Genomic DNA, 144,179 nt, shown 5'->3' with positions numbered 1-144,179 from the left:
GTGGAGGGGTACCTCTTAACATCTAAAGGAACCAAAGACAGAAAAAGGCCTCATGCTGTGCCCTCACTGAATATATCCCTGGCCCCACAGTATTTTAGAGCAGGAGTAAACTAAAGCCCAGAGAGGTCAAGCCATCTCTCCAGCTATGCCATAGTCTGCACTTGAACCCAGGTGCCCTGACCTCCACATTCAAGTCATCACATGTGACCACACCAGCTGTGCACTGCACATCCAGGTAGCTCCATTTACAGCACTACAATGCAAAGGGCGCCCCTAGGGTTGTGCACTGTGGCAGCCTAAATTCATGGATCTTATTTTTAAATCTCCATGGAATTTTCTCTGTTCACTTATGGCCTCTTTATCATAATATACACTTTTCATTTTATGAGTATGTTATCTTGAATAATTCACATTCTTCATAATCCTTTTAAAGTTCCCTTATTTTCCCTAAATTGTCCCCATTTTCTCTGGGGTCCGTTCTGTTTGTTCATTCTCATTTTATGCTGCTCACTCTCTTCACGAGCCTGGTGAGCACTGGCTCTCCATTCACATTTCAACAGAATGGTCTATAGGTCAAGCTTGTTCAACCCCCGCAGCCCACAGCCCGCAGGATGCATGCAGCCCAGGATGGCTTCGAATGCAGCCCAACACAAATTCATCAACTTTCTTAAAACATTATGAGATTTTGTTTTGCAGTTATCTTTTTTTAGCTCATCAGCTATTGTTAGTGCTAGTGTCTTTCATGTGTGGCCCAAGACAATCCTTCTTCCAATGTGGGCCAGGGAAGCCAAAAGATAGGACATCCTTGGTAGGTTAATCAATGAAGAGAGATGGGTTTATGTTTGCCCCTCTAGTGAGGGGAGTGAATGTGGGCTTTCTGTCTGTAGGGGAAGTGTGCTCACTAGAAGGCATCTCTTGCTGGTGTGAGAAAGCAGAACAGGCAGGTGGCACTGTCTCTGACATCCTCTGACCTCAGAGCCTATATTAAGAAGATGGTCTTATGGACTCCAACCATCCATATTGTGGGGTCTGGCCCCTTGCATACAGATTTCTCAATTACCTTAGAAAATACTGATTTCCCTTTAGCCTTAGATGGAAAGAACACTCATTAGTAGCGAGAGGGGCTTTAAAATCTGATCAAGGCAGCCATCCTAGAGATAGTTTGTTCCTTATCTCCAGGTTGGCCACTCCCCCTACTTTCCTTCTGCGTTTCTCCACAGCATGGACTTCTGGACTTCACTCTTGCTTTCTCTAAGGCAGAAATGAGCTCTGGTCCTCTCTAGTCTGGTTTGCGCATGAGCTTAAATATGATATGCCTTCTGCCTTCTATATTCTAGAAACTCTTCAAAAGAATTGACCTTCTCCTATGTCACCTTCACTCTCACTTTTTAATAAACTCATTTATTTTCATACCTTCTTACATTGAATTCACTTATTCCTGTTGACACTTTTAAAGGTGGAAGAGGTTGAATGTGTGTGCTCAGTCTGCCATCTTGAACCAACAGCTAGGTAAAAAAAATATCCAACAGGCTCAAGTCAGAGGTAAAGAGCAGCTTGGAATGTTAGAAATATTCTTTTTAGGCACTTTCTAAAGTGCCTCAAAAAATGACTCTTTTTTTCATTCTAAAACTTAAAATTTGTACATTTATATAGTATATCTTCTATATAGATTCTGTAAAAATTCTGTATTTTATATATATATTTTATATGCTACAAATTCTATGAATTTTATCTTTTATTTTATTTTATTTTATTTTTGAGATGGAGTCTCACTCCGTCACCCAGGCTGGAATGCAGTGGCGCAGTCTTGGCTCACTGCAACCTCTACCTCCCGGGTTCAAGGGATTCTTCTGCCTCACTCTCCCGAGTAGCTGGGATTACAGGCGCCCGCCACTATGCCCGGCTAATATTTTGTATTTTTTAGTAGAGATAGGGTTTCACCATGTTAGCCACGCTGGTCTCGAACTCCTAACCTCATGTGATCAGCCTACCTCGGCCTCCCAGAGTGCTGGGATTATAGGCATGAGCCATCAAGCCTGGCCCAAATTTTATGATTTTATATTTACACACATTTATGTACATTTATAACTTATATTTTATATAAACTCTATCTAAAATTCTATATATTTTAAAGTAATATGCATTTTTTACAATGACAAAGGAATATTTTTAAAGGGCATTATACAGTTATTAGAACAGTGGTTTAGAACTCTGTCCCATGAAGACCTGAGGTTTGGCAGAGGTGGCTCAAGGATAAAGAAGGAGGATGAATGAATTAACTCCCAGTGTCCCTGCCCTACTTCAGAAAAAGTTCTGCAACTTTTATCTACTTTCTATACTTGAAGTTCTATGTAAGATTTTGGCCGGAAAATGAGCACCAGAACCTAAAAACTCTTTGAAACACCCTCTATTACAGGATTCTTATTTGGCGTATTCCAGGTTTCTGTGATTTATAAATAAGCTTTATTGTTTATTTAATAAACACTAAAGAGTTGGCTGCTACTAACGATCAGAATTTATTTTATTAATTCTCTCTGAGAATGTTTGTCCTCCTTGATTGCATCACAGGTTTCTCCTGCCACCTGGTGGCAATATATGTCTATTGCAGGGGCAATTTCTAAATTTATCTGGTATCTGCTGAAGTTGCAAATACAACTCACAAGGCAATGAAGATTTGGAGAGGGCTTTTTTACATCCATCACAAGCTACAAGGCACTTCTACATCAATTATGAATTATGTCATTTGGTCTTCCCACCCTCCCTTTCGGGTGGGTATTCATACTCTCTCCCATTTTCAGTAGAGGAAAAAGTAGCTCAAAAGCTAAGTAACAAAACAAAAAATGCTGAGTAACTTGCCTCAGATGAAGGCCAGAAAATTATGGGACTCAAACTGAGTCGCAAACTTGTAATGGTTATCAGAGACTGATAGCTTTGTGACAATCTAAAGAGGTTTAAATCTGGAGAGATCGTTGGGCTAGAGGTATGAAATTGACAGTCATCAGAATAGAGGTGATATTTGAAGGCATAGACTGATAAAAACTTGAAGCCATGGGAAATGGCACAAATGGGTGTGAAACCAAGGTGTTGTAAGCTGGTAGCAGCAGGTGAGAGAAAGACAAGTGTTTGGTTTACCAGGAAGCTCACATGTGGCCGTCTAAAATTGCAATCTGAAGAATGGAAATCTTTGTCCATTGCATGAAAATATATAGTTCAAAGAAGAAGGAAGAAAAGTAGACATAGCAACTCCACTCCACACAGTGCAGATCAAACCTGAAATTCAGTGCCCTACTTGTTATGGCAAGCAGATGTGACAGCAAAAAATAACAAAGCGTGAATATTCACAGCTTCTTTCCCTGCTTACCCCTTACTCCCAAAAGGATTCTTTCTTGCCAAATTATCCAACTGTCCCTAAACATTTTTTGTGAGTAGCGGGGTAATTAATAAGGAAGATAATACAAGATGAGGAAGAAGATATCAGGATTTAAAACAGAAAGGGAAAGAAATAAGGATGCGAGGAGAAGAATGTATGCAGAAAAAGGAAAGTGGGACAGACATGAAGAGAGCCCTTCCGGGTGGGTTTAGAAAATAGTATTTTGGAGTTTATAGTAGGAGAGAAATGAGGCTTTGGTATTGCAGCCTTGTACAGAAGATGGGTGGATGGAGAGACAGCAAACAGAATGGGGCCCAGCCTCAGGTAGGTCATCAGGCAGAGAAGAGCAGATCCTAGAAGCAAGAGATTGGAGCCTGCAGCAAGTCTCAAATCAAGGCAGATGACAACAGGTGCAAAAAAGCGCCATAAGGCAAAACTCCTGAGAAAAAGCCCAAAACCAGCTTGATTCTGGGGAAAAATCTGTGCCATCCATGATTTACCTGCCAAAACAGAAACCAGATCCTCAGATGGATGGGTCCCTGCCAAAAGATGCCTGAGAGATAGGTCCCCATCCCACTGGATAAAGGAGAGAAGGGAGAGGCTGAATAAAGCTTCCAACACATTCAGGTGCAATTGACAAAACTCTGTCCAGGGCTAGAGGCCCAGCTCTGCCATTTTCTAACTGGTAACCTTAAAAACTCCCCTGGCCTCCAAGGTTTCCACGCCATCCTCTGCACACATAATGAGTGGAAGTAGCTGGGTGATGTTGAAGGCTCTTCCAGCTCTGACTCTCTGCCTCAGAGTCTCAAAGCATCCCAGTTGGTTGCAGGCAAACTAGCTGTCTCCTTCCCCTAGAACAGGTTGGGACTGAGAAAAGCAGGTCTTCCTTTAAGGCTGTGGCTGTTGCTAAGAAGAGTCCCTGCCCAAACCCCACCCTATCCTGCAACTTTCATCATCACCATGTGCTTCATGATCGCCTCCCACCTAGTTTGGAGACATAACCTCCAGCACACTCTTTCATGCACCAAGCTCCAACCACATCCTATTCGTCTGAGTTCCCCTTGCTCAACTCAGGGTCTTTGCCCCTACCCGGTCCTCTGTCCACATGGAATGTCACCTGCCAAAAACTCATTCTTTATGCTTCTCAGTAGATTCTATGACAGGAAGATGCCAGCTCCTTGCTTTCTCAGGCTACCATCTCTGATTCCTTAGAATCCTAGAATTCTGGATCTGATTGGGTTTGGGGTTTCAGATTATAATCTATATGAAGGCTCAATAAATGTTTATTAAGCTACTTATTAAATGATTTATTAATTTAAATAAGTAATAGGTACATGGATGTATAATTATAATAAATCCAAACACTTCTCACTATATTCATGTCACCATCTTCATCTGTCACTGGATTTTTATAATAATTTGTAACTGTTCTTTTGACATCTGCTTCCCTTTCTATCTTTCCTCCTATAAAACCTAAGCTAGGGCCGGGTACAGTGGCTCACACCTGTAATCTCAGCACTTTGGGAGGCCAAGGTGGGCAGATCATGATGTCAGGAGTTCCAGATCATCCAACGTGGTGAAACCCCTTCTCTACTAAAAATACAAAAATTAGCTAGGCATGGTGGCACATGCCTGTAATCCCAGCTGGGATTGGGAGGCTGAGGAAGGAGAATTGCTTGAACCAGGGAGTCAGAGGTTGCAGTGAGCCGAGATAGGGCCACTCCACTCTGTCATCCAGCCTGGTGACAGAGTGAGACTCTGTCTCAAAAATTGGAACTACCTGGCCAGATGACGAAACCTGTCTCTACTAAAAAACAAAAAAAAAAAAAAAACTAAGCCGGCCAGGCATCTGGTCTGCCTGGCCAAGGCGGGTGGATCCCCGGAGGTCAGGGGTTAGAAAAGAGCCGGGCGAGCAGATGAAACCCCGTTCCCAACAAAAAAAAAAAAAAAAAAAAAAAATCAGCTAGGCATGGTGGATGGGAGAATTGCTTGAACCCAGAAGGCTGAGGTTGCAGTGAGCCGTGATTGCGCCACTGCACTCCAGCCTGGGCAACAAAAGTGAAACTCTGTTTAAAAAACAAAAAAACAAACAAAAAAACACCTAAGCTGTATTTACCACTTCTCTACTCAGAGGTCTCCAGAGGAAAAGCCACAGGTTTTAGAATGGCTTACACAGTCAGCATGGTTAGGTCTCCTTGCTTCTCTGATCTCTCCTACCATACTCACTCCATGTCAGCCATGCTGGCCTCCTTGCTGGTTCACAAATATGCCCCACTTCTAACTCTTCTATGACTTTGCCTGCCTGGCTAACCCTTCACACCCTCCAGTCTCTGCTCCCATGTCGCTTTCTCTGGGAGGAGTTCGCTGACCACCATATTGAAGATTTGCAAAATGTTCCTACCTTGGAATTCCCTATCTGCCTCTCCTGCTCTATTTTTTCCATAGTACTTATCACTTTATGATCTATGACATAATTTACTCATTTTATTTACTTTGTGTCTCTCCTAACAAGCCCTTGAGAAAGGATTTTTGGTCTGCCTTGTTCACTGTTGTATCCCCAGTAGTTGGCACTTAATATTTGATAAATAACATCTCTGGTTCCCAAGTGGTTTGATTCTAGCATAGCGTCTCATTCAAATAAACTAGTCCAGCAGCCAAAAGTAATTTGAACCTTTTATTGTGCTTTTAAGAAACACTTAAGGAGATTACAATCATAACCCAAGTGACACGTCTTAAAATTTCGTTTCCACCCTTCAGTAATTTTTCAATCCAGCAGCTGCTTCTTCTAAAACCTTCTTTTCCACATCTCTCCCACATGGAGACTTTCCCAGGTTCTTTACTTTTCCTTCCCCACAGGCCATTGGCCCCCGTATCCTCACCAGAAGTTACCACCAGGACTTCTGCTTCCACCACCACTGAGCGACACTAGGATGCCTGGAGATACCCCCTCACTTTCTATGGAGGGAAATGAGCAGAGTCCTCTAAGAAGTGAAGTTCTCTCATGTTGAGTGCTTTTCCCAAAGTAATTGCAATAAATCATATTTTTGACAATAGTTTTGTTCCTGTATTACAAATGCAACCTTAGGAAGCAAAAAGCCAGGGACCCCGATATTTTCCCAAGGAGTCACTCTATGTGTTTGTTAGTGGAAATACTTGTACTCTTATTGTTAACTTATCTATGACCAGTTAGGTAGAGGTTAGAGACTTCCCTTTCCTCTAAACTTTGAGAACCTTGACATTTCTGGGGAGTTTAGAGGATGGGGGTCCGGAGGAGCATTACAAGTCACTAGGGGAGAGAAACTCAGTTAAAGCCTCTCTCCCTCTTTAACACACACACACACACATACACACACACACATGCACGCACCCTGCCCCCATACCCAGGTGCTCAGCTCTCTGAGGGAGAGGGCTGGCTAACTAGAGAAGCAGATTCCAAGGGCAGCTAGGCTACAAAGCTTTTGATGCCAGGGACCTGGTCAGCTCAGCTGGTGGCCAAGACCCTGGAGTAGGAGGATCTAGGCAATCATGTGGAGAGAAACCCCAGGTTGCCAAGACCCCAGAGCTCCTGCCCTGAAATAACAGCGAGTCATCACTGGAGGAGAAAGGGAAGAGCTGGAACCAAAGGTGAGCCAAGCACCCAGGAATTCCCCTGGGAGCAAACCTTGTGCAGCAAAGGAAACTTAAGGAGCTTGAGGGGGTCTGTCAGTGGGTCATGAGGGGTCACTTGGTCCCAATGAGGCCTGAGGGTCCTGACTCTAAGCATACGAGGCACATACAGTAATGCTGCTGATAAAATTCCTTCTTTGGTCAAAATGGGCACAAAATCTGTAACAGAATTAAGCCTGCAGCCAGGACCATCAGAGGCACAGCATGGCCAAAAAAATCAATCACTCATTTATTCAACAAAGATTTATTAAGTGCTTACTATTGCCAGGCATCGTCTGCTTGGTGCTGACAACCTGGTCAAATAGACAAACCCCTACGTGGGAGAAGTCACCACCAGGGAATGTCCCCGTGACTACTCCCATCTGGCTCCTCCAGACATACTGGCCCCACACCACTGGTGAACTTTTAAAACAAACTTCAGGGAGTACGGTCTGCTTGCAGTGGATATATACTTTAACCCCAGAAAAAGTTTAACAACAAAACCAAAATCATAGTGCCTTGAAAAATAAAACCATGTCGATGGCTGATTTTATTTTTGTTATTTCCTAGAACTCTTTGGCAGCTTACTCAAGATTCCAGGATTCCACAGAGCACAATTTAAAATCCTTTGTCCTCAGTCACGCCGACCTTCCAAAAAAGTGGTGGGCACACAGTGTATCCCCCAAGCAGCAGTAGCAGTGAGCTACATCAGAGCAGAGTGAGCCAGGCTTCATTACAGGAGCTCTGAGGCCCGAATTGGGCCTCCCAGAGGGTCCATGCGGACTTATAAATAGATGCAGTAAAAGAGTAAATAATGAATTTGTGCAATTGGAGAGAAAAGCTCCAAAGCAGTTCTGGTGAGGGGGAGAGAAGCATTTAAAAAGGAGTGCCTGGGCATGCATCTCACCCAGCAAATGTAATGGCTTCATATACATTCATGAGCTTTGGTCTCCACTCTTCCTCTGTTTTAGTCACAATCATAAAAGACAAAAGAAAAGTGAGAGGGGGGAGAAACATAGATATACTTTAAGGGTACGAATTGCAAACACAACCTACAGTTTGTAAATTGCTTGGAGACCTTTGGAGGGAGAATCAAGAAAATGAAAAGTAGAACATACAGGAATATTGCTGCTTAGGGGAAATTCTCTGCTCTGGGCATAAAATCTTGTCTAGAGAATGGTTGGGAGGCACAATACCGACTAAATGTGAGATTGCTTTGTAGAAAGGACGTGCCTCCTTCTCCTCTCTGCGTTCCTCCACCTGTCTCCTGTGGCCACCTCCAAGGTCATATTTGTGGAAGCTCCAAGGTTCTATGGCTTTAGTTATATTCAAAACCAGGAGACTCAGAAGTCCCTGCTATGTGCATTGGCCTCTGTTGCCTCCAACCCACCCCCACACCAGGTAGACCCACTGAGAGCCCAACCTGCAGCAAAGTCACACTTCCTGGGTTTAAATTCCAGCTCAGCCACTTTTTCTGTAACCTGCACCTTTTCTAGAAAGGATTCACAGTCAGCTGCAAAATGGCTTTTCAATTTTCTGCATTTATGCGTGTGTTGCTTTGTAATTTGGGTAGGGAGATTTATTGGTTTTAGAAATAAACATGAAGACACAGACACACAAACACAGTGAGGAAATTGGCTTCTGGTAACTTGACGTCAAGTTATGGTTACACGCTGGGGTCTTGTGCCCCGAAAGGGAAGTGTGTGTTGCTAACTTCAGCTAGAAGGAATGCAGTGGTGCAGCCGAAAAGAATGAGAGGAAGATCACAGACCATCTGCCTTTTCCACACCAGGCTGTGTGTTTAAACCAACGACAACGGAGCCAGCTCAGCGGGGTCACAGGGCTCTGCTGCTTCTTTCCTGCAAGTGAAACTGACCCCAGGCCCTAGCAAGCTGTTCGGAGCTCCGGGCTGCCCGAGGAGCTGCTCTTCAGAAGGGAGGCGAGACGAAGGTCATACCTATTCGTGTTTAGCCCTGGCCTGGTGGCAGCTCTGCAAACCCTTGGCTTACGGCCAGCGTGGATAATTACATTTCACCTGCCCAAACTCTCCCGTGGTTTCCCTCAGAAACAGATCCTCTTCCAAGGCTGCCACGATCCAGAACATAAATACTCTCTCAAAGGTAGTATTCTACACCTGGGCAACTGAGGTTTTGTTCCTTAGAAGGAAAATCCTCTTGTAACAACACACAGTCATTGCTTTATTCCTTCAGCAAACATTTATTAAGCACCTACTTAGTAAGTGCTAACCACTGTGCTGGAGGTGCAAAGATGACTAAGATTGTTTGTTGGTTTGTCTGTCATTTGTTTTGGCCCTGAGAAGCTCACAGTTTGGTAGGAAAGCTATCAATATCAGCAGTAAACGCCTTTAAAAGTAGAATACGGCCAGAGAACTGCAAAGAGAGATTCTAAATCTCCTTAGGAGAGTCAAGGAAGGCTTTAGGATCAGTGATTTTGAAGCTGAGCTGTTAAATAGAACCTCAGTAAGCAGATAATGAGGATGAACATACAAGGCAAAGGGCAAACACATATGCCAAGTAAGGGGCCGTGAAGGAGCATGGCATTGACAAGAAAGGCGAGAGTGGTGGGAACATAAGGCATGAGACAGAGGGGCAGGAAGAAGGGGAGGCTGGAAACAGAGTCTCTGGTTAGGTTGTGAAGCACTGTGAATCTCATGGTAAGGAATTTGTCTACTGCACTGAAAGGTCTTTAAGCACTGAAACAACTGATCCATCAGCGCTCCGCAGCAGCGTGGAGAGAAGAGTGGGCAAACTCAAGAAGCAAAGGTCAGAAGATGCAACAAAAATATGACACTACCACACTAAACCCAACAAGAGGTAGTGAGAGCCTGAATGAAGGTAGAAAGAGTGGGAAGGGAGGAACAGACGGATAGAAGCATTCAGGAAATTAGAAGCATTCAGGAATTAACAGGTGTTTAGTGGCTGGTTGGGTGAAAAGTGAGAGAGGAGAATTTAGAAGGGTGGGTGGCAGGACTATTAACTAAGATGCCACAGGAGGAAGCAGAGTAGGAGAAATGAGGGGCTCAGGTGGAGATTCCAGAAGGCAGCTGGAAATGCAGGTCTGGGCTCAAAAACTTCCGTAAGTTTTCTGCAATGACTACAGGCTACGTTTTACCAACAGTTTATCTCTGATGGCTCTAAGCCAGTGATTTTCAAATCTGAGCTTAAGATTCAACCAGAAGGCTTGTTAAAGCAGATTGCTGAGCCCGACCCCAAGAGTTTCTGATTCAGTAGGTCTGGGGTGCCCAGCCTGAGAATTTGCATTTCTAACAAGTTCCCTTTGATGCTGATGGCACTGACTTGGAGCCCACACTATGACAGCCTCTGCTCTAGACTTTCTGGGGGAACATTTTCCCTACTTGATCTAATATCTTTTTAAGGAGGGTAACCAAAAAGGCTGATATAGGTAGAGTTGATTCAAAAAAAAAAAAATCCCTTTTACCAACAGAATTCTAAGGACCCAGTTCTAACCACTATGAACAAGTGTTTAAATTTGGTGGCTGATTAATTGCCCACTTTTATTACTCAAATGACAAGTTTTTTTAAAGAAATCTTAGCCTATAATAATAAATAATTTTTTGAGGGCATACTATATGCCAGGTTTTGTGCTAAGCACTTTACATACGTTGGTTAATTTAGTTCTCACTATAACCCTGTGCAAATGAGTACTGTTATAATCCCCATTTCTAAGATAAGGAAACTGAGGCACTGAATGATTACAATTAACCCAAGGTCAAGTTTCCAGCAAATGGCAGATTTACCACAGATTCTGTGTTCAAATGCCACGATATATTGCTGCCTTTATCATCCCATGTTTTGCTCTACAAAATAATCTAGCTTTCTCCAAGGCCAAAATCTTTCACATTCCATTAAACCATTAACCTGCAGTAGCTTCTGTTTTCGAAAATCTGCCAGCACATAGCTGGCAACCACAATGGAGTGTAATAATCATCATTCGGCCTCTTAATGACCCTTGTGCGTTGAACAATCAAGAGCATGGAAGGGTCAAGGGTCAAGTGGAAGGTAACGCCCTATAGTGCTATGAATGTGTTGGGTTCTCTGCGATCACGCCTGGGGCATACACGGACATTCTCAGCATATTAGAGTAGAAGAGCCTCTCGCAACATCTGTTCCAACTACATCTCTAGACAGTACATGCAGTATCATCCTTAAAAGACAATTTTCAGAAAGGCTTAACAATTTTTAAGATTCTTTTGGCCACTCACAAAGAAGAAAGCAAACAAAGCATACAATTTATATTCCAGCTCTCTATATAGAATCTAATGGTAGTTATTTAGCCCCTAAGTTACATGCCTAAACTGTGAGACAGAATGTGTCCTGTGAGATCACAGGACATCAGAAATTTGTAACCTGTATCCTAGCATCATTTTAATGTAAACTGTTATAAGCTAGGAAGTGTGACTAAGGCTGCTTGAGGAAGCCGTAGGTACTAGGATTCAGCCACCCCTCCATCCCTTGCTTCTGAGAAATTAAGCCCTTTGAAGGGCACAAGTGAGTGCCCTTCTGGAAAAGAGAGGCCTAAGGAGAATTTCAGCATAAGGAACATCCCCAAACTAACCCAGAACCAAGCCAAGCAGTTCTAGACACACTGACAATGAAGACCTGGAATTATGTCTCAATGTCAAGGCAAGTCCTCACATGTAACCTTTTGTCTAAATCTCTGTCCACATTACTGGCCTTCAATATCATCACTAGAACCTGGACTCAAATCTTAGTCCTTGTGATTTAGGTTCAGGAACTCCGCCCTACTTCATTCTTACAATCCCTTTCCCCAGGGCCTGGACATTAACATCCGTAACACTCCCACCACCAAAACCATTTCCCACACCTGCAACTGGCTAGGTCCTACTCTAAGCCAGGCAGAACCGTTCAAAAGAAAATGCTGCCTCTTGTCTGAATTTCAGCAAAATCTTGCCTTTAGTTCCTGCTGCCCTAATCCAGACACCACATCGCCATCCCTTAGGCACAGACACTGTGTGAGAGATTGCTGTTCCTCATGAAATTTATTTCCTTTTCTTCTTGGGCCTATATCCCAGTCTCCCTTGCAGTTAGAGGTGGACATATGATTCAGTTCTACCAAAGGAACATGAGAAGTAGTGTTCCAGGTCTGTCCCATAAAAACCTCCTATGTGACCTCTTTTCCCTTCCAGTGGCTTGGTGTTGATGTCCAGGGCAACCCTGAAAGTCATGTATTAAAGATGGCAGATCCTGTCAGCCTGGATCCCTGGATTTCTGGGTGAAGCATAGTTATCCACCAACTGGAACTATTTTGGACTGTTCATGAGTCATTATACACTCAGGAATCTTGGTTACTGCAGTTGGCCTATCCAGTTAATACAAGTGGATTATGCCCCGATTCAATAGTAGTCTTTGGAGTATCTTTTACAAGGAGGCTCCTCATTAATGAGTTAATCTTCCTGGCTTGTACTCAGCTCCAGCTTGCTTACATTTTCTACCACACATGGCTGCGATCCCAGCATCTTTCTGCCAATGCCATCTAACTAAGAACAGCACCTATGGGCTCAGGGATGGGAAAGGCAAGATTTGTGGCAAGGAAATGGGAGAGTGTACACAGCCACAGCCCTGAGTCTATTTATCTCAATCTGTCCATCCAGAGATGGTTTGACAAGTCTTCCTCAATGAGGGAGGATGTAAGTCTGTAACTTCAGTGCCACCCTATGAAGAGATGAAAGAATCCAAAAGCAGGCTGTGATATTACTGATTTTCCTTGCTTTTCTAGAGTAGATTTTTCAAACTGGTTTTTTATAAGACGTGGAAATTGCCTTCTTTAAGGTAATTAGGAACTGCTGAAACTAAAACTTCTGTAACCCAGTTTTAAAATGTTGTAAAGGGTGTTCTGAGTCCCTGTCTGAAATGTGCTCTTCCTACAACACTTGGGCTTAGGACCATAGGTCGCTGAATCAGTAAAGAGCAGAGATGAGACACAAGAGAGAAACATGGGGGACATGGTAACACCAGTGAATTTCATGAGCATGGGCCTACTGCTGCACCTTGTTTGCTCTGAAGTGACTTCCCTGATAAGAAACAATGCCATGTGGAATTACACATACAATGGAATATGCACATAAGGCATTCTGTAAGTCCACATGATATGGTTGGCTTATTTCTAACACCCAAATCTCACGTTGAAATGTAACCATCAAGGTTGGAGGTGGGGCCTGCTGGGAGGTGTTTCAGTCGTGGGGGCAGATCCCTCATGGCTTGATGCTGTCCTTGCGATAATGAGTTCTTGGGAGATCTGGTTGTTTGAAAGTGTGTGGCGCCTTCCCCCTTTCTCTCTTGCTATGTGATGATGTGCCTGCTTCCATTTTGCCTTGTGCCATGAATAAAAGCTCCCTGAGGCCTCCCCAGAAGCCTGCGCCAGAGCCATGCCTCCTGTACACCTGCAGAACCATGAGCCAACTAAACCTTTTTCTTTATAAATTACTCATCCTTGAATATTTATTTATAGCAACAAATGAATGGCCTAACACAGCACAGACAATAGTTTTGGTAGAAGCATTACAAGCAAAGATGTCAAACCTTCACTCAGACTAACATCTATTCTGGTAAGAACAAAATGCTGCTCCTTCCATAATGGAAACAATCCAGTGTAATCAACCTGCCACCAGGTAGCTGGCTGATCACCCTGGGGAATGGTGACATAATGGGAACTCAGTATTGTTCTCTGGCTGTTGGCAAATTGGGCACTTGGCAGTGCCTGTAGCCAAGTCAGCCTTGGTGAGTGGATGCCCATGTTACTGAACTCGTGCATAACCTCCATATGCATTTAGAATAAGATTTTCAAGTTCTGCAAAAGTAATTATTGATATTTTGATAGCGATTGCTTTGAATCTGTAGATTGCTTTGGGAAGTATAATTATTTAAAAAATAGTAAGTCTTGCAATGCATAAACATGGAATATATCTTTTCATTTATTTAGATCTTCTTTAAATTTTTTCAGCAATGTTATAATTTTCAAGCACAAATCTTTTACCTTATTCATTAAATTTATTCCTAGGGATTTTATTCTTTTGGATGCTGTATCAGCTGGGGTTCTCCAGAGAAACAGAACTTACAGGATAAATGGATGGATGGATAGATGAATGGATACACACAAACATACATACATAGATTTATTTTAAGGAATTGGCTCACACAGTTATGGAGCTGGCAAGTCTAAGATCTTTAAAGGCCAGGCTAGAAACTCAGGCAGCAGTCGATTTGCAGTGTTAAGGCAGAATTTCTTCTTCTGTGGAAAAATTCAGTTTTTATTCTTAAGCAGTTAACTTGATTGGATGAGGTTCATCCACACTGTCAAGGGTAACCTCTTTTAATTAAAGTCAACTAATTGTAGATGTAACCCACATCTGCAAATTACCTTCATAGCAACATCTAAATTACTGTTTGATTAAATTAGTGAATATTATAGTCTAGCCAAGCTGACACATAAAACTAGCCATATTAGCCATCATAGCAGCTGAATTGTGTGAATACCCAAGTTTGAGAGCCACTGAGCATACAATTACCATTATTTAATATTGCCCTGGAAGTTCAGGTCAATTTTGTGAATATATTGGTAAAAATGAAAAAAAAAAATCACAAGAGAATCAACTGAAAAACAATCATTGAAAACGTTAAAAACATGGTTGCCAAAAATGTATATTACTGTAAAACTACAATAATAAAGAGAGTGTACTGGCAAAAAGATAGATGCATATATCAATGGAACAGAATAGAAAGCTCAGAAATAGGCCTATACAAATAGAGTCAAATGATCTTTGACAAACAAAGGCAGTTCAATGGAGAAAGAATCATCTTTTCCACAAATGCTGCTGGAAAAAATGGACATACACATGAAAAAATAATAATAATAACAAAGTCACAGATCATACATTTTTCACAAATATTACTTCAAAATGATCCATAAATCTAAATGTAAAACGCAAAATCGTCAAACCTCTAGAAGAAAACATGAGAGAAAAACTATATGCCCTTGGGTTTAATTATGTCTTTTTAGATATAACATCAAAAGTATAATCCATGAAGGAAAATAAAGTTGTTGGAATTTATTAAAATTTAAAATTTCTGGAGGAAGGCAGAACAAGATGGCCAAACAGAACCCTCAAGAGATCATCCCCACTGCAGGAACACCAAATTGAAAAACTATCCACGGGGGGAGGGGAAAAACCCCTTCATAAGAACCACAAAACAGGTGAGCGATCACAGTGCCTGATTTTAACATCATATTTAGGAAAGAGGCACTGAAGAGGGTAGGAAAGGCAGTCTTGAATTGCTTACACCCTCTCCCATCACCTGGCAACAGCCACGTGGTGCAGAGACATGATCTGTGAACTTGGGGGAGAGAGACAGCACTGATTGTAGGACTTTGCATTGGAACTCAGTGCTGCCCTGTCACAGCAGAAAGCAACACCAGGCAGAGCTCAGCCAGTGCCCAAGGAAGAAGCATTTAGACCAGCCCTAGCCAGAGGGGAATTATCCATCCCAGCAGTCAGAACCTGAGTTCTAGCAAGCCTCTCCATCATAGGCTAAAGTGCTCTGGAATCCTAAATGAACTTGAAAGGCAGCCTAGGCCACAAGGAGTACAATTCCTGGACAAGTCCTGGTGCACGGCTGAGCTCAGAGTCAGTAGACTTGGGATGCATGCGACCTGGTGAGACACCAGCTGTAGCAGCCAAGGGAGTGCTTCTGCCACCCCTCCTCAACCCCAGGCAGTGCACCTTGCAGCTTTGGGAGAAACTCCTTTCTGCTTGAAGAGAGGATGGGAAAAGTAAAGAGAACTTTGTCTAAAACTTGGATACCAGCTCATTCACAATAGAATAGGCCATTGGGCACAGTTGTGAGGCCCCCTAGCTCCCAGATGACATTTCTAGACACACACTGGGCCAGAAGGGAAACTGTTGCCTTTAAGGCAGAAAGAGAAAAGGAAGGAACCAGTTCTGGCAGGATTCATCACCTGCTGACTAAAGAGCCCTTGGGCCCTGAATCATGAGCAGGGGTAGCCATGTAGCACTCACTGTGGGCCTTGGGGGAGACTCAGAGTCATGCCAGCTTCAGGTATGACCTAGCACATTCCCAGCTGTGAAGGCTGTGGGAAGACTCTTCTACTTAAGGAAAGGAGAGGGAAGAGTAAAGGGCACTTTGTCTTGTAGTTTGGATACCAGCTCAGCCACAGTGGGTACAGTACCAAGCAGGCTCCTGGGGTCCTTAATTCCAGGGCTTGGCTCCTGGACAGCATTTGTGGACCTGCCCTGGCACAGAGAGGAGCCCACTGCTCTTAAGGGAGAGCCCCAGGCCTGGCAGCATTCACTACAAGCTGAATGAAGACCCCTTGGGCCTTGAGTGAACATTGGCAGTAGCCAGGCAGTACTCGCTGTGGGCCTCGGGCAGTGGTGGCCACAGGAAGAGACTCCTCTGCTTGAGGAAAGGGGAGGGGGAAGACTGGGAAGAACTTTGTCTTGCAGCTTGGGTGGCAAGTCAGTGACAGTAAAGTAGAGTGCCAGGCAGATTATTAAGTTTCCCAATTTCAGGCCGTGGCTGCTGGATGGCATCTCTGAACCCACCTGGGTCTGAGGGGGAACTCTCCACCACGAAGGGAAGGATACAAACCTGGCTGAATTCATGACCTACTGATCATAGAGCTCCTTGGCCTTGCGTGAATATAGGCAATAGTCAGGCAGCAGTCACTGTAGGACTTTAGTGAGACCCAGTGCTGTGCTGGCCTTGGGTCTGACTATACACAGTCCCAGTGGTGGTGGCCACAGGAGGGCTTGTGTCATCCCCCCCTCAGCTCCAGGCAGCTAAGCACAGAGAGAGAGAGAGAGAGAAAGACAGAGAAACTCCATTTGTCTGGGAGAAAGTAAGAGAAAAGAAAAGAGTCTCTGCCTGGTAATCCAAGGAATTCTCCTGGATCTCACCCAAGATCCCTAAAGTAGTACCTCTACAAGTCTTCAAAACCCACAGTGTTACTGGCCTTGGGGTGTCTCCTAATGCAAATAAAGCTGAAGTGGCCAAAGACTTAGATCACAACACTCAGGTCCCTTCAAATACTTGGTAAGCCTTCACAAAAAGGATGAGTACAAACAGGCCCAGACTGTGAACACTACAATAAATACATAACTCTTCAATGCCTAGACACTGACAAACATCTACAAGCAACAAGACCATCCAGGAAAACATGAGCTCACCAAATAAACAAAATAAGGCACCAGTGACAAATCTTGGGAAGGCAGAGATATGTGATCTTTCAGATAGACAATTCAAAATAGCTGTTCTGAGGAAGCTCAACGAAATTCAGGATAACACAAAAGGAATTCAGAATCCTGTCAGATAAATTTAACAAAGAGGTTGAAATATTTAAAAAGAATTAAGCAGAAATTCTGGAGCTGAAAAATTCAAGTGACATACTGAATAATGTATCAGCGTTTTTTTAAACAGCAGAATTGACCAAGCAGAAGAAAGAATTAGTGAGTCTGAAGACATGCTTTTTGAAAATACATAATCAGGCCAGGCATGGTGGCTCATGCCTGTAATATCAGCACTTTGGAAGGCTAAGGTGAGCAGATCACTTGACCCCAGGAATTCGAGACCAGCCTGGGCAACATGGTGAAACTCCATCTCCACAAAAAAATGCAAAAATTAGCCAAGTATGGTGGTATGTGCCTGTAGCTCCAGCTACTCATGAGGCTGAGGTGGGAAGATTACTTGAGCCCAGGAGGTCAAGGCTGCAGTCAGCCATGATCACACCACTGCGTTCCAGCCTGGGCAACAGAGCAAAATCCTGTCTGAAACAAAAACAAAAACTGAAAAAAGAAAATACACGGTCAGAGGACACAAAAGAAAAAAAGATTTAAAAAGAAAGAAGCACACCCACAAGATCTAGAAAATAGCTTCAAAAGGACAAATCAAAGAGTTATTGGCCTTAAGGTAGAGGTAGACAGATCTGGGTACAAAGTTTATTCAAAGGGATGATAACAGAGAACTTCCCAAACCTAGAGAAAGATATCAATATTCAAAGTACAAGAAGGCTGTAGAACACAAAGCAGGTTTAACCCATATAAGACTACCTCAAGACATGTAATAATCAAACTCCCAAAGGTCCAAGATAAAGGACCTTAAAAGTAGCAAAAGAAAAGAAACAAATAACATACAAAGGAGCTCCAATACTGGCAGCAGACTTCTCAGTGGAAACCTTACAGGCCAGGAGAAACTGGCATGACATATTTCAAGTGGTGAAGGAAAAAAACTTTTATCCTAGATTAGTACATCCAGTGAAAATTTCCTTTAAACACGAAGGAGAAATAAAGTCTTTCCCAGACAAACAAAAGCTAAGAGATTTCATCAACACCAGACCTGTTCTACAAGAAATGCTAAAGAAAGTTCTTCAATCTAAAGAAAAGAATGTTAATGAACAATAAAATATCATCTGAAAGTACAAAACTCACTGGTAGTAGTAAGTGCACGGAAAAACACAGAATATTATGACACTGTAATTGTGGTGTGTAAACTACTCATATCTTGAGTAGGAAAGCTAAAAGATGAACCTAACCAAAAATAACAACTATGACAACTTTTCAAGACTTGGACAGTACAATAAGATGTGAATAGAAACAACAGAAAGTTAAAAAGCAGAGGGATGAAGTTAAATTTTAGTTTTTATTAGTTTTCTCTTTGCTTATTATTTTCTTTGCTTGTACAATGAGTATTAAGTTTTCATCAGTCTAAAATAATGGTTATAAGATATTATTTGCAAGCCTCCTGGTAATGTCAAATCAAAGAGCACAAAAAGTAAAAGCAAGAAGTTAAAACATACCACCACAGAAAACCACCTTTACTAAAAGGAAGACAGGAAAAAAGGAAAGAAGGAAGAGAAGACCACAAAACAACCAGAAATGAATAACAAAATGGCAGGAGTAAGTCCTTACTTATCAATAACAACATTGAATGTAAATGGACTAAACTCTCTGATCAAAAGACAAAGAGTGGCTGAAATAGATTTTAAAAAAAAGACCCAATGATCAATTATCTATTGCCTACAAGAAACACATTTCATATACAAAGACACATAGAGACTGAAAACAAAGGGATGAAAAAAGATATTCCATGCCAATGGAAACCAAAAAAGAGCAGTAGTAGCTATACTAACATCAGACAAAATAGATTTCAAGACAAAAACTATAAAAAGAGACCAAAAAAGGTCACTATGTAATGATAAAGGGGTCAAGAGGATATAACAATTGTAAACATATATGCACCCAAAGCTGGAGCACCCAGATTATAAAGCAAATATTAGAGCTAAAGAGAAAGAGAAACTCTAATACAGTAATAGCTGGAGATTTCAACACCCCACATTCAGCACTGGGCAGACCATCCAGACAGAAAATCAACAAAGAAACATCAGACTTAATCTGCACTATAGACCAAATGGATCTAATAGATATTTACAGAACATTTCATCCAACATTTGCAAAATACACATTCTTCTCCTTAACACACAGATCATTCTTATGAATAGACCATATGTTAGGCCACAAAACAAATTTTAAAAATTTCAAACAAAATTGAAATTATATCAAATATCTTCATTGACTACAATGGGATAAAACCAGAAATCAATAGCAAGAGAAATTTTGGAAACTATACAAACACATGGAACTTAAACAATATGTTCCTGAATGAGCAGTGGGTCAATGAAGAAATTAAGAAACAGATTTAAAATTTTTCAGAAACAAATGAAAATGGAAACAAAACATACCGAAACCTATGGATACAGCAAAAGCAGTACTAAGAGGAAAGTTTGTAGCAATAAGTGCCTACATCAAAAAAAGTAGAAAAACTTCAAACAACCCAACAATACATCTTAAAAAAACTTAAAAAGCAAAAGAAAACCAAACCCAAAATTAGCAGAAGAAAAGAAATAGGCTGAGTGCAGTGGCATAGGCCTATGGTCCCAGCACTTTGGGAGGCCGAGGCAGGCAGATCACTTTAGCTCAGGAGTTTGAGACCAGCATGGGGAACATGGTGAAACCCCATCTCTACACACAAACACACACAAATACAAAAATATTAGCAAGACATGGTGGCATGTGCATGTAGTCCCAGCTACTCAAGAGGCTGAGGTGGGCAGATTGCTTGAGCCTGGGATGCAAAGTTTGCAGTGAGCTGAAATTGTGTGACTGCACTCCAGCCTGGGCAACAGAGTGAGACCCTGTCTCTAAATAAATAAATAAGAAATAAACAATAAAGATCAGATTCAATGCTGGAATAAGAATTGCAAAAAAAAGGGGGGGAGAGGGAAGAAAAAGAAAAAAGAAAATTAACAAGATCACAGCAAAAACAAAATTGAAATAAAAAACACAAAATATTAATGAAATGAAAAGTTGTTTTTTGAAAAGATAAGCAAAATCAATAAATCTTTAGCAATACTAAGAAAAAAAGACAGAAGACCCAAGTACATAAAATTATAGGTGAATAAGGAGATATTATAAGTGATGCTGCAGAAATTCAAACAATAATTAGAGGCTACTATGAGCAGCTATATGCCAATAAATTAAATAACCTAGAAGAAATGGGTAAATTCCTAAATGCATACAATCTACCAAGATTGAACCATAAAGAAATCCAAAATCTGAACAGACCAATAACAAGTAATGAGATTGAAGCTGTAATAAAATGTCTCCCGGCAAAGAAAAGCCTGGGACCCAGTGGCTTCACTGCTGAATCTTACCAAACATTTAGAGAATAACTAATATGAATTCTACTCAAACTATTTTAAAAAAAAAAGAGGAATGAATACTTCCAAACTCATTTCTCAAGGCCAGTATTATCCTGATACCAAAACCAGACAAAAATACATTTAAAAAAGAAAACTATAGGCCAATATCCCTGATGAATATCCATGCAAAAATCCTCAACAAAATATTAACAACCAGTAGTCAATAATACATTAAAAAGGTAATTCATCATGATCGACTAGGATTTTCCCAAGAATGCAAGGATTGTTCAATATATGCAAATCAATCAGTCATAAATCATATAGACACAATGAAGAACAAAAACTATATAATCATTTCAATTGATGCTGAAAAGGCATTTGATAAAATTCAACATCCCTGCATGATTAAAACCCTGAAAAAACTGGGTATAGAAGGATATACCTCAACACAATAAAAACCATATATGACAGACCCACAACTGGTATCATACTAAACAGGGAAAAACTGAAAGCCGGTCTGACCATAAGATCTGGAAAAAGACAAGAATGACCATTTTCATCACTGTTATTCAACATAGTACGGGAAGTCCTAGCTAGAGCAAGCAGACAAGAGAAAGAAACAAAGGGCATCCAAATTGGAGAGGAAGAAAGCAAATTATCATTGTTTGCAGATGACATGATCTTATATTAATATTTGGTAAAACCTAAAGACTCCACCAGTGCTATTAGAATTGGTGAACAAATTCAGTACAGTTGCAGGATACAAAATCAATATACACATATCAGTAGCATGTCTAGATGCCAACAATGAACAATCTGAAAAAGAAATCAAGAAACGCATCCCATTTATAATAGCTACAAATAAAATAAGATACCTGGGAATTAGCTAAACGAAAGAAGTAAAAGATTTCTACAATGAAAACTATAAAACATTGATGCAACAAATTGAAAATGACACCAAAAAAATGGAAAGATATTCCATGTTCATGGATTGGCAGAATCAATGTTATTAAAATGTTCATCTTACCCAAAGCAATCGACAGATTCAATGCAATCCCTGTCAAAATACCAATGACATTCTTCAAGAGATAGAAAAAACTATCCTAAAATTTATATGGAACCGCAGAAGACCCAGAATAGCCAAAGCTATCCTGAACAAAAAGAACAAAACTGATGGAATCACATTACCTGACTTCAAATTGTATTACAGAGTTATGCTAACCAAAATAGCATGATACTGACATAAAAACAAACAAATGGACCAATGGAACAGAATAGAGAACCCAAAAATAAATCCATACATCTATGGTGAACTCATTTTCAACAAAGATGCCAAGAACTTACATTAGGGAAAGAACAGTGTCTTCAATAAATGGTGCCGGGAAAACTGGATTCCCATATGCAGAAGAATGAAACTAGACCCCTATCTCTCATCATATACAAAAAGTCAAATCAAAATGGATTAAAGACTTAAATCTAAGACCTCAAACCATGAAACTACTAAAAGAAAGCACTGAGGAAACTCTACAAGACATTAGTCTGGGTAAACATTTTTTCAGTAATACTCCACAAGCACAAGCAACCAAAACAAAAACCTTCTGCACAGCAAAGGAAAAAAATCCATCAACAAATTGAAGTGACATCTCATAGAATGGGAGGAAATATTTGCAAACCGCCCATCTGATGGGGATTAATAGCCAGAGTGGGAGAGGGGGGTGCTAGTACTCCCCATATCGCGGGGAGTGCCTAACTCCCCCGCGATGTGAATGGTAACAGCCAGCGGGGGAGAAGGGGGTGCTATTACTCCCCATATCGTGGAGAGTGCCTCACCACCTTGCGATGTGGATCCTAACAGCCAGGAAGGGAGAGGGAGGGCGCTATTACACCCCATATCGCTGGGGGTGCGCACCCTCACACACCCGCGATGTGGATCTTAAAAGCCAGGGGGAAGAGAGGGGTGCTATTACTCCCCATATCGCCGGGGGTGCCTCACACCCCCGCGATGTGGATCGTAGCAGCCAGGGGGGCAGAGTGGAGTGCTACTACTCCCCATATCGCAGAGGGTGCCTCACCCCTCTGAGATGTGGATCGTTAATAGCCAGGTGGGGAGAGGGGGCTGCTATTACTCCCCATATCGCGGGGGGTGAGGCACCCCCCGCGATGTAGAATGTCAATTAATAGCATTCTCTTTCCTCCTGGATATTAGAAACAATTTCACAGGGTGTGTGTACACAGCGTGCGATATTGAAACTAGTATCATCCTCTCCACCTTCGTATATTAGGAACAATATTACACAATGGGTGTACACTCTTTGCGAGATTTGGGGTTTTATTATCTTGTGTTTCCCGGAATATTCGGAGAAATATCACAGGCCGGGGATACACCCACTACTATATTGGGAGGAACATCACACTCTACCTTCTGGAAATTAGGAGCAATATCACAGAAGGGGTGTTACACCCCCTACTATATTGGGCGGGATATCATCCTCCCCGTCCCTGGATATTAGGAATAGTATCACTAGGGAGTGTACACCTCCTGCGATATTGAGACTAATATCCTCTCGCCCCCTGGATTTTAGGAACAATATCACAGGGGTCGTGTACACCCTGCGAAATTGGAAGAAATATCATCCTCTCCACCTTTGGATATTAGGGACAATATCAGAGGGGAGGTCTACGCCCCCTGCGATATTGGGAGTAATATCATCCTCTCCTACCCAGGATATTAGGAAGAAGATGATGGAAGGGATGTACACCCACAGCGGTATTTTGAGTAATGTCATCCTTTACCCCCTATTAGGAATAACATCATAGAGGGGTGTACACTTTCTGCGATATTGGGAGTAATATCATCCCCTTGCCACTGGGTATCAGGAAGAATATTATTTATTAATATTAATAAATATAATAAAAAATAATAGTAATCTTCGATATTAATAATTATGATAGTAAAAATTAATATTGATTATAAATATTAGTGATTACTATTAATAATAGCAACATCATTAATAATAAAATATCAGTAATTAATGTTACTTAAATCAATAACTAAATATTGATAATACGATAATATTTAATATTAAGATTAATAATTAATGCTTTGATGAATAATATTAATATTAATATTAATATTTAAAGTCACAGAATCATGTAATTAAAATAATTATTAATCATTAATAATATACTAGTAATATTAACATTGATATTAAAATTGATCACTGATGTTTAATGATAATAATATTACTCCTAATACTTCAAGGGGTGTACACCTACCTGTGATATTGTTCCTAATATCCAGGGATGGAGAACATGATATTAGTTTTAATATCGCAGTAGGTGTACACTCACCCTGTGACATTGATCCTAATATCCAGGGGATAGAGTATGATATGACTCCCAACATAGCAGTGAATGTACAGCCACCCGGTGATATTGCTTTTAATATTCACGAAATAAGAGTATGATATTACTCCCAATATTGCAGGGAGTGTTCACTTCTCCTGTGATAGTGTTCCTAGTATCCGGAGAGGGAGAGGATGATAATAATTCCAGTATTGCAGGCTGTGTTCACCCACCCTTTGATATTGTTATTAATATCCTGGAAGGGAGAGGATGATATTACTCCCCATAGAGCAAGAGGTGTACAACCACCCTGGGATATTGTTCCTAATATGCATGGAGGGGAGAGGCTGATATTACTCCCAATATCGCAAGGGGTGTACATCCACCCTGTGATATTGTTCTTGATAGTCAAAGGCCGAGAGGTTGATATTACTCCCAATATCACAGAAAGTGTACACCCCCGTGTGATATTGTTCCTGATATCCAGAAGGTGAGAAGATATTATTCCTCATATCACAGGAGGCGAACACGCACTCTGTGATATCTTTCCTAATATGCAGGTGGAGAGAGGATACTATTATTCCCAATATTGCAGAAGATGTACACTCCCCTGTGATATTGTCCTTAATATTCCAAGGCGGAGAGGATGTTATTACTCCCAATATCGCAGAAAGTGTACACCCCTCAGTGATATTGTTCCCATGATCCAGAGGGCAGAAGATATTACTTTCAATATCGCGAGGGGTGTACACGCCTCCAGGGATACTTTTCCTAGTTTCGGCGTGGGAGAGGATAATATTACTCCCAATATCGCAGGGGTTATAAACACTCCTTTGATATTATTCCTAATATCCAGGAGGGGAGAGGATGATATTCCTCCCTATATTGAAGAGGGTGTACACCCGTCTTTGATATTGTTCGTAATTTCTAGAGGGGGAGATGATATTACTCACAATATCATAAACACGCTGTGTGTTCACCGTGGATCATAATATCCAGGAAGGGATATTACTCCCTACATCGCGGGGCGTGTCCACCCCGCCTGACATATTCTTTCTTATATCCAGGGGAGAGGATGATATTACTACCAATATCAAAAAAGTGTACACGCCCCCTGTGATATTGTTCCTAATATCCACTTTGGGAGAGGATGATATTACTCTCAATATCACAGGGGTTGTACACCCCGCCTGGGATATTATTCCTACTATCAGAATAAGAGAGAATGAAATTACTCCCAATAGACCAGGGGGTGTACACCTCCCATGTGATATTGTTCGTAATAGCTAAAGGAAGAGAAGATAATATTATTCCTTATACTGCAGGGGGTGTACACCCACCTGTGATATTGTTCCTAATATCCAGGGAGGAAGAGGATGATATTACCCCCAATATCGCCGTGGGTGTACACCCACTTTGTGATATTGCTCCTAATATTCAAGAGGTAGAGAATGACATTACTCCCAATATAACAATGGGTGTACAGCCACCCGGGGATATTGCTCCTAATATTCAGGGAAGGCGAAAATGATATTACTCCCAATATCGAAGACAGCGTACAATCCTTCTGTGATATTGTTCCTAATATCCGGAGGGGGCGAGGATATTACTTTCAATATCGGAGGCTGTGTACACCCACCCTGTGATATTGTTCCTAAAATCCACGAAGGGAGAGGATATTACTTTCCATATAGTAGGAGGTGTACACACACGCTGGGATTTTGTTCCCAATACCAAGGAGGGGAGAATGTAATATTACTCCCAATATCGCAGGGGGTGTACATCCCCCCTGTGATATTGTTCTTGCCATTCAAAAAAGGAGAGAATGACATTACTCCAGATATCGAAGAAAGTGTAAACCCTAGTGTGATATTGTTCATATTATCCAGAAGGGGAGAAGAGGATATTAATCCCCATATCGCAAGAGGTGTACACTCACTCTGATATTTTCCCTAATATGCGGGGGGGGTGAGAGGATAATAATATTTCCAATATCACAGGGGTTGTACAACCCCGTGTGAGATTGTTCTTAATACGCAAAGGTGGAGGGGATGATATTACTACATATATCGCAGCAAGTGTACACGCTCCAGTGATTATTGTTCCCATGATCCAGGAGAGAAGAGGATGATACTACTTTAAATATCACAGAAGGTGTACACGCCCCCAGTGATATTGTTTCTCATTTCAACGTGGGAGAGGAAGATATGACACCAAATATCGCAGGGAGTAGAAACACTCCTGTGATACTGTTCTTAATATTCAGGGAGGGAGAGGATGATATTACTGCCAAAACTACAAAGGGCGTACACTCGTCTGTGAAATAGTTCATAATTTCCAGAGGGGGAGATGATATTACTCGAAATATCGTTAACAGGCAATGAGTCCACCTTGGATCGTAATAGCCAGGGGCGGAGAGGGGGGTGCTATTACTCCCCATATTGCGGGATGTCCATCTTCTGCGGTATTGGGAGTAATATCATCATCTCTTCCTTTAGATGACAGGAACAATATCATGGGGGGGGGGTGTACACCCCGTGTATTTTTGGAAGCAATGTCATTCTCTCTTCTTCTAGATTTTATGATTCCTATCACAGGCGGGTATTGGGAGTAATCTCATCCTCTTTCAACCTGTATATTTAGAACAATATCCCACGGGGGGGTGGGGGGGGAGCTGTACATCTCTTCAATATTGGTAGAAATACCATCTTCTCCTTTCCTAGATATAACAAACAATAGCACAGGCGGGGTGTACACCCCTTGCAATATTGGGAGTAATATCACCTCTCCCCATGTGGTTATTAAGGACGAAATCACAGTACAGTTCCTACGTTATTGGGAGTAATATCATCCACTCACCCCCTGGATATCAGGAACCACATCACAGAAGAGGTGTACACCCCCTTCGATATTGTCAGCAATATCATCCTCTTCCCACTTGGATATTAGGAACAATACCACAGCGGGGAGTGTACACCCACTGCGATGTCGAAAGTATTATCAGCCTCTTTCCCGCCAGATATTAGGAACTATATCACAGGTGTGTGTGCACCTTCTGCGATATTGGGAGTAATATCAGCCTCTACCCCGCTGCGTATTAGGAACAATATACAGGAGGCGGGGGAGTTACACCGCCTACGATAATGAGAGTAATATTATTCTCTTTCCCTGTACATTAGGAACTATATCACAGGGGTCTGTACACCTTCTGCGATATTGGGATTAGTGTTATCCTCTCCCCCACTGAATATCAAAAACCATATCACAGAAGGGTGTACACCCCCTGCGATATCGCCAGTCATATCATCGTCTCTACCTTTGGATACTAGGAACAACATCACAGAGGGTGTGTACACCCCCGAGATATTGGACATAATGTTATCCTCTCTTCCCCTGGATATATAGGAACAATATCCCTGATGGAGGGAGGTGGAGTACATTAAGAACAATATAACTGGGTGGCTGTACACCCCCTGCAATATTGGGTGTAGTATCATCCTCTCTTCCCTAGGATATTAAGAACAATATCACAGGAGGGGTGTACAGCTCCTGTGATATTAAGAACAATATCACAGGAGGGGTGTACAGCTCCTGTGATATTGGGAGTAATATCATCCTCCCCCCCTCGATATAAGGAACAATATCTCAGGGTGGGTGTACATCCCCTGCGATATTGAACGTAATGTCATTGTCTCCCAACGTGGATATTGGGAGTAATGTCACAGGAGGTCATACGCCCTCTTCGATATTGGGAGTAAAATCATCCTCTCCCCTTGGGATTGTAGGCAAAACATTGAAGGGGTTTTACAACTCGTGCGACATGGGCAGTAATATCATCCTCTCCTCACTTAGATATTAGGAACTATATCACAGGAGGCTGTACACTTCTTGCGATATTGGGAGTAATATCATCCTCTCCCATCATGGATATTAAGAACAATATTACAAAGGAGGTGTACACCCCCTGCGATATTTAGAGTAATATTATGCTCTTCCCTTTGGGATATTAGGAACAATATCGCAGGAGTTGTGTACAACCCCTGTGATATTGGGAGTAATATCATCCTCTCCCCCTGAATATAAGAAACAACATCACAGGAGGATGTACACCCCCTGCAGTATTGGGAGTAATATCATTTTCTCCCCCTCTGGATATTCGGAACAATATCACAGTAGGTGTGTACAGCCCCTGCGATATTGCCACTAGTATCATCGTCTCCCTCCCAGGATATAAGGAACAATATCACAAGGGGATGTACACCCCCTGCAATATTTGGGGGTTACATCTTCCTCTCCCCCACTGGCTATTAGGAACAGTGTCACAGAAGGGGTGTACACTCCCTGCTATATTGGGAGTGATATCATCCTCTTCATCCCTGGATATTAGGAACAATATCACTAGGGAGTGTACACCTCCTGCAATATTGAGACTATATTGGGAGTAATATCATCCTCTCGCCCCCTGGATATTAGGATCAATATCACAGGGTGGTGTACACCCCCTGCGAAATTGGAAGAAACATCATCCTCTCATCCTTGGATGTTAGTGACAAGATCACGGGGAAGGTCTATGCCCCCTGTGATGTTGGGAGTCATATCATCCTCTCCCACCCAGGAAATTTGGAAGAAGATGACCGAAGGGATGTACACCCACTGTGATATTTTCAATAATGTCATCGTCTACCCCCTGGCTATTAGGAATAACATCATAGAGGGGCCTATACTTTCTGCGATATTGGGAGTAAGATCATCCTCTCCCCCCCGATATCAGGAACAATTATATTATATTATATTATATTAATATATAATATATTAATTTATTATATATTATTTATTAATAATAAATATAATAAAAATCAATAGTAATCATCTACATTAATAATTACAATAAAGAGTAACAATTAATACTGATTAAAAATATTAATGATTGCTATTAATAATTAAGTCATATCACTATTAATAAAATAATGATATCAGCAATTAATGTTACTTAATTAAATCAATGAGTAATGTTGGCAACAAAATAGTATTAAGATTAATATTAAGATTAAGATTAAAAACTAATATTATTGATAAATGACATTAATATTAATAATTTTAATCATGCATATATTTAAAATAATTATTAATAATTAATGTTACACTATTAATATGAACATTGATAATTATTAAAATTGATAGTTGATGTTTAATAATTAATAATATTATTACTCCTAATACCACAGGGGGTGTACACCTACCTGTGATATTGTTCCTAATATCCAGGGACAGAGAGCATGGTATTAGTTTTAATATCGCAGTAGGTGTACCCTCCCCTGTGACACTGATCCTAATTCTTTTTAATATCCAAAAGGGAGAGGGTGATATTACTTTCAATATCGTGGAAGGTGTACATCCCCCGTCTGATGTTCTTCTTAATATTCATGGGGGAAGAGAATGATATTGGTTTCAATGTCGCAATGGGTGTACACATACCTGTGATATTGTTCCTAATATCCAGGGGGAGAGGGGATAATATTACACCCAATATTGAAGGGGTTGTACACCCGCCCTGTGATATTTTTCCTAATATCCAAATGGGGAGAGGATGATATTACTCCCACTATCACAAGGAGTGTACACTCCCCCGTGATACTGTTTTTAATATCCATGATGGGATGCTATTCCTCCCAATATCGCAGAGTTTGTACACCCCTCTTTTGATATAGTTCCTAATATCCAAGGATGGAGAAGATCATATTACTGTCAATATCACAAGAGGGAATACACCATCCCGTGGTATTGTTTCTAATATCCGGGGTGGGAAAAAGAATGATATCACTCCCAGTATTGCAGGATGTGTACACCCCCATGTGATATTGTTCTTAATATCCAAAAGGTGGAGTAATATATTACTCCCAATTTTGCAGGGGGTGTACACACCCACCCTGCGGTATTGTTCCTACAGTCCGGTGCGGGGATAAGATGATATTACTTCCAATAGCACACAGGGTGTACCTCCTTCCTGTGATATTTCTTCTAATATTCAAATTGGGAAAGGGTTATATTACGCTCAGTATCGCAGGGAGTGTTCACTCCCCCTGTGATATTGTTCCAAATTCCAGGGTGAAAGAGGATGACATTACTGTTAATATCGCAGGGGTTGTACACCCCCTCAGGATATTTTTCCTAATATCCAGGGAGTGAGAGGATGATATTACTCCCAACCGAACAGCGAAGAGGGTGTACATCTTCCTGTGATACTGCTCCTAATATCCAGGGGTGGAGAAGATGATATTACTCCCAATATCGCGGGGGGGGGTGTACACCCCCCTGTGATATTGTTTCTAATATCGAGCGGTGGAGAGGATGATATTACTCCCAATTTCCGAGAAGGTATACAGTTCTTCTGTGATATAGCTTCTAATACTTAGGAAAAGAGAGGATGACATTACTTCCAATATCACAGTGGGTGTACACCTTTTCTGCAATATTGTTTCTAATATCCACAGAGGGAAAGGATGATATTACTTCCAATATCACGGGAAGTGTACACCCCCCTTGTGATATTGTTCCTAATATCCAATGGGGGAAACGATGATATTACTGTGAATATCACAAAGGGTGTATACCGCCCCCCATGATATTGTTCCTAATATCCAGGTTGGGAGAGGTTAATATTACACACAATATCGCAAAGTTTGTACATCCCCTTTGTGATATTGTTTTTAATATCCAATGGGTAAGAAGGTGTTATTACTCCCAATATCGCAGGGGTTGTACACACCTCCTGAAATATTGTTTTTAATATCCAGGGGGAAAGAGCATGATATTACTACCAATGGCGCTGCGGCTGCACACTCCTCCTGTGATATTGTTTTTGATATTCACGGGTGGAGAGGTTGATATTATTCCCAAGAGTGAAGGCTGTGCACACCACCATTGTGATATTGTTCCTAATATCCAGGGGTGGAAGAAGATGATATTACTCCCAATATCGCAGTGGTTGTACACCCCCGCATGATATTGTTCCTAATATCCATGGAAAGAGAGGGTGATATTACATCTAATATCGCAGGGGGTGTACACCCCCCATAATATTGTTCTTAACACCCAGGGAAAAAGAATATGATATTACTCTAAATATCACAAGGAGGGTACAACCCCCTGTGAAATTGTTTTTAATATTCAGGGCGGAGAAGATGATATTACACCCAATATCGCAGAGGATGTACACACACCCCTGTAATATTCTTCCTAACATACAGGGGAGGAGAGGATGATATTACTTACAATATCCAAGGGGTTGTACACATCCCTGTGACTTGTAATTAATAATCACAGGAAGGGGGAGTGGATTTTATTACTTTCAATATTGCAAGGGGTGTACACCACCCCAAAGATATTGTTCCTAATATTTAGGTAAGGACAGGATGATATTAATTTCAATTCTGCGGCAGTTGTAAACCACCTCTGTGATATTGTTGCTAATATCCAAGGGGCGAGAAAATGATATTACCCCCAATAACGCCGGGGATGTACACCCCACCTGTAATATTACACTTAATATTCAAAAAGAGAGAGGAGGATAATATTAGTCCCAAAGTTGCAGGGTGTGTACACCCCACCTGCCATATGCTTTGTAATATCCAGCGGTGGAGAGGAGGGTGATATTATTCCCAATATCGCAGGGGAACGTCCACCCCACACCATATGGGGAGTAATATCACCCCCCTCCTACCCCACCAGGTATTGCAAGCCATATGCCAGGGGGTATCCACCCCTCACCATATCAGGAGTAATATCACCCCCCTCTCCCCACCCTGAGTATTACGAGCCATATGCCAGGGGGCTGTCCACTCCCTGCCATATGCGGAGTAATATCACCTCTCTTTCTCTCCATGGGTATTACGAGCCATATGCCAGTGGGGTGTCCACCTCTCGCCATATGGGGAGTAATATCACCCCCCTCTCTCCTTCTGGGTATTACAAGCCATATGCCAGGGGGTGTCCACCCCCTCCGTATGGAAAGTAATATCACCCCTCTCTCCCCACCCTGGTTATTACAAGCCACATGCGATATTGGGGGTAATATTATCCTTTCTATCCCTGGATATTAGGAACAATATCACAGGGGAATTGTACTCTCCCTGCGATGTTGGAAGTAATATTATCCTCTCCCCCACCTGGATATTAGGAACAATATCACAGAAGGGGTGTACACTTTCTGCGATATTAGGAGTAATATTACTTTCTCCCCCCATAGATATTAGGAACAATATCACAGGAAGAGTGTACACTCCCTGCAATATTGGGAGTAATATCATTCTCTTCCCTCCTCCCCCCACTGAATATTAGGAAAAATATCACAGGGGCGTGTACACCCCTTTCCATATTGGGTTTAATATACCCCTGGATATTACAAACAATATCACAGGGAAATGTACACCCCTTGCGACACGGGGAGTAATATCCTCTCCCCCACTGGATATTAGGAACAATATCAAAGGGGGGCTGTACAACCCCTGCGATATTTCGGGCTATGACTCTCAAAATCGCAGAGGGTGTACACCCCCCCGTGATATTGTTTTTAGTATCCAGGGGAGAGAGGATGATATTACTCCCAATATTGATGGGGGTGTACAGACCCCCTGTGATAGTTTCTAATATCCATGTGGGGAGAGGTAGATATTACTTCCAATATTGAAGATGGGGTAAAAACCCCCTGTGGTATTGTTCCTAAAATACAGAGGGAAGAGCATGACATTACTCCCAATATCGCAGGGGGTGTACACTCTCTTTGTGATATTGCTCCTAATATTTGGGGGGGATGATACTACTACCAATATTGCATTGGGTGTACACACTTTTGTGATATTGTTCCTAATATCCCTAGAGGGAGAGGATGATATTCCTCCTTATATTGCAGGGGGAGTACACCCCCTTGTGATATTGTTTCTAATATTTATAGAGGGAGACTATGATATTACTGTCAATATCACAGGAAGTGTACAACCCCCTGTGATACTGCTCCTAATATACCACAGGAGAGAGGATGATATTAACTGCTATATTGAAGAGGGTGTACACTCCCCCGTGATATTGTTCCTAATATCCAGGTGGGGACAGAATGATATTACTCCCAATATCGCAGAAGGTGTAACCACCACCTGAGATATTGTTCCTACTGTCCAGGGGTGGAGAGGATGATATTACCCCCAACATTGGAGCGGGTGTACACCTCCCTTGTGACATTGTTCCTACTATCCAGATTTGGAGAGGGAGATACTATACTCAATATCTCAGGGGGTGGACATCCCTTCTGTGATACTGTTTCTAATATCCTTGGGGGAGAGGATGATATTACTCCCAATATCGCCAAGGGCGTGCACCCCCGAAGATATTATTTCTAATATCCAGGGGGGAAGAAATGATATTACTGCCAATATCTCAGGGGGTGTACGTCCCTCCTGTGATATTGTTTTTAGTATCCAGTAAGACAGAGGATTACATTAATTCCAATAATGCAGGGGGTGTATACAACCCCTGTGATATTGTTCCTAAAATAAAGGGGGAGAAAGAATGATATTACTTCTGATATCACAGGGGATGTACACACCCTCTTGTAATACTGTTCCTAAGATCCACGGGGAAAGAGGATGATATTACTTTCAATATCTCAGGGGGTGCACACCTCCCTGTGATACTGTTTTTAATACACATGGGGGGAGAAAATGATATTACTCCCATTATCGCACGGTGTGTACACCCTCTTTGGGATATTGTTCCTAATATTTTTGGGGGAGAGGAAGATATTACTCCCAATATCGCAAGGGGTGTACACCACCCCTGTAATAATGTTTCTAATATTTAGGAGGAGAGAGGATGATATTACTCCCAATATCGTAGGGGTTGTACACCCCTTTTGTGATATTGTTCCTAATATCGAAGTGGGGAGATGATGATATTACTATCACGTAGAATGTACACTCCCGCTTTAATATGGTTCCTGCTATTTAGGAAGGCAGAGGATGATATTACTCCCAATATTGTAGGGACCCTACATCCTCCCGTGATACTGTTTCTAATATCCAGAGAAAGGGAGGATATTACTCTCAATATCGCAGGGGGTGTACACCCCTCCTGTGATACTGTTTCTAATATTCAGGTGAGGAGAGCATGATATTATTCCAATAACGCAGGAAGTATACATTCCCCCTGTGATACTGTTCCTAATATCCAGAGGGGAGAAGGATGATATTACTCCCAATTTTGCAGGGGGTGTACACACCATGCGATATTGTCCCTAATATGCCTGAGGGGAAAAGATGATATTACTCCCAATATCCCATAGGGTTACACACTTCCTGTGCTATCGTTTTTAATATCCAGGGAGGAGAGGATGATATTACTCCCAGTATCGCAGACAATGTACACACCCCTGTGATATTCTTCCTAATATCCATGGGGGGAAGGAATAATTTTACTTTCAATATCCCAGGGAGTGTACTCATCAATCTGATATTTGTTCCTAATATCCAGGAGGGGAGAGGATGATATTACTTCCAAGTATCACAGGGGGTATACACCCACCCTGTGATATTCTTCCTCATATCCAGGGAGAGAGAGAAGATGATATTACTTCCAATATTGCAGGGGTGTACACCCACCTGTGATATTGTTCCTAATATCCAGGGTGGGAAAGGATGATATTACTCTCAATATCGCAGAAGGTGTACACAATCCCTGCGATACTGTTTTCAATAAGCATGGAGGGCGAGGATAATATTACTCCCGATATCTCAGGGTGTGTACACCCACCCTGTGCTATTTTTCCTAACATTCAAGGGGGGAGAGGATGGTATTACTTTCAATATCGCAGGGAATGTACAAACTTCTGTGATCTTGTTCCTAATATTCAAATGGGGAGGGGGGATATTACTCCCAATATCGCAGAGGATGAACACCCCCTCCCGGTGATACTGTTTTTAAAATTTAAGTGGTAGAAAATGATATTACCCCCAATATTGCAGGGGGCATAGGCACCCCCTGTGATATTGTTTCTAATACTCGGGGGGGAAGAAGATGATATTACTCCCAATATTGCAGGGGATGTATGCCCCCTTGTGGTATTGTTTTTTATATCCAGGGGAAGAGAGGATAACATTACTTTTAATATTGCAGGGGTTGTACATCCCCCCCGTGATATTGTTCCTAATATGCAGGAGGGGGAGATTATATTACTCCCAATATCACAGAGGGTGTGCACCCCCCTGAGATATTGTTTTTAATATCTGGGGAGGAGAAGATATTACTCTCAATATCGCAGGGAGCCTATACCCCCTCTGTGATATTGATCCTAATATCGAGGTTGAAAGTATATGATATTACTCACAATATCACATGGGTGTACACCTCCTCTGTGATATTGTTTCACATCCAGTAAGGGAGAGGATAATATTAATTCCAATATCGCAGGGGGTGTACACACTTCCTGTGATATTGTTCCTCATAAACAAGGAAGGAAAGGATGATATTACACCCAATATCGCAGGGGGTTTACACCCCCCTTTGGGATAATTGTTCCTAATATCCACAGGGGAAGAGGATATTACTTCCAATATCGCACTCCCCGTGTGATATTGTTCCTAATATCCATAGGGGGAGAAAATGATATTATCCCAATCGCGCAGAAGGTGTACACCTCCGTGAATACTGTTCTTAATATCCAGGGGCATAGAGGATGATATTACACCCAATTTCACAGGGTGTGTCCACCCCCGATATTGTTCCTAATATCCAAGGGAGAGAGGATATTACTTCTAATATCGCAGTTGGTGTACACTCCCACTGTGATATTTTTCCTGATATCCAGGTGGGGAGAGAATGATATTACTCTTAATATCACAGGATGTGTACATTACCCCTTTGATATAGTTCCTAATAATTAGGAGAGGATGACAATACTCCCAATATCACAAAAGGTGTACACCCGTTCTGTGATATTGTTCCTAATATCAAGTAGTGGAGAGCATAATGTTACTCCCAATATCGAAGGTGTACACACCCTCTGTATTTTTTTTAATATCCAAGGGGAAAAGGCTGATATTACTCTCAATATCGCAGAAGGTGTACATCCCCCATGTGATGTTCTTCCTAATATCCATGCGGGGAGAGAATGATATTACTTTCAATGTCACAATGGGTGTACACATATTTGTGATATCGCTCCTAATATCCTGGGAGAGGATATTACACCCAATATCGAAGGGATTATACATCCCCCTGTGATATTGTTGCTAATATCCAGGTAAGGAGAGAATGGTATTACTCCCAATATCACAGGGTTTGTGCACCTTTTTTGTGATATTGTTCCTAATATCCAAGGATGGAGAAGATGATATTACTGTCAATATTACAAGGGGGTATACATCATCCTGTGATTTTGTTTCTAATATCCGGGGTTGGGGAGAGAATATTACTCACAGTATTTCAGGATGTATACAGCCCCCATGTGATACTGCTCCTAATATCCAGAAGGTGGAGGAATATAATACTCCCAATATCACAGAGGGTGTACACCCCCATCCTGTGATATTGTTTCTACAGTCCGGGAAGGCGGAGATGATATTACTCCCAATATCACACAGGGTATACATCACCCCTGTGATATTTTTCTTAATATTCAAATTGGGAGAGGGTTATATTATGCTCAATATCACAGGGGGTGTACACTCCCCCTGTGATATTGTTCCTAATATCCAAAGCAAAAGAGGATGACTTTACTCTTAATATCACAGGGGTTGTACTCCGCTCCCCCTGCCCTGCCCAGGGATATTGTTCCTAATATCCAGGGAGCAAGAGAATGATATTACTCCCAATAGCGAAGGGGGTGTACACCTTCCCGTGATATTGTTCCTAATATCTGGGGGGGGGGGAGAAGATAATATTACTCCCAAAATCGCAGGGGGTGTACACCCCCACTCTGCAATATTGTTCCTAACATCAAGCAGTGGAGAGGATGATGTTACTCCCAATTTCCGAGAAGGCATACACTTCTTCTGTGATACAGTTTCTAATATTTAGGAAAGGAGAGGATTATATTACTTCCAATATCACACGGGGTGTACACCTTTTCTGTGATATTTTTCCTGATATCAATGGGGAAAAAGGATGATATTACTCCCAATATCACAGGAGGTGACACTCCCCTTGTGATATTGTTCCTAATATCCAATGGGGGAGGCAATGATATTACTGTGAATACCACAAGGAGTATTCCTTCTGAAACGATTCCAAAAAACTGAGAATGAGGGACTCCTCCCTTACTCATTCTATGAGGCAAGCATCATTCTGATACCAAAACCCACCAAAAACACACACAAAAAGAAAATTTTACATCAATATCCGTGATGAAAATAGATACAAAAATCCTCAACAAAATACTAGCAAAAGGAATCTGGCACCACATCAAAAAGCTAATCCCCATGATCAATTAAGCTTTATTCCACAGATGCAAGGTTGGTTCAATATAAACAAATCAATAAACGACTCGTCACATAAACAGAACTTAAAAAACACATGATCATCTAAACAGACACAGAAAAGGCTTTCAATAAAATTCAATATACCTTCATGCTAAAAATCCTCAACTAGGCATCGCAAAAACACACCTCAAAATAACAAAAGCCATCTGTGACAAACCCACAGCCAACACCAGACTAAACAGACAAAAGCTGGAAGCATTCCCCTTAAGAACCAAACGAGACAAGGATGCTTGCTCTCACCATTCCAATTCAACATAGTACTGGAAGTCCTAGACAGAGCAATAGGCAAAAGAAAGAAATAAAAGACATTTGAATAGGGAAAGAAGTCAAACTATCTCTCTTTGCAGATGACATGATTTTATACCTAGAAAACCTCAGAGTCTCTGCCCAAAGGCTCCTAGATCTGATAAACAACTTCAGAAAAGTTTCAGGAACCAAAATCATGTACAAAAATTAGTGGCATTTCTATATGCCAATAAGGTCCAAGTGAGAGCCAAATCAAGAATTCAATCGTATTTGCAATAGCCACAAAATAACAATAATAAATAATAAAATACCTAGGAATACAGCTAATCAGGAAGGTGAAAGATGTCTACAGTGAGAATTACAAAACACTGCTGAAAGAAATCAGAGACAACACAAATGGAAAAACATTCCATGATCATGGATAGGACGAATCAATATTGGTAAAATAGCCATGCTGCCCAGAGCAATTTGCAGATTCAATGCTATTCCTATCAAACTACTGACAACATTTTTCACAGCATTAGAAAACAGTATTCTAAAATTCATATGGAACCAAAAGAGAGCCCAAATAGCCAAAGCAATCATAAGCAAAAACAACAAAGCTGGAGGCATCACACTATCTAATTTCAAACTATACTACAAAGCTATAGTAACCAAAACAGCATGATACTAGTACAAAAACAGACACATAGACCAATGGAACACATTGGAGAACCCAGAAATAAAGCTGCACACCTACATCCATCTAATCTTAGACAAAGTTGACAAAAACAAACAACGGGGAAAGGATTCCCTATTTAATAAATGGTGCCAGAATAACTGGTTAGCCATACCCTAAAGATTAAAACTGGACCCCTTCCTTTTACCATATACAAAAATCAACTGAAGATGGACTAAAGAAGTAAATTAAAACTCAGAAATAAAAACTCTGGAAGATAACCTAGGAAACACCACCCTGGACATCTGCCTTGGGAAACAAAAGAAACTATCAAGATAGTAAAAAGAAAACCTACAGAATGGGAGAAAATATCTGCAAACTATGCATCTGACAAAGGTCTAACATTCAAAATCTACAAGGAACTTAAACAAATTGACAAGCAAAAAACAAAAAAAGGTTCCAAGATGGCCAAATAGGAACAGCTCCAGTCTACAGCTCCCAGCATGAACGACGCAGAAGATGGGTGATTTCTGCATTTCCAACTGAGGTACCGGGTTCATCTCACTCGGGCTCATTGGACAGTGGGGTCAGGACAGTAGGTGCAGCCCACCAAGTGTGAACCAAAGCAGGGCGAGGCATCACCTCACCTGGGAAGTGCAAGGGGTCAGGGAATTCCCTTTCCTAGCCAAGGGAAAGGGGGGACAGACGGCACCTGGAAAATCAGGTCACTCCCACCCTAACACTGTACTTTTCCAACGGTCTTAGCAAACGGCACACCAGGAGATTATATCCTGCACCTGGCTCAGAGGGTCCCACGCCCATGGAGCCCCGCTCATTGCTAGCACAGCAGTCTGAGATTGAAATGCAAAGTGGCAGCGAGGCTCGGGGGAGGGTCTGCTGCCATTGCTGAGGCTTCAGTAGGTAAACAAAACAGCCTGGAAGCTTGAACTGGGTGGATCCCACTGCAGCTCAAAGAGGCCTGCCGGCCTCTGTAGACTCCACCTCTGGGGACAGGCCATAGCCAAACAAAAGGCAGCAGAAACCTCTGCAGACTTAAATGTCCCTGTCTGACAGCTTGGAAGAGAGTAGTGGTTCTCCCAGCACGAAGTTTGAGATCTGAGAACAGACAGACTGCCTCCTCAAGTGGGTCCCTGACCCCTGAGTAGCCTAACTGGAAGGCACTCCCCAGTAGGGGCAGACTGACACCTAACACTGCCAAGTACCCCTCTGAGACAAAGCTTCCAGAGGAACAATCAGGCAGCAACATTTGCTGCTCACCAATATTTGCTGTTCTGCAGCCTCCGCTGCTGATACCCAGGCAAACAGAGTCTGGAGTGGACCTCCAGCAAACTCCAAAAGACCTGCAGCGGAGGGTCCTGACTGTTAGAAGGAAAACTAACAAACAGAAATGATATCCACACCAAAACCCCATCTGTACGTCACCATCATCAAAGACCAAAGGTAGATTAAACCACAAAGATGGGGAAATGACAGAGCAGAAAAGCTGAAAATTCTAAAAATCAGAGCACCTCTCCCCCTTCAAAGGAATGCATCTCCTTGCCAGCAACGGGACAAAGCTGGACGGAGAATGAATTGTCGAGTTGAGAGAAGAAGGCATCAGACAAACTTCTCCAAGCTAAAGGAGGAAGTTCGAACTCATCGCAAAGAAGCTAAAAACCTTGAAAAAAGATTAGATGAATGGCTAACTAGAATAACCAGTGTAGAGAAGTCCTTAAATGACCTGAAAGAACTGAAAACCATGGCACGAGAACTATGTGACGAATGCACAAGCTTCAGTAGCCGATTCGATCAACTGGAAGAAAGGGTATCAGTCATTGAAGATCAAATGAATGAAATGAAGCAAGAAGAGAAGTTTAGAGAAAAAAGAGTAAAAAGAAACGAACAAAGCCTCCAAGAAATATGGGACTACGTGAAAAGACCAAATCTACATCTGACTGGTGTACCTGAAAGTGATGGGGAGAATGGAACCAAGTTGGAAAACACTCTGCGGGATATTATCCAGGAGAACTTCCCCAACGTAGCAAGGCAGGCTGTCATTCAAATTCAGGAAATACAGAAAATGCCACAAAGATACTCCTCGAGAAGAGCAACTCCAAGACACATAATTATCAGATTCACCAAAGTTGAAATGAAGGAAAAAATGTTAAGGGCAGCCAGAGAGAAAGGTCGGGTTACCCACAAAGGGAAGCCCATCAGACTAACAGTGGATCTTTCTACAGAAACTCTACAAGCCAGGAGAGAGTGGGGGCCAATATTCAACATTCTTAAAGAAAAGAATTTTCAACCCAGAATTTCATAGCCAGCCAAACTAAGCTTCATAAGTGAAGGGGAAATAAAATCCTTTACAGACAAGCAAATGCTGAGAGATTTGTCACCATCAGGCCTGCCCTAAAAGAGCTCCTGAAGGAAGCACTAAACATGGAAAGGAACAACCAGTACCAGCCACTGCAAAAACATGCCAAATTGTGAAGACCATTGATGCTAGAAAGAAACTGCATCAACTAACGAGCAAAATAACCAGCTAACATCATAATGACAGGATCAAATTCACACATAACAATATTAACCTTAAATGTAAATGGGCTAAATGCTCCAATTAAAAGACACAGACTGGCAAATTGGATAGAGTCAAGACCCATCAGTGTGCTGTATTCAGGAGACCCATCTCATGTGCAGAGATACACACAGGCTCAAAATAAAGGGATGGAGGAAGATCTACCAAGCAAATGGAAAACAAAAAAAGGCAGGGCTTGCAATCCTAGTCTCTGATAAAACAGACTTTAAACCAACAAAGATCAAAAGAGACAAAGAAGGCCATTACATAATGGTAAAGGGATCAATTCAACAAGAAGAACTAACTATCCTAAATACATATGCACCCAAAACACAAGCACCCAGATTCATAAAGCAAGTCCTTAGAGACTTACAAAGAGACTTAGACTCCCATACAATAATAACGAGAGATTTTAACATCATTAGATGTTAACATTAGACAGATCAATGAGACAGAAAGTTAAAAAGGATATCCAGGAATTGAACTCAGCTCTGCACCAAGAGGACCTAATAGACATCTACAGAACTCTCCACTCCAAATCAACAGAATGTACATTCTTCCCAGCACTACATCACACCTATTCCAAAATTGACCACACAGTTAGAAGTAAAGCACTCCTCAGCAAATGTAAAAGAAGAGAAATTATAACAAACTGTCTCTCAGACCACAGTGCAATCAAACTAGAACTCAGGATTAAGAAACTCACTCAAAACCACTCAAATGCATGGAAACTGAACAACCTGCTCCTGAATGACTACTGGGTACATAACAAAATGAAGGCAGAAATAAAGATGTGCTTTGAAATCAACGAGAACAAAGACACAACATACCAGAATCTCTGGGACACATTTAAAGCAGTGTGTAGAGGGAAATTTATAGCACTACATGCCCACAAGAGAAAGCAGGAAAGATCTAAAATTGACACCCTAACATCACAATTAAAAGAACTAGAGAAGCAAGAGCAAACACATTCAAAAGCTAGCAGAAGGCAAACAACTAAGATCAGAGCAGAACTGAAGGAGATAGAGACACAAAAAACCCTCCAAAAGATCAATGAATCCAGGAGCTGGTTTTTTGAGAAGATCAACAAAACTGATAGACTGCAATACTAATAAAGAAGAGAGAAGAATCAAATAGACGCAATAAAAAATGATAAAGGGTATATCAACACCAATCCCACAGAAATACAAACTACCATCAGACAATACTATAAACATATCTATGCAAATAAACTAGAAAATCTAGACGAAAAGGATAAATTCCTGGACACATACACCCTCCCAAGACTAAACCAGGAAGAACTTAAATCCCTGAATAGACCAATAACAGGCTCTGAAATTGAGGCAATAATTAATAGCCTACCAACCACAAAAAGTCCAGGACCAGACGGATTCACAGCCAAATTCTACCAGAGGTACAAGGAGGAGCTGGTACCATTCCTTCTGAACCTATAGCAATCAATAGAAAAAGAGGGAATCCTCCCTAACTCATTTTATGAGGCCAGCATCATCCTGATACCAAAGCCGGGCAGAGGCACAACCAAAAAAGAGAATTTTAGACCAAAATCCTTGATGAACATTGATGCAAAAATCCTCAATGAAATATTGGCAAACAGAATTCAGCAGCACATCAAAAAGCTTATCCACCATGATCAAGTGGGCTTCATCCCTGGGATGCAAGGCTGGTTCAACATACGCAAATCAATAAATGTAATCCAGCATATAAACAGAACCAAAGACAAAAACCACATGATTATCTCAATAGATGCAGAAAACGTCTTTGACAAAATTCAACAACCCTTCATGCTAAAAACTCTCAATAAATTAGGTATTGATGGGACGTATCTCAAAATAATAAGAGCTATCTATGACAAACCCACAGCCAATATCATACTGAATGGGCAAAAACTGGAAGCATTCCCTTTGAAAACTGGCACAAGACAGGGATGCCCTCTCTCACCACTCCTATTCAACATAGTGTTGGAAGTGCTGGCCAGGGCAATTAGGCAGGAGAAGGAAATAAAGGGTATTCAATTAGGAAAAGAGGAAGTCAAATTATCCCTCTGTTTGCAGATGACACAATTGTATAACTAGAAAACCCCACTGTCTCAGCCCAAAATCTCCTTAAGCTGATAGGCAACTTCAGCAAAGTCTCAGGATACAAAATCAATACGCAAAAATCACAAGCATTCTTATACACCAAATAACAGACAGAGAGCCAAATCATGAGTGAACTCCCATTCAAAATTGCTTCAAAGAGAATAAAATACCTAGGAATTCAACTTACAAGGGACGTGAAGGACCTCTTCAAGGAGAACTACAAACCACTGCTCAATGAAATAAAAGAGGATACAAACAAATGGAAGAACATTCCATGCTCATGGGTTGGAAGAATCAATATCGTGAAAATGGCCATACTGCCCAAAGTAATTTATAGATTCAATGCCAACCCCATCAAGCTACCAATGACTTTCTTCACAGAATTGGAAAAAACTACTTTAAAGTTCATACGGAACCAAAAAAGAACCCGCATCGCCAAGTCAATCCTAAGCCAAAAGAACAAAGCTGGAGGCAGCACGCTACCTGACTTCAAACTATACTACAAGGTTACAGTAACCAAAACAGCATGGTACTGGTACCAAAACAGAGACACAGATCAATGGAACAGAACAGAGCCCTCAGAAATAATGCTGCATATCTACAACCATCTGATCTTTGACAAACCTGACAAAAACAAGAAATGGAGAAAGGATTCCCTATTTAATAAATGGTGCTGGGAAAACTGGCTAGCCATATGGAGAAAGCTGAAACTGGATCCCTTCCTTACACTTTATACAAAATTAATTCAAGATGGATTAAAGCCTTACATGTTACACCTAAAACCATAAAAACCCTAGAAGAAAACCTAGGCAATACCATTCAGGACATAGGCATGGGCAAGGACTTCATGTCTAAAACACCAAAAGCAATGGCAACAAAAGCCAAAATTGACAAATGGGATCTAATTAAACTAAAGAGCTTCTGCACAGCAAAAGAAACTACCATCAGAGTGAACAGGCAACCTACAGAATGGGAGAAAATTTTCGCAACCTACTCATCTGACAAAGGGCTAATATCCAGAATCTACAATGAACTGCAACAAATTTACAAGAAAAAAACAACCGCATCAAAAAGTGGGTGAAGGACATGAACAGACACTTCTCAAAAGAAGACATTTATGCAGCCAACAGACACATGAAAAAATGCTCATCACTGGCCATCAGAGAAATGCAAATCAAAACCACAATGAGATACCATCTCACACGAGTTAGAATTATTAAAAAGTCAGGAAACAACATGTGCTGGAGAGGATGTGGAGAAATACGAACACTTTTACACTGTTAGTGGGACTGTAAACTAGTTCAACCATTGTGGAAGTCAGTGTGGCAATTCCTCAGGGATCTAGAACTAGAAATACCATTTGACCCAGCCATCCCATTACTGGGTATATACCCAAAGGATTACAAATCACACTGCTATAAAGACCCATGCACATGTACGTTTATTGCGGCACTATTCACAATAGCAAAGACTTGGAACCAACCCGAATGTCCAACAACAATAGACTGGATTATGAAAATGTGGCACATATACACCATGGAATACTATACAGCCATAAAAAATGATGAATTCATGTCCTTTGTAGGGACATGGATGAAACTGAAAACCATCATTCTCAGCAAACTATTGCAAGGACAAAAAACCAAACACCGCATGTTCTCACTCACAGGTGGGAATTGAACAATGAGAACACATGGACACAGGAAGGGGAACATCACACTCAGGGGATGGTTGTGGGGCGGGGGGAGGGGGGAGGGATAGCATTTGGAGATATACCTAATGCTAAATGACGAGTTAATGGGTGCAGCACACCAACATGGCACATGTATACATATGTAACAAACCTGCACACTGTGCACATGTACCCTAAAACTAAAAGTATAAGATAAGATAAAATAAAAGAAAATAAAGGCAATTATTGAAAAGTAAAAAAAATAACAGATGCAGGTGAGGCTGCAGAGAAAAGTGAACACTTATATACTGCTGGTAGGAATGTATATTACTTCAGCCATTGTGGAAAGCAGTTTGGAGATTTTTCAAAGAACTTATAACTACCATTCAATCCAGCAATCCCATTATTGGGTATATGCCCAAAGGAATATATATATCACTCACCAAAATGTTCACCAAAGACTTATACAAAAATGTTCAGGGTAGCTTATTCAGAAAACTCCAAACAAGAAACAGCACTGATGTGCATCAATGGATAAAAATTGTGGTATATCCATAGAGTAAAACTACTAAGGAATTACAAAGGAATGAACTACTGATAAATGCAACAAGATGGATGATTTCAAAGGCATTATGCTGAGTTGTAAAGAAGTCTACACAAAAGAGAACATATTGCATGACTCAGTTATATTAAGTTCAGTTGTACGGGAGTTAACTGGAAAGGAACTTCCAGAAGTGCTAGTAACATATCTAAGTAGAAGTTTAGGTTATAAAGTTGTATGCATTTTTCAAAACTCATGGTATATACACTTACTATTTGTGCATTTTATTGTATGCAAACCTTACCTCAACAGAAAAAACTGTAAAAAAATAAATTGTTTAAGAAGTATGTCTGTTACAAACTACAGAGCAAAATTCTTCTTAATAAGAAAAATAAATTCAATAATTTGGGGGAATATATGCCTTAAATCAAGTATATGAAGGATCAGTATGAACCTTACACTTACCCACAAGTCTACATGACTTGCTCCCTCACATCCTTCGGGTCTCTGCTAAAATGCAATTTTATCAGAAAGGCCTAGCAGTGCTGTTGTTAACAAACAATCCCACTCCCCTCACTTTCTATCCTTATGTACTACCTAATATTTACTCGTAACTTTTATTACCACCACAAGAATATATTTCTTTATTATCTGTCTCTCCGCCACTGGAATATAAACTCCAAGGAAAAAAGCACATTTTTCTTGTTTTCTGTTATCTTCAGAGCCTAGGACAATGATTGACCCATAACTATTTGTTGAATAAACAACTGAATGAATATTACCAAGGATGCGAATTACACCTGGGGCAAACAATATAAAGGGCTTTACTGGGGGAAAGGGAGAGCATTCTGAACACATTACTCCATTTACAACATGGAATGTTCCACTCAACTGTAATCAACTTGTGATTTGAAGTGGATTTTAATGGAAAGGTGTCTGGGCTTTAAGGAATAGACAAAAAAAAAAAAATACACTAACCAGAGTCTCCCTTCTTCTCTCATCTCTCTACCTTTTGGTCTCTACCCACAGGGAGGCTAGCATTTCCACTGAAACCCACCCACTCCACATATCTGGTCTCTCTCCAGCCCTTACTTGATACTCCCTCAGTAAGGAAGAGTGACTAATCTGATAAATCAATTTGATATTCATTTGGCCATGTTTTACTTGAGAGTGAGAGCACTGAGGGAAGCTGGCTCATGTTCTTGCCAGCTTTTTGTCTCTTTTTTTTTTTTTAAGGAGACCTATTAGGACTTGACTTTCTCAGTGCCACCTCTGATTAGCTGTGTGAGGCAGGTCTATAGGCCTTATTCACGCTTCACATTGGGTAAGGAGTCTAACAACCTGCTTTGCAAATCCAAGTCAAGACTCTACAGGTGACCTGAATAGATTCAGGAAGGGTTTCAGGCCTAAGCCATGTTCTCCAGTACATTTTTTACATAAGAGCCTTGAACTGAGGGTTACAGTATACTTGCATAGGTTAATAAAGTTTCTACCAATGTCCCATTTGGACAGTAATCACTGAATATATACTATATTAGTCAAAACACTAGATGAGTTCTGAAACTCTACCTCAAGAAAAATATAAAACAAACATAAAAATAATGTAATACTCCATTAGTGCTAAATAACTTATTTTAATAAATTTATCTTTAATACAAGTGCAAAACAAGAGTCTTTCCATTTCAACCATAGTTAAACCCAAACTTCAAAACTGGTCAATAATTAACAATGTATTAATTTTGAAAAATTTTTAACTGTAACAGTATCAAATATAATACAGAGCTATTAAATACTTAATGCTTTCTGTCACAATATTAAAAATAAACTTCTTAGCATTCCAAGACTATGAAAAGTGCCCCCTCCCAATTTTTTAAGCAAGTAATAGTACCTGCTGGTGTTTATATTTGTTAAAAATTTAAAATAACAACAACAAAAAAAAACTTCTAACTTGAATGTGACTTGAGTACTTCTAAACCATCGAAAATACCTGATACGGGGAGTGGGTTCATGGTTTTGGTAAAAGAAACTATGTCACAGAGTTTTAATATTATAACTGGACTTCTAAATCATAAAGAAAATTAACATCATTTAGTATCTTTTCTTGTTTGTTTTTTATTTTGCTAAGAAGGAACCAGATTTTATATCATCATTCTTCATCTAAATGGACTGCCATATGAAGTTCTGGTTTCTCTGTTTCTTCTTGGTTAGCTGGTTACACCAAATGCCTGAGGACAATTCTCAGAGCATTTCCACATGAAGGTGATTAGTTTTCATTTAAAATAAAATTAATAACACATTACATGTAGATGAAAATATAACAAAACCATACGAAAGCTTGTCAGAGATATTCAACTAGAAAACTAAAACAGTAGTCACCAGAAAGAAGACATAGTGGAAACATTTTTGAACAGATATACTTTTTGTTGAATAATTACAGTAATTACTACCAATATATTCAGACCAACGAAGATTAGAAAGAACATGCAAAATGCTGAGAAAAGTAATTTCTCCTACAATTAAAACAAATGTGTTTTTGTGAGAGAGAAAAAAATAAGTCAAGCTCCTAAAACGAAAATTACAAAACAGGATTAACAATTTATTAAAAATTACACCCTTGATTTTTTTGAGGAGAAAAAAAGTGTTTTTTTTTAAACAAGGGCATGAAAAAGACTTCAGATTAAGACTCATACTCTGTTCCAAATGAAAAGTAGTAACATTACTCCTAGTAGAAAATATCTGCTATGGAAAAAAAATTTCAGATATTTTCCATTTGATGTAGGTATTAATAAAAAATATGATGTTTATATCTAAAATATAAACTAGCAATTTATTTTCATTTATAATATAAAGTGTTTTAGGAAAAGTTTACTCTTCTCAGTGTTCAAAATAAAATAGGAATTGTTTTCCATACCTAGCAATTTTAATGATAATGTAAAGTAAAAATTTAATTCTGCTGAACTAAAGCTCAAATAGATTCAAATTTTTAAAATATGAAAATATCTACATTTTTAAAAGCTTAAAATTTTTGTTACTTTGCAATGACATCTGATTTTTCTAACATTTAAAAAATTTTGCCTTCTTTTATTAATATAAAACTATTCAAATAATCACAACAGAATCTCTTATATACCAGTAAAGCATAATCACATGATACACTCATAACACTCAACAATTACAATCGAGAAAGGGGAAGTCTCCCTCAAAGAATTTCTTTCTTTCTGTCACCTCTATTCCATATATATAGTCTTCATTTCACATCACATACATAGAAAAATTAGCACAATCTAACAGGTAGATAAGAAAAAAAAATTTTGGCCTTGAAGAGCTCATCACGTAAATTTATTCATTCTTCTTAGTATGTTTCTTTTTAACATTATCTGAAGCAACATCTACAGGCTTTGAGGCCAATGACCCAATGCCATTGGAAGGTGACTTTGCTTCACTTTTCTTCTCACATGATGAAAACGGCTGCTGCCAGCCAAACAGCATCCGACTCAATGTATCCTCAAAAGGAGCAAATGTCATAGTAGAAGTCTGTGTAGTCATCATGGTTATCTGGAGGAAAAAAGTTCGATTTTGAATTTAAATACAAATGCTTTCTGTTTCTCAAGAGAGAGAAACAAAAGGAAAAAAAATCAAAATGCATTATGCAGGAGAAGCAATCTAAGCTAGATTCTGGTAAAATCTCTGTTCTCCATGAGATTCTACTTAATGGAAAATAACACGACTCATTAAAAATAATACAAGGTACCATATTTTGGGGTACCAAATGAGCAGAATAACCACTTTCACAAAAATTCATTTAGTATTCAAAGGAAATAAGATAAAATATCAACATTACTATGCACTTAACATGTGTCAGAACTAAGATAAGCGCTTTACATTGTCATTCTCTTTAACTTTAACCCAACAACTACTCTATTATTACCCTCATCATTGAGATGTGGAACCAAGGCTCTGAGAGGTTAAATAACTTGCCTAAAGTCACAAAGCTAATTAAGTGGTAAAGAAGTTTGCAATATCCAGATTCTGAGTTCGATTACTAAATACACTGACTATCATCATCTAAAGTCACAGACTTTTAGTGAATTGCAGAATACTACCCTCAACAGATTGTAGAATGTCTCTATCCCCCAATGTTTTCCACATATATTTTTATATAAAGGAACCAAGACCCCAAGGGGTAGAGAGTGCTCCTATTCCTTTATGTGGCAAAATGCACAGTGTTCACAGATGTTTAGATATACTCAAGAAATTAGACTAATGCCAAAATAAATCTGGGAGGAGAACTTTCAAGTCTAGAACAGCTCCAAAGAATCCAGGAATTTCCCCAAGAGTCAATTCCTCCAGAACACAGAAAATGACTCAAACTAGAAATTCTGAGGATCAAATTTCCAAAGAAGACCCCTACATAACCTACCTGCTTGGGGAAAATGGTATCAAGAATAAATTCTTACTAGTTGCAATACAGTGTGGGAAGGTGGAATAAAAGTATATATTCATCACAAAAGGAATAGGTAAGTTAAATGCATACTATGCAATAGTTAGAAAAGAAAAAGTGAAAAACTCTTAGAACATACTGTTAGGTGAAAATGAGACACAAAACAAGAGCCATAGTGTACTATCATTTATATAAATTAAAAACACATCCACACACAACAGTGTGAGAGTACTAAACGTCACTTAAATGTATATTTTAAAACAGCTAATTTTATGTGAATTTGAACTCAATTTAAAAAAAAAAATTTTTTTAATACATGCCCATGGACTTCAGGCCAGTCATGATTAAATAGCTTATCTCAGGACTCAGTCTCGCCAAAATCAACAAAAGACAGAAGTACATAAAGTAACTGCTAAAAGACACTGGGAAACAATTGAAATAGGCAGAACCTGATGGGGCTACTATTCAAGAGAAAAAAAGCTGAATAAAGTGAGTTCCACATTCACCCTTGCTTTTTCTTGTGAAGATATGTACCTAAATTCACAGCACAGGGGAACAGAAAACAGAAGTCCAGGGGGGATAAGGAGCCATAGGTTGGAATGTGAGAAGGCCAAAGCTGTAAGGACCTGAGGTCAATACAGCCCAAAGAAGAGGAAATTGCATGGAAGTGAGCCCTAAAATCCTTGTGCAATTCACCCTGGAGGAATTTACCAATCCCTAAACTCTGCATACATAAGAAGGAAGAGAATCCAAAAGCCTAGCAGACAGCAATAGCTGAGAGGCCAAAGAGCTGAGCAGATACTTTAGCAGCCGGCTGCTTGGTACTGGGAAGATAAGTTGGAATTCAAGGTCAGACAAGGTGAAACTGCCCAGGGATGTACTTCAGGCTTAAAGTAAGACCCCAAAAGGGTTACACTGTAGAAGGGCAAACTGAAGTATAATACAGCACTAAGTCTAAAACTAATAATATGATTAAAACATTCTGCTTGTGCATTAACTGTCTTCCAAAAGATGTTGAATATAATCCCTGCCCTCAAGGAGCTTACAGACTAGTCAAAGACAGGCAAGTAAATCAGTAATTACCAAACAGTAAAGAAGAGTAAGGGCAGTAATAGAGATTTCCCAGGAACATTTAAATAATAGATATAGATCTGGAAGTCATTTATGATACAAATGAAAGGCAAATGCATAAATTTGAGTGTACACACCTGGAGAGAATGTAAAATGAGGAGTCTAAATATAACATTAACCTCCAAGTTTATGCCATTATTGGATAAGATCTAAGGACTTTTTTATATTAAATTATTTCTTAGAATAAATAGTTACAATGAGATACACTAGCATAATTACCTTGGTCATAGCTTGACTTAAGGAACTGCAAATAAAAGATAATAGAATTCAAATAAAAAACAATGGTCTACTGTCAGGAAAACAGCAACGTCTTTTTTACAAAATCCAAAAGAGAAGAGTGCCAGGGTTTAAAATATTTTCTGAGAACATGAACTATAATAAGTATTTTTCAAAGTCGAGTGTTTTAATAGAATCTCCACTCCCAAAAGACTCATCACTCAGTTGAGAAGTATTGCTAGCATCAGAAATTACTGCTGAGATAGACATATGAGGTTCAAGGACAAACTTCTGTGAATTCAGCCTCTTATCAGACCTTGATTTAACAAGGTGACAAATATACTTGTGACAAATAGAACAAATCGTTATTCTTTTACAAATAAAATATAAAACTGTCTCCTTATTTAGCAAACTATTAAAAGTATATTACCTAAATTAAATAGTATTTGGCTTCATAGTCTCAAAAAGGAGAGGAAACAAAAGAAAACAGAAGCCCCAAAAATATTTTGGCATTTTCAACATATCCTAAAATATAAATTAATTCAGGTAAAGAAATTGTTTAAAGCTCTGCCACATTCTTTATATAATATCTCAAGTTACACCATTTCAAAATGTCCAGTAAAACGTGACACACAATATGGCACTTATATCTACTTTTATATTCTCTACAGTGCCTAGCACTGAGAATACACTGAATGAATAAATATAATATCTACTTCACAGCAATAATTCAAAGAATACTGAAATGTATCCATATAAGAAAAATGTGCACAATTAATCTCTCTCTTCATCCAGAACATACTTCTTCCTGTCTCCATCTGCCCAAATTCAAATAATCCTTTTCAGTGTAACTTGTGTCTATTCCAATAGGCCCTTATCAGTGTCTTCCAATGAAAGTCACTTGGCCCTAAAATGAATCCCTAATGGCACATGGCATATTCAAGTAGGTTTTCTGATCACTCTACACTTTCTCCATAGATTATGTTATTCCCTCAGACTTCACTAATTAACATGAATGATTCAAATAAATTAAAATCATAGAGTTTACATTTTTACAAATGTAAAAAAAAAACCTAAGGGAATGACCTGTTCATTTCTGGTATATATCTTTAAGTGTAGAATAATATTCAATGCATCAATGAATAAAATGTATACATTACACCTTATTCAATGTATATCTTTAAGTGTGGAATAATTAAAGAAACCTGTGAAAGAGCATTTTGATCATTTATTAGTCAGTCAACAAATATATATTAAAAATCAACTATATACACTAGACTCAGTGCCAAGGATGCAGTGATGAATACTGCAAACTTAGTACCTCTCCTCATAAAGTTTAAAAGTCAAGTTAGCATATCTCATGTTCCTTTTTAGACAATAATATCTTAAGAATAGGATTTGGGTCTCATTCAATGTTTATATAATCATTTATATCCCCAAGAGCACCTAAGAACAGTGTCCCTCATTCCTGTATTCAATAATACATTACATCTTATTCAATGCATCAATGAATAAAATGTATACATTACACCTTATTCAATGTATATATGATCATTTGGATCCCCAAAAGGGCCTAAGAACAGTGTCCCTCATTCATGTATTAAACAATACATTACCTGAAGACACTTCTCATCAGTATTCAGCACATCTATGCTCCTTAAAACTATCTCCTCCTCCTTAAAACTCTCATCAACCACCCCTTTTCCATTTCCCATTCTAGATTTCCCTTCTCTAAATATCAGAGAACTTTATGGCTCTGTCCTCACTCCTGTCTCATTCCATGCTTTTCTTCCTATAACTGCCTCCCTAAATTAGCTTATAAATTATGATAAACAATAAACACAATTGCAATAAAAATATCAACACGGTTTTTTACAGAGCTAGACAAACTGCTATTAAAGTTCATATCAATATACAAGAATAGCTAAAAATATATTGAAAAAACACAAACATAGAAGAAATCCAGAAAACACTGAAAAAGAACATTTGCAGGAGTGCCTGATTCTCCACAGCCTCAAAAGAATGTGTAGCCAGACTTTTTAAATTTTCCGTTTGCGGGAAGGTTGCTTGAGTCCAAGTTTGAGACCAGCCTGGGCAACATAGTGAAACCAAAATTGTACAAAAAATACAAAAATTAGCCAGGCATGGTGGCACACACCTGTAGTCCCAACTACTCGGGAGGCTGAGGTGGGAAGATCACTTGAGCTGGGAAGTCAAGGTTGCAGTGAGCCGTGATCATGCCACTGCACTCCAGCCTGAGTGACAGAGTGAGACCCTGTCTCAAAACTAAAATAAAATAAAAATTTAAAATTTTGTGCCAGTTTGATGAATGAGAAATGGTAGCTCAGTGTTATTTTAATTAATGTTTCTCAAGTATGAGTTCCACATTTTTTAGTATGTTTGAGGAACATTTCCTGATCTTTTCTGTGCGAATTGTCTGTTGATAACTTTCTTTTAACTTTTCCATCACGTTTTGGTCCTTTATCCCTTAATTTTTAAGAGGTTGTTATGTATCAGGCATACCAGCCCTCTGATATATGTTGTAAATATTTTATCACAGTTATTTGATAGCTATATTTTGACTTTGTCCACAGTGGCTTTTGCCATGCAACTTTAAAAAACAATTTATGGAGTCAAATTTATCAATCTTTTCTTTATAGTAAAGGAAGAACCAAGTAAACCCCAAAGTAAACAGAAGGAAGGATATAAAAAAGACCTGAAATTAATGAAATCTAAGACAGAAAAACCAATGAAACCAAAAGCTGGGTCTTTGAAACAAATCCATGAAACTGACAAACCTCTAGGTAGAGTGATTTTAAAAGACAGAAAAAGAAAACACAGATTACCAATATCAGGAATGAAAGTGGAGACATTACCACAAATTCTACAGACATTAAAGGGATAACAAAAAACTATTATCAACAATTTCATGCCAACAATAAAAAACTTAAGTGAAATGGCAAATTCCTTAATAAATACAACTTACTAAAACAGACACAAGTAAAACAGAAAATCTGCATAGCCCTGTATCTATGTAAGAAATTGTTATCAAAAACCTTCCTTTAGAGAAAATTCTAGGCCCAAATGACTTCATTAGTCAATCTATCAAACATTTACCAATAAATAATATCAAACCTACATAAACTTAGAGAATAGAGAAATTCTTTTCCATTTATTTAATGAACCCAATTTTATGTTAATACAAAAAGCAGAAAAAAATTACAGAGAAAACTACAAACCAATATCCATTAACACACAGGAAAAAAATCCTTCAAAATGTTTTTAAAAATGGATTCAGTAAATGCAAAAAGGATACCACATCATGACTAAATGGGGTTTATCACAGGAATGAAAGATTTATGTAACATTTTAATAATCAATCAATGTAATCTACTATATTAACAGAATATAGGAGAAAACTCCTAGGATTATTTCAAATGATACAGAACAAAGCATTTGAGAAAATCCCACACCCATTCATGATAAACACTTTCAGCAAACTAGAAATAAAAGAGAACTTCCTCAACCTCATAAAGGACATCTATAAGACGCTTAATAGCTAATATCTTATTTAAGGTAAAAGGCTGAATGTTCTTCCACTAAGGTCACAAACAAAACAAAGATGTCTACTCTCACCATTTCTCTTCAATATTGTACAGGACATTCTAGCCAATATAGTAAGGCAAGGAAAAAAACAGCATCCAGATTGAAAAGGAAAAAGTAAAACTATCTTTATCATAGACAAGACCATGTATATAGACAATGCTAAGGAATCTACACAAAAGCTACCAGAACCAACAGGCAATTTAGCAAGGTCACAGGATACAAGAACAATGTGTAAGAATTAACTATATATTTAAATACAAGCAATGTAAAATTCCAAATTGAAATTTGAAAAACTACTATTTCTAAAGGCATCCAAAAATATGAACTATTTCAGGATAAATTTAAATTTAATAAGATACATATAAAACAATGAAAACCACAAAATAGTACTCCAAAAATTTAAAGGCCTAAATAAATGGAGAAACATACCATGTTCAAAGATAAACAGACTAAATCTTTTTAAGATCTGATTTCTTCCCAAATTAATCTATAGATACAATCTCAAAAACAATTCCAGAAGGCATTTTTTCCATAGGAAGTGACAACTAAATCATAAAACTTATTTGGAAATATAAAAGACGTAGACTATCCTAAGAAATATTGAAAAAAGAATAAAGTTGGAGAAACTGTACTACTTGATTTTAAAACTTACTATAAAGTTATGGTAATTAAGACAGTTTAGTATTGGCTAGAAATAGACATATAAATCAATAGAACAGAATATAGTCCAGAAACAGACCCACATAGGTCAAGCCAACTGATTTTCAACAAAGGTGGCAAGATCATTCAATGAGGGAAAGAACTGTCTTTTCAACAAACAGTGTTGTAACAACTTCATATTCATATGGGAAAAAAAAAAAAAAACCTGACTCTTACCTCGTAGGACTCGTAAAACTTAATTTGAAATGGTTCACAGATTCTAAAAGTAAAAAGGATGAGTTCATGTCCTTTGTAGGGAAATGGATGAAGCTGGAAACCAACATTCTGAGCAAACCATCGCAAGGACAGAAAACCAAACACCGCATGTTCTGACTCACAGGTGGGAATTGAACAATGAGAACAATTGGACACAGGGTGGGGAACACCACACACCAGGGCCTGTCGTGGGGTGGGGGAAGGGGGGAAGGATAGCATTAAGAGATATACCTAATGTAAATGACGAGTTAATGGGTGCAGAACACCAACATGGGACATGTATACATATGTAACAAACCTGTACGTAGTGCACATATACCCTAGAACTTAAAGTATAATAATAAAAAAAACACACAAAAAAGCAAAAATTGTAAAACTTTTAGAAGAAACAGGCGAAAACTCTTCAAAACCTTGAGGAATAAAATAGTTTCTTAAATAGGATACAAAAAGAAGGACCATGAAAGGAAAATCTAGTAAAGTAAACATCAAAATTTAAAACTTCAGCTCTTCTAAAGACAACACTAAAGAAAGAAAAAGGAACAGCATAAACTGGGAGAAAATTATTTGCAATACATATATCTCACCAAGGATTGACATCCTGAATATACAGAGAACTGTTACAACTCAGTAATAATACAATTTTTAATGGACAAAATATTTAAACAGACACTATTCAAAAGATGATATATGAATGGCCAGTAAACACATGAAAAGACGCTCAAGTCTCTAGCCATCAGAGAAATGCAAAATAAAACTATAATGCGATATCACTTCATACCTATAAAACGCTAAAATTAAAATGACTGATAATACCAAATAATTAACAAGGATCTAGGACAATCAGAACTCTCATACATTGCTAGTGGGATGTAAAATGATACAACCATTTTGAAAAATAGTGTGGCAGTTTCTTGTTAAACATATGCTTTTCAGATGACCTAGCAATTCTACTCCTAGTTATTAAGTGAAATGAAAATACATATCTGGCTGGGCACAGCAGCTCACGCCTGTAATTCCAGCACTGGGAGGCAGAGGCAGGTGGATCATGAGGTCAGGAGATCGAGACCATTCTGGCTAATATGGTGAAACCCCATCTCTACTAAAAATATGAAAAATTAGCCAGGCGTGGTGGCACACACCTATATTCCCAGCTACTCGAGAAGCTGAGGCAGGAGAATCACTTGAACCCAGGAGGCGGAGGTTACAGTGAGCCAAGATCATGCCACTGCACTCCAGCCTGGGCGACAGAGCAAGACTCCGTCTCAAAAAATATAAAAAAGAAAAAAAAGAAAATACATGTCTATGTATAGACATATATGTACACATATTCATAGCAGCTTTATTTATAACAACCTTATTCAAATAATCAAAAGCTGGAAATACACCAAAACCCATCAACAGATAACTGGAAAAACAAATTGTAGTACCTAATACTACTTAGGAATATGTAATTACATGGGTAAATCTCAAAAACAAAATGAGTACATACTATATGACTCTATATGAAACTACAGAAAAGACAACTCTAATCTGTAGTGATACAAAGTGGATAAATGGTATACTGGGGCTATGGGTAGTGGCTGGGATTTACTAGAGTAAGGTACAAGGGAATACTGCGAAGTGATAGAAATATTTCATACATTGACTGTGGCAGTAGTTACACAGGTATACAAATTTGTCAAAACTCATCAAAATGTACTCCTAGACTGAATGTACTTTATTATCCATGAATATAGTTAAATATGCATAAATTATACTTCTAAAAAGTTGACTTTTAAAAATTTTTAAAGGAACTCATTTCTAATGATTTCATAAATAAATATTAAATGCTGCTTTGCTAAAGCATTATTTAAAATTGTTACAAAACCCCAAATAATTTTAATCTCAATTTGCAACATAATCCACATTTTACATATCTATTAACAAAAAAAGTTTTAGCATACAAATGCCTTAGAAAGAATTCAATTTGGTCCAATAATTTTATAGCCAGTTTCTAGGACAAAGTCATATTTATAATTTTCTGTCCAGATTTTTAATAAAAATCAGTAATGTTAAATGGAACACTATCATTTTATAGAGAAATAGTATGAAATTATATTGAGAAATGAGAATAGTCATCAAACATGAAGATTTTATTACAACCCAGGCATTATATATTTCTTTACACTTAAGGAATAGATATTAAACAATCCTGGAGTAAAAAATAGAAGGCAACTTGCTTCAAGTTTGTACCAAGTCGATCAAGCAGAAACCTTAAGAACCTTAAGATGAGAGGCATTTATACTTGGCAGGCATTTTCTTCCAATGAAAAAATAAAGTCAATGTGCCACTATCTTGACACTTATAAAAATGTTTATAAAAAGCATTTAGGACATTGATTCTCACAGTTGGCTGAATACTGGAATCACCTAGATTAAAAGAAATACTAATCTCTATACAACATCCCTAAAATTCAGATTTAATTAGTATAAGTTAGGCCCTGGGCATATAGGCTGTTTTAAAACTCCTCGGGTGAGTCTAATGTGCACCAATTTGAAAACCACTAGCTTAGAGACCTGTTCCATCATCATAGAAGTCAGTCTTGAGCTGAATGATTGTATATGCCCTGATTGCAGTAGGTAGTGTTGTTATTTTAAGCATCTGATAGGCGTGTCTCCCTTGATTAAAAATAAATACCTTACAGAAGAGATTATATGTTTTATTTATCATTGTCTCCGCATATCTGGAACAATGAAAGGCACATAGCAGTTGCTAAATAAGTATCTTTTGAATGAATATATGATTGCCTTATACTTCTTTTATGTCCCCATCTTCTAATAGATTATGCAATTTGAATTCAAAATATATATATATTGAACAAATGAATGACTGAAGCAGTTGGGGATAATATTTAAGGCAAAACAAAATCTGATAAAATATACACATATTTTAAAAACACATACACATATATAAACAGATCAAAAGTGGAAAAAGAATATACAAGAGTGAAACATTTGGCAGCTGAGAATTATATTACTGAGTTTTCAAATATTCTTCACATTCTTATACTTAGAAACAAAGAAGTAACCCCAAACAACTAATTCATTAGCTAATATCTCAGAACTTGCACATATGCAGATAAATTTTCTTTTAAAAACAGAATTATAGTTTAATCTTGATGAACACAGCTCAATTTTCAAAATTCAAGTAAATAAAATTTTAGCACACATCATGATAGCCTTACTGGATAGCTGTGTTAAAAACAAAAAGTATTTGGTATCACCTATTGTTATGTGCTCTCAGTTGAGACCTAGTTAGTCTCTTAGGAGTCTCACATTGATAAACAACTATTTTGGTAGTTCCTTACATAATCTGCTTATTTAGAAATACCTTATTAATAACAGACTTCCTTTTGATTAGCTACATTCTCAGATATGGCTTCATTTATCAAAGTTCCACAAGTATTACATAATTTTTAATTCAGTTAGTATCTCAGACTACAAAACTTTGGTTTTCTTAAAATCAGCATTGGTTGCTTGATTGTAGGTTTGTCACCAAAAAGTGCTGCTTCACTCTCTGTGGTTGGAAATCTTTTCTGATATATCAAGGGGTATTCCTTCTGAAACTGTTTTAGTTTTTTTCTTTTCTCCTTTGAGGTAAGCTTGTTTTTAATAACATTTTCTAAAAGTTCTGTAATTGCAGCTTGAGAGGTATAAACTTTGTGCTGTTCAAAGTCCTGAGCACTAATCTGCTTACAGTATGAATAAGTTGGCAAAGGAACAAATAGTCCATCTCCAGGATTTTCAGTATGTCCCTTTTTTTAGGAGTCAAGATGTTTTTCCACTGCAGTCTGTAAATAAGTTAGTACTTGAAGAATTTCCTGATGATGATCCATTAAGAAAGAAACTAATCTTCCAGCCAGAAGCTTATCAAGATCCACTTCTTCAGCACAGCATAGCACACACTGAGAAAAGGTATGTATCATCAGTGATCTCACACCCATTGCATCATGAAGTTTGGGCATATCAACATTTTGACTAATTTGGGAAATCATACGCATTAAAAGTTGAAGCTTTCTACAATTTGGTGGCGGAAGTAACAAACGACATAATTGTAGAACATCGATGGCAACCCTCTCTAAATGAGGTTGCAGCAAACTTTGTGTACCAGTCAACATAGAAGAAGCTGGAAGTAAAGAATTTTCTGAAAATTCTATTGAACTTTGTAGAGTCTTTTATTGATTGTGGCACTAGACTCTCCGAGTTCACTTTCCATAGCTGTTTGCACACTTGTGCTGCCTTGTCCAACATTTGGTTTCACAATCATTTCAGCCACTGGTGTATTGATACAACTATTCCTTCTTGTACTACTTCTTAGAAGCAAACTCTAAGACCTACAAAGCTGTTTTGACTTGCATTTCCCATTACACAGCTCCTCTTGGACTTGAGCAGTCAAAGCAGTGGTTCTCTTAAAACCAGCACGGAATGGCTTTTGAATATTTTCCTCTGAATGAAGATTCAACAGGAATTCCTGTTTGGGCTTAGTCTCTAAAAACAGTTTAGTATTTTGTCCTTCTACGTTTGGAAAAGATTGATGAAACACATTGGATGCCTCTTTACTTGAATTCCCTGACACATCTACAATTCCCTCCAAAGAACAGCATCTTGGTTTGCTGTTAGAGGATAGATCATGCATACCACTTAACCCTATATTAAATTATGACAACTTCCTCCCATTATGCCATTAGCAGTCACTCTTCTGTTTCATAAGTTAACAAGCTGCATTTTCTTAGCACATCTTTCTTGAAATCCTGGATTGCTTACCCGTAGTCTCTCAGTAGAATCTGATTCTTCTTTCTCTATGAAGCAGACTGAGAAGAAGGCACTCCATTGATTTGAAGGAATTCAAATTGTGAAGGAATTTTTAAGACTACGGATCATCTTGGATTCTATGTATCCCACTGGATCTATCTGAAACTATGACATAGCCACAAACAACCAAAATGTTCACAAATAATTCGTAATATTCAAAGGTACGCAGAGGCTCAAGGAGATCTAGAAAATAATCTGTGATTGTGCTGAATATACCTTGTTCAAATCCAACGTAAGTTGGATTATTCACAACATCACTTCTTGGCCAATTTGCTAGGCACTTCATGGCAGATAATACCCAGTGAGGGAGGTCATCTGATTTGTTTTGTAGTATAACTACTCCATGTTTACTTGTACTGGCCATGTTGTACATTATATATTGGGGAATTACTTGTTCAGGATTTATGACTTCTAGGGATGGCACACCTAAAATGGTTTGCAGGTAGATCAGAATAACATATCTCCAAATTTCTTCAACATCTTCCTGGCTTAGTTCTCTATTATCAACTGCATTTTCTTGATCTTCATTGATTATTTCATGCTTTATTTTCTCGGAATTTTCCTGAGATAAATGTAATCCATGCTTTTTAGGAGTTCTACAAGAAGTTTCGTCATTTAAAAATACTATCTTTATCTTTGGAAAAGTTCTCTATGTTGTTTTTTCTCAATTCTGGATGTCTTCGTGGCAGAGTTTTAAACAGTGAAGTTGCAGGAAATCTGAAGAGCTGGTTATTATCATCAACATTTTCTGATCCCCACCTGCCTTTGATATCTTCAATTACATGATTCTTCAGAAATTTCCTCAACAGTTGGATAGTCTGTTGCCTTGTAACTTTAGGACCAAAATTGCTATTATTTCTTAATAGGTCTATTAATAAAATTGCTATTATTTCTTAAAGCCAATCCACTGCTTCTCCTGCTGTGAAACAACTGCCGTATTTTTTAAAGTGTTGTCTGTGTTTTCTTAGAGGCATTCCTGCTCGAAAAGATGTGGTAATTTCATTCCGTAAGTAGCAGAATCCATGTAAGATCGCCATACCAGGAAGATCTGAATTTTAGTTCTGCCACTTGCGGGAGATGTGTCTTTAGAAGGATTTAACGTCTGTAAGCCTCAGGGTCCACACTGGTAAAGTAGGACTAATAATACACGCCTGCCTGAAGGGCATTCCAGCTTGGTGGCCCGATAAGGCCCGAGAGGCACACCCCGACTCTCCATAGGTCTGTCAGAGCCCACTGGCGTCCATGGCAGCAAAGGCGACACTCAGGCCCAGCGGCCCAGGCAGTGGTGAGTCTCAGCACCACCACTGGCCCTGCCGCCGATTTGAATAGCATCTACTAAAGAATTTTTTTAAAGTGGTCCTGATAAAGTTGGGCCCTATACCATACCTTGGGAAACACTGCTGTTGGTTATACCTAAAAATAGAGTTAACAGGTCACAAGATATGTGGATCTTCAACCTTGTCAGATATTGCCAAACTGCTCTCCCAAGTTTTATTCCTGTTTATACCTCCTCCAAATCCCTTTAAAATAGTTTATACTCTTCATCTTCACTTTTTTATTCACCTCAATTGATTACAATCATTTTTCTATCCCTTACCAGTCCACTGAAATTGCTTTTACTAAGGTGACCAAATACCTCTTAATTTCGAAACTCAACAGCCTCTTTTCAGTTTTAGTCATTCTTTACCATTCCTTCTGCTTTATTTCACAACAGCTCTATTTCACAAGTACTCCTTTTATTGAGCAGCCAACAGATAACCCACACTTCTGAATCTTTTTTCAAATAATTTTTATTTTTAAATATTTTTAAAATATTGGTGTAGATGTGGTGAAAAGGGAACACTTTCACACTGCTGGTGGGAATATAAACTAGTACAATCACTATGGAAAACAGTATGGAGATTCTTCAAAGAACTAAAAGTAGAACTACCATTTGATCCAGTAATCCCACAACTGGGTATCTCCACAAAGTAAAAGGAGTCATTATATGAAAAAGACACTTGCAAACTCATGTTTATAGCCCAATTAGCAATTGCAAAAATATGGAACCAGCCTAAATGCCCATGAACCAACAAGTGGATAAAGAAAATGTGGTATGTATACACCATGGAATACTAATCAGCCACAAAAAGGAACAAAATAATAAAATAATGGCATTTGCAGCAACCTGGATGGAGCTGAAGACCATTATTTTAAGTGAAGTAACTCAGAAATGAAAAACCAAATATCATATGTTCTCACTTATAAGTGGGAGCTAAGCTGTGAGGATGCAAGGGCATAAGAATGATACAATGAACTTTGAAGACTTGGGGGGAAGGGTGGGAGACAGATGAAGGACAAAAGACTACACATTGGGTACAGTATACACTGCTCAGGTGACAGGTGTACCAAACTCGGAAACCACCACTAAAGAACTTATCCATGTAACCAAAAAAACACCTGTTCCCCAAAAACTATTGAAATAAAATTTAAAAGATAAAAAAAATTATGATTAAGATTATCAAATATATTATCAGTATCAGTAAAATCTAAATGGGATTTAGGCAAATGAATTAGTTAAAAATGAATATTCTATTTAGAAACTGGTGGATATACTTTATAATTAGGAAAATGTTGAGAAATATTGTAAGAGAAGTTCAACATTGTATGTTTTCCTATTTTTAAATATCTTTTTTTATTATTATTATACTTTAAGTTTTAGGGTACATGTGTACAATGTGCAGGTTTGTTACATATGTATCCATGTGCCATGTTGGTGTGCTGCACCCATTAACTTGTCATTTAGCATTAGGTATATCTCTTAATGCTGTCCCTCCCCCCTCCCCCCAACCCACAACAGTCCCCAGAGTGTGATGTTCCCTTTCCTGTGTCCATGTGTTCTCATTGTTCAATTCCCACCTATGAGTGAGAACATGCGGTGTTTGGTTTTTTGTCCTTGTGATAGTTTACTGAGAATGATGGTTTCCAGTTTCATCCATGTCCCTACAAAGGACATGAACTCATCATTTTTATGGCTGCATAGTATTCCACGGTGTATATGTGCCACATTTTCATGATCCAGTCTATCGTTGTTGGACATTTGGGTTGGTTCTAAGTCTTTGTTATTGTGAATAGTGCCACAATAAACATACATGTGCTTGTGCCTTTATAGCAGCATGATTTATAGTCCTTTGGGTATATACCCAGTAATGGGATGGATGGGTCAAATGGTATTTCTAGTTCTAGATCCCTGAGGAATCGCCACACTGACTTCCACAATGGTTGAACTAGTTGACAGTCCCACCAACAGTGTAAAAGTGTTCCTATTTCTCCACATCCTCTCCAGCACCTGTTGTTTCCTGACTTTTTAATGATGGCCATTCTAACTGGTTTGAGATGGTATCTCATTGTGGTTTTAATTTGCATTTCTCTGATGGCCAGTGATGATGAGCATTTTTGCATGTGTTTTTTGGCTGCATAAATCTCTTCTTTTGAGAAGTGTCTGTTCATGTCCTTCGCCCACTTTTTGATGGGGTTGTTTTTTTTCTTGTAAAATTCTTGCAGTTCATTGTAGATTCTGGATATTAGCCCTTTGTCAGATGAGTAGGTTGCGAAAATTTTCTCCCATTTTGTAGGCTGCCTGTTCACTCTGATGGTAGTTTCTTTTGCTGTGCAGAAGCTCTTTAGTTTAATTAGATCCCATTTGTCAATTTTGGCTTTTGTTGCCATTGCTTTTGGTGTTTTAGACATGAAGTCCTTGCCCATGCCTATGTCCTGAATGGTATTGCCTAGGTTTTCTTCTAGGGTTTTTATGGTTTTAAGTCTAACATGTAAGTCTTTAATCCATCTTGAATTAATTTTTGTATAAGGTGTAAGGAAGGGATCCAGTTTCAGCTTTCTCCATATGGCTAGCCAGTTTTCCCAGCACCATTTATTAAATAGGGAATCCTTTCCCCATTGCTTTTTTTTGTCAGGTTTGTCAGATAGTTGTAGATATGCAGCATTATTTCTGAGGGCTCTGTTCTGTTCCATTGATCTATGTCTCTGTTGTGGTACCAGTACCATGCTGTTTTGATTACTGCAGCCTTGTAGTATAGTTTGAAGTCAGGTAGCGTGATGCCTCCAGCTTTGTTCTTTTGGCTTAGGATTGACTTGGCGATGCAGGCTCTTTTTTGGTTCCGTATGAACTTTAAAGTAGTTTTTTCCAATTCTGTGAAGAAAGTCATTGGTAGCTTGATGGGGATGGCATTGAATCTACAAATTACCTTGGGCAGTGTGGCCATTTTCACGATATTGATTCTTCCAACCCATGAGCATGGAATGTTCTTCCATTTGTTTGTATCCTCTTCTATTTCATTGAGCAGTGGTTTGTAGTTCTCCTTGAAGAGGTCCTTCGCATCCCTTGTAAGTTGGATTCCTAGGTATTTTATTCTCTTTGAAGCAATTGTGAAAGGGAGTTCACTCACTATTTGGCTCTCTGTTACTGGTGTACAAGAATGCTTGTGATTTTTGTACATTGATTTTGCATCCTGAGACTTTGCTGAAGTTTCTTATCAGCTTAAGGAGATTTTGGGCTGAGACAATGGGGTTTTCTAGATATACAATCATGTTACCTGCAAACAGGGACAATTTGACTTCCTCTTTTCCTAATTGAATACCCTTTATTTCCTTCTCCTGCCTGATTGCCCTGGCCAGAACTTCCAACACTATGTTGAATAGCAGTGGTGAGAGAGGGCATCCCAGTCTTATGCCAGTTTTCAAATGGAATGCTTCCAGTTTTTGCCCATTCAGTATGATATTGGCTGTGGGTTTGTCATAGATAGCTCTTATTTAAATATCTTTATTATTATTACATTGCAGTATGGTGTTTAAGTTTGGGTGTTAAAATATAGAACTTTACATCCAGTAACAATTGTAAGAAAAATTATCATTTTTATTCCACAAATTAGGCTATGAACAAAAATTGATGCTGTAACTCAAGAAAATGTAAGATACCAGTGCTATTTATTCTTACCAAACCCACAATACACATTCATTTTCTTTAAAGATTAAAGTTAGAAACTCAAAAATAATACAGCTCCCACCCATTCAGCAAACTAGGAGTAGAAGGGAACTAACTTCCTACTCTGCTAAAAGGTGTCTAGGAAAAACCCATAGCCAACATTATACTTAATAGTGAAATACCAAATGTCTTCTCCCTAAGATCAAGAAAAAAACAAGAATGTTCATCCTCTCCATTTCTATCAACACTATACTTAAGGTTCTAGCCAGGACAACTTGGGCAAGAAAATTAAAGACATGCAGATTGAAAAGTAAAGAGTAAAATTATCTCTATTTGCAGATGCCATGATCCTGCATACAGAAAATCCTAAGGAATCTATCTTCTATTTTGTTATTTATTTTTTTTTGAGATGGAGTCTGGCTCTGTTGCCCAGGCTAGAGTGCAGCGGCGCGATCTCAGCTCACTGAAACCTCTGTTTTTGTATTTTTAGTAGACAGGATTTCACCATGTTGGCCAGACTGGTCTCAAACTCTTGACCTCTAGGGATCTGCCAACCTTGGCCTCCCAAAGTGCTAGGATTACAGGCATGATCCACCGTGCTCAGCCAGGAATCTACCTTTTAAAACATCTATTAGAACTAATAAATGAGTTCAGCAAGGTTGCAGGATACAAAATCAATGTACAAATATCAATTGTATTTCTACATACTTGTAATAAACAGCCTGGAAGTGAAATTTTAAAACAATTGTATTTAGTATAAAATCAAAAAAGAACAAAATACTTAGGTATAAATTTAACAAAAAAAGTGTAAGACTCGTATATTGAAAACAAAGATGGCCCGACTAAATCAAAAGAACTCTTGTGTTGATGAAATGGAAACCTTATTGTTAAGATGGCAATTATTCTCAAATTAATTTACAGATTTAAAGCAATCCCTATCAAAATAAGAGCTGGCTTCTTTGCAGAAATTGTGAAGTTGTTCCTAAAGTTCATATGGCAATGCTAGTGACCCAGAATACTCAAACAATTCCGAAAAAGAACAAGAAACTCAGAGGAGTCATACTTCTTTTTAATTATTTATTTTTCTTCATTCTTCAACTTTTATTTAAGATCGGGGTACATGTACAGGATGTGCAGGTTTGTTACACAGGTAAATGTGTGCCATGGTAGACTGCTGCACAGATCATCCCATCACACAGGTATTAAGGCCAGCATCCATTAGCTATTTTTCCTGATGCTCTCCCTCCCTCCACCTCCCCCTGACAGGCCCCAGTGTGTGTTAGGGAGGAGTCTCTCCTTTTCAATATTTTGGACTAGATTCAGTAGAATGGTACCAGCAATTCTTTGTACCTCTGGTATAATTCAGCTGTGAATCCATCTGGTCCTGGGCTTTTTTTCAGTTGGTAGGCTATTTATTACTGGTCTATTTGGGGATTCAACTTCTTCCTGGTTCAGTCTTGCGAGGGTGTATGTGTCCAGGAACTCATCCCATTTCTTCTAGATTTTCTAGTTTATTTGCATAGAGGTGTTTCTAGTATTCTCTGCTTATAGTATAGTTAATAGTATAGTATTTTCTATATAGATGGTTGTTTGTATTTCTGTGGGGTCAATGTTATCATTTCTGATTGTGTTTATTTGATTCTTCTCTGTTTTTCTTTATTAGTCTAGCTAGCAGTCTATTTATAAACATTTTCCAAAAACCAGCTCATGGATTTGTTGATTTTTTTGAAGGGCTTTTTGTGTCTCTGTCTCCTTCAGTTCAACTCTGATCTTGATTATTTCTTGTCTTCTGCTAGCTTTGGGGTTTCCTCTTGGTTCTCTAGTTCTTTCAGTTGAAGTAATAGGTTGTTAACTTGAGATCTTTCTAGGTTCTTATGTGGGCATTTAGTGCTATAAATTTCCCTCTTAACACTGCCTTAGCTGCATCCCAGAGATTCTGGTATGCTGTCTCTTTGTTCTCATTATTTTCAAAGAACTTCTTGATTTCTGCCTTAATTTCATTATTTACTGAAGAGTCATTCAGGAGCAGGTTGTTCAATTCCATGTAGTTGTCTGGTTTTGAGTGCATTTATTAAACTTGAGTTCTAATTTGATTGTGCTGTGGTCTGAGACTGTTTGTCATTATTTCAGTTCTTTTACATTTGCTGAGTGTTTTACTTCCAATTATGTGGTCAGTTTTTTTTTTTTTGAGACGGAGTCTCGCTCTGTCGCCCAGGCTGGAGTGCAGTGGCGCGATCTTGGCTCACTGCAAGCTCCGCCTCCCGGGTTCACGCCATTCTCCTGCCTCAGCCTCTCCGAGTAGCTGGGACTACAGGCGCCCGCCACCACACCCGGCTAATTTTTTGTATTTTTAGTAGAGACGGGGTTTCACCGTGGTCTTGATCTCCTGACCTCGTGATCCGCCCGCCTCGGCCTCCCAAAGTGCTGGGATTACAAGCGTGAGCCACCGCGCCCGGCCTATGTGGTCAGTTTTATATTAAGTGCTGTGTGGCAATGAGAAGAATGTACATTCTGTTGCTTTTGAATGGAGAGTTCCGTAGACATCTATCAGCTCTGCCTGATCTAGGGCTGAGGTCAGGTCCTGAATATCTCTGTTAATTTTCTGTCTCAATGATCTAATGTTGTCAGTAGGGTGTTAAAGTCTCCCACTATTATTGTGTGGAAGTCTAGGTCTCTTTGTAGATCTCTAAGAACTTGCTTTATGAATCTGGGTGCTCCTGTATTGGGTTCATATATATTTAGAATCCTTTACCATTATGTAATGCATTTCTTTGTCTTTTTTTTAATCTTCATTAGTTTTAAAGTCTGTTTTGTCTGAAACTAGGATTGCAACCCTGCTTTTCTCTGTTTTCCATTTGCTTGGTAAATTTTCCTCCATCCCTTTATTTTGAGCCTATGTGTGTCTTTGCATGGAAGATGGGTCTCTTGAAGACAGAATACTGATGGGTCTTGGCTCTTTATCCAGCCTGCCATTCTGTGTCTTTAAATTGGGGCCTCTAGCCCATTTATATTTAAGGTTAGTATTGTTATGTAAATTTGATCCTATCATCATGATGCTAGCTGGTTATTTTGCAGACTTGTTTATATGGTTGCTTCATAGTGTCAGGGGTCTGTGCTTCAGTGTGTTTTTGTAGTGGTTGGTAATGGTTTTTCCTTTCCATATTTAATGCTTCCTTCAGGAGCTCTTGCAAGGCAGGCCTGGTGGTGATGAATTCCCTTGGCATTTGCTTGTCTGAAAAGGATCTTATTTCTCCTTCAATTATGAAGCTTAGTTTGGCTGGATATGAAATTCTGGGTTGGAAATTCTTTTCTTTAAGAATATTGAGTATTGGCCCCCCAGTCTCTTCTGGCTTGTAGGGTTTCCACTGAGAGGTCCACTGTTAGTCTGCTGGGTTTCCCTTTGATGGTGACCTGGTCTTTCTCTCTGGCTGCCCTTAACATTTTTTCTTTCACTGTGACCTTGGAGAATCTGATGATTATGTGTCTTGGGGTTGACCTTCTCGTGGAGTATCTAACTGGGTTCCCTGGATTTCCTAAACTTGAATGTTGGCTTGTCTTGTTAGGTGGGGGAAGTTCTCCTGGATGATATCCCGAAGTATGTTTTCCAACTTGGTTCCATTCTCCTCGTCTCTTTCAAGTACTCCATCATAGGTTCTGTCTCTTTACATAATCCTCCATTTCTCAGAGATTTTGTTCATTCTTTTTCATTATTTTTTCTCTATTTTTGTCTGCCTGTCTTATTTCAGAAAGATAGTCTTCAAGCTCTGAGCTGCTTTCCTCTGTTTCATGTATTCTGCTGTTGATACTTGTGATTGCATTGTGAAGTTCTCATGTTGTGTTTTTCAGTTCCATCAGGTCAATTCTGTTCCTCTCTAAACTGGCTACTCCAGCTATCAGCTCCTTTATTGTTTTATCATGATTCTTAGCTTCTTTGCATTGGGTTAGAACATGCCCCTTTAGCTCAGTGAAGTTCATTATTACTCACCTTCTGAAGCCTACTTTTGTCAAATCAGGCATCTCAGCCTCAGCCTAGTTCCATGCCCTTGCTGCAGAGATGTTGCAATCATTTCGGGGAGAAGAGGCACTCTGGCTTTTTGAGTTTTCACCATTTTTGCATTCTTTCTCATCTCTGTGGGTTTATCTACCTTTGATCTTTGAAGTTGCTGACTTTTGAATGGGGTTTTTGTAGGGTCTTTTTTGTTTATGTTGTTGTTGTTTTCTGTTTGTTTTTAATAGTCAGGTCAGTCTACCATAGGGTTGCTGTGGTTTGCTGAGGGTCCACTCCAGACCCTAGTTACCTTGGTTTTTCCCAAACCTCAAGGTATCATCAGTCAAGGATATGAAACAGCAAAGATGGTAGCCAGCTCCTTCCTCTGGAAGCTCTGCCCCAGGTGGGTTCTGACCTGCTGCCGGACCGAACACACCTGTAGGAGGTGGTTACCGATCCCTGTTGGGAGGTCTCACCCAGTCAGGAGGAACAGAATCAGGGACCCACTTAAAAAAGCAGTCTGGCTGCTTTTTGGTAGAGGTGTGCTGCACTGGGGGAGACCTTCCTTGTCTGAACCATTTGGGCATTCCAAAGCCAGCAGCCTAGAACGGATGAGTCAACTGAGTCACAGAGATGGTGACTGCCCCTCCCTCTGGGAGCTCCATCTCAGGGAGAGATGGAGAACCCTGGCTGGAATGGATGAAGTCCACATAGGGAGGTCCCCTCCAGTGAAGAGGAATGGATAATGGTCCAGCTTAAAAAAGCAGTCTGGTAATGATCTATTAAAGCAGCTGTGCTGCATTGTGGGGAAACTCTTTCTCACCTGTAACATTTGTATTCTCCAAAGCCAGCAGACTACAGCGGCTGAGTCTACCAAACCACAAAAATGGCGGCCACTCCTCCCCCTGAGAGCTACTTCCCAATAGAACCCTTTTGAATTGGCTAAAGGCCCCACAGGAAGGTCCTGCCCAGTAAGGAGGAATGAATCAGGGTCCTGCTTAAAGAAGCAGTCTGGCCATGATCTGCCAAGGCAGCTGTGCTGCATTGTGGGGGACCCTTCCTCATCTGGACTATTTGTATTCTCCAAAGCTGGCAGGCTGGAATGGCTGAGTCTACCAAACTGCATAGATGCCAGCCACCCCTCCCCGCAGGAACTCAAGACCTGTCTCAGGCAGATTCCAGCCTATTGCTGTTGGCAGGCTGCAACCCAAGCCAGTGGGTCTTAAATTGTGAGGCGCCATGGAAGTGGGGCCTGCAGCACAATGCTGCTTGGTTCCCTGGATTCAGCCCTCTTCCTAGGAATATGTACAGATGGATTTCCTCACTTGCTGAGGACTCCAGGGCCAGAGTATATAAACTCCTGGGTCTCTGTGTATGCCTGAGCAGCTGCTCTGCCAAAACTCCACACAGCTCTGTGTATCGGACCCAAGACCCTGGTGGCATGGGCTCACAAGGGGATCTCCTGATCTACAGGTTGCAAAGGTCCATGAGAGAAGCGTGGTTCCCTGGGCAAGATGGCATAATCACTCACTGCTTCCCTTGGCTGGCAGTGGCGGTTCCTTTGGCTCCATGCTGCTCCCAGGTGGGCCATGGTCCCCCACCCCACCACTTTTCTTCCTTCTCCATGGGTTGAGCTGTCTGTCTAGACAGTCCCAGTGCAAGAACCTGGATATTTCAGTTGAAGGTGTTGAATTCACTTGCCCCTTTTCACTCCTCTCCATGAGTGCCACGGACCACAGCTGCTTCTAATCAGCCATCTTGGATCCTACCAGAGTCACACGTCTTGATTTCAAAACTAATTACAATGCTACAACAATTAAGACATAGTGGTAATAGCATAAGGACGGGCACACATATGGATGGAACAAAATTGAGAATCTAGAAATAAACCCTCAAATTTACAGTCAACTGATTTTTGACAAGATTGTAAAGGCAATTCATAAAGGAAAAGAACTGTTTTTACAATAAATAGTGCTCGGACAACTATATATCCACATGAGAAAACTTGGACAGTTCGTCATACCATACACAAAACTTAAAACAGATCATAAAAACTAAATACAAGAGCTAAAACTATGAAACTCTTGAAGAAAATATAGAGGTAAATCTTCATAACCTTAGATTTGGCAATGGTTTCTTAGCTATGACACACAAAGAATACATAATAAAAGAGAAAATAGGTAAATTGGACTCATAAAAAAATGTGTTTTTTTGTGTGGTTTTTTTTTTTTTTTTGAGACAGTCTTTCTCTGTTGCCCAGGCTCAAGTACAGTGGCGCAATCTCGTCTCACTGCAGCTTCTGCCTCCCTGGTTCAAGTGATTCTACTGCCTCAGCCTCCTGAGTAGCTGGGATTACAGGCGCACACAACTAATTTTTATATTTTTAGTAGAGATGGGGTTTCACCATGTTGGCTAGTCTGGTCTCAAACTCCTGACCTCAGGTGATCTGCTGACCTCAGCCTCCCAAAGTGCTGGGATTACAGGCATGAGCCACTGTGCCCAGCCTTCATCAAAATTTTACCAGTTGGTGCTTCTAAGGGCACTATCAGTGAAAAAAAAAACTTACAGAATGGAAGAAATATCTGCAAATCATTAAGTCTGATAAGATTCTAGTATCCAAAATACGAAAAGAATCTTACAACTCAACATTAAAACAAAATATAAATTGAAAATGGGCAAATGATCTGACTAGATATTTTTCCAAAGAAGATATACAAATACCTAACAAGCACAAAAAAGATACTCAGATGTACATCAAAACCACAATGAGATGCCACTTCACACCCACTAGGGTGGCTATAATAACAAAGACAATAATATGCGCTAGTAGTGGTGTGGTGAAATTGGAAATCTCATACATTGCTGGTGGGAATATAAAAAGATAGAGCCGCTTTGGAAAACAATCTATCAGTTCCTCAAAAGGATAAACAGAATTAACATATGGCCTAAAAATTCTATTCACAGATGATATACTCAAGAGAAATGAATCACATGTCCACACAAAAATTTTTACATGAATGTTCACAGCTCATTATTCATATTAGCCAAAAAGTGAGACAATCAAAATGTCCATCAACTGATGAGTGGATAAATAAAACGGCCTACAGCTGGAAGTATTGGGGAAAATGTGAAATGACTTCCAAAGAATACAATGTTTCTTTTTGGAGTGATAAAAATGTTCTAATACTGATTTGTAGTGATAATTGCACAATTCCATGAATATACTAAAAAACTATGCAATTATACACTAAGTGAATTGTATGATGTGTGATATGGTTTGGCTCAAACCATATATCACTCATATCTCCACTCTCAAACCTCACCTTGAATTGTACAAGGGCAGGGCCAGATGAAGGTAACTGAATCATGAGGGTCTTTCCTGTGCTGTTCTTGGGATAGTAAGTCTCACAAAATCTGATGGTTTTATAAATGGGAGTTCCCCTGCACAAGCTCTCTTGCCTGCCACCATGTAAGATGTGCCTTTGCTCCTCCTCCGCCTTCCACCATGATTGTGAGGCCTCCCCAGCCATGTGGAAATGTGAGTCCCTTAAACTTCTTTTTCTTTATAAATTACCCAGTATCAGGTATGTCTTTAGTAGCAGCATGAGAACAGACTAACAGAGTATGGAAAATATATCTCAATAAAGCTGTTAGAAAAAAAATATATGGCTCAAAATGTGAGGACTGGAAGAGATTACATGTGAAGAGATTTTGCCTCCAATATTTGTCACCTGAATTACAGCCACAGACCATCTCCAATTCAGAGACTACTGAAATAAAAATAAATGATTCATAAAGTGACTTCATTCTAAGACACATATTTATATAATCTATCCTGTTTTCCTTTTAAAAATCCTGTAGATAAGTTTTTAGCCAAAAATATCTAGTCTAAAATAGAGGTGGCTATAAAATTTTCTAGACTTAAATAATAATCTTATTACAAAATTGTCTACTTGTGAATAGGGAACAAAATCATGGTTATCAATAGTCAGAATTAGACTCATGATACAGCTGCAAATAAAATTCATAAGATACGTCAGATACAGTGACAGAAAGACATGCATCCTCTCCAATCCTCTCAATAATCGTACAATGAAGATGAGAAAATTAGGATTCAGAGACATTAAGTGGCTTGCCTATTCAGGGATTAGGCAGCAAAACTGGAATTTGAACTCAAGACTGCCTGTCTCTAACCTATCTTCACGAAGGAATAAAGCTTCCACCCAGGCAATAGTAATAGAAAAGAATGACCACAAATATGTCCTAATACAAAATATTTGAAATTTTAGAGCTTAAAGGAAATTCAGAGAGTATCTATCTCAAGTACCTCATTTTACAAATGAGACAGTATCATCTTTGCAGTCTCTGATCAGCCTTGGCTATTTCCACTACCCTCTCTTCTCCAATATACTACTAGGCTATCTGCCACTGTTTCCTGATAGCCCTAGCATAAAGCAAATGAGAAATCACAGAAAAGCTAAGTTTTAGAAAGTCATGGATGTGCTGAGTAAAGCTCCCCAAATTATTCCTCTTAGATAATAACAATAAATAAATGTTCCTCTTACTTGTCCAGTATGCAGAATTGTATCAAAGGGGAATAGTTATAAAGGATTTGTAATAATTATAGGTACTTTGAATTCTTACCTTTGTGGCCACAATAAAGATGGTATAAAGGAACATAAGATTATGCTTTGATATTGCCAGATGCTGGGTGTGCTGGAATGTGAAGATAACTGACCCCAGCAGGGTTACCTTGGCAGGGCTGAAAATAAAACACATTTTAAATCAGCAAGTAATAAGTATGACATATCTCTATCTTTCTCAAAGAGTGCTCTGCAAAACAATAACTTAATGGGTTATTAATAGATGTAATGCAAAAATGAGTTTTGTTAAAACACTTTAAAAAGTGTTGAAAATGCTGAGTTACAGGATTAAGAAACTCACTCAAAACTGCTCAACTACATGGAAACTGAACAACCTGCTCCTGAATGACTACTGGGTACATAACAAAATGAAGGCAGAAATAAAGATGTTCTTTGGAACCAACAAGAACAAAGAAACAATATACCAGAATCTCTGGGACACATTTAAAGCAGTATGTAGAGGGAAATTTATAGCACTAAATGCCCACAAGAGAAAGCAGGAAAGATCTAAAAGTGACACACTAACATCACAATTAAAAGAACTAGAGAAGCAAGAGCAAACACATTCAAAAGCTAGCAGAAGGCAAGAAATAACTAAGATCAGAGCAGAACTGAAGGAGATAGAGACATAAAAAAACCCTTCAAAAAATCAATGAATCCAGGAGCTGGTTTTTTGAAAACATCAACAAAATTGATAGACCACTAGAAAGACTAATAAAGAAGACAAGAGAGAAGAATCAAATAGATGCAATAAAAAATGATAAACAGGATATCACCACTGATCCCACAGAAATACAAACTACCATCAGAGAGTACCATAAACACCTCTACGCAAATAAACTAGAAAATCTAGAAGAAATGGATAAATTCCTAGACACATACACCCTCCCAGGACTAAACCAGGAAGAAGTTGAATCTCTGAATAGACCAATAACAGGCTCTGAAATTGAGGCAATAATTAATAGCTTACCAACCAAAAAAAGTCCAGGACCAGACGAATTCACAGCCGAATTCTACCAGAAGTACAAGGAGGAGCTGGTACCATTCCTTCTGAAACTATTCCAATCAATAGAAAAAGAGGGAATCCTCCCTAACTCATTTTATGAGGCCAGCATCATCCTGATACCAAAGCCTGGCAGAGACACGACAAAAAAAGAGAATTTTAGACCAATATCTTTGATGAACATCGATGCAAAAATTCTCAATAAAATACTGGCAAACCAAATCCAGCAGCACATCAAAAAGCTTATCCACCATGATCAAGTGGGCTTCATCCCTGGGATGCAAGGCTGGTTCCACATACGTAAATCAATAAATGTAATCCAGCATATAAACAGAACCAATGACAAAAACCACATGATTATCTCAATAGATGCAGAAAAGGCCTTTGACAAAATTCAACAGTCCTTCATGCTAATTACTTTCAATAAATTAGGTACTGATGGGACGTATCTCAAAATAATAAGAGCTATCTATGACAAACCCACAGCCAATATCATACTGAATGGGCAAAAACTAGAAGCATTCCCTTTGAAAACTGGCACAAGACAGGGATGCCCTCTCACCACTCCTATTCAACACAGGGTTGGAAGATCTGGCCTGGGCAATCAGGCAGGAGAAAGAAATAAAGCGTATTCAAATAGTAAGGGAGGAATTCAAATTGTCTCCGTTTGCAGATGACATGATTGTATATTTAGAAAACCCCATAGTCTCAGCCTAAAATCTCCTTAAACTGATAAGCAACTTCAGCAAATTTTCAGGATACAAAATCAATGTGCAAAAATCACAAGCATTCCTGTACACCAAGAAGAGACAGAGAGCCAAATCATGAGTGAACTACCATTCACAATTACTACAAACAGAATAAAATACCTAGGAATCCAACTTACAAGGGATGTGAAGGACCTCTTCAAGGAGAACTACAAACCACTGCTCAATGAAATAAAAGAGGACACAAACAAATGGAAGAACATTCCTTGCTCATGGATAGGAAGAATCAATATTGTGAAAATGGCCACACTGCCCAAGGTAATTTATAGAGTCAATGACATCCCCATCAAGCTACCACTGACTTTCTTCACAGAATTGGAAAAAACTACTTTAAAGTTTATATGGAACCAAAAAAGAACCTGCATAGCCAAGACAATCCTAAGCAAAAAGAACAAAGTTGGAGGCATCACGCTACCTGACTTCAAACTATACTACAAGGCTACAGTAACCAAAACAGCATGGTACTGGTACCAAAACAGAGATGTAGACCAATGGAACAGAACAGAGACCTTAGAGATAACACTACACAGCTACAACCATCTGATCTTTGACAAACCTGACAAAAACAAGAAATGGAGAAAGGATTCCCTATTTAATAAATGGTGCTGGGAAAACTGGCTAGCCATATGGAGAAAGCTGAAACTGGATCCCTTCCTTACACCTTATACAAAAATTAATTCAAGATGGATTAAAGACTTACATGTTAGACTTAAAACCATAAAAACCCTAGAAGAAAACCTAGGCAATACCATTCAGGACATAGGCATGGGCAAGGACTTCATGTCTAAAACACCAAAAGCAATGGCAACAAAAGCCAAAATTGACAAATGGGATCTAATTAAACTAAAGAGCTTCTGCACAGCAAAAGAAACTACCATCAGAGTGAACAGGCAACCTACAGAATGGGAGAAAATTTTTGCAATCTACTCATCTGACAAAGGGCTCATATCCAGAATCTACAAAAACTTAAACAAATTTATAAGAAGAAATCAAATAACCCCATCAAAAAGTGGGCAAAGGATATGAACAGACACTTCTCAAAAGAAGACATTTATGCAGCCAACAGACATATGAAAAAAACTCATTATCACTGGTCAACAGAGAAATGCAAATCAAAACCACAATGAGATACCATCTCATGCCAGTTAGAAGGGCGATCATTAAAAAGTCAAGAAACAACAGATGCTGGAGAGGATGTGGAGAAATAGGAAGGCTTCTACACTATTGGTGGGAGTATAAATTAGTTCAACCATTGTGGAAGACAGTGGCGATTCCTCAAGGATCTAGAACTAGAAATACCATTTGACCCAGTGATCCCATTACTGGGTATATACCCAAAGGATTATAAATCATGCTACTATAAAGACACATGCACACATATGTTTATTGCAGCACTATTCACAATAGCAAAGACTTGGAACCAACCAAAATGTACATCAATAATAGACTGGATAAAGAAAATGTGGCACTTATATACCATGGAATATTATGCAGCCATAAAAAAGGATGAGTTCACATCCTTTACAGGGACACGGATGAAGCTGTAAATCATCATTCTCAGCAAACCATCACAACAACAGAAAACCAAACACCACATGTTCTCACTCATAAGTAGAAGCTGAACAATGAGAACACATGGACACAGGGAGGGGAACATCAAACACTGGGGCCTCTTGGGGCCTGGGGGGCTGGGAGAGAAATAGTGTTAGGAGAAATACCCAATGTAAATGACGAGTTGATAGGTACAGCAAACCAACACGGCACATGTATACCTATGTAACAAACCTGCACGTTGTACACATGTACCCCAGAACTTAAAGTATAATAATAATAATTTTTAAAAAAGAAATACATGAGGCTTGGTAATTTATAAAGAAAAGTGGCTTAACTGGCTCACAGTTCTGCAGGAGGTACAAGCGTGGCACCAAAATCTGCCCAGCTTCTAGTGAGAGCCTCAGGAAACTTGCAGTCATGGCAGAAGGCAAAAAGGTAGCACATCACATGGTGAGACTGGGAACAAGAGAACGAGGAGGGAAAGGAACCAGACTTTCAAACAACCAGATCTCGTGTGAACTCAGTGAACAAGAACTCACTTATCACAAGAGGATGGTAATAAATCATTCATGAGGGATCCACCCCCATGATCCAATCACCTCCCACCAGCCCCCATCTCCAACACTGGGAATCACATTTCAACATGAGCTGGAGGGGACACACACCCAAACCATATCAACAGATAAATGGATAAAGAAACTGTGATACATACAGGTTGAGCATCCCTAATCCAAAAATCTGAAATTCTAAATCTTCTAAAATACAAAACTTTTGGAGTACCAACACGATCAAAAGAAATGCTCATTGGAACATTTTGGTCTTCAGGTTTTTGAATTTGGGATGCTCAACCAAGTAAGTATATAATACAAATATTCCAAAATCCAAATATATCTGAAATCCACAACACTTCTGGTCCCAACCACTTCAAATAAGAGATAGTCACCTTGTATATACAATGGAATACTATTTAGCCTTATAAAGGTAGATCTTGCCATTTGCTATGAAATGGATGAATCTAGAGGACATTATGCTGAATGAAATAAATCAGAAACAGAAAGAAAATTACTGCATGATCTCACTTATACATGGGATCTCGGGGAAAAAAAAATCAAATATACAAGGACAGAGAATAAAACCGCAACTACTAATGGGCAGGGTCGGGGGAGGAAATGCGAAATATAGGTCAATGGATACAAAAGAGCACACATGTAGGATGAACAAGTCTAAAGATCTAATATATAACACAAGGACTATAGCTAATTATAGTGTAATGTATTCAGGATTTTTGTTAAATGGGTAGACTGTGGCTGCTCTTGCTGCACACACAAAAAATAAGACACTATGTGAGATGATGGATATGAAGCAGTATAATGCTCTCAGTAGTCTATGAAAAATTGAAGATATAATTGCTAGTATATCCAGTAAAAATAATAATTCAAAGAGGTATAGCTAATAAGCCAACAAGTAAATTAAAATGGAATTCCTACAAATATTCTCTTGGATTCAACAGAAGGCAAAAAAAAAAGGACTAGAGGAAACAATAAATAATAAAATCACAGACCTAAATGCAACCATATCAATAATTATGTTACTTTAATACAACTTATATATACTCATATATTTTATCACCCCAAATTACAAATTAATTGGACCAAGCCCTCCAGTTAAAAGGTAGAAATTACAACAGCCACCAATAGGACTAGGATTACAGACATGAGCCACTGCACCTGGCCTCTTTCTATTATTTATTTATTTTTTTAAGTGAACTGTAAAACAGCCTCAGTCAGATCCTTCAGGAAATATTCCAGAAGAAGGCACTATTATAGGAGATGAAAGCCCCATGTGCATTATTGCCCCTAAGACCTTCAAGTGGGACAAGACATGGAGGTGGAAGATGATGATATTGATGATCCTGACCCTGTGTAGGCTGAGGCTAATGTGTGTGTTTGTGTCTTCATTTTTAACAAAAAAAAGTTTAAAAAGTAAAAAACAAATAAATCTTAAAAACAGAAAAACACTTATAGAATAAGAATACAAAGAAAGAAAATATTTTTGTACAACTGTATAATGTGTTTGTGTTTAAGCTAAGTGTTACTACAAAAGCTTCAAAAAGTTTTTAAAAATTTAAAGTTTATCAAGTAAAAATATTACAGTTAGAAGGAATAAGATCTAGTATTTGGTAGCATAATAGTACAATATAGTTAACAATAATTTATTGCACATTTCAAAATAACTAAAAGAGTAGAATTAGAATGTTCCTAATACAAAGAAATGATAAATGCTTGAAGTGATGGATATCCCAATTACCTTGATGTCATTACACATTGTATGCCTGGTTCAAAATATCACATGTACCCCATAAATATGTACTATTATGTATCCATAATACTTAAAAATAAAAAATTTTTAAAATAAGTAAAGGGAAATTTTTTAAAAAGAAAAAAGTTACAGTAAGCTAAGGTTAATTTATTAAAGAAAAATTTTTTCTATACATTTAGTGTTGCCTAAGTGTACAGTGTTTATAAAGTCTACAGTAGTGCACACTAACGTCCTAGGTCTTCACTTACGATTTGCTCAGTGGCTCACAGAGAGCAACTTCCAGTCCTGCCACCTTCATTCTTGCTAAGTACCCCATACAGGTATACCATTTTTTATCTTTCAGACCATATTTTTACCACATCTTTTCTGTTTAGATATGTTTAGATACACAAATACCCACCACTATGTTAAAATTGCCTATAGTAGTCACTATAGTAACATGCTGTAAAGGTTTGTAGCCTAAGAGAAATGGGCTATACCATATAGCCTAGGCGTGTAGTAGGCTATACCATCCAGGTTTGTGTAAGTATACTTGATAACATTCACACAATGATGAAATGACACATTTCTTAGAACATATTCCCATCGTTAAGCAACACATGACTATATACATAAACACAAACCATCATAATGAACCAGTGATCTATCTCACTTGACCCAGTTGTTGATAATTCATACAGTCATCTAGTATGTATTATCTACTATGTGCTAGGTGCTTGAGACACAAGAGCATTCAAAAGAGACAAAAATCTCTGTCCCTGGCATTTTATATTCTTTGAAGGGTTGGGAGAGGAGCCAAGGGGAGGGGAGAATAAACATAATGATTACGTAAAATATATAACATGTTAGAAGGTGACAAATGTTGTAGAAAAAAGTAAAATAGAACGAGGTGTTGCAATTTTAAGCAGGGTAGGCCTCACTGAGAAGGAAGCATTGAGAAAATACTTTGGGCAAAGTAAATAAGGGAGTTAGCCATCTAAGAAAAATCGTTCTAGATAGTGATAAAAGCCAGTGCTAACCTAGACCATACTTGACTTGCTCAAGCATGGAGTAGAGTGAGCAAAGGAGATAATAACAAGAGATGAAATCAAAGCAAACTGGAAAGGAAGAAAGGCACATTTGGAGGGCCTTATAGGCCATTTGGAGGAATCAATGCAAGGTATTCTGAACAAAGTAGAAACATAATTTGATTTTGGTTATAAAAGCCCAAAAAAATGTTTCATGGAAGGTGTTTCAAGGCATATACTCAAAATGAGAAAAATCTCCCCTGAATATCAAGAATATCTTATTTATAACTACTCATTAATCAAAGCTTCCTTTGTTCTATTTCTAAACTACTTCATTCAAACTTAAAGGGCTATTTTTCAAGTTAAATATCCCAAAATTTGTTAGTTCACACAAATGTACTTCACCACTTGTACTGCCTTTCGACCTTCTTTTTTTTTTTTTGAGACAGAGTCTCGCCTCTGTCACCCAGGGTGGAGTGCAGTGGTGCGATCTCAGCTCACTGCAACTTCTGCCTCCCAGGTTCAAGTGATTCTCGTGCCTCAGCCTCCTGAGTAGCTGGGATTATAGGTATATGCCATCACGCCCAGCTAGTTTTTGTATTTTTAGTAGAGACGGGGTTTCACCATGTTGCCCAGGCTCGTGTCTAACTCCTGAGCTCAGGCGATCTGCCTGCCTCGGCCTCCCAAAGTGCTAGGATTACAGGCATGCGCCACCATGCCCAGCCTCAACCTTCATTTTCAATCCATTATAATCTATTTTTAATCCAATTTAAATTAGAAAATGAGCTTATTAAGTTTTTCCTCACCTTGCTTATTATAGCCACTATTCTCTAAGTCTTTTCCTTCTTGAATTATGGGAACAGTAACTCTACTTCATTTTTAGGTACATCAGAAACGTATCTGTGACTTATTTAAGACTGAGTCTTGGCCAGGCACAGTGGCTCAAGCCTATAATCCCAGCACTTTGGGAGGCCAAGGCGGGTGGATCACCTGAGGTCAGGAGTTTGAGGCCAGCCTGGCCGACATGGTGAAACCCCATCTCTACTAAAAATACATAAATTAGCTGGGCGTGGAGGCACACGCCCGAAATCCCAGCTACTTAGAGGAGGATGAGGCAGGAGAACTGCTTGAACCTGGAAGGCGGAGGTTGCAGTGAGCCCGAGACCACGCCACTGCACTCTGGCCTGGGTGACAAGAGCGAAACTCCGACTCAAAAAAAAATAAAGACTGAGTCCAGCCAGGCACAGTGGCTCATGCCTGTAATCCCTGCCCCTTGGGAGGCTAAGGAAGGAAGATCACTTGAGGCAAAAGTTAAGACCAGCCTGGGCAACACAGCAAGACCCCATCTCTACAAAAATAAAAATACTGGCTGGGTGTGGTGCTTCACATCTGTAATCCCAGCAATTTTGGAGGCCAAGGTACAAGGATCGCTTGAGCCCAGGAATTCAAGACCAGCCGAGGCAACATAGTGAGATGAGACCCTGTCTCTACAAAAATTTTAAAAAGTAGCAGGGCATGATGGCAGATGCCTGTAGTCCCAACTACTCAGGAGGCTGAGGTGGAGGGATCATGTGAGCCTAAGAGATCAAGACTGCAGTGACTGCACTCTAGCCTGGGTGACAGAATAAGACCCTGTCTCAAAAAAAAAAAAATACAAATACAAAAATTAGCCAAGCATGATAGCACACACCAACTATTAATACTTGGGAGGCTGAAGTGGGAGGACTGCTTGAGCCTAAGAGGTCTAGGCTGCAGTGAGCTATGACTACACCATTGCACTAAAGCCTGAACAACAGAAAGAGAATCTGTCTCTTTAAAAAAGTAATAAATAAGACTAAGTCAGTGTCTTCAGAGAACAGATTATCTTAAATAGTTGCAAAAGGCAGTTTGTATCACACAATGGGTTATTTCTCTAATCTTTCTCTTATTTTTATCTGTAATTAAGCTCAACTGACATTTTTTAAAGTAACTCAAAGGACTTTATGATAATGTATTGATTTGATCTCATAAACTTGACATTTTACTATCAGAACTACATATATAGCCTGAAATCTGGATGATGTCATAGTCATTAATGAAAATGCCAAGAGCCTATCACCGATTCATTTTCATCCAGAGAAGTCTATTCCTACATAGCTTTCACTTCATAAATATATACTCTTCCCATAATTCTACTATAATCTAGAGGGTTTTGTTTGGTTTTGCTTTCTAAGGAGAGAAACCCACAGAGAAGGAAAACATATATTTTAAACCACATTTGAGAAAGCAGACTTTTTAAAAGAACAAAATTTGCTAGTTCTCTTCCCATTATCATTACTGTTTATTTTTTCAGCTATATTCCACCCACATTTAAAGTCTCTAAAATGTTCTTAAAAAGGAATTTAGTAAGATCTAAGGGTAAACATCTGGGTATCAGTATAATTTATACCAACTTACTATGACATCTTCAGCCATTCATCACCTTCGGGTTTCCAATCTCCTTTTACCAACCTCTCAAAATTCGTTATAATGGTACCACCTGCACCTAAAAATATGAAAATAAAACAAGAATATTTGGCCAAAATTTCTTGCAAAACATATTTAAAGGGGGCAATAATTCTATCACCTGATAAAACATTCAAAGAGGATTCCCAAAGTATAATTCTTGGAAAGAAGAAAAAAGTTGCCTTGTACATTTAGGGTACTAAAACAACTGCAAATCTTCCCTTTCACCAGCATGACAACTGTTAAAACTGGGGCCTCGGGCACAAAGATATGGTTAGAGGTTTGTTTCAGAACTGAAAAATAAAATCCTCTGCTTTATCATTTCCTTTCCTGATATGACTGGTTTTAGGTGCAGTATATTGTAAAAAGAGGTTAAAGAGATTTGTTCAATTCCTACATACAAAACAAAAAGGCAAGTGATGTAAAGTTCAATGATCATGAACCCAGAGTCAATCATATTTACTATTTCTAGTAATTCTGAATGAAAAAAAAACACAGAAAAGACAGAGCAATATTTTTTATTCACATGTACCACATAATTTCTTATGTAAACTTATTTTATTTACAGTGGCACTATGCCTTAATTAACTATAAATCTTTCTGGTTCTGGAGATCTTAATCAAACCAATCATAAAAATTTTCTATCATAAGACAGGCTCAAAATAATGGCTTATGACTAGTACTAGTTTTGAATTAACTTTACTAGCCAACAGAAACAAGGTTTTTACCTTCCAAAAAGTCTCTGTTATTAAAGTATGTGATCCATTAATGTAACTAGAGAATTGTTCAGTAATGGTATTAATAATACACCAATAACAGAATATTTATGAACACATATTGTTAATATTACCTCGGGCCCATCCAATAGCTATCATGACTATCCAGCCATTTTTGTAATAGCTATTAGCATGTGTGACTCCACCTACTATTTTCCAAGTTCTGGTCACTTCCTTCATTCCCGAAGCCAGTAGTTGAACAGGTAGATATGAATAGCCCTGGGAAACTAGGTCATGTGGGCAAAAAAATGTAATATACCTGAAAATAAAATGTAAACATTTTAATATATTAATGGAATCAGAAGAACAGAAATTAAAATCCAACCTAACAGCAATAACAATTTGGCAAAACACAACAAATGGAATTTTCCATATAAACATTTAACTTGATTTCAATAAAAGCACAACTTGGGTAGGGAGGCAGTTTTTTAAATCCCACGAAACACATATCATCTGCCAAAAAGTCATGATCAGAGAAGAATGTAAATTGTGGACTTCTGAATACTTTATAGATACATGAAATATTTAGTGAGTTCTTAATTTGTGCCTATATTGTTCTAGAAGCTAATTGCTGAATCCAGTAACAAAACAAATGTATAATCATTTCCAGGGGTAGGAACACCTACACAGTGCCTTTGTTCTCTGGGAAATGAATTAGAGAAAGGGTCCTTTGGTAACAGCAAGGGCTACATTTCAATCTCAACTAACAGATTCACCTGTGCCCCACTGTGCAGGACATAAACTACAATCCACACAAAGGTACATGACGGCTCACAAGAAGGCATTTTTGTATTAAGGAAAAACACATTTCTATACAGCTGAAAGAATATGAAGCTGTTCTTTTAGTTCACTAAGCTTAAGTTTTAACTAAATTAAACTATGATTAAAAATAATTCATCCCATCTCTGGTAAATTATTTTATTAAATTTCATTTGTTCTAAGCATCTGTTCAAATACTAGCACTAAGATCTATTGGAAACCAAACTGCTTTTTTCTCTCCATTCTCCAAATACTCTGGCTGACAATTTTGGTGCTTAAAGTAGAAATATCTTCTTTCTAATGGGGTGAATAAAAGACATGGCATGAAAGAATATCATATCTCTTTTAAAAGAAGCTATTAATCTTATTGCAATTCATGATTTATAAAGTCAGAATTCTTCAATGTTCATGAAATATGAAATGTTTGCCAAAATACTGCTTCAGTGACTAAATAAAAAGATACAATAGTCTGTTTAGCCTAAAGCACCCTTCTTCTTCATCTCCACTTACCAATTCCTTCCTATTCTTCAAGGTGTCACTCAAATATTACCATAGTCATTGACTTTGGGATTCTTGTTTTATTTTATCATCTCAGCTCAGACTACATTCTGATGGCTCTGTAAAACTAAACCAATTGGTTCCTATGCCTAAAAATAGCTCTTTATATATTTTTCTTTATAATATAAAATAAAGGCTATAATGCTCATAATGAACTATAATAGTTCTTAGATGACAGGAATCATTCATCTTGTTACCCTCTAACCTAAAACTCAGCATGATGAAAAGTAGCCCTGAATTAAATCATTTATTAGCAGTCAATCTGGATTCAAAATCCAAAATATAGCAAATCAAAGCATTAGTTGATAATTAAAGAGTTTGAGAAAAAAGAATAAACTATCTGAGAGTAGTAAAAAGATTTCTGAAGACCATTTGTATGGCTTTAAAATTTTACATGTTCATATAAGATTTTTAAAAACAACTAGTATGATTTAAAATTTTTACACATTCATAGAAAATTTGAAAGTCTCTGTATAGTTCTCTCTTTGAATATAGAAACTAATTTCTAAGAAGTTGGTTAGGTAATGGGGGAAAAGTATACAGACTTAATTTTTAAATGTATTTTTATATCTATTATAGATTACATTAAGAAAGGGGGATTTGTTTTCACCTTAGAAGTAATTAGCACTCAAAAGTAAAATATTCAAAAAAACAACCAAAAGAATGTTACAAATGACCCATTTTCATTCCTTACACTAAGCCTAACTTTAACATGAGTTAAAAACTTATACTATTACAATCGCAATCTTGGACTTCTATATTCAACTACGTGACATTATAGCACGACATAAAAAGATCTGCAATTATTGCAACTCTTCTATTTAATCAGATCTTTCTAAAGCACACCTACAATAAGCTAACATTTTAAACAAAAAAAACTGTTTTCATTTGAGAGTTAAGTAGCCACATGGCAAAAGAACAATTGTTTATTGTGCTCAGTAGACTTACAAGTAAACGTATCAGACCAATGGCACACTCAACAACCATTCCTGCTCTATAACAAATTAGCTTTTAAAATTCTTTTAATAAATCCCTCAACCAACACTTATTAGGTAATAACCTTGTAACCCTTCTGTAAACATAATTTCACCTTTAACTAAAATTATCACATCCAAGGTAACTTTAACTTGCAAAGTGCCTAAAGAAAACATATCACAAAAGGAGAGAGGAAGTGGAATGAGAAAACAATTGACTTCTCATACATTTAACTTGTATAGGTTAAGTTAATGGAGAGAAAAAATAACAAAAGAACAAACATCTCAAATGGGATACAAACAAGACCCTAGGCCACTAACAAATGAAATCTCAACCAGTTTAAGAAAAAGTCAGAGTAGAATTTAGGTATATACAAAAAGGCAGAGAGAAGCTTCCCAGGCTTAGTCACTGAGAACTCTGTTTTCACTCTACTATCAATTCCACTCCTCTGTCGAAGACAGTATCACTTAACTAAGACAAAACAAAAGGATAAACTAAATACAGTTCATGTTAGTCCAATACGACAGCTTTGTTCTTGCTCTTATCACTCCAACAAATTGAAAATTTTTTGTACATGCTTTGAAAAATACAGACAGAATGACACCTATAAAATGATACCTTTTGTTGTATTTTTCCTCATCTAAATGTAGTCTCGGTTACACAAATGTGTCCTATGTAAGTAATTGATACTTGGAATTTTAAGAAAAATACACGGGAAACAAAAATAAACATAATAAAAAACTATAAAATATTTATTTCCCCCGGAAACAGCTTTTCAAAACAAATAAAACCTATGAAAGTGTACACAATACTATGACACACCAAGTTATTGTTTCTCTTTGCCAGTAGATAGTGCTAATTTCCAGATGTATACACTATGAGCTACTGTACTAAAGATTACCTTACTTGCTTGTTGAAAAACATTTCTAACATCATTTTATCTCTCAAATTAAAATCAAACGGGCAGGGCATGGTGGCTCACGCCTGTAATCCCAGCACTTTGGCAGGCCAAGGCGGGAGGATCACGAGGTCAAGAGTTCAAGACTAGCCTGACAAAACATGGAGAAACCCCATCTCTACTAAAAAACACAAAAATTAGCAGGCATGGCGGCGGGCGCCTATAATCCCAGCTACTTGGGAGGCTGAAGCAGGAGAATCACTTGAACCCAGGAGGCGGAGGTTGCAGTGAGCCGAGATCGTGCCATTGCACTCCAGCCTGGGCAACAAGAGCAAGACCCCATCTAAAAAAAAAAAAAAAACAAACCTCAAATGAAGCAAAGATTACAAATTTGTTCTAAATATGAAAACTTTAAAAAAGAAAATAGTAAAATACACTATGTCTTTAAGCCATAAATTTTTTATATTTAAGGATCTCTGAAGACAAAGAGAACATTCCTGTTTCCAGAGTACAAAACAATATACTGTGTAAGTACAGATTAAAGGACTAGCTACCCCAGGTTGGAATCCCAGCTTCAACTATTCAGTAACTGTGACACCTCAGGCAAGTTATTAACCCCTCCATGCCTCAATTACATGCATTTTAACATGTAATTGAATAAAATAATACCTATGTCACAGGGTTCTTGTCGGGTTTAAGTGAGATAATATAAGCAAAACACTTAGAAAACTAGGACACAGTAAAAGCTATGTAAGTAATTGCTATTATTGTTGTTTTGTAATGCCTAACAAAACACCTAGAACCAAGAAAACTGCCATCAACAAAAGAATAAAATATACATATTAATATAATGGACTATACAGCAGGGGGAAGGTAGGTTCTACAGCTACATACAAACACACAGATGAATCTCAGTAACATAATGTTGAATACGAATCTTAGCTTTTTTACGTAGTTTTAGCATATGTTTATATCCATAAACAATACAGTTGTTAAAGGTTTTATAAATAGAATCCTATGTATTTTTCTGTTTAAGCTCTATTCTTGAGATTTATTCTTATTGTGTGTGGTTATAATTACTAATTTTCACCAGTATTTACCATAACAGAATTAATATGCCATAATTTATCCATCCATTTCTCTGCTGATAGAGTTGTTCCCAGTTTTCCCTATTATAAATAGTGTTTCTAAAAACATTCTTGCACATATCTGTACATAAGCAACATTTTCTCTTGTTATATGCTTAAAGATTTATTTTAGGAAAGTGATTCTTAAACTCTATTAGATAATGCCATTATATTAATATCCGTATTTTTCTTCTGTGGATGAGCATTTTTATTGCTTCTAGTTATTTCTCTGGGCATCAGAGAAGATAATGGTTACCTCTGAAGGCGGAAGAAAAGAGATGGAATGGGAGGAGACCATAGAAAGGACATAAAAACTAATGGTAAGGGTTCTGAGAAGATGGTAGTGGCTGCATACATTCTGATACTCTTCAAATTCCCATAAAAACATACAGAGAAACAAGATAGGAAAACCAAAATCCCATGCACGATAGTTGACTCTTCAACAACATGGGGGTTAGGGATGCCAACCCCTATGCAGTCAAAAATCCACATATAACTTCTGACTCTCCAAAATCTGACTATTAATACCTTACTGTTGACCACAAGCCTTACCAATAATATGAACAGGTGATTAACAGATATTTTTTGTTATATGTATTACATAATTTTTTCACTGTCACCTATCTGTCCCCGATGTATTCTTATAATTAAGCCACAGAAAATGTTATTAAGAAAATGTTAAGGAAGACATAATGTAATTACTATTCATTAAGTGGAAGTGGATCATCATAAAAGTCCCCATTCTTCTTCATCTTCACAAAGAGTAGGCTGACGAGGAGGGGTTGGTCTTGCTATCTCAGGGGTGGCAGAGGCAGAAGAAAATCTGCACATAAGTGGATCCACACAGTTCAAATTCATGTTGTTCAAGGGTCAACTGTACTTACAACAAAACTATGTGACAAGGTATCCCCTCAAACCCCAAAATGCAAGTGGGTAGAGAAAAATCACCAACACCCACAACACTGTACTACTTGGCAGAAAGAAAAAGCAACAAGGTGGCCACTGATGAACTTAAGACCAAAATCATACCAAAATAGCTAATGGGTATTCACTGGAAAGCAGAGCAGACTCATCTGGAAACACACACACACACACACACACACACACACACACACACACACAAATGCTACAACTGACAGAGGTTCTGGCATCTCTAATACCAGATAAGACAAAGACCCCATGATAAGAAGTCCTAAAAGGGTTGGAACAATTTAGTCCCTCTGAGCTTTAAGCTTTTGAAACTGATCCACCAGGGCTCTCTTCTATAATAAGCCCCACACTGAGAAGAAACTGAGAATAATTAAGCCTGAGCTCCCCACACTGAGAAGAAACTGAGAAGAATCAAGGCTGAGCAGAATACAACAGAAGAAAGAAAAGGTCCAGACCAAGCCAAGGAAGGTAAGAGATCCAAGAAATATCAAAAAGCAGTCCTCAACTTTTGAACACTACATAAAAACAAAAGCAGGAGCTCTGTGAAGTCAAGAAAATATTTCCACCACATTCTGCAAGTTTATGAAAGCCAATTCCATATAAAAATGACCAAAAGTATCAAGATCAAATCCTATACAAAGTTATTACAAGAAAAAAATAAGCAGACTAAATCCCTATAGACAATGTAAGCACTCAGGAAAATGTGCAAACAAAACAGATCAAAACTGTAAACTACTATTTCAAAACAAGCTAAAGACATTAAGAAAGTCATGTAAGACAGAAAAGAACACAAATAAAAATAAGCAAAACTAAGAACCAAAGATTCAACACTCAGGAGAGAATAAGAGATAAAAGAAAAAAAAAATCATTTCCAAAATAAAAAACAAACCAGAAAACACAAAGAGAAATAAACGTAATAGATAGTGTCTTCAAAGAAACAGCAGGAGAAAAGAGAAAAACAAGTGAAAAGCAGGTTAATTTTTTTAGAAATACAGATTTAAAAAAATTCCTTGAAGAAAGGCAAAGAAGAGCCAATATACCAATAATGAGTTCTTAACCAATGCAAAGGAAGAATACAAATACTAGTATTACTTTCTCAATTAAAAAAAAGTGTAGGTACCAAAAAGAACACACCACGTAGAAGAGAATACTGTCGCACAACAACCAACACCAAGATATTTTATTTAAATGACTGGACTTTAATGAAAAAATAAATCTTTAGCAATCTAGAAAAAAAAAGATCTTAAAAGAGAAAGAAAATTAAAAGATCATCAGACTTTCACAGCAGTGCTTTAAGCCAGAAGAAAATGGAGTAATATATTTAAAATGACAGTGTAAAATAGTACATTTATTGTTAAAATGGGAGAATTAATAGAACATAAGCAATAATAATTTTCTGTAATCATTTCCTTGGTAGTCTTTAACATTACTCTAAGACTACTGTGTGCATAATACAGAAAAAATCAGTAATGTTAGAATATATTAATTTAATCACATCCTACGTCCTTAAGCATCCAAATTCTTAGGGTGGAAGAAAGGAGATATATATGTAACAGGGAAAAATTTTAAAAAAGCTATATAGTCCTGAATTTGAATTAGAAATATGAATATGAACTCATGAGTTATTTTATCTTCATTTTTCCTAGCTCTGTTCACTAAAAAGGCCTAGACATAATGATCAACCCAATAACAGTGAGCATCTCTAGCACTCAAATTGTGGTCTTGAAATGCCATTGCTCACCAAAAGAAACCAGAACGTCTTAGAGAAACAAGTGATTCCAGAAGAAAAGAACACGATGAATCTTACAACACCAGGTAGAAAGTAAACTAATTCAAAATCTGTCTCAGGAGTCAATCTGAAGAGGCTTCCACTGCCTGAAGATGGGATAATTTGGGCTTTGATATGAAAATAACTGAAATTTTATTGAAACCAATGAAATATGGTTAGTCCATGAGCTCATAATTATTTTATTTAAGCTGGTATCTTTAGAGGATGACAGAGATCCAGTTCATTATACTGAAAATTGGTAAATGAAGGGAAAGAACCAAGCATTACCTTTCCAGTATGAAGTGTATAGCTGGTTTCCAAATAGATGATAAACAAGAAGTATCTATTTGTATTTTGGGATCTTTGGGATGTCACTTTTCTGGACAGAAACCTTTGTGGCTGGTGGCACCCTTGACCAAGCTCTGGTCCTGTGTCCAGGAAGAATGAAGTATTCAGACAAGTGGAGGGTGAGCAAGACAAAGAGAAGCTTTGTTTAGTGTTAGAGCAGCTCAGGAAGACCCATCAGCTCCTCTTTGTAGGCAGGTCATCCTGTTGAGTGTGCAGCTGTCAGCAGAGAAGAGGGTGGGTGGCTCCTCTCTGCAAGCAGGTCCTCCCATTGTCTCTGCAGCTCTCAGCAGGGAGGAGGCTCCTCTCTGCGGTTTGTAGGCAGGTCATCCCAACAAGTGCTTGGCTCTCAACAGAGAGGGTAGCTCCTCTCTGCAGCTGGTCATCCCCACATCTGCAGCTCTCAGCAGAAAGGAGGCCCTGCAGAGAGGGTAGCTCCTCTGTGCTCAGCTCTCAGCAGAGACGGTAGCTCCTCCCTGCAGCTGGTCATCCCCATGTCTACAGCTCTCAGCAGAGGAGGCCCCAAAGAGGGTAGGTCCTCTCTGCAACTGGCCATACAGTCAACTCTTCTTACTCTGTCCTGCCCTGGCTGAGCCCAGAGCTTTTATGGGCCTCAGAGGAGAGAAATGCATGCTTATTTGTCCATGGGCAGCCATGGGAAGCCATGGGTGGGCCCAGGAAAAGGCACTATGAGTTCCCCCTCTGGTGGCAAGACTGGCAGCTCAGCTCCAGGCTTCAGCCCTGCCCGAGCCTGAAGGTGGGGCTTCACTGGGGACCCGCCCCCTTCCACCAAGGAGCCTGTCTGCCTCCCGCGTCACCCATCATGTCCAGGTTGTTGGCACCAAGGGGCACCTGCAGGCCAGCGCCTGGCCACCCTCAGCCACCCCTCAGTTTCCCCTCCCACACTCTTCGGCACCCAAAGTCCAGAGGGGGCCAATGTGGCAGGGGGCTGGCACGTCAGCACTGCCCCAAGCAAGGGCAAACCCAGCCAGGCTGTGACAGCGCCCAGGCTCAGCCCCAAACCAGCCCCAACCTTGCTCCAAGATTGGGGAGAGGCCAGGCAGCGGGAGCAGGCACCTCCAAGCCTGCAACAGCAAGGGGGCCCTTCCCAGACCCCACAAGAGTGCAGGTATGCCTGGGTCTGCAGCCCTGGTTTCGGGGGCTGCAGCTGTCGGGGAGGGGTTTAGAGCGGGGATCCTGCCTGCTCCGTGGAGCGGCAGGTCAGGGATTGCAGCCACTACTTGAAGGCTGCAGCCCTGCCCTCTACTGCCTACTCCTGGCTCCCAAGAGCAGAGAGGTGCCTGGGTTGCAGCCATGACTTGGGCAGCTGCAGTTGCACCTGGGGAGCTCCAGCCCCACCAACTTGGAAGGGGCAGGGCTCCCGCATGTCCCCAACTCCCTCTGCTCTGTGGAGCATGGCACTGGGCCAAGTCCCCTCACAGCCTAGGGTGGGGGTTCCAGGTCCTCACTGGGCCTGGGCTGGCATCCGGGACAGAGGCAACATTGCCATGCAAGCTCCCTTTGTGGCCCCAAAGCTCAGCGGCGACCTGAAGCTCCCCCTCGGCCGGTGCAGGAACCAGCCTGGCCCAGCCCCATCGTGGAGGCCCCAAGGGTGGCTGGTGGGCTGTGCGGGGTGGGGGGCTGTCCGCCTTTTCCCTGTGCCCTCCCGGAAGCAGCTGGCATGATGGCAGCAGCCACACCAGATGGCCTGCGGCTGTCATCATTTATAGTAATATTCCAACTAATAAATAAGAAGAAAAGATAAAACTAGACTATCTTCGTTTTGCAATTCCTAATTAATAGGCACTAAATGTAAAAGGGTGCTAATGTCACAAAACGGGACCTCTTAGAAGTCTTGGGAAAGGGATCTAGCCTAAATCTGATTTGGATTCTGCATCAATCTTCCAACTGTGAGGAAACACAAAGAAGAGAAGAATATAATGATCTATACCATGATTATGCAATCAGCAAACTCTGGACTACGGAAAACTGCAAATCGACTGACTCTGGTTCTTCAACACATAGTTTAAGGAAAAGAAAAAAATGAAGGGGTAACTATTTCTTTTAAAAAGCTTAAGAAACATACGAAATTTTTGAATAGGCATGACTAAACTATAGTATCTAAGGATAAGCACTGAGTGATAAAATTATTAAAATATTCAAAAAAGTGATTACCATAAAAGTCAGGATACTGGTATGTTATAATGGTTATTTAAAGTGGGAAGTCGGTCGGGCACAGTGGCTCATGCCTGTAATCCCAGCACCTTGGGAGGTTAATGCAGGCAGGTCACTTGAGCTCAGGAATTCAAGACCAGCCTGGCCAACATGGTGAAACCCTGGCTGTACTAAAAATACAAAAATTAGCTGGGCATAGTGTCATGCACCTTTAGTCCCAGCTACACAGGAGGCTGAGGCAGAACTGCTTGAACCCAGGAGGCAGAGATTGCAGCGAGCCGAGAGCCACTCTACTCCAACCTGGGTGACAGGGCAAGACTCTGTCTCCAAAAAAAGAAAAGAGAGAGAAGGGGGTTATGATTAGAATGGCACACACAGAAAGGACTTCTAAGATAAGCAGATAAGTGACAAAGTTGTATTTCTTTTCTTTTTCTTTTTTTTTTTTTTTTTGGAGACAGGGTCTCACTCCTACGTGCAGGCTGGAGTGCAGTGGTGCAATCACTGCAGCCTCCACTTCCAAGGTTCAGGTGATTCTCCCACTTCAGCTTTCTAAGTAGCTGGGACTACAGGCATGCCCACTACACTCAGCTAATTTTTGGTAGAGACCAGGTTTTACCATGTTGTTCAGGCTGATCTCGAACTCCCGGGCTCAAGCGATGCCTCAGCCTCCCAAAGTGCTGGGATTACAGGCGTGAGCAACCGTCCCAGGTGCAAAGTTGTATTTCTTGATTTGGGTAGTGGTTACAAGGATGTACCCTATAATAATTCATTAGGTCTTATGTTTGGCTTTGTGGTTTTCTGTATTTTCCTTTTTCTTTTCTTTTCTTTTTTTTTTTTTTTGAGACAGAGTCTAGGTCTGTTACTCAGGCTGGAGTGCAGTGGCACGACATTGGTTCACTGCAACTCCCACCTCCCAGGTTCAAGCTATTCTCCTGCCTCAGCCTCCCAAGTAGCTGGGACTACTGGCACAGGCCACCACGCTCAGCTAATTTTTGTAATTTTAGTAGAGACAGGATTTCACCATGTTGGCAAGGCTGGTTTCAAACTCCTGACCTCAGGTGATCCGCCCGCCTCGGCCTCCCAAAGTGCTGGGATTACAGGCCTGAGCTACCGCGCCCAGTTATTTTCACTTTTTAATACAAAGATTTATTTAAGTGACAATTTTTTTCCTAAACGATGGATATATAACTTCATAATATCACAATTCTATTTTGCATAATTTTATAAATACTTTTTGTACCTAATTCAGTATTACTTGAAATTTTACATTTAAAATAAAATAGCCTGGTGATCTTGCGGGAAAGAACCGCTGTGGTCCCGGCTTTGTGCAGAGGTAGGAGGGGGGCAGTGGAGGCGGGAGTGAAGTCTCAGGAAAAGAGGCACTTGCCAGAGCGGAGCCCTCTGGCTGTGTGTGTCTGAGGCTTGGCAGCCACAGCCATGGACGGTTTGCTGGGCCCGTTAGTGTGCCCAGTGGAGACACGCAGCCTTCATGTCCCGCTACCTGCCATCCCCCCAACATGTCTCTGTCAGGAACGTAGCCGATGACACCAGGTCTGAAGATTTACGGTGTGAATTTGGTCGTTATGATCCTATAGTTGATGTGTATGTTCCACTTGATTTCCATACTCACCGTCCAAGAAAGGATTTGCTTATGTTCAATTTGAGGGTGTTCGTGATGCTGAAGACACTTTACATAATTTGGACAGAAAGTAGATTTGTGGAGGGCAGACTGAAATAGTTTGCCCAGGGGGATTGGAAGACACCAAATCAGATGAAAGCCAAGGAAGGGAGAAACATGTACAGTTCTTCACGCTATGATGATTATGACAGATACAGACGTCCTAGAAGCCGAAGTTATGAAAGAAGGAGATCAAGAGGTCGGTCTTTTCATACAACTACAGAAGATCATATAATCCTAGAAATAGACTGGCTGGAAGACCACGGAGTAGCAGAAGCCATTCCAACAATGACAGACCAAACTGTAGCTGGAATATCCAGTACAGTTCTGCTTACTAGACTTCAAGAAAGATCTGAAAGTGGAAAAAGAACCAAAGAAAGGCAGTTCAAGCGACCAAGGGGTGTGTGGAAGGTGCTGCAGTATGAATACTGTACAAATATTTTGACTCTGGTCTGAAAAGATAAAAGAATATTATCAAGAACTACATGGAATAATTGGAGTCCCCTCAAGTTTGAAAGTAAGCATTTTAGGACAAATAAAAGGAAATTCAACTTTCTACTTGTGGAAACTAATCCCTAAATATGAATAAGTGCATATTGCTTCATGGGTAACAGGTCCATAATAAATTATTGGAAACTAGGATGTCTGAATATCAAGGAAGACAGCCATAGTCTCTTACAGTGCCTCTATTGGTCTGCCTCAAACTGATTTAGGTGGGAAAAGGTATGGTCCAATATAAAAGTTCCATTTTCACCATTATTTGCAAATCTTGTCTTTGTTTATTTTGGTGTCAGTGTTTTCTGCTTAATCATTTGCTTTGATGGCATGTGCGTTTATTTACTTGTACACCACATGCAGTTTATATTTTCCTTAACTACTCCCCTTCCCAGGTAAATTCCAATTATATTCTACATCCAGCTAAGAGGGCCCATCTCTTCTCACCTCTATCCTAGTCAGTACGTTCAGCAAATATTTATTGAGCGCTTACACTGTGGGTAAAACATTGTACTGGTTAATTGAGGAGAAAAATAGATAATTCCCTTATTCAGTAAATGTCTACTGAGTACAATCTAGTGAATGATTACAGTATGGCCTCATTGTTTTGTTTGAGGTGTATTATTCATAACAATATTTTACACCATTCATATCTTAATATAATTATAGAACCCAATATATTACCAAAGATAAGTAATTGTGTGGTTATATGCCATTTAAAAGTATCCAGTGTTTGTTTGATCCCATTATTACAAATAATTAAAAAATGATTTGTTTTAATCTGTAATAAACTGATTTATTGTGCAGTGACTGTAATATACTGGAGTTATATGGTTTACTCAGCCTCACCAAACACACACTACGAAATAACCCCCAAAATAAGTATTTAACTTTGCATTAGATATAAAGGAGATGAGTGCTATAATTAGATTATTTTAAGGTAGACAGCTATTATCCCAACTGATGTAGTATGTTCTGTAATTCAGAAAATGTTCACCAAATTTTACTTTTTAGTGATTTACATGTACATTTTATAGGGGACATGTTCTATGTATAGTGAATAAATAACTATTGTAGTAAAAAACAAAATAGCCAATGTGGGAAACATAGTGAGACCTCATCTCAACAAATATAAAAATTTTAAATATTAGCCAGGGGCCAGGCATGATGGCTTACTCTCTGATGGGCGATTATTCCAGTACAGTTAGAGCAACATAAAAAAAAAAAAATCAACAGATAACATGTTGGATAGCAATAATTCTAAGAAGAAAAATAAAGAAGGATGATGTGATAGTCATGGGAGAAGAGGTGCTACTTTAGTCAGGGAAGGCCTCACTGATAAAAAAAAATATGAGACTTCTGAGGAAAAAAAGATTACAAAGAGAAGAAAGCAAGTACAAAGGTACTGAGGTAGAAGAATACCTTACGTTGGAACGTTCAAGAAATAGCAAAGCTCATGTGACTAGAGCAAAGTGAGCAAGAATAGAGTTGTAAGACATTACATAAAAGAAAGTGAAAGTGAGTATTTTGCAGGGTTTTACAGGCCATGGTAAAAGTCTGGGATATTGTACTTAATAAGATAAGAAATTACTGAGCACATGAGTGACATGTGCTAACTTAAGTTATCCCTCAGTTATCTGTAGGGGACTGGTTTCAGGATTCTCCTTCAAAATCTCTGAATGTGAGAGTCCCTATATAAAATAGCAGAGTATTTCTACATAACCTACACACATCCTCTGCTATACTTTAAATCACCTCTAGATTATTTGTAATACCTAATACAGTGTAAATACTATATATTTAGTTGTTACACATTATTGTTATTTGCTTTATTTTTATTGTTGCATTGTTATTTTTTATTGGATTTTTTTCCAAATATTTTTGATCTGCAGCTGGTTGAATTCAAGCATGCAAAACCCATGGGTATAGAAAGCCAACTGTAATAATTTTGTCTGCTCCATGAAGAATAAAGAATAGACTCAAAGGGATAATCAAAGAAGCAGCAAGACCACTTAGGAAGCTCCTGCAATCATCCAAGAGGTTAGTATCATAGGAACAGAAGTAGAAACAACAGAAAGTATCAAATTCTGGATATCTTCCTTTTTGTATAGTTTCAGCATCTATACACATCAAAAAATTCTTCCAAAATGCTAATAACTTTTAAAAATATATAAAATGCTCCAATTAAAAGACACAGACTGGCAAACTGGATAAGGAGTCAAGACCCATCAGTGTGCTGTATTCAGGAAACCCATCTCACGTGCAGAGACACACATAGACTCAAAATAAAGGGATGGAGGAAGATCTATCAAGCAAATGGAAAACAAAAAAAGGCAGGGGTTGCAATCCTAGTCTCTGATAAAATAGACTTTAAACCAACAAAGATCAAAAGAGACAAAGAAGGCCATTACATAATGGTAAAGGAATCAATTCAACAAGAAGGGCTAACTATCCTAAATATATATGCACCCAACACAGGAGCACCTAGATTCATAAAGCAAGTTCTGAGTGACCTACAAAAGGACTTAAACTCCCACACAATAATAATGGGAGATTTTAACACCCCACTGTCAACATTAGACAGATCAACGAGACAGAAAGTTAACAAGGATACCCAGGAATTGAACTCAGCTCTGCACAAAGTGCACCTAATAGACATCTACAGAACTCTCCACCCCAAATCAACAGAAGGTACATTTTTTTCAGCACCACACCACACCTATTCCAAAATTGACCACATAGTTGGAAGTAAAGCTCTCCTCACCAAATGTAAAAGAACAGAAATTATAAAAAACTGTCTCTCAGACCACAGTGCAATCAAACTAGAACTCAGGATTAAGAAACTCACTCAAAACCGCTCAACTACATGGAAACTGAACAACCTGCTCCTAAATGACTACTGGGTACATAATGAAATGAAGGCAGAAATAAAGATGTTCTTTGAAACCAACGAGAACAAAGACACAACATACCAGAATCTCTGGGACACATTCAAAGCAGTGTGTAGAGGGAAATTTATAGCACTAAATGCCCACAAGAGAAAGCAGGAACGATCCAAAATTGACACCCTAACATCACAATTAAAAGAACTAGAAAAGCAAGAGCAAACACATTCAAAAGCTAGAAGAAGGCTAGAAATAACTAAAATCAGAGCAGAACTGAAGGAAATAGAGACACAAAAAACCCTTCAAAAAATTAATGAATCCAGGAGCTGGTTTTTTGAAAAGATCAACAAAATTGATAGACCGCTAGCAAGACTAATAAAGAAGAAAAGAGAGAAGAATCAAATAGATGCAATAAAAAATGAAAAAGGGGATATCACCACCGACTACAATCTACCATCAGAGAATACTACAAACACCTCTATGCAAATAAACTAGAAAATCTAGAAGAAATGGATAAATTCCTTGACAAATACACCCTCCCAAGACTAAACCAGGAAGAAGTTGAATCTCTGAATAGACCAATAACAGGCTCTGAAATTGTGGCAATAATCAATAGCTTACCAACCAAAAGGAGTCCAGGACCTGATGGATTCACAGCCGAATTCTACCAGAGGTACAAGGAGGAACTGGTACCATTGCTTCTGAAACTATTCCAATCCACAGAAAAAGAGGGAATCCTCCCTAACACATTTTATGAGGCCAGCATCGTCCTGATACCAAAGCCTGGCAGAGACATAACCAAAAAAAGAGAATTTCAGACCAATATCCTTGATGAACATTGATGCAAAAATCCTCAATAAAATACTGGCAAACCGAATCCAGCAGCACATCAAAAAGCTTATCCACCATGATCAAGTGGGCTTCATCCCTGGGATGCAAGGCTGGTTAAACATACACAAATCAATAAACGTAATCCAGCATATAAACAGAACCAAAGACAAAAACCACCTGATTATCTCAATAGATGCAGAAAAGGCCTTTGACAAAATTCAAAAACCCTTCATGCTAAAAACTCTCAATAAATTAGATATTGATGGGCGTATCTCAAAATAATAAGAGCTATCTATGACAAACCCACAGCCAATATCATACTGAATGGGCAAAAACTGGAAGCATTCCCTTTGAAAACTGGCACAAGACAGGGATGCCCTCTCTCACCACTCCTATTCAACATAGTGCTGGAAGTTCTGGCCAGGGCAATCAGGCAGGAGAAGGAAATAAAGGGTATTCAATTAGGAAAAGAGAAAGTCAAACTGTCCCTGTTTGCAGATGACATGATTGTATATCTAGAAAACCCCATTGTCTCAGCCCAAAATCTCCTTAAGCTGATTAGCAACTTCAGCAAAGTCTCAGGATACAAAATCAATGTACAAAAATCACAAGCATTCTTGTACACCAATAACAGACAAACAGAGAGCCAAATCATGAGTGAACTCCCATTCACAACTGCTTCAAAGAGAATAAAATACCTAGGAATCCAACTTACAAGGGACGTGAGGGACCTCTTCAAGGAGAACTACAAACCACTGCTCAATGAAATAAAAGAAGATACAAATGGAAGAACATTCCATGCTCATGGGTTGGAAGAATCAATATCGTGAAAATGGCCATACTGCCCAAGGTAATTTATAGATTCAATGCCATCCCCATCAAGCTACCAATGACTTTCTTCACAGAATTGGAAAAAACTACTTTAAAGTTCATATGGAACCAAAAAAGAACCCGCATCGCCAAGTCAATCCTAAGCCAAAAGAACAAAGCTGGAGGCAGCACGCTACGTGACTGCAAACTATACTACAAGGCTACAGTAACCAAAACAGCATGGTACTGGTACCACAACAGAGACATAGATCAATGGAACAGAACAGAGCCCTCAGAAATAATGCCGCATATCTACAACTATCTGATCTTTGACAAACCTGACAAAAACTAGAAATGGAGAAAGGATTCCCTATTTAATAAATGGTGCTGGGAAAACTGGCTAGCCATATGTAGAAAGCTGAAACTGGATCCCTTCCTTACACCTTATACAAAAATTAATTCAAGATGGATTAAAGACTTAAATGTTAGACCTAAAACCATTAAAATTCTATAAGAAAACCTAGGCAATACCATTCAGGACACAGGCGTGGGCAAGGACTTCATGTCTAAAACACCAAAAGCAATGGTAACAAAAGCCAAAATTGACAAATGGGATCTAATTAAACTAAAGAGCTTCTGCACAGCAAAAGAAACTACCATCAGAGTGAATAGGCAACCTACAGAATGGGAGAAAATTTTTGCAACCTACTCATCTGACAAAGGGCTAATATCCAAAATCTACAATGAACTCAAACAAATTTACAAGAAAAAAAAACCCCACCAAAAAGTGGGTGAAGGACACGAACAGACACTTCTCAAAAGAAGACATTTATGCAGCCAAAAAACACATGAAAAAATGCTCATCATCACTGGCCATCAGAGAAATGCAAATTAAAACCACAGTGAGATACCATCTCACATCTGTTAGAATGGCCATCATTAAAAAGTCAGGAAACAACAGGTGCTGGAGAGGATGTGGAGAAATAGGAACACTTTTACACTGTTGGTGGGACTGTAAACTAGTTCAACCATTGTGGAAGTCAGTGTGGCGATTCCTCAGGGATCTAGAACTAGAAACACCATTTGACCCAGCCATCCCATTGCTGGGTATATACCCAAAGGACTATAAATCATGCTTCTATAAAGACACATGCACACGTATGTTTATTGCAGCACTATTCACAATAGCAAAGACTTGGAACCAACCCAAATGTCCAACAACGATAGACTGGATTAAGAAAATGTGGCACATATATACCATGGAATACTATGCAGCCATAAAAAATGATGAGTTCATGTCCTTTGTAGGGACATGGATGAAACTGGAAAACATCATTCTCAGTAAACTGTCGCAAGGACAAAAAACCAAACACTGCATGTTCTCACTCATAGGTGGGAATTGAACAATGAGAACTCATGGACACAGGAAGGGGAACATCACACTCTGGGGACTGTTGTGGGTTGGGGGGAGGGGGGAGGGACAGCATTAGGAGATATACCTAATGCTAAATGACGAGTTAATGGGTGCAGCAAAACAACATGGCACATGTATACATATGTAACAAACCTGCACATTGCGCACATGTACCCTAAAACCTGAAGTATAATAATAAAAAAAAATACAAAATATATATATATATATTGTTATAGAAATAAAAGTCTCTGGGAAAGTTTTTTAAAACACATAGCAACTGGAAGACTACACTTTAAGAGATGGTTAAACAAATCTGTGAGAGATAGTGGCTACAAAGTGTGAAGACTCTAAAGTTAAAAACTTCTTGTTTTGATTCTAGCTCAACCACTTACTAGACAAGAAAGTTATAGCAGCATTTCCCTATGCCTCAATTTTATCATTTGTCAAATGGAAATAATAATACCTACCTTATAGTACTCTTGTGATTAAATATGACAATGAATATAAAGAACTTATATGACATATGGTAACAGCTCAACACTGCCATAAGTTCCCAGGATTACTTTTTCCCATTGCTCCTATTATTTGTAATATCCCTTTTAGAACTAGTTACATATTCATTTTAAAATTATCACAATAAAAATGAACTGTGTTCCTGTTATACATTTAATGATACTGTTTTTAATAGAAAACAGTTTCTGCTTTATATATACAAAAGCACTAAAATTTGTATTATACTTTTTTTAAACTTGATGGATCAATCCTCTTAAGGATAACGAATTTGGATTTGCAAGAGTTCAAAGCAATTCCGGGTAACATTTTTTTCTTCACTTCAAAATTATAAAATTTAAAGATCTCATAAAATCAACAGAGTATGAGAAGAATAATTAAATATGAGCCATAATTATTTGGACTTTTTGGTTAGTTTCAGTTGGTCACATACATGATTTTATCATGTTGTGTATCTGCGTGTATCAGTTAGGTTCACAAGATAAACTCTAGGGCCAAATACTTAATGCCCTTTCAGATTGGAAATGCTTCTATTAAAGATACATAAGACAGGCTGGGCATGGTGGCTCATGCCTGTAATCTCAGCACTTTGGGAGGCTGAGACGGGCAGATCACTTGACGTCAGGAGTTTGAGAACAGCCTGGCCAACATGGTGAAACCCCGTCTCTACTAAATATACAAAAATTAGCCAGACATGGTGGCGCGTGCCTGTAATCTCAGCTATTGGGGAGGCTGAGACAGGAGAATCACTTGAACCCAGGAGGTGGAGGTTGCAGTGAGCCTGTAATAAGGGTTAAAAAGAAAAAAAAAAAAGTTTTCCTCTGCTTCGCAGCTCACTCCAAGAACAGTTAGAAGATAACACTGTCCAAAAAGCCAAGGCCAGAGGAATGGGCTCCAGACACCCCCGAGCCCTCCAGAGCAAGATTAAGAAAAAAAAAAAAAAAGAGAAAGACAAATTCCTTTATTATTACTCCTTTCCCTTGCCTCTTAAGCATAACTGTGTTTTACAAATGCCTGTATTTAGCCAGTTCTTGTTTTTCTTGACACAGCTAAAAGGCCACCAGCTATGCAAGGCCACAAGTTATGCACTATATGATTAACTACCTTTGTTTTGCTCTTATAAGCCCGCTTATAAAAACCTCACTCTGTCTTTATTCAAGGCCCAGCTTTTTGGAGGTAAATCCACTGAGCCGGTGTGTACCTCACAATAAATATCCTCCTGTATTCACCCATACTGGTCTCTCTAATCCTCTGTGTCCCGCAACAAGCCAAGAGCGCGCCACTGCACTTGCAGTCTTGCACATAGCAAGACTATGTCTCAACAACAACAACAAAAAAAGGCACATAAGACAATGGCAGACAATAATTGCTTCTGGGAGAAGATATGGGAAGACAAAAAAGAAAGAGATATACTTTGCACTTAAAGCCCTTGGTATGGCTGGGTGCAGTGGCTCACACCTGTAATCCCAGCACTTTGGGAGACTGAGGCGGGAAGATCACCTGAGGTCAGGAGTTCAAGACCAGCCTGGCCAACATGGTGAAACCCCATCTCTATAAAAATACAAAAAGTAGCCGGGCATGAGGGCGGGTGCTGTAATCCCAGCTACTCCAGAGGTTGAGGCAGAAGAATCACTTGAACCCTGGAGGTGGAGGTTGCAGTGAGCCAAGATCATGCCATTGCACTTCAGCCTGGGCAACAGAGCAAGACTCCGTCTCAAAAAAAAAAAAACCCTTTAGCATTATTTGGGTTCCTTCCTTGCAGATGCATTAACTTCTCAAGCACATAAAATATTGTTCAAAGAAAAAAAATTCATTTTACTAACAATTTACAACACAATTGTTTAAATGTCCCATAGGTCACCATACTGGCAGCTTACCAGATTGAAGATGCCAGTAATATGTTAGTGTGGTTTGCAAGAAACTTCAACGGAGGCTCTGCAAGCAGTAGACAGGATAAAATTCCTCCACCAAAACAGTGGAGCATAGCAGTAAACCAGCTTGAAATAGGATTCTTCCATGCCAATGCAGCTGCTCCTGAAATGGTAAAGTAAAATATGGTCTGTGATCATTATACATTTATTAAATAAGCCCCAAAGTACAAGTTGCACTAAACAAACTTCTTAAATTCATAATTTTCAACAACTATTATTCATAGGTGTACCAGTCAAAATCATTAAAAACCGTATCTTTTATTCTTTAAAGCAAGACGAAACATTTTGTTAATGGGTGATTTTTGGCACTTTGGCACCTTTAAAATACTCTGTTCTGTTTAGGCTGTCATTGCCAGTTTCCTAGTAATGGATTATTATAAACAATATTCTCATTTATTGTCTCCTTCCATCCCAAACCCTACAGTAAGTACTCCCAGACAATATGTCAAAGTGATTTATTAAGAAAAATTTACAATCTTAAGTATACTGGAAAATAAAGAAGCTGAAATAAATAAACTAAGCTTTCAACAAGACAGGTGAGAAACAGAGTAACAAAATAAACCTAAAGGTGAAAGGTTTCTTAGGAATAGATATTTATACTACCTCAACACGAGTCTAATTACTTATTAATTGTAGAGGAAAATAACTTCAGAGCGGGGGAAACCTTGCAGACATCACTGTAAATAACATCAAGTGACTCCTGATATGATACACTGAGAACACATCATCACTTCTGTGGTATCTCTTTTTTTTTTTTTTTTTTTTATTTGAGACAGAGTCTTGCTCTGTCGCCCAGGCTGGAGTGCAGTGGCGCGATCTCGGCTCACTGCAAGCTCCGCCTCCCAGGTTCACGCCATTCTCCTGCCTCAGCCTCCCGAGTAGCTGGGACTACAGGCGCCCGCCAACACGCCCGGCTAATTTTTTGTATTTTTAGTAGAGACGAGGTTTCACCGTGTTAGCCAGGATGGTCTTGATCTCCTGACCTCGTGATCCGCCTGCCTCGGCCTCCCAAAGTGCTGGGATTACAGGCTTGAGCCACCGCGCCTGGCCTTCTGTGGTATTTCTAACAAAAATATACAACCTGAAGTAATCGAATCAGACAAACCCAAACTGAGGGCTACTCTGAGAAAATAAAAACAAAAAACAAACAACTGGCTTATATTTTTTAAATGTCAAAGTCAAAAAACACCCAAAAAAAGGCCAATAAAACATTCTAGATATGAACGATGTCTCTAACTCAAACTATATTTATTTATTTAATTATTTATTTTGAGACAGGGTCTCGCTCTGTCGCCGAGGCTGGAGTGCAGTGAAGTGATCTCGGCTCACTGTAACCTCAGCATCCTGAGTTCAAGCGAGTCTCGTGCCTCAGCCTCCCAAGTAGCTGGGATTACAGGCACGCACCACCATGCCAGGCTAATTTTTGTATTTTTAGTAGAGACAGGGTTCCGCCATGTTGGCCAGGTTGGTCTGGAACTCCTAGCCTCAAGTGATTCACCCACCTCAGCCTCCCAAAGTGCTGGGATTACAGGCATGAGCCACCACACGTGGCTTCCAACTCAAATTATTTTATTTTAATGTACTGGCATTTAGAAGAGAAAAAAAGAAATTTCTCTGTCCTACCTTAAGATGTTTGAAATATGCTATCAATAGAATTATTTTCCCCAAGCTTCTTAGCAACATTTGTCACATTGAGACCTAAATCTAATTCCAAATATAAGATGCTTAAAATGCAAATAATTACATACGAACTTTAATATCAAAATACTTTCAGCCAGGCATGGTGGCTCACACCTGCAATCACAACACATTGGTTTGGGAGACCAAGCTGGGAGGATTGCTTGAGTCCAGGAGGTCGAGACCAGCCTGAGCAACATAGCAAGACCCCCGTCTCCACAAAATATAAAAAATTAGCCAGGCTTGATAGTACACACCTGTAGTCTCAGCTACTCAGGAGGCTAAAGTGGAAGAATCACTTGAGCCCAGGAGTTCCAGGCTGCAGGGAGCCATGATAGTGCCAATGCACTCAGCCTAGACAACAGAGTGAGACCCTGTATCAAAAATAAATAAATACCTTCATCATGAAATGAAAGCTACAAAGAAAAATAAAGTCACACTGTACTTCCATAAATACACCTAAAATCACATCTACAAAATAATCCCAAATTCTGGCAAAATGAATCATTAGACTATGCTTAATAGTTTTATGAACTTACAGTTATAACAAAACTTAGAAAGATATTTTGTTAATGCACTGCATACATGACTTCTTTATTTTCTTGTACTCAGTCTATTTTAGTTCCAGAGTGTGTCCCTGTTTTTAAGAACTAGTTGCACTGTAGCTATTTTCAAAACAGTTGACATTCAACTTGCTAGTGGCTGACATAACTTCTAGAAAGAAGCATGGGAATGTTCTAGCCTTCTTAAAGCTTCAACTCTACATATTACATATTTTTAAATTGCATATTAGTTTACTTTTGCTTTAGTCTTCCCCTTTATAGATTTACCTTCTTTTTAAAAAGAGAGAAAAATGAACAACATATCCTATATGCCTCAAGTATACTTTTTCATCAAAATTATTTAAAAATAATCACGTAGGCAACAGAGGCTTACAGATTATCTATGACACAATTCAAGGAGTTTTAGATCAAGTTTGGGGGATTTTTTTGGTTTTTTAATTTTTTTAAATTTTTTCAGAGATGGGGTCTTACTGTGTTGGCCAGGCTGGTCTCCAACTTCTGACCTCAAGTGATCCTCCCACCTCAGCTTCCCAAAGTGCTGGGATTACAGGCATGAGACACTGTGCCCAGCCTTAGATCAAGTTTGAATCATAGTGGGCCAGGTAGATCCACATACTCACCTTGTAGTTATTCCCCAGTTCCTTAATGAGTAATTAGAACAGACATACTTGGCTCAATGCCCACACAGATTCTCTGATTTATGACATACTTGACTCAATGCCCATATAGATTCTCTGATTTATGGCATAAGGAGCAATATGATAGAATGGATCACATAGAAGCCCCTAGATATTCCTCTCCTCACCAACAAAGTAACCAAAAACAATACCACAGAAATTGGTGCCACAACCAAAGACGAAAAGGTGGTGATAGCTATCACATTCCACTAACTTACCTGTTTGATCTAAATATAAGACAGATGGATCTTGGAGAATAGCTATGAATTATAAACACAGAAAGGTCGTGACTCTAATTGCAGCTAGTATTCAAGATGTAGTATTTTTACGTATCAACACAATTCTTATAACTTGGAAGCAAATGCTTTTTTCTTCCTATTAATTTGCAAAAAATCTCAGAAGCACTTTGTGCTTTGTTCAACCATTACAGTCTTGCTTCAGGTCTATGTTAACACTCTTGCTCTCTAAAATAATCCAGAGATTTTGATCACATTGAGAGATCACACATTACACTGATCTGCTGCACTGATGACATTACACTGACCAGGTCTGAAGAGTGGCAAGTAGCAAGTACTTTAGTTATCTTAATAAGATATATGCAAACCAGAAAGTAGGAAGTTCAAACCCTACTCCTGGGTTTCTGTCCAGTCAGGAGATAGAAAATACTATTATTTAAATAGAACTCAGTAGGTATAAAATTGTTAACTAGGTTATTGAAAAGGCAAAAAGTAAATACTATGTTATCACAGAGTTCAGTTCCAGAAAGCAGTTACTACTCTGGGGGAAAAATAGGCTGAAATTATTAAAATTTACAAACTTGGTGAAGGAGCTCTTTAGAGCCCAAACTGAGACCCCTGTGGAGGAAACACTGCTCAGGTGGTGTTCTAGACAGCTCATTCATTACACAAATAAAATACTGAGTTTAAGTTCTTATCCCAAGCTACCTAGCCCATTACTGATACACTCTGAACTAGATGCAGGTCTCCTGACTTTATGAGCTCTTTCTACCACAACATACTCCCTGACTAATATTTTGTGACAGGTCACCCAAATATTCTAACTTTTCTTTCACTTAAAAACTATTAAATAAATTTAAGCAAAATTCTTTAAACTCACAGAAGTAAATTATGAACTGTCATTTCTGAAACATCCCGGAGTAAAACCTAGATTTTTTTTTTTTTTATAGGATCGCGTTCTGTCACCCAAACTGGAGTGCAGCGGCACAATCTTGGCTCACTGCAAACCTCCACCTCCCAGGTTCAAGCAATTCTTGTGCCTCAGCCTCCTGAGTAGCTGCGATTACAGGCATGTGCCACCACGCCCGGCTAATTTTTGTATTTTTAGCAGAGGCAGGGTTTCACCATGTTGGCCAGGCTGGTCTCAAACTCCTGGACTCAAGTGATCCACCCGCCTCAGCCTCCCAAAGTGCTGGGATTACAGGCATGAACCCATGCACATGGCCTCTGGCTCTTTAAATCATGTAACAAAGCGGGCTTTGGGGAGTGTCATAAATGTTCTATTTTTATCTGCATGTGGGTGTGTTTGAAAATCCACTGAGCTGTACATTTATGACTTTTGCACTTTTCCCTGTTTTTACATGGGGATTCATAAAGATATTGCAAAACTCAGCTGCCACCACTGCTGCCACCTTTCCAGGATGCCCAGAACTGATAAATTCTATACTTACAAACTTTCATCTCCCACAAACTACAGGAAAGGAACAATGACAAACTTTATTCCAGGATTTAATTCATAGAAACGACAGAAATCATTGGAGAAAATAACCATGTCAAGTGACACCTTATTGAGAAATTGCTAATTATTGAAACCAGGAACAGTAAATGGGCATGCAAAGATAAGGCACAGAATAGTAAGAAATTTTGGATTTAACCAGATCTGGAGTCAAGAACTAGCTCCATAATTTACTAAACCATGTGACTTAAGGGAGGTTATTTTATCCCTTAAAACTATTCCTCATCTATAAAATGAGTTAAATAATACCTACCTTACAGGAATGTGTGAGGAACAGAATTAACATACTGAAATGTTCTCCCAGTATCTAAAATCAATGATGGCTACTATTATTGTGTAGAAAAGGTAGTGCAACCTTATGTGACACTATCAAAAATAAAGAAAAAGCACCAATAAGTCTCCTTAGGGCTATAACAGCATCTTGCATTGTGGTATCCTAAACATCTAATATAATGCCCAATACAGAGTTTCAATGAATATTTGCTAAAATTAATTATGTATGATTTGAGAGAGGTTAGCAGCATAGTCATGGCAGAATTTAGAGTAAAACAATACATTTTGTGTGCAAAATAGAAATTACTGTAGTCAGGAAGTCTTATACAAAATGGTGGTTTGATGCGAATGTAGGATTGAAGAGATGTGTTTATTTTAATGAAGACTTAAGAGACATTTAAAATGTAAGATAAGATAGATTAAAATTAATGATGTAAACTTCCTGTTAAAATGGCTTCTCACTAGCAACCACCAAAACAGCATATTCCAACTTCCTAATAAAATGCCCAGGAGACAGAGAAAAGAAAAACAAACGAACAAAGAAACTTACACTATCAGCCCAAACTGAAAACTATAGCCAATCACACTCAAGGGTTCAGGAGGATTCACATGTTTGTTTACGAGACAAATGGAGGTAAACAAAGAAAAAAAAATTAATCCCACTTGTTGTATTACTTGATGTCTTTTATGTCTTTGCTTATGAAGCAAAAGTTACATAGAATGCTGGAAGAGTATTATCTTTCCTGGGATTTTAAAGCCGAAAACCTGAACCAAACAAAAATGGGATGCAGTCCTTCACACCTTAGGCAGAAAAGAGTTAATCCCCTTTATCATTTTGCCTCTGGTGGCATTTTTTAAGATCTAGGCAGACAGTACAAAAGATCCGATATAAATGGTGGGAAAGTTGGGAGTGAGGTATTGTTAGTGGTAGAGTGCATACCAAAACAAAGTCTCAGAGGGTAAATATATAAGAACTCTGGCAGTATATATATGAATTATAGTTTACTGTAGGTGTGAGTTCTAGAGAATCAATCACTGGGAGGATAGGAAAAAGTTGCCAATTAAGTAATGCATACATATTCTAAGTAAAAATCTAAAAGAAATGGTGTTGGAGTAGGAGGAATACACACATATAAGCTTCAGTTCTGACTATGAAAAAGGAATGCTGACCACATAAATAGAGAGTAATGCAAGCTACTCACTCCATCTGCTGACAGAGCCTGAACAAACGTATCTTATTCAAAATGAGTTAGAAGAAAAAAAGACATATATGGGGTGTAAAAAAATTACCACAGGACATCAAGTGATTAAGATCCAGAAGATTCAAGTGAAATAGGTAACATTTAAGAATTAACAACCGAAGAATCCGGAGAAATTTTCTACAATATAATGTAAACATTTACTCCAATAGACTTGGAAGTCTAAAAGAAATAGATGATTCCTGAGAGAGACATAAATTACCAAAATGACTTCAGTCTGGATTGGAAAAAAAATAAGATTTACCCACTAAAATATACCAAGAAACATAAAACTACATAGTTGAAGTCTACCAAATATCAAAGAACAAGCAACGCCTATTAAATAAACCATTCCAAGCTTAAAAAATGGAAAGCTTCCCAATCTATTTTACAAAAACAGCATAACCTTGGGCCCAAACTGAGGGTCACACAATAAAATAACCTAATAGGCTCATTTCTATTATAAACATAAATGCAAAAATTTTATGGGAAGTACTGCCAAATCAAAATCCCTAATGAATTAAAATAATGTATCAAGTAGTTTAGTCCAAGAATATAAGGATGATTCATCATTTTTTAAAAAATGTAATAATGTAATTCACTACGTTACATTTTTAAATGGGAAACACAGTATGATCTCAATAGATTTTGAAAAAAAAAAATAGCACTTGATAAAATATGTCACCTTCTCCACCAGGATGGTGTAAAGATATAGGGACATCCTAGAAAGTTGGGAATAAAGAAAAACTTCCTTAAAGTGTCCCTCATAAAAACCTATAGCAAACATCACTCTTGAGAAAACTTTAAAAGCATTCTCATTAAATTCAGGAATATCAGGAGTAAGACAAAGTCACTCACTATCATTAGTATTCAACAAAACACTCTTTAATATAAAGAGGCTAGAAAAAGAAATAGAACCCAGGTTCTTGGCTACAAGCAGCAAAAACCAACAAACTTAAGCCATAAAGAATTCATTGGAAGGATTTCAGTAGCTCACAGGAAAAAAAAAAAATGGGAGGCTAAAGAAAACAAACAAGAACTAAGGCCATTCCAGAGGTCTATGCACATGGGATGATCTTAGTAAAGGTCTAGAGCAGAACCAGTTCAATGAGCATACAGCATACTCTGCTGAGATCATTGAGTTCCAACTGTTCTATCCAGCCATGACCAGACTTGCAAAGAAACATCCATACAACAAAAAATACTGCAGATAGATTACGAACCTATACTTTCATAGAACTATAGAATTTTTTAAAAAAAGATCAAGGACGAGTATTTTTATAACCTCAGGCCTGAGAAAGGTCTTCTTAAAATACACAAATCCCAATAGTGACATAGGAGAAAAAAATTAATAGATTTTTTATGAAAAAGTAAAAATATTACGAAATTTTTTAAACTTCTCCCATAGAAGACAATATGAACAAAGTTAAAAGATAGCAAGAGTTATGGGAAAAAAGGACTACAGACATAAATAGAATGAATATCCATGATCCACAAAGACAGTCAATAGAAGACAACAACCTACAGCCCAATAATAGACAAAAAAAAAATTAAGCAATTTACAGGAAATACAAATGACCAATAAGAGGCACAAACTCATCAGTACCATGACAAACGTAAATGAAAAATTGTTTTCTGATCATCAGAATGGCAAGATATTGAAAACCAATAATAGAACTGTCAAAGGAAATGGGCAGTCTAACACACTTCGGGTAAAAGGCTAAACAGATACGCTGTTCACTCTTGTGTCTGAATTCTATCATTTTTACCTCTTTACAAGTACTGGTACTGTATGATACTATATTAGTATTCAATAATCACGTGGTTCTCAAATTTTGGAATCTCAGGAGCCCTCTACATCCCTAAAAATTAGTAAACAGATTAACTGTTGCCAAGGATAGGGGACAGCTTACACAAAAGTGCAGGAAGGAATTTGGGATGGGTGAGGAAACTGTTCAGTATCTCGATTGTGATGGTGGTTAAATGACTGTGTCTGTCCAAAAACACAGAACTTTTTATTAAAAATGGTGAACAGACTCTATGTAAATTATATCTTTTAAAAAATCGGACTTAAATTTCTTGACAACCCCAAAAGGTTTTGTTTATGTTGGTTACAAGTATCAATACTTAGCATCTTAGAAATTGTAACTGAGAAAATTTTAAATAGTTGTGGAGGCTAAAGCAACTCCAACATCCGCCATGTTGACTTATGATTAACCCCAGTTCTGGGATTGCCTCTAAGATTTATATTTTATCTACTGTTCCTTGTGTAAAAGTATACACTTACCAATCTTGCCCTTAGGTCAAACAACCTTGACGCTATTTCACTTACCATAAATCCTGCTCTTAAGCAACTGTCCTACACATCTCTGGTTGGGGGTTGGGGGTCGGGTAATGGGGGTGATCCACCATCTCCTTGAGGCCACCCAAGACATGGCTTCTGTTCTTAAGTCCCTTTTAAAGTTTTCTTTCTGAGAAACTGGATTCCTCAGCCTCTCAGCTTCCTCAGCCTTTGGGGGTAGGACTGCATAGACCTGTCCACTATGCAACAATTGTTCTTCATGTTCTCATTTTTTAAAAAGTAAATGTATTAAATGTTAACATAAATAATGTATTCTTCAAGCCTGGCCAACATGGCGAAACCCCGTCTCAACTACTAAAAATACAAAAATAGCCGAACGTGGTGGCAGGCGCCTGTAATCCCAGCTACTCGGGAGGCTGAGGCAGGAGAATCACTTGAACCCGGGAGGCAAAGGTTGCAGCAGTGAGCCGAGATCGCGCCACTGCACTTCAGCCTGGGCGACAGAAAGACTCCGTCTCAAAAATAATAATAATAATAATGATAATGTATTCTTTATGAAAAATAACTTTTCCAAAACAAAAAACATATAGTGAGAAAAATCACACTGCTGTACATTTTAACAAATGTCTGGCTTCAAATAGAAAACTGTTGGATTCTCATATCTACTTCCTTCTGTTACAGTATCACAACTCAGGTAGCCTCTGGAAAACTCCACTGTACGCTTTTGAAAAAATGAGAGTGAAAAAGATAACATCTGCATATTACTATGAAAGTGATTTTAAACTGGCAGTGTCAGAGAATCCCATGGGTCCCTGGACCACAATGTGAACATGTGATTCAGCCTATAAAAAAAAAAAATTTTTTTTAGTCAAATTCTGAACATGTAGCAGCAACAAAACTGACTTTTTTCAAATCAAGGAAATAATACCTTATGCAGATAATGTGTTCTACTTTAATGCAGTAATACCATCCTTATCCAGGTCAAAATTTGTACCAATGATTTAAACTGAGCTACAAACTTCAACATAAATGAAAAATATTTCTGAGGTCTAAGGATTTTTTAAAACCAGTAAGTAGTCCATAAGAAAGATACAGCATCGGCCGGGCGCGGTGGCTCACGCTTGTAATCCCAGCACTTTGGGAGGCCGAGGCGGGCGGATCACGAGGTCAGGAGATCGAGATCACGGTGAAACCCTGTCTCTACTAAAAATACAAAAAATTAGCCGGGCGTGGTGGCGGGCGCCTGTAGTCCCAGCTACTCGGAGAGGCTGAGGCAGGAGAATGGCATGAACCCGGGAGGCGGAGCTTGCAGTGAGCCGCGATTGCGCCACTGCACTCCAGCCTGGGCGACAGAGCGAGACTCCGTCTCAAAAAAAAAAAAAAAAAAAAGAAAGAAAGAAAGATACAGCATCAATCATCCTCCAGACCTCACTCATCAACTATCTGTAGGGCAAGGCAGATGAAAGACAGCAAGAACACAAAGAAAGTGGCAAAGAAATGCCCGACCTCAAAGAAAGAAGAGGTCCATACAAGTAAAAGGACGGTAGAATAACTACAAAAGTAAAGCAGGATTAGAGCAAACGCACCCTGGTGTAAAATCCAATAAAATACAACTACTGTCCCTTGATCGCATTGCTAAAAGAACTCAAAATGCTGTTTCAAGACTATATCCCCATTCTGCAGATAGTGAAACTACGCCAGATAACTCTTACTTGTACAGTGCCCGTCGTGACTGTGAAAAGGGGAACGCACTCGCTTCTCACATGCTAGGCAGGGTGTTAGGACACTGCGTGAAGGGGAATCCTGGTCTGGCTACAGGAGGCTTTTTGTTTCAGTGCTTGTACAACTTTCACAACTGGAGAGTAGTCCGCAACCATCTATTACTCCAAGAGACTATGTCAGAAACCTGCTGTCTCCTCACGTGCCTTTCAAACACTGTGCGAGCGAGTGGCGGTACCGTGCGGAGGCCAAGCCCCGGGCTGGCGCGGTAACTGTGATTCCGAAACGCTGCGGCAGCTTCTGTCAGTCCTGGGACTTCTGCGGGCGGTTGGCAAGGTCGGCCCTGCTCACAGGCTACGGCGTCGCGGACCCCAGGTCACGCCTCCTCTGACGAGTACTAGAGCCTCTGTCCTACCCCGTTCTGTTTCCCCATCTGCACTCAGTAAGTCGGACCAGCAGGCCCTTGGCGCCCCTCCAACTCTACCACCGACCTGTCTGGGCTAGCGGCCACTCAGCCGCCCACCCGACTTAGACGGTCCTCGCCGTCAGGGGCGCTCTGAGGGGTCCGGCCCGCGGCGCCCCGCACTCACCCGGCTGACGTTTCACCGCCATCACTGACACTAGATAGTGCGCGATGTCAAAAAAGGGAAACATGGACGTGCGGGAGAAGGCCAGCGCCAAGTCGTCCCATGGAAAATCCATAACTACCACCGAGCGCGGCAACCGAAGCAGCCGCGGCGACTGGTTCCCCGCGCGCGCGCCGTGAGGGGTAGAAGAGGCTACAGCCGCTGCAGCCCGCTCCTCCGCGCCGGCCCGCTCCTCCGCGCCGGCTGCAGCCCCGCGCGTGCGCCCTGGCGCCGAGGGGGGCGGGGCCGCGCGTCGCGGGAGCCGCAGGCTCACCGGCGCTACGCGGGTGGGCGGGGCGAGCGGGTTCCCGGAGGCTCCAGCCGGCTCTGGCCTCGGTTCTCCTAATAAGGGTCCAGGGTCTTCTCGGTCCTGGGCGCAATGCAGGACCTGGAGAGCGTGCAGATGAACAAAACACAGTCCTCAAGGGGGAGACGCTCAGAGTTGGATTTATTTCCGTTAACTGATGTCATTCACCTAACATTTGTCGAGCAACCACAGTGCAAGTCACACTGTGACTTACTGGAGATATAAAAATAAAACAGTAATATCCTGCCATCAAGAACTATGAGTTCCCTGAAAGAGTTTTTTAATAAAAAGAGAAAAAGCGCACATAATGGTACAAAAGCAGGTACTGAGAGGTATAGCTGCCGTGCGAGAGCAGTTCCGAGACGAAGATTACAATTCTGGGAAGTGGGTAAAGTGACATGTGAGCTGGACTTTAAAAGTTAAGTGAGAAACAAAAGCTAGGCGGGAGATGGAGGGAAGTGTTTTGGGTTGACTACAAAGTGAGAAATGAAGTTGGGAAAAGTCCTCGAATGGCAGACAAAGCCAGGCAGTTTGGCTTCAGAGGTTAAATTCTTGATCAATCACTATGTGAAGCTCAGAGCCAGAATCTCTTCTCCTAATCATTACGCTAACTGGGTTGTTTGGTGGAGGGTGAGGGAGTAGAGGTGCAACCAAGCAACAAGATTAAGAATAGATTGATGAGAAGCGACTGACAACGGAAAATCGGAGGGTATTCACTGGTCCGAGCAAAAGATAGTGGAGGCTGTGGCAGCAGAAATTGAGACCAATTGTGGGAAACATGGGTAGAAGCAGAATATCGTCAGTGAGTGTCAGTCTGTACAGGCGGGAAAGGAAGCATTTGTCAAATAAAATGAGGAATGGGTGAGTAGGAGGATTGTGGTTGCATTCTGATAAATAGGAAACAAGGAATAGGTTTGGGTAAGAAAAAAACTAGCTTGGCACACTTTTATTTGATGTGTGAACAGATCATGCTGGCACCGGGAAATTGGAGAAACGTGATTAGCTGCTAGGTAGGTGACAGCTTCACGGGAGTATGCGCTGCAAAAGGAGAATTTTTTTTAATCTGAATATTCATTAATTTTAATTCATTTAACAAAATGTTTTTTGGGTGCCTACTATGTAGCCAGCATTTTGCTGGGTGTCAGAAGTACTGCCCTAAACACTAGGTGTTTAAAACGTAGGAAAATTGTAGTAAATCTCTACACTTCATTACTTATCAAGAAAGAATAGACTTGTTCAAATACTTTTCACGTGTGGTTTTCTAAGCAAGCACTTCCCGTAGAGAAAAGTCTTTAGACCTGTAGCAGGGACCTCGTCATGCAACCCCATGATTCAACGATCCTCCGCCTCCGAGTAGTGTGATATGGATCCAGTTTTTCTTTATTTTTAGTAGAGACGGGGTTTCACCATGTTGGCCAGGATGGTTTGGAACTCCTAACCTCGTGATCAGCCCATCTTGGCCTCCCAAAGTGCTGGGATTACAGGCGTGAGCCACCGCGCCCAGCCTGGATATTATTTCTTTAAATATTTTACATTTTAACAGTCTTTAATTTTGCAAAATATATGGTTAGTCTTTGGGCTTAAAAAAATACTTAATATGATGTAATCCTTAAGACATCACTGAGCTATGTATCTATCTATACCAGTATTATTCTGGGGTACCATTAAATCCATTATTAACACCAATAGGGCAAAAGTGAATAACATTAGAGGTTTTTTTAAGAAAGTAAATCAAGCACTTTACTTCCTTAAACAGAATAATTCCAATAGAAAGGAATTAATTATCTCAGACTCTACAGATAATTTGAAAATTGTGCATTTCAAAACAGTAAGAATCAGCTTGGTCCTATCTGCCTAGAGCCTAAAGAAATTTCCTTATAAAGCTCTTGGGGAAATTAAATCCTAATCTCACAAAAAGACAAGTTCCATCTACATTTTAAATGTGCTCACCGTATTTGCTTCTGGTCAGTGGTTATTTAGTCTATTAAAATGAGCATTGTAGGAGGAAATGGAGGATGGAAAGACCCCTTTCCTTCTTTCCTTTAAATTACCATGCTATTGAACTTTTTAAAGTACCTTAGAGTCCACAATTAGGAAGTTTTATATTAAATGGACCAATTGCATTTTAATTACCAATTACCTTTAAATTAGTAAGAAGGAAAGGCAAGATTTGGGAAAATTACATGTGAAGATTCAAAGTTTTCCTGAATTTTGGAAGCAGTATACAAAATTACATAATTATTGGTGATAAAATGAATCCAAATTACAAAGTATTGCTTATTCATTAGGAAGCCAAACTGGTCTAATTGTATTAATATCCAAAAATCAGTTTTGTGGGGTGTTTTTTCATTTTGTTTTGTTTGTTTGTTTGAGACTGAGTTTCGCTCTTGTTGCCCAGGCTGGAGTGCAGTGGCACAATCATGGCTCACTGCAACCTCTACCTCCCAGGTTCAAGCAATTCTCCTGCCTCAGCCTCCCGAGTACCTGGGATTACAGGTACCTGCCACCACACCCGGCTAATTTTTTGTATTTTTAGTACAGACAGGTTTTTACCATGTTGGCCAGGCTATCCCGGCTGGTCGAACTCCTGAACTGAGGTGATCCACCTGCTCAGCCTCCCAAACTGCTGGGATTACTGCGTAAGCCACCGCGCCCGGCCTGAAGAAGAGTTTTGACTAAACCTGTTGGAGGCACTTTTTAGTTCAAAAATATGTGAATCTAATTTTTATAAACCAGGTTTTGCAGCACCAGCATGATTAACATTTGGGGCTAAGCAATTCTTTGTCATGGTGGACTGTGCTTGCATTGTATGACGTTTAGCAGCATCACTGGTACTAGATGCCAGGACCGTGCGTACACGCACACACACACACACTCCACTTGCAACAACCAAAAATGTCTTGGCCTTGCCAAATGTTTCTGGGGCAGGGGCAGGGGTTGGGGGACACAAGATCACCCCTGGTTCAGAACTACTGCTATAAATGAATAAATGCTTTCTTCAGCAATATATGCCTCTATTAATACAAACAATATGGTCATGTCACTAATGTTCCTTATCTCTTTAATTCTAGAAAAATTATATAACCCTTCTTAGTCTCAGTTTACACATCCATCTTCCTGGGTCAAACTGACAATATCCTGAAACCCAGTATTATACATGCAATCCTGTTTCTTCCCTGCAATACTGCTTTCTACCCACTAAGTGGCACTTTGGGAAATCTATAATAATAACCTTTTTTTATTAATACATCATACTTGCACATATTTATGAGGTACATGTGATATTTTGATATGTGCACACAACATGTTATAATCAAATCAGGGCATTTAGCCTATCCACCACCTCAAACATTTATCATTTCTTTGTGTTGGGAACATTTCAAATCATCTTTTATGTTTTTCCCTTTTGAATCTTAAACGTCTATCAGTCAAATCATCTCTTCCAGGCATTTTGAAATAAACAATATATTATTGTTAACTATAGTCACCCTACCATGCTATTGAACTTTTTAAAGTACCTTAGAGTCCACGATTTGGAAGTTTCATATTAAAGGGACCAATTGCACTCCTAAACCTTAGTATCTTGGTCAGGCACTTGCATTCTAAAGTTATTTTGATAAGCACTTGATAGCCACACTGTATCAAATGATAATGTATTAATATGTGACATTTAAGACAAAGTATATGTAATTTGAATTCAACCTTTTTTAATATTCAGGATTATCAAGGAGAATTAGCTAGAGAGCACCAACTGCCCTCAAAATACCCACTGAATTCAATCAGTACAATTAGATGCCAGTGCATGAAATTTAAGTGTAACAAATTCAAGTATACACTCAACTCTTTAGACTCAGCATGTATCTAATAATAGTGCCTTTGATATTGTGTCTTGGAAAACCTGACATGGCTCACTTATTTATTGCACTGGAAACTAAAATCCTTTTCTATAATCGTCATTCATACCACTAATATAAACTAGTAAACTAAAAATGTTCTCCATGTATAACAAGTACAAACTTACCTGATTAAAAACCTGATGTTATTATGGGAATACCTCTTTCTTCAGCGTAAGGACCGCCAAAACTGTAGTCACCCACCAATGCCATAGCTGTCAGTTGTCTGTGGTCATCAACACTTAAGTTCACCATATTGCTCTTCAACATCTCTGTTCAAGAGTAACAGGTACCGTCAAGTCACAGAATAAATGAATTTTGGAAGTTGAATGGACCATTTAAAAAAAATAGTAACATGAAGTCCAAGGAATAGAAAACCGTTCTGTGCAGGTTAAGCAAAATGAGTTAGTTGCTGAAAGTCTGCTAGGGAATCTCATGAAAGCCAGGAAAAGTTGAGCAGTCAAGACCCAAGAAAAGCAAGCAGCAGAGCATTTCTGGGGCCAGCAGCAACAGGTGGGTGTGCACTTCTCTCAGTCACTGATGATACTCAATGCCAACATCTCTTAGCCTCTGGGTCTCCCTATTGAATATTGCCAGGAGAGAGACCCTGTCCTGGCCTGGGACAGCTGTACACTCCTGGTTAATCAGTTCTGATGGGAGGCTGGGTCACGTGGTTCAGATCTGAAGCATCCCTACATATCAGAGGCAATTTCCTGAAAAAGGAGGGAGCGGCTGGGTGCAGTGATTCACACCTGTACTCCCAGGACTTTGAAAGGCCAAGGCAGGAGGATCGCTTGAGCCCAGGAGTTTGAGACCACCCTGAGCAACATAGTGAGACACTGTCTCAAAAAAAATAAAGAGGAAGGAAGGAGCTAGGCAGACATCCCAAGAGATGTCTAGTATAATCATTTTCTTTAACCCATTTATTTTATTTTATTTATTTTTTAATTTATTATTATTTTTTTATTTGAAAGCGAGTCTTGCTCTGTTGCCCAGGCTGGAGTGCAGTGGCGCGATCTTGGCTCACTGTAACCTCTGCCTCCCGGGTTCAAGCGATTCCGTCCTCCCGAGCAGCTGGGATTACAGGCGCCAGCCATCACGCCCAGCTAATGTTTGTATTTTTAGTAGAGATGGGGTTTCACCGTGTTGTCCAGGCTGGACTCCAACTCCTGACCTCAAGTGATCTGCCTGCCTCAGCCTCCCAAAGTGCTAGGATTACAGGCGTGAGCCACAGTGCTTGGCCAACCTATTTATTTTAAAGTAGGAAACTAAGTGCTAGAGAGGTCACCGTGGGCAGTGACAAACCAAAATTTGTTACTATTCTGTTACAATCAGTCTTCCCTATGTACTCCTACTAGGTTTTCTCCTGTCCAACAGAACCCAAATACTTCTTTGAAAGTTTTCCTTTACAGATAGATTCAGCATCACTACAGCAATGAAAAGACCACCCACCAGATAAGGGCCAGGAAGACCAATTAGTAATCAGTAGTAACCCCATCCCATTCTTTGACATTATCTCAGCAGAACCCATTGCTTTGTTGTCGTTTAAGATTTCTTTTTCTTTTATTTTTTTTTTTTTAAAGACGGAGTCTCGCTCTGTTGCCCTGGCTGGAGTGCAGTGGTGGGATCTTGGCTCACTGCAACCTCCACCTCCCGGGTTCAAGTGATTCTCCTGCCTCAGCCTCCCAAATAGCTGGGATTATAGGTGTCTGCCACCATTCCCAGCTAACTTAAGGTATTTTTAAAATAAAATAAAAAGTCCAGTCCAGTTAAAACATCCATCTTACATGCAATATAGAACTTCTTTCCTCCCATTTGCTCAGAACTGCCTGTCTCAGAGACTTTGATGGCGCAAAGGGCATAGTGGGGCCCTCCAACCTTTCTTCATCTTCTGCTCCTTTCATCTTCTATGTCTTCTAGGGTTAGGGCAGTGAGGAGGGAAATTAGAGAAAAGGAATAGAAGACTTTCTAGTTGGCAAATGTTGGTCATAGTTTTTGTTTTTTAGTTTCTTTGTCTTGGTTTGCTTTTGGCTATTGATATTCTTCTCTATGGCAGGCTCTCAGTGCAGACTCATTCGTGGGGTGTGTTTGTGGGTTCCCCAGTGATGCCATGGAGCTCACATAGCAAGATCTCCTAACCTCTACAGTTATGGCAAACACCATTGGTTGAATAACCTAGCACACATATTCAACTCTGTGTATCGGGTTAAAACATTAGGTATCGTTTTTTCAGCCTCTCAGCAAGGTGTGAACTTGTGTTAGGATATTGGCAAATAAAACTTCAGGGGACCTAGGTTGACATGCATCTGAAAACAAAGTAAGGAAAAACAAAGTTGGAAGACTGACACTGTCCAGCCTCGAGATTTACTATAAAGCTACAGTGATAATCAAGACGTATGATATTGGTGAAAAAAACAGAAAAATAGATCAATGAAAATATGTGGCTTCTTTGAGAAAAGGGACTATGCCCTTGACATTGGCCCTTCTCCTTGTCTTTCTGCCTAGAGCTGGGGCAGCCATGTTGTGACCATGAGAGAAAATAGCAGATCATCAAAGTTATCAGCTATCCTTCTCAGACTTCCTGTTACGTGAAAAAATAATTTCTTATCTGTTTAAACAGAGTCTGAATTGGCTTGGGGGAAGTTAGCACCTCTTTCTTCACAGGGAGAGGAGTAGGAAAGCAAAGCCTCTAGCCCTCTGAATTCCCTTCTGTGAATTTCCCTTCAAATTCTTGACCTCTTGGATTGTTGAAAGTGAAGTTCTCTGGACCAGTTGTTATATTTTATTAAGTCCTGCATAGACAGGGCTTAACTGTCTTTTCAGAATGTAGAAGTAACATCTTTTGTCTTAGGGGCTCTAAAGGAGTTTCACGATAAATTAGCCTCTTGTTATACCAGACAACAGGCAAAGGAAGGAGATTAGAAAATGGGGTGGATGACGCCAGGCGCGGTAGTTGATGCTTACAATCCCAGCACTTTGGGAGGCCAAGGTGGGAGGATTTCTTGAGGGTAGAAGTTTGAGACTAGCCTGGGCAACATAATGAGACCCCATCTCTACAAAATTAAAAAAAAATAGCCAGGAGTGGTGAGGTGCACCTGGTCCCAGCTACTTGGGAGGCTTAGATGGAAGGATCACTTGAGCCCAGGAGTTTGAGGCTACAGTAAGATATGACTGTACCGCTGCACACCAGCCTGGGCAACAGAGCAAGACCCTGTCTCAAAAAAGAATAAGATGGATGGGTGAGGTTTGAGAGAAAATGCACATGGCTGTGGCTGGGAACCCACAAAGTGTCAGTTATCTGTATAGATGGGTTGATCAAACCGAAACACTAGCAATGAGAACACAACAAGTACTTGATATATGGGCAAATAAAAAGAATTGTACCTAGGGATTTATAAATGTGTCCAAATACCAGAGCACGCATGGTCAGGAGGGTCCATAGATACAGAGAGGGCAAATGCAGTTGCAGGTGGATTAACAATCATGGACGGAAATTATTCCAACGTAAGCTGTTTCCATGTGACAACTGACAATAAATACGGACTTCCTTGGTTGAGTCCAAACTTGTCTAGCTTTCATACAGAATGTGTCTACGTTACATATATTTTCAGGACTATTGTTAAAGATAATGATCAATTAGTGGAATCGTATATGTATGGATAGAATGTATAGTCCAAGGAATGTTTCAATCACTGTATGTGATAATAACTATAACATAATAATGTAAGAAAACTATAAATAACTATAAATAATGTAAGATATGAAATCTGTAAAATGTAAAAATCTACCAGTATTCTATTTTTTATCCATGAAGCTGGATATTCTTATAGTTTTGCATACAAAAATTGGTAATGCTTCCTCAATTCAAAAACTGCTAAGGAGAATGCTTTTACTATTAATAACAGCAGAGCTTTTCATAGGCATTATGATTATCTAAGAAGGGGATAATATCCCACAGTAATTTAACCTTGGAAACAATTTTTTCCCTGCAAGTAGTTTATAAAACTGGAAATCCATCTTGGAGAACCCCATGTAAAACCTTTCCGATCTCTGCTGTTTCAACTGGACTATCAGATTATTTATAGTGTTTATTCACTCAGTAAATATGTATCCCATCTTTCAGATAGGAACCATCAGATTATGATAGCAAAGGTTTTTCTTCCACCTCTTTTCTTTTCTCTTTTTATTTTACTTTAAGTTCTGGGATACATGTGCAGAACGTGCAGGTTTGTTACATAGGCAAAAATGTGCCATGGTGGTTTGCTGCACCTATCAACCCACATCTAGGTTTTAAGCCCCGCTTGCACTAGGTATTTGTCCTAATGCTTTCCCTCCCCAGCCCCCCACCCCCTGACAGGCCCCGGTGTGTGTTGTTCCCCTCCCTGTGTCTATGTGTTCTCATTGTTTAACTCCCATTTATGAGTGAGAACATGCGGTGTTTGGTTTTCTGTTCCTGTGCCTGAGAATGATGGCTTCCAGCTTCATCCATGTCCCTGCAAAGGACATGAACTCATTATTTTTTTATGGATGCATCTTCCACCTCTTTAGCTACTTTTCTGTTGGGCTTAACTAGCCACTAGCAGCATATCAAATTACATCCTTGACTACATCTTCAGTTCATTTGAGAAATATTCTCATCTTGGGAGGCAGTGTAGTATGGTGGTAACATAAAACATACAGGCCTTAAAGTCACACGCCACTCATTGTGTAACCTCATAGAAAGTAGTTGCTAGACCGGACGTGGTGGCTGGCCGGGTGCAGTGGCTCATGCCTGTAATCCCAGCACTTTGGGAGGCTGAGGCAGGCAGATCACGAGGCCAAGAGATCAAGACCATCCTGGCCAAAAAGGTAAAACCCCGTCTCTACTAAAAATACAAAAATTAGCTGGGTGTGGTGGCACACGCTTATAATACCAGCTACTTGGGAGGCTGAGGCAGGAGAATCGCTTGAACCCGGGAGGCAGAGGTTGCAGTGAGCTGAGATCACGCCACTGCACTCTAGCCTGGCAACAGAACGAGACTCCATCTCAAAAAAAAAAAAAAAAAAAAGTTACTAAATCTCTATAAGCCTGTGTCTTCGTCTTTAACACAAGAATAACAGTACTTACTTCACAGTGTTGTTTTCGAAATTAAGAGATCAGGTACATAAATTGCTTTCACAAGTGCCTGCCACAAGGTAAGTGCTTGATAAATCTTAACTATTACTCTTGCTCTAGACTATCCAGATCTCCAGATCTCTTAGTAGGAATTTGGAAGTTCCTTTCCTACTGCTTTCTTAACTACTAATATTGTATAGATTATATTGATTTTAGAGGCTCAGTGATTAAGACTACAGGTGATGAGGCTAGACATCCTCAGTCCAAGCCTGGCCCTGCCAGTTGCTAGTTGAAGTACTTTAGGCAAGTTTCTTTGTACCTGTTTTCTTATTCCTAGGATGACAAAAATAAAAATCAGGACTTCATGGGTTATTTTGTAAATATTAAATATATCGACACATGTAAAGAACAGTGCCCGGTACACAGAAAGCCCTCAATAAAGGTTGGTTATTATTATTCAAAATTTATTTTCCAAATATCGTAATGACTTTTTGAATAATTTTTTCTTGTCAAGAATAGAATTTAATTTGGACCTAATTTCATAAAAATTACCTACTGCATAAAAGCAGTCAAATTTGTGTTCTAGTGTATTGACCTGTTTGACCTAATTGAAATGATGAACAGAATTATCAGCGTGCAACAAAAAAGGATGCTTAGGTTACAGACTTCAGGAAGTTAAGAAAAATTGTAACATTCAAAGAAAAAAGTTTGGGAATTTTTTCTTTATTTTTCTCCCTTTTGGTTTGTGTTTTGTTTTTTACTTTTATATCCTTTTTTTAGTGTTATACATGTATAGTAACATATGCCCAAGTAGAAATAACAGTGATGCTTCCTTTAATACACAAAGATGATGTTATTGCTTTGACTAAAGCCATGTTCTTGAGTTTTTCTAGTTCTGTTTTCACATCCTCCCAGCTACAAGTCCTCTATATTGAAATATACTAGTTCAGTTTGGAAAAGTCTTCAGTAGGGCCTCTCTGGTCCTCTAAATTCACCTAAGCTTGAGATGCCAGAATAAAAAAGTGTTAGCCAGGACATAGTCTAAATAAAGGCTGGGAATGTTCCCTACCAGACTGAGGTTAGGACAACTGGGCTGACAGCTGCTGCAAATCCATAATCAGAAGAGAGGCTGAAGATAAAATTACATAATAGGAGATTGAGACTGGCTAATTAGACTGGGTGGTTGGCAAGTTTGGTCAGTCAGATGATAGTTCAGACTAAGAAATCCAACCTAAGGACAGATGAGGTGCAGTCAGCTGGCATCAATGTTACCAGAGCAAAAAGGTTAGGTGAGAAAAATTCAATGAAGCAAGAAGACCCGTCAGGGACAGCGTGGATGACCAGCCACATAAAACTACTGATGCCAACACTGGCAGAGGCCAAACAAGGATTTCTCCCAGGCAGGTGAAGAGTTGCACCATAAAAGATTTGCCATCCAAAAGACACCTTCTCACAAAAAGCCCTAATCAGAGAAGAAAAAATTGATAAATAGGATTACATTGACATTGAAAACTTCCAGTTACCAAAAGACGCTTTAAGGGAGTAAAAAGGGGCCTGGTGCGGTGGCTCCCTCCTGTAATCCCAGCACTTTGGGAGGCCGAGGCAGGTGGATCCCCTGAGCCCAGGAGTTCGAGACCAGCCTAAGCAACATGGCAAATCCTGGTCTCTACAAAAAATAAAAAAAAAATTAGCCCGGCACGGTGGTGCTTGCCTGTAATCCCAGCTACTGGGAAAGCTGAGGTGGGAGGATCGCTTGAGCCCAGGCTGTCGAGGCTGCAGTGAGCCGAGATCACGCCACTGCACTCCAGCCTGGGTGACAGAGTGAGAACGTATCTCAAAAAAAAAAAAAAAAAAAAAGAGAGTAAAAAGGCAAGAAAAGAAGAAGATACTTGTTATACGCACACACACATACCCAAACACACACACATATATATCTCCAACAATAGACTCTTACCAGAAAATATAAAGAACTTGTATAAGTCAATAAATGAAAGACAACTAATTTTTTAAGAAAGTTCAATAGAAAAATAGTCAAAAGTCTTTACAGGTAATTCAGGAAAGATGATATCTAAATAATCAGTAAACTTCTGAAGAGGTGCTTGATTTCAATAGTCATCACGGAAATACTAATGAAAATGTTAAATAAACTACAGTAAGATATGCTTATCAAAGTGGCTAAAATGAAAAAAAAAAGAGGTAATACCAAGTGCTGGTGAGAATGCTAGGCAATTTGAAGTCTCTCATACTGTTGGTGAGAATATAAATTGGTACAACCACTTTGGAAAACTAGTGATATATGCTAACAGTGAACATATACATGTCCTCAGACCCAGCAATTCCACTTCTAAAGAGGGCATATGTTCACCAAAAACATCTACACAAGTGTTTATAGCAGCAATGTTTATAATAGCCCCAACCCAAATGGTCATTAAAAGTAGTACAGATGAGTAAATCTTGGTTTAGACTTGCAATATGTATACAATTTTCTGTACAGCAATTAGAATGAATAAAATAATGCTACCTACATCAAAATCAATAAAACGGACGAACATGGTATTAAAAGAAGCCAGAGACTTAAAAAAATACGTTCTGCATGATTCCATTTTTATAGAGTTCGAAAACAGGCAAAACCAATTTATGAAATTAGAAGTCCAGATCACGTTTGCTGTTGGATGCAGGAAGGGGGTTCTGGAGTTTGGGTTCTGTTTTATGGGCTTGGGGTGTTCGCTTTGTGAAAATTCACAGAGCTGCATTTTTATGGTTTGGGTACTTTTCTGTATGTATTTCATACTTCAAAAAATTTCAATAAGCCTGGCGCGGTGGCTCATGCCTGTAATCCCAGCACTCTGGGACGCAGAGGCAGGCAGATCACAAGAAGCCAGGAGTTCGGGACAAGCCTGGGCAATATAACAAAACCCTGTATCTACTAAAAATACAAAAAATTAGCTGGGTGTGGTGGCACACACCTGTAATCCCAGCTACTTGGAAGGCTGAGGTGGGAGAATCGTCTGAGCCCAGGAGGTTGAGGCTGCAGTGAGCAGAGATGGTGCCACTGCACTCCAGCCTGGGCAACAGAGTCTCAAAAAAAAATTTTTTTTTAATAAAGTGGGTAAAACGACATCTTCTAACAAACATACAAGGCAACTTGGGACCTAGTAAGCAGTCTGGCTCTGTTTAGGTTTTCTGTCTCTCCAGAGAGGCCTGGGAGTAGCATGGTGAACTAAGGGATAACAGCCTATCCTATCCTATCCTATCCTAACTCACTGAAGTGTTTGTCAGAGGCATTGCTGTGTCATCAGCTCAATCAGAGGCTCCTTCTGGAACCCTGAGACATAACAGCTAAATTTTATACAATTTCCTTAATCCCATGCTTCCCTGAAGTCTGTTTCTCAAAGAATTGCTTCCAGAGCAGATGAAGTTAATAATTCCAGGTTAATCATCCAAGATCATCTTTGGGTGCCAGTAATCTAAGGCCTTAGAAATGATTGACTTTTCTTGTCATTTACTTCTTTTTTTTTTAATTTCTATTTTTTTTTTTGTTTGTTTTTTACATTCAGGGGCAGAGATGCTTAAAAAGCAGATAGGGTGGCAGATTCCAAGTCTACTATGGGGCTCAATTATATGCCTCTGCATAGTACAAGGGCCCTCCTCTCCTTCCCGAAAGGGAAGTAATTTCACCTAAGTAGGGGTAAGAGTCTTGTCTTGTGTTATTCCTTGAACAAACATATAATTTGGGCTCCAGACACATGCAAATTTTATAAGGCTCTTGCTGGTGCCTGGCCAGGAACTAATAATATGTGTCATCCCCCCAGAACTCAGAGCTCAGTGGTGAAGGTACCTGAAATAAGCCTTGAAATTCATTAAGCAGCTGTTCTCTACTGGCTGCTAGATCCTGAGAGTCAGTGAGGATAGAGATGAGAACACATCAATTCCCCTGAAGACTGCCATTCAGGAGAAGTGGAATGGTGAATGCTTCAATAGTTATTTGAAAAAATGACCACAACCATCACTGCCTACATTGGACTCTTGGAAGATATTTATGATGAAATTCCCAAAGGCGGGTCATGCATCTAATCAACTTTATGTCCAGATAAAGAACATCTCCAGGCTTTCAGGAAGCTTCACTTTAATAGCACACAAACAAATGAACAAAGATTGTATGGCATAATAAATGCTATAACAGCAGGAAACACAAGGTATTGTGACAGCTCTTGGAGGTTGAGCTGCTAACTCAAACTAGAGAGGTTAAGAAAGTCTGGGAGCTAGCTGGCTGTCAAATGCTCTAGAATCATAACCTCGTTTTGTATACCATAGTGTTTTGTCTGCCTCCCTGAATTTAAAACAAGGAATTTCTTTCAGAAGGGTCCTAGCCAATCATATGACAGCAAATTAGGCCACTAAATAGCGGACATTCTCCCAGATCTTGAGTCACAGCGTGCCCAGCTTGAAAGTTGACTAGGAGTCTGGTCTCCAAGTTTGGGGTCTAAGGAGAACCCCTGAAACTTTGCTGAAGATCACTGACATGAGGCAGAAGGCAAGTTAGAGTAATATTTTTAGGTTTCATGGCTAGCTTTGGGGAAAAGGGGTTCTGATTACTACTAATTTAACCCATCTTGGGGAAGAGGGAGTCTATTAGATTGGTGCAAACGTACTTGTGGTTTTTGCCATGACTTATAATACCTTCTATGGCTAGCCTCAGGGGAGAAAGGGACTGAGACAGGAGAGCAGGAAAAGATCAAAGAAAAACTTTTGTTCTTAAGGCTGATTCTGAGGCCTTCGTTTTAGCGTATTGTTTTCTGAGCCCCAACATCCACAATAGCTGTCTCCTGGAAGCCCAAATCCAAGTCCATGAACAGACGCAAAAATTTCTGTTATTAAGTAGGTGGAAGAACAGAAATTCTGTGCAGGCAAGGTGGCCACCAGATGATGGACTATTCCATGGAACAGTCTCCTTCTCTTGTTTCTGTTTATATATCTAACCAAAAAAGCATGGGCTCAAGCACCCCAAATATCCCCTCCCCCAGCATCACATTGGGAATCTCTGAGGCCCACCGCTATATTCATTGGTATATTGGCCCCTGATCCATGGCATATGCACCTACCAAAGACTAGGCTCGGAAAGCAGATCAACTTTTATATTCTTTAGAATGATGTAGAAAGAGCTCAAGGACTCCCTCTGGCATCAGGGCAACTGTAGTGTTTAGTGGGTGGGGATCGGGAGCTGGGGAAAAGGTAAATGAGTGAAACTGAAAAGTTGCCCCCCACTTGTGCGATACCTCAAACATACGGCATCTTTCCACAGCCACCTTCCTGCAAAGTCCAAAGACCAGCACTACTCTGACTAGACACCTAGTACAAAGTTGGGGGAAAGAATGCCATAGTGGGAAGCTACTGACACACAAGTCCAGAGAGCTGTGTCATTATAAATAATGAAGGACAGTCACAGAGATGATACAACATGTCTTTATAAGAAGCCCAAATAAACCAAACCACTGGATCTGATAACCGTCTGGTCTTTTCTGTTTGTTAACTTTCTCTGGCTTTAATCCCAGAGGTGACAGTGGACTTTGATTCTTATGTTGCATTTGCATGTGGGAATTCCCATTGTGCTACCCTAGAAACTGATCCTAGGCAAAACACTCAAAGCTATTTGGACTTGGTTTTTGGCATCCTGCCTATTCTAACCTGACATATAATTCCTTTCCATTCTTTGTTTTGTCTGTATTACACTAACAGTAGCAGCAGCTCTTAGAGACTGCACTCTGCTCTATAACTGGGGTTCGGAAGATAGTTGACATAGTATTCTCCATCAGGGATCAGTTAGACTCTGCCTATGGAGAATCCTGGAATCTAAACAACACAAAAGGGAAAAAACTGTCAGAATAGATTCAGTAATACATTTTCTAGCATAATAATAGTGTTTATTAGTAGGTCTTACCTAATCTTATACAATACAAAGATTTTTCTATTCATTGGGGATTTTTTTAAATGTTAGCCAGATTTTTTTAAGTCCTCTAGGTTAAAAAAAATCTGTATCACCACAGTTTTCGCAAACAAATCATTTTATTCACAGAGTGATTTCTATGATAATTAATTTGAATGTGGTCAAGGTAGGTAGTTCGGTAAATCATCTACACTGCAGCCCATATCCACCCTAACCCTTAGTCTTTAGTCCATTATGATAATTTAACAAAAGAATGTGGATGGAGCACAAAAATGCAACAGGGCAGCATTACAGCAGCAAAAGAAAGCCATCCACAGCAAAATTAACACCAAGGTTAAGGTGTTTAAATATTCATTATTGTTTAGATTGCTAGTAGTAAAAGAAAGTCTGAAATTGATCTGTAATAATTAACCTTCTAAGAAAATTGAGTAAAAACTATTAGTGGAAACTTTCCAGACAAAAAGCTATCCTAAGGCAATTGTGAGTTGAATAAGGATATTTTAGTGTTAAGAAACTAGTTATTTAAATTTATCTGAAATCTTCCACCTCCAACCCTCTGCCCTTCCACTCCTCATCCCAAACCAGCATCTGAGGCTATGAGAATTCATAAGGATGATCTTTAGCTTTAAAAGGGAGAGGGGGCTGGAATGAAAACAGAGATGATGAAAAATGCCCTCCTCTTCTTCTGTTGACGGAAACTAATCATTGCTGCATATTTGTTGCAGTCTGTTTAAGCTATTTCAGGGGTGGTGGAAAGGAAGGTGTGGCAAAATGAGCATCTGACTGAGAAGGCCTCAGTAATTCATTAATTTCAGGGTAGTAAATCTTTTCTGCTCTGTAAATGGACTGTGAATTACAAGAGTCTCTCAGATCAGAAGCAGGAACTCAGTAAGAGATCCAGAGGGAATGAGTCCTCTGGATAAGAGAAGGGTGCATTCCACTGCCAGCTGTGACAGAGACAGGTGTGTGGCAGACAATCTCCAGGAAAGATGTCTCCAACTGCTTGGGCTTCATCATCCAAAGGTATAGACTGCTTAGAAACTAATAAGCAAAAGTACTGAGCGTCAACCACCCAAGACATCAAGAACCTCATGGGGAAGAGGGTCAGTTCTCCAATTTCACAATGCATGAAGACTTTTTAAAGGCTATTAGTGTAAAATTTTTAATGGTTTGTGTACAATCCTACTCATATGCATGAGAACTGACTTGCTGACCTCATAAGGTCCCCTCCAGCCTTATGTGAGGTAGCATGCTGAGAAGACAGGGAACACTAGCCTTGGAATCAGAAGTCCAATTGGTAACTGGAGGATTTCTCTTGGCGGACCCACTTAATATCTCGAAGTCTCAGTTTCAAGACTTCAAAATGGGGTTAAAAATACCAGTTTTATTTATCTCATAGTCTACTATGAAAATTACACTATATACTTATATATTTTGATAAAAGATAACGCTTTGTATGAACATAGATTATCTCTAAAAACTATCTGTGATGCTGGGTGCAGTGGCTCACACCTGTAATCCCAGCACTTCAGGAGGCCAAGGTGGGAGGATGCCTTGAGCCCAGAAGTTTGAGACCATCCTGGGCAACACAGCGAGACCCTGTCTCTACAAAAAATAAAAATAAATTAGCTGCACTAGGTGGCACACACTTATAGTCCCAGCTATTAGGAAGGCTGAGGCAGGAGGATTGCTTGAGCCCAGGAATTTGAGGCTGCAGTGAGCCATGATTGTGCCACTGCACTCCAGCCTGGGTGGCAGAGTGAGACCTTGTCTCAAAAAAAAAAAAAAAAAGAAAAGAAAAAAACTAAAAATAATAATCAAAACCATCTGTGGAAGATTATGGAAAATGACTAGCAGAGTCAGCCAACATGAGGCAGAGAGAATACAGGAATTGCAATGACCCCATTGAGGTGTTTTCTAATTTCTGTACCTAGAATATCTTTCCTTATCAAAGTATAAATTCTGAAGGGCAAGAACCAAGTCTTAGACAACTTTGTGCATCCCATAGCACTGAGTGTAGTCCTTGACAGGTAGTAGATGCCAATAAATATTTGTTGAATTGTACCACCTGACTTCAGCTTCCAAATTTACGAACTGATTATCCAAGTGGTGAAAGTGAGTAAACTGGGAAGAGGAAGAAGAGGGGCCTTACTTTTTCACAGGGAGAAACAGCCTTGCCATTGTGGTCTTTATTGTGCCTTCACTGTGCCGCCTTTTCTGTTCTGAACATAGACCGCTCCTGAGCACTCTAAATTGTCAAGAGCTCTGTCGGCTTCCCAGAGGAGCAGCTTTGTGTGGCTAAACACAGGACATACATTCTTTCTGCACTTTTTTGGGGGCAGGTTTACTGACAAAGTCATTGTCCCTCTCTTCCTGGCCTTAGCCCTCTGCAGATCTAGTTATGCTGTTTAGGTTCATGAAGTACAAATTAGCATAATCCGATTAGATTAGCTGCTGAAGGGCGTCTTTGGTCTGAAAAGCAGAGAAAAGAAAAAAGTGTCTCACAAAGAGGGGAACCTGGAGGATGGAAGGGGAGGGAGGGCAATTGCTCCTGTGCTGCTGGCCTGAAAGCTTGCACCTGCACAAGCCCTCTTGTAAATAAGGACTCTTAGATGGTATTAAACAGGGGACTGAGGAGTCCGGGGGAGCTCAGGGAGATAAGCATGGGGAAGAGAAAGGCAAGACAGCAGCTCTGCATCCCATTAATTGATTTATCTGGATTGGCAAAGCAGGGGTTGCTGACAGAAAAGAATGTCCGTTTGATTCCTACTCAGCATTGAGAGTGCTGAGTCCCGTAATCTGTTCTATCGAGATAACGTTTTAGAATCTCTGCAAGAGACTGATAAAGGGTTTACTTGCAGGGAATAATGTCCATTGGATGGTTGATTTCAGTACTTTCTGAATTGGACTTCCGTATCTTTCCTTTATTTCTGGAAAAGAAAAAGCCAGGCGATGGTAGTTGTTTTAGGTCTTTGGGTAAGGTGTACTTAAAACCACCAAAGAAAAACCCAACAATCCACTTGTTAGAATAGGCGACAAAGGAACATTTTTGACTGGGTGCTATAGACAGTTTATGGGTTTGATTGGAGTTTTCATGATAAGAAAGGGACTGTATTTGTGAAGTAAATGTTGCATTTCAAGCAAGTAATTTCTTTTACCATTCTTGAAAAAAGACTTTTTCCCCAACCACCCCCTGCCCCCCCCCCAAAAAAAATATGAAGGAGCCCTGAGACACAGAAGTCCCTGCACTTTCTGAGGACTGAGAATGTTTCCATGATTCTCAGGGAACATCAAATATGTTTAACTCTATGAGACTGAAAGGAAGCCATAGGTTAGGCCTGATCTATGACATGATTTACCTCTAAGGTCAGGTGAGAAGAAAAGGAATCACCTCCAGCTAGAGAAGGCCTGTTTCTGTTGAGATGTCTTCCTAAGTGTCATTCAACGTAATTTAAATGCTGTGAGCAACAGACATCCCCATCACTTATTTTGGATAATTTTTTCTTTACCAAAGAATTCTTCTGGATAGAAAACTCAGATCACCAACCAAATTAATCCATGCATTTTTTTTCTTTATTTCAATCATTGCCTGCCTGCAGTGAGCATTTCTTTCACAGGAAGTTTCTTCCTTAGAGGCAAAAGAACATATTAAAAGAAATTTGGCCTTTGCTGAAGGCAGACATGGGCTCAGAGGCTGCCTTGCTGTTGGCTGGGTGATCTGAAGTTTGCCTCTTAAAACTTTTTTAAGCCGCAATTTCCCAAACTGTAAGCTGGAGCAAATACCTCCATTAAATGGTTGTTAGAAGGATTAAAGATAGCTTTTATAAACGATCTGTAATAGGCATGCAATGAATATGAAACACTTCCTCGAAGTGTTTATATTTTGACTCTTTCCCCAAATAAAACTTGCCATACTCAGATACATATATGTCCTGTGTACAAAAAGGTGTATCCTGATACCCAAGTACAGTACAAGGTGTTTTCTAGTCCCAAGGGGTGTCTTTGCTCTGTTTCCTCTGCCATTTTACCAGTTCATCCATCCTTCTTAACTTCTGTGATGGGGAATCTTTCCCCCTGGAGCCTAGAGCCATAAAGCCTCTTAGAGAGGGATGAAGGAGACACTACAAGGTTGTTTTCAGAAGCTCTGGAGCCCGGGGAAAAAATTAAGTCTCGGAAGGCAGGTAGGGAAATACTTTCTTTTTTCTTGTTGGTTTTATTTTTTTCTTTAAACGGAATTTCGCTCTTGTTGCCCAGGCTGGAGTGCAACGGCGCAATCTCGGCTCACGGCAACCTCTGCCTCCCAGGTTCAAGCGATTCTCCTGCCTCAGCCTCCCGAGCAGCTGGGACTACAGGCGTGCACCATCATGCCCAGCTAGTTTTGGATTTTTAGTAGAGATGGGGTTTCACTGTGTTGGCCAGGATGGTTTCCTATCTGCTAGAAGCCAAGGTGAGCATTCAGAACACCTTAAGTGTGAGATGGGGATCTGGAGGCCTCATATCCAGAGGAAAGGGTAAGAAGCAGGTCAGGGGAAGGCCTAGGAAGCTCAATGACTCTGACAGCCCATATCTCCCTCAGGCTGCAGGTGGACACGTAGTGTTTCATGCATCCTCTTACAGAGACAGAGTGGTGGAATGGCAATGGCATAAAAGCAAGTAGGTAAGGTATCCTTATTCAGACGAGGCACTCTGCATACATAAATTATTTTTGTGCTTTCCCATATAGATTTTAGTAAAGGTTCATTGTGGGAACATTTGACTTTTTCAGAAATATTTTATTATCATGGTTAAGATATAGATGAGGAACATAATTTGACTGCATATGAGAATAAAATTATACTATGGCCAAGTAAGATTTATCCAAAATGCAAGAAAATATTATATATCATATCCATCTCAATAGCTATCAGAAGGTCTTTCATTAAAATTTATTACCCATCAGGTAGAATGACCTACAGCAAAAAAGAAAAAAAAAATGATGATCTGGTTCTTTTTGCAGGGAGAGGGTAGTGAAGACGCTCTACCTGCTCTATGCCCCAGGAGGCTGACCTACACACACCTCAGCCTCCATCACTCTAGCCTCCCTGCCTTCTGGTTGGGTTCTGGTTGGTTTCGGCCAATGGAAGGCAGTGGCAGAACAGCAGGTGGGAGGAGAGAAACAGGTGGAGGTATTTATCCCCCTTCCCATATCTACAACCACAGCTGCTATCAGACAGCTCCTCCCCCTCCCATGGCCACACCTTCGCTGGGTTCCAGTTACCCTGGGGACTAGCAGTGGGTAGCAGGAGACTCTGGCCCCACCTTTACCCAGCCATCTCACTCTGGGGCCAGACTTGCCAAGCAGTTGTCGTCAACTGAAACTTTATTTTTTTGTTGTTTCCTTCCTCTTTTGGATTTTCTTTTATGCTCCAGTCCAAGGGTATGTGTCCTCTTAGCTCAGGCAGCTAAGGGTCAGTGTACACGGTACTAATCTGTCAAGACCTAGTGGACCCAGGGTCCTCTCTCTTCCTTGTGTCAGAGTTCTAGGGAGCACGTTTTTCAAACTCCTTTTTTAGAGCCAAATTTAGAATGTGGTGAGGGAGCAATTTTTTTTTCAATTGGAATTTACTTTAAATACGTAATTTTAAGTTCATAAGAAGTCTTTATTAAAACAGAGCGAATATTCAGCATCCCCTGGCCCCCTATTTCTTGCATCAGAAGCCTCAAATATAGGACCTCACAGCAAGATTTTAAACTGAATCCAGAAAGTCAAAAACCTCAGAGTAAAGGAAGACTTTCTAACTATGACTCAAAATCCAGAACCATTAAATTGATTAATTGTACTACATTAAAATAAAATTTGAATATCTGGCACATACCATAAACAAAGTCATAAGACAAATGAAATATTGGGGGAAAATATTTGTAGCCCACATCACAGAAAAAGAGTTGATCTTCTTCATATATAAAGAGCTTTTAGAAATTGGGTAAGAAAAAAAGACCAACAGCCTAGTAGAAACAAAGGGCAAAGGACCTTTAAGAGAGTCCACAGAAACAGAAATACAAACAACTCACAAACATGTTAAATCAAGTTTAGCTTAATGCTGCCTCCTTACATATTTTAAGTTCAGCCTAAAAGTTTCTCTGTACATCGTGAACCATAACAAGTAAACCCACCATAGCCTACACTTGTGCCAATCACCAAGTTTTGGCCATTCAAATGTAGCCAACTGTTCAAACCATGTTCAAATAAGGCAAACACCCACCTGTAACCAATCCAGCTATTTCTGTACCTCATTTCCCTTTTATGTATGTTACTTTCTTTTTTCTGTCCATAAATCTTTCACCACATGGCTGCGCTGGAGCCTCAGAGCCTGCTCTGGCTCAGAAGGCTGCCTGATTTGCAAATTGTTCATTGCTCAATTAAGCTCCTTTAAATTTAATTTGGCTGAAGTTTTTCTTTCATCACATACGACGTCAGCCTCATTCATAATAAGAAAAAGGCAAACTAAAACCACATTGAGATAACATTTTCGCCTATCAGATTGGCAAGTATCCCAGCAATTGTCAACATAACCTGAAGGTGAATTTGTGCAGAAACAAGAACACCCATACATGCTGCTAAGACTGCATTCATTCTACAGGTGTACCTGCACCCTTGGGTAAATCATATGTTACAGGTTATTCATTGCAGCTGCATTAGTATCAGCAAAAGACTGGAAACAACACAAATAGACAGTATGTAATCATGCAGATATTGAAAAGAATGAGAAAGTCCTCTATGATTTGGGAAGATCTTTAGGTTATAGTGTTACCAGAGAAAAGCAGACCAGGCACGGTGGCTCAGCACTTTGGGAGGCTGAGGCGGGTGGGTTACTTGAGTCCAGGAGTTCGAGACCAGCCTAGCCAACATGGTGAAACCCCATTTCTACTAAAAATACAAAAATTATTTGGGTATGGTGGTGCGCACCTGTAATCCCAGCTACTTGGGAGGCTGAGGCAGGAGAATCACTTGAGCCTGGGAGGCGGAGGTTGCAGTGAGCCGAGATCGCACCACTGCACTCCAGTCCGGTCAACAGAGTGAGACTCTGTCTCAAAAAAAAAAAAAAAGAAAAGAGAAGAAAAAAAAAGCAAGATGGTGTGAAAAAGAGGAAGACATGAGAATATATAGTCATACAGATACTCCTCAATTTAGGATTACATCCTAATAAATCCACTGTAAACTGAAAATATTGTAAGTTGAAAATGCATTTAATGCACTTAACCTACCAAACGTCATAACAGCCTAGCCTGCCTAAAACATACTGAGGATACTTACAATAGTGTTGGGCAAAAATCATCTAACACAAAGTCTATTTTACAATAAAGTGTTGACTATTTATTGAATACTGTTCTGAAAGTACATGTAATTTACTTTACTATGTAATTTACTGAATACTGTACTGAAAGTGAAAAACAGAAATGTTATATGGGTCCTCAAAGTATTGTTTCTACTGAATGCATTTCACTTTCTCACCATCTTAAAGTTGAAAAATCTCAATTCAAACCACTGTAAATTGGGAACCATCTGTATTTGCATAATGAAGTACTAAAAGATAATTAAACTCTGAAAAGGGATGGGAGATAGGGTTGATAGATACAAGGTAGAAACAAGACTTTTCAATATTTGTCTTTTAGTATAATTTTGATTCTTATACCATATAAGTAAATTATCTACTCAAAAATATTTTCCAAAAGAAAAAATACTCCTGTTATTAATCCCACTCTTACCATTTTTTTTCCTTTAAAAATAGCTTTAGAAAATAACTTTTCAATAACCATTTTTTGGGCATATTATCATTTTTCTCTATCATCTTAACTGTATCTTAAACATTACTTCTAAAATATTTAAATGATAGATCTTAAAACATCATCAACTTACAAAAGATTGCAGTTGAATTGAGGCCATTTTAATTTAATATAATTATAACCCACACATGATAAGATGTATAGATTTTTAAATTTTTACACAGTTAGCTCATCTACTTAAACCTGACCAGGTCACACTTATTTTTTTAAACAGGAGTACTTAGGGGAAAAAATTATGTTTACACCTTTGAAATTTGGTGTTTTTAAAGTTTTGCTTAAAAAGACCCCATTTCATACCTAATGTAGACGATGGGTTGATGGGTGCAGCAAATCACTATGGCACGTGTATACCTATGTAACCAACCTGCACATTCTGCACATGTATCCCAGAACTTGAAGTATAACAATAATTTTAAGAAGACCCCGTTTTAAGTATAAATGTGACTGTATTCTGAAAACAAACTTTTACACCTGAGTATTTCACAATCTATTTGCCCAGATTAGGGCTGCAAGGTAAAAACTGATTTTTAGAGGCTTCCTGTCGCAGTTTGGCAAACACGTTGTTCATTTGTTTACCTGATTGTTTTGTCCTCGGTTGCCCTCTCTCTTCTTCCTTTTACAATCTATTCATCCAGGAATAATTGGAGCATTTTTGGCTCTCCTCCCACATACTGCTTAAAAACTGAGCATGGATCCAGTTTTTGCAGGGAAGGTCACTAATCCTCAGTCTAGCAGGAGCTGAGGAGGGGGTGTCTCTAGGGTAATATTCCATCTGTAATATTACCATACCAGGTGATGAGATTGGGAACATCCCCAGAACACCTAGGTTATAGCCCTTGCTCCAGGCTCCTCCTCCCTGCGGGATTTAGCTCATTATGTAGCTGTTCTACGCTCTCCACTTCTTCGGCTAGAATGTTAAAGAGAACCCAGGACCCCGGGTCTTAGGCCAGCTGAGCCTCATCTCTTACCTTCTCTAGTCATTCACTAGTACAAACCGAAAGGAGTAAGGGGAATGCCGGTAGATTTCACTGATATGACATCCCCTACTTCCTTTTACAGACCAAACAATCTCATGTAACAGACTACCCAGTCCTTCCCAGGCATTTTTCAGTCACCATTGTCTTACTATGAACATCTCTTTCAAAATCCATACTCTGTGTATTGCCTATATGAGGTGTGAGAGGCACAATTGTACCATCTCAGGTGTACTATAGTCAGCAGAAAGAGAACAGGTGCACACACACAAACATATGTGTATACACACATATCCACACGCCATAAGGTAAAATCGAATTTTGATTTATTTAGTGAAAGGTTCAAAAAATATGCTTAAGTGATCTGGCTACTGGCGCAGACGCCAGGTATTTCAGCACAACATTCCACTTCCTCCAAAGCGGGAAGAGGATCTCGGTGGCTATGAGACTATGTGCAAGGTAGAGTCTTGTTGAATCCAAGAGTCTGTTCTATGCTGTTCTTCAGTCTTTTTAAACCAGGTACTTGTATATCACTAGTTAAAAAGAACTGATGCAAAAAGTCTTAAAAATATATGAAGACAGGAAGAATGCAATTCCATACCTAGTGAACAAAACACTTTGTCCGTTTCCTTAAACCCTCCTTCCTCCCCAACTCAAGAGGAGCTAAAAGCAAAAGGGGGACAGCAGAAGACGTGGAGGAATGGATCTCCCACCCTGGGAGCATGCACCTCCCCTGCAAACACACACTTGAGGCATAGGTCAAGCTTGAGCCAGGGTGGAGTTGGAAGTACGAAGGAGATGAGATGGACTTTCAAATTGGCCCAAATTAACCCAACCTGTCATGACTGGATGGGAAAGGAAGATTAAGCAGAGCCCTGTTAAAGGCAGTGACAGGAAAACAACAAAATCATGTCATGTTGGCACGTCACCACGTCCAGACCATGGAACTAACAAGTTGTACCTGCAGGTATCACATTCAAGCTTGCCTCAGTATGACAGTCTTTTCATGGTGTCTCATCGTGGTGTTAACTCCAGCCTGGTGCTTCCAAATAGGAAGCTTTTTTTTTTTCTTCAGGGGTTGTGTTTGTTTACCCAATATCATTATTGGGTAATATACCTAGTTCATGAGGTTCCATTAAGGTGGTTAGGATCAAAAAGAATTAAAGCTATCTGTGAAAAGCAACCCTGGCTTTACCGAATGCAGTGATTTTGAGTAAAAACAACTGAGGGTCAAATTCTGGCTCTGCAGTGGAAATTTGGGCAAGTTAGATAACCTTCTACACTTCAATTTCTTTATCTGCAAAATGGGAACAATGATATCAATATAATATGTTCACGTAATTAATATAACATAGCTCATATTATATTAATAATATAATATCGTTACAAAGATTAGATGAGCTGATACACAGGAAGCTCTTGGCATAGTGCTGGCATGTAGAAAGCACTCAGCCACCCAGGTGTGGTGGCTCATGCCTATAATCCCGACACTTTGGGAGGCCAAGGCAGGAGGATCACTTGAGGCCAGGAGTTCAAGACCAGCCTGGGCAACATAATGAGACCCTGTTTCCAAGAACACATAATAAGTAAAAATAAAATAAAAAAGGAAGCACTCAGCTAATCTCGACTTTACCTCTTAATATTATAATCTTATGAATGTTGTAAATAGTTGTGAAATAGATACTTACGTACATAATTCTTTGACCATAATTCCAATTTTTTTTTTTTTTTTTTGAGATGGAGTCTCACTCTGTCGCTAGGTTGGAGTGCAGTGGCCCCATCTCGGTTCACTGCAACTTCTGCCTCCCAGGTTTAAGCGATTCTCCTGCCTCAGCCTCCTGAGTGGTTGGGACTACAGGCGCATGCCACCACGCCCAGCTAATTTTTGTATTTTTAGTAGAGACAGGATTTCACCATGTTGGCCAGGATGGTCTTGATCTCTTGACCTCATGATCTGCCCGCCTCGGCCTCCCAACGTGCTGGGATTACAGGCATGAGCCACCACACCCAGCCCAATTATTTTTTTTGATAGGTTCCTGGAAGGATAACGACTTAGGTTCAAGTATATGAGCATATTGACTACATTCTTTTTTTAAAGTTTACTAATAAAGACAATTCAATAGCTTGCTTCACTGGACTATCAGGGAATTCTTGGCTCTGGAAATTAAATTCTTAGAATAAATGCTAGCTGGTAGATTACAAACATAAGGTTTATCTATAAATCTAATGCTCTTCAAAATCTCTTTGTGCTAAGCCATTAGCAATAAAGAGAAAATAAAATGGAGCGTTTCTCTGTTTACAGTAAACTCTAAACAGAGGAGAAGTGCAAGTGTGGTTCAGGAGAACTTGTCGCTGCTTTCTGTAATCCCTTAGCTGCATTCATTCCTTGGCATTCCCTTCCTAACACTTGCCCTTTAAATCCTTCACTTTGCATTGCCATTGGACTTTTAGATTTCCTCCTTATCTTTGACCTTTTTATTTAAGGATGTGACTTTTGACTAACCTTTGGCCTATGGGTCAGCAGTTAAGCTGTTCATTCTCCCAGGCTCTTTCATCTTTTGCCTTTTTAGGGACAAAGCCAGTGGTGCATAACTTATACTTATTTTGGCCATCTCAAGCCATTCTTAGGTGATGAAACCTCATAAGGCAGGTGGTGCCTGGGGTATCCTTGAATAGGAATTATGAGAAGCTGACTTTTAAGAAGAGTATTAGACTTTGGGTTTCTCAGAAAAATTCAGCCTGTTCAAGTTTCATTTCAATGTCATCTTTTAGAGAAAGCTAAAAGAGTACTCTGAACAGAGCCAGTCTTGACATAAGTTTTCACATTTTGAAAGTGGGGGTCATTTGCAGTGCTGCTGTAGAGATTAAATATTAGAAACTTCCTGAACTAAAGCAAATTTTAGCTTTTTAGGGGAAACAGAATACAACAGTTATCTATAACATAAGGCAGGAGAAGGAAGGATCATAAAGCACATAAGGGGATTCTAAGGAAAGAGAGATTAGATTAAGTAGTAGAAATCTAGGAGGACTTCACATAAGAGATGGTGTTTAAGATCCCACGGGCTGGTGCAGTGGCTCATACCTGTAGTCCCAGCATGTTGGGAGGTTGAGGCAGGAGGACTGCTTGAGCCCAAGTGGTTGAGAAAAGCCTGAGCAAGATGGCGAGACCATTTCTACAAAAAAATAAAAAATAAAAAAATTAGCCAAGTGTGGTGACATGCACCTGTCGTCCCAGCTACTCAGGAAGCTGAGGCAGGAGGATCCCTCGAGCCCAGGAGTTTGAGGCTGTAGTGATGGTGCCACTGCACTCCAACCAGAAGAAAAAAGATCAGCCATGTGGAATTTGGCACAGGTGGAGGGGTGAGTAGAACAAGTGAGAATGGGAGCATTAATCTAAGCATCTGACATCACAAGAGTAAAGTCAGAAGTAAAAAAGAGTGGGCATGTTTGGGGATCTTTAAGTAAAGTAGTTTCATTGGCATGTACAATACGCATAGGCATTGTGGAGGGTGAAGGGAAGGACACACTGGGGCCAGGCTGCAGAGGGCCTGGTTTGCTAGGGTATGGCATTTGTCTCAATCTGGTAGACAAGATACTGAAGGTTTTGTAGCAGAGAAGTGATATGACTACAGCCGCGATTTGAGAAGGACCATTAGGGAGCTGTGAGAAAAGTGACATGAAGAGGAAGAAGATTGATTTCAGGTGACGCTGGGTTTTTTTCTATACTAAAGACCACGGGAGAGCTGGGGGGGGGGGGGGGGGAAAAGTCAAAGCCAGGATAGTGGCTATGAAGATGAGAGAAGGGGTGAATGTGCTTAGTAAATTTATGAAATTTTTCTTTAAATGAACAATTTCTTTTCTTAAATAATTTATTTGCAATAAATTAACAGTTAAATAACAAATTATAGTCAATGGTTAAAAACTCACAAAACATCAACAAATAAAATCTTTGGTTGATATATCTAATCACATTTTACAAAGTACAATAATTTAATTTCAGTAAAAAGACATATGAAGAAGATTACCGAATGCTATTGAAAGGAGACAAGCATAATGATAAGGTGCTTTTTCATTTTCAATCCTAAAATACTTGGTGGCTGAACCGGGCTGTAGAAAGGCTAAACACAGGGTCTGCAGACCTGGATCTGGGTCCTGGGTTTCCACTAACTGTGCATGTGGCCTCTGGAAAGTCACTTCAAATCCCTCTAGAACCATTTTCTCCTCTGTAAAATGAGGGACCGGCATTAGCCCATCAAATGATCTATATGAATCAATGGACCTGTTTATACCTGGTTTCTAGAAGTTTCTAGTGGTGTCCATAGCAGACTAAACACTTTTTTTTTTTTTTTTTTTGAGACGGAGTCTTGCTCTCTCCTGGAGTGCAGTGGTTCGATCTCGGCTCACGGCAAACACCACCTCTCAGGTTCAAGCGATTCTTCCTCCTCAGCCTCCTGAGTAGCTGGGATTACAGGCGCCCGCCACCACATCCAGCTAATTGTTTTAGAGACGGGGTTTCAACATGTTGGCTGGGCTGGTCTTGAACTCCTGGCCTCAGGTGATCCTCCCGCCTCGGCCTCCCAACATGCTGGGATTACAGGTATGAACCACAGTGCCCACCCCCAAACACTTTTGTTTAAGTTACAGAGTAGCATAGGTTATATAATCTGTTCAAACTATTCTGTTGGGCTCAAATGATCTATAAATGGATGTATCATCCAGTGAACCATAATGTTTTTGAATCATAAATTCTTGCTACTGCCATCACCAAGCCTTAAGTATAGGACACCAGAGAAGACTCCAGAATGATTTTTGAGTTGGCTTCCAGTCTCTTGGATACCTTGTCAAGGTTTTCTTCCACAGTTGACTATATTTTCTTTTTGACAGACACCTTCTTTTTTTCTCTTTCCTTCTTTCTTTTCTTTGAGATAAGTATCACTATGTTGCTCAGGCTGGCCTCAAACTCCTAATATCAAGCAGTCCTCCCGCCTCAGCCTCCCAAGCAGCTGGGAGTACAGGCACATGCCAGCACACCTGACGTAACAGTCACTTTAACCAAACATGACTTGATGTACAAAAATGCAAGCAGGCAAAAGAA

The 144,179-nt window shown here is 39.3% G+C and overlaps 1 protein-coding gene and 2 pseudogenes across 2 annotated transcripts; 1 reads left to right on the top strand and 2 right to left on the bottom strand.

Moving 5' to 3' along the window:
* Positions 1–47,064: 47,064 nt before the first annotated feature.
* Positions 47,065–115,241, bottom strand: TMEM38B (transmembrane protein 38B). 2 transcript variants are annotated; one of them, XM_032164799.2, is made up of 6 exons: positions 115,012–115,241; positions 104,167–104,323; positions 84,206–84,390; positions 83,308–83,395; positions 74,223–74,340; positions 47,065–49,005 (listed from the first exon to the last, which is right to left on the bottom strand). In XM_032164799.2, exons 1-6 carry the CDS (start codon positions 115,121–115,123, stop codon positions 48,790–48,792), a joined length of 876 nt encoding a protein of 291 aa, XP_032020690.1. In that variant the 5' UTR covers positions 115,124–115,241; the 3' UTR covers positions 47,065–48,789. The 2 variants fall into 2 exon arrangements, with proteins under 2 accessions (XP_032020690.1, XP_058300909.1); XM_058444926.1 differs by lacking the exon at positions 115,012–115,241 and adding an exon at positions 109,143–109,157.
* LOC116475506 (DEP domain-containing protein 1A-like) lies at positions 59,223–61,825 on the bottom strand (annotated as a pseudogene).
* Positions 93,176–95,700, top strand: LOC116814098 (serine/arginine-rich splicing factor 10-like; annotated as a pseudogene).
* Positions 115,242–144,179: the final 28,938 nt, after the last annotated feature.

The sequence above is a fragment of the Hylobates moloch genome, unplaced genomic scaffold (genome assembly GCF_009828535.3).
Source record: "Hylobates moloch isolate HMO894 unplaced genomic scaffold, HMol_V3 SCAFFOLD_10, whole genome shotgun sequence".
In the NCBI taxonomy this organism is placed as follows: Eukaryota; Metazoa; Chordata; class Mammalia; order Primates; family Hylobatidae; genus Hylobates; species Hylobates moloch.
The sequence above is the reverse complement of the archived record's forward strand: the minus strand, read 5'-3'. Positions and strand labels throughout refer to the sequence as shown.

Coding starts and splice junctions, on each gene's coding strand:
- TMEM38B (XM_032164799.2), bottom strand. CDS start 115,123: ATGGATTTTCCATGGGACGACTTGGCGCTGGCCTTCTCCCGCACGTCC. Junction 83,396..84,205: donor AGCTATTGGATGGGCCCGAG/GTAATATTAACA, acceptor TCATATTTTTAG/GTGCAGGTGGTACCATTATA. Junction 49,006..74,222: donor TCTTTATTGTGGCCACAAAG/GTAAGAATTCAA, acceptor TTTTTCCTCCAG/ATAACCATGATGACTACACA.